This window comes from Chenopodium quinoa, unplaced genomic scaffold, assembly GCF_001683475.1.
Source record: "Chenopodium quinoa cultivar QQ74 unplaced genomic scaffold, ASM168347v1, whole genome shotgun sequence".
Taxonomy (NCBI): Eukaryota; Viridiplantae; Streptophyta; class Magnoliopsida; order Caryophyllales; family Amaranthaceae; genus Chenopodium; species Chenopodium quinoa.
The window spans coordinates 5,658,733-5,782,732 of NW_018744633.1; the positions used below are offsets into that span (position 1 = coordinate 5,658,733).

The 124,000-nt window shown below is 37.6% G+C and overlaps 10 protein-coding genes and 2 pseudogenes across 15 annotated transcripts; 3 read left to right on the forward strand and 9 right to left on the reverse strand.

Annotated features, from left to right (window-relative positions):
- Positions 1–3,876: 3,876 nt before the first annotated feature.
- LOC110701275 (probable LRR receptor-like serine/threonine-protein kinase At5g63710) lies at positions 3,877–12,901 on the reverse strand. Of its 2 annotated transcripts, none has more exons than XM_021878897.1 (11): positions 12,066–12,901; positions 11,399–11,527; positions 7,820–7,862; positions 7,662–7,733; positions 6,596–6,739; positions 6,445–6,510; positions 6,000–6,070; positions 5,768–5,911; positions 5,198–5,539; positions 4,707–5,101; positions 3,877–4,510 (listed from the first exon to the last, which is right to left on the reverse strand). In XM_021878897.1, the coding sequence occupies exons 1-11, from the start codon at positions 12,076–12,078 to the stop codon at positions 4,193–4,195; spliced, it is 1,737 nt and encodes a 578-aa protein (XP_021734589.1). In that variant the 5' UTR covers positions 12,079–12,901; the 3' UTR covers positions 3,877–4,192. The 2 variants fall into 2 exon arrangements, with proteins under 2 accessions (XP_021734589.1, XP_021734588.1); XM_021878896.1 differs by having other exon boundaries at positions 7,820–7,952.
- Positions 12,902–17,289: 4,388 nt separating this feature from the next.
- Positions 17,290–19,019, reverse strand: LOC110701464 (annotated as a pseudogene).
- Positions 19,020–20,257: 1,238 nt separating this feature from the next.
- On the reverse strand, positions 20,258–24,570 carry LOC110701518 (putative methyltransferase DDB_G0268948). Its single transcript, XM_021879156.1, has 2 exons — positions 23,461–24,570; positions 20,258–21,072 (listed from the first exon to the last, which is right to left on the reverse strand). The coding sequence occupies exons 1-2, from the start codon at positions 23,629–23,631 to the stop codon at positions 20,440–20,442; spliced, it is 804 nt and encodes a 267-aa protein (XP_021734848.1). The 5' UTR covers positions 23,632–24,570; the 3' UTR covers positions 20,258–20,439.
- A 1,249-nt stretch (positions 24,571–25,819) lies between these two features.
- On the reverse strand, positions 25,820–26,455 carry LOC110701465. The gene has a single exon (XM_021879116.1). The coding sequence runs from the start codon at positions 26,453–26,455 to the stop codon at positions 25,820–25,822; it is 636 nt and encodes a 211-aa protein (XP_021734808.1).
- Positions 26,456–27,167: 712 nt separating this feature from the next.
- On the reverse strand, positions 27,168–36,324 carry LOC110701276 (tRNA uridine 5-carboxymethylaminomethyl modification enzyme MnmG-like). 2 transcript variants are annotated; one of them, XM_021878898.1, is made up of 13 exons: positions 35,738–36,324; positions 34,632–34,762; positions 33,793–33,884; positions 33,236–33,349; positions 32,201–32,531; positions 31,831–32,010; positions 30,970–31,050; positions 30,529–30,747; positions 29,928–30,070; positions 29,651–29,817; positions 28,925–29,142; positions 28,699–28,791; positions 27,168–27,809 (listed from the first exon to the last, which is right to left on the reverse strand). In XM_021878898.1, exons 1-13 carry the CDS (start codon positions 35,934–35,936, stop codon positions 27,618–27,620), a joined length of 2,160 nt encoding a protein of 719 aa, XP_021734590.1. In that variant the 5' UTR covers positions 35,937–36,324; the 3' UTR covers positions 27,168–27,617. The 2 variants fall into 2 exon arrangements, with proteins under 2 accessions (XP_021734590.1, XP_021734591.1); XM_021878899.1 differs by having other exon boundaries at positions 34,632–34,759; positions 35,738–36,320.
- Positions 36,325–37,937: 1,613 nt separating this feature from the next.
- On the forward strand, positions 37,938–46,920 carry LOC110701278 (protein CHROMATIN REMODELING 24-like). The gene is made up of 23 exons (XM_021878900.1): positions 37,938–38,197; positions 38,294–38,374; positions 38,472–38,582; positions 38,745–39,670; positions 39,778–39,908; positions 40,034–40,088; positions 40,390–40,515; positions 41,057–41,164; positions 41,267–41,322; positions 41,397–41,487; positions 42,174–42,311; positions 42,403–42,480; positions 43,073–43,282; positions 43,365–43,436; positions 43,769–43,849; positions 43,943–44,061; positions 44,877–44,988; positions 45,081–45,149; positions 45,233–45,327; positions 45,427–45,555; positions 45,778–45,846; positions 45,960–46,092; positions 46,447–46,920. Exons 1-23 carry the CDS (start codon positions 38,101–38,103, stop codon positions 46,603–46,605), a joined length of 3,246 nt encoding a protein of 1,081 aa, XP_021734592.1. The 5' UTR covers positions 37,938–38,100; the 3' UTR covers positions 46,606–46,920.
- Positions 46,921–47,340: 420 nt separating this feature from the next.
- LOC110701279 (pentatricopeptide repeat-containing protein At2g13420, mitochondrial-like) lies at positions 47,341–51,064 on the forward strand. Its single transcript, XM_021878901.1, has 3 exons — positions 47,341–49,468; positions 49,962–50,117; positions 50,223–51,064. The coding sequence occupies exon 1, from the start codon at positions 47,877–47,879 to the stop codon at positions 49,446–49,448; it is 1,572 nt and encodes a 523-aa protein (XP_021734593.1). The 5' UTR covers positions 47,341–47,876; the 3' UTR covers positions 49,449–49,468; positions 49,962–50,117; positions 50,223–51,064.
- An 11,818-nt stretch (positions 51,065–62,882) lies between these two features.
- Positions 62,883–66,113, forward strand: LOC110701280 (annotated as a pseudogene).
- Positions 66,114–80,645: 14,532 nt separating this feature from the next.
- On the reverse strand, positions 80,646–81,304 carry LOC110701519. The gene has a single exon (XM_021879157.1). The coding sequence runs from the start codon at positions 81,129–81,131 to the stop codon at positions 80,865–80,867; it is 267 nt and encodes an 88-aa protein (XP_021734849.1). The 5' UTR covers positions 81,132–81,304; the 3' UTR covers positions 80,646–80,864.
- A 2,160-nt stretch (positions 81,305–83,464) lies between these two features.
- LOC110701283 lies at positions 83,465–85,676 on the reverse strand. Of its 3 annotated transcripts, none has more exons than XM_021878905.1 (2): positions 85,409–85,676; positions 83,465–84,485 (listed from the first exon to the last, which is right to left on the reverse strand). In XM_021878905.1, exon 2 carries the CDS (start codon positions 84,196–84,198, stop codon positions 83,830–83,832), a length of 369 nt encoding a protein of 122 aa, XP_021734597.1. In that variant the 5' UTR covers positions 84,199–84,485; positions 85,409–85,676; the 3' UTR covers positions 83,465–83,829. The 3 variants fall into 3 exon arrangements, with proteins under 3 accessions (XP_021734597.1, XP_021734598.1, XP_021734596.1); XM_021878906.1 differs by having other exon boundaries at positions 83,465–84,222; positions 85,409–85,675; XM_021878904.1 differs by having other exon boundaries at positions 83,465–84,210; positions 85,409–85,673.
- A 2,132-nt stretch (positions 85,677–87,808) lies between these two features.
- Positions 87,809–92,239, reverse strand: LOC110701281 (inactive protein kinase SELMODRAFT_444075-like). 2 transcript variants are annotated; one of them, XM_021878903.1, is made up of 10 exons: positions 91,610–92,239; positions 91,397–91,482; positions 90,640–90,859; positions 89,840–90,544; positions 89,503–89,751; positions 89,252–89,415; positions 89,039–89,118; positions 88,786–88,933; positions 88,543–88,692; positions 87,809–88,446 (listed from the first exon to the last, which is right to left on the reverse strand). In XM_021878903.1, exons 1-10 carry the CDS (start codon positions 91,833–91,835, stop codon positions 88,201–88,203), a joined length of 2,274 nt encoding a protein of 757 aa, XP_021734595.1. In that variant the 5' UTR covers positions 91,836–92,239; the 3' UTR covers positions 87,809–88,200. The 2 variants fall into 2 exon arrangements, with proteins under 2 accessions (XP_021734595.1, XP_021734594.1); XM_021878902.1 differs by having other exon boundaries at positions 90,637–90,859.
- Positions 92,240–114,950: 22,711 nt separating this feature from the next.
- On the reverse strand, positions 114,951–115,904 carry LOC110701521 (tropomyosin-like). The gene is made up of 2 exons (XM_021879158.1): positions 115,734–115,904; positions 114,951–115,654 (listed from the first exon to the last, which is right to left on the reverse strand). The coding sequence occupies exons 1-2, from the start codon at positions 115,821–115,823 to the stop codon at positions 114,956–114,958; spliced, it is 789 nt and encodes a 262-aa protein (XP_021734850.1). The 5' UTR covers positions 115,824–115,904; the 3' UTR covers positions 114,951–114,955.
- Between the last annotated feature and the right edge of the window lie 8,096 nt (positions 115,905–124,000).

Below are 124,000 nucleotides of genomic sequence, written 5' to 3' on the forward strand. Positions count from 1 at the left end.
GCGGAGCCTCCGACGCCCAAGTTAGTAGCAAAACAATGCATATTTTGAGAGGAGTTTAGGGGAGAGAGTGGAGGAGTATGGTCATCTTAAATGATAAGAGTGACCTCTTTACCTTTGGCCCCTTGAGGGGTATATATAGGAGTACATAGCGGGTGTTAATGAACCCTTAGAATTACATATGTGGGCCGTTAAAGGCCATATTGATGCATTTGACTTATTTGGGACTTTTTAAACTTTTTTATGCCCTTTGGGCTTATATGGGTAGAATTACCCAAGACTAAAATGGATATGACCATTTTAGTACCCCAAACAATTAGTATGTGTAGTCTCCATCCTAATTAAGGCTTAGAAAGCCACCCTTACTTATGTCTTATTGTCTTGTGTTAGTAACCTTTTCTCCTTTAAAAATATGCTGGCAAAAAAAAAAAAAAAAAAAAGTATTACTATAGCAATGGACAATATTCATGTATGAGTAATAATAACTTAATAGATATAAATCTCAACTTAAATATTATTTCTTCAGTCCCTATTTTTTTGCTTTTTTGAAGGAATCTTCGTCCCTATTTATCGTATTAATTTTGTGAATGCATATAATATTGACATTATTGAATTTATACTATACTTTATTTCATTATACTACAAATAAATTTCTCAAAAAATAATTATTGCTATGGATTTTTTTTTTTTTTTTTTACAAAGCGATGAAGAATATGGATGAGTTAAGAAAAAACTAATCCATATATGTGTTAATATACTAAAAATATATACTAGATTACTATTGATACCAACGATTTAAATTAGACTAAAATGATTGGAAATGAAGATTAATGAGAAATTATGAGCATAAATTATTAACATGGACAAAAATTATTAGAACTTGAACATATCCATATTAATTCCTTGACATGTCAATTTCTTTTCAATAGAAATTCAACGGTCTTCAGATTTTTGTCTGATTTGTTCATGAATCATGACCTTGGTTTAATTTTCTTGGAGATTTGGATGGGTGATTATTTTATTAATTTTTGTTTTTTTTTATGAGGACTTTTTTTTTTTAATTAATTGATGGATAAAGAATTCCAACTTTGAACGTTGAATATATACTGTTATTAGCACTAGTGGGTTATGCAACAAAATTAGTTTATTCAGTGGATATTTCTTATTTCTATATTCACATTGTAATTTTTGGAAAGATGGCTGCTTTATCAATGTGATGGAAAATTTGAATGCACTATGCATCATCCTTTCACAAAGTTGCAAACTTTATTCTTAATGAAGAAGGTTTGTTTGTGATTAATTATAACTAAAAATTTTACAGTAGTCGTTTGAAATATGACTATCATAATGTTTTAATAATTATATAGTTTATTATTGATATAATTTTTCCAAGTAATTAATTATATTATTTTATTAATTGTATTATTAACATTGTTTTTATTTATCAAGTTTTTAGTTTCATTTATGTAATTTTTATTCTTATTTTATAGTTTTTCAAAAAATATTTATTTTATTTTGGATTAAAATTTTAAAAATTTATGTTTACATTGTAGATATTATAAGACTAATTGTGGCTATTTTATAACGTGAAAAAATGAACCGGTCATATCATATATCATTAAATTAATTTTACCTTCTTTTCTCTATCAATTTTCGTACCTGAAGTTTTAATGGGTGGATAATTGCCAGCTCATCAACTACTCTTTTAATTGACAAATATTGTTTTCACTCACTTTAGTTATAAAATTACAAACAAGTTGTGGTTTCATTTGTTACACTTACACATGTTACACTATTAAAGAAATGTATATTTCTAAAAATTCTAATATAAATGTTTCTAGAAGCTGGCTATATAACTTAATATTGACTGGAATAAATGAATGATAGTGATAGTTGTCTACTTGTATCATCTTTTAATTTGTGAAATTTCTTTCTTTGGTTTATGTGAGCTTAAAATTATAGTGTACTTGACTCAAAACAACTTGTTCCATAGCTTAAGGGAGGTTAGGAAGCACAAATTTCACTCCATTGGACCATACAAGACATCCACAAGCTTGGTCACCAAATAGTCACAACATTGCATTATATTGAAGGTGTATTTTTAAGCTTAATAATACAAAGGGCACACTGTACCATAGATGTAAATAATATTGATGCAAACGAGATGTATCTTTATGTAATTTTAATCCTACATTATTGATTTCTCAATGTTAATCCTTTAAATCGGATTTAAAATCCACCTAGTTGGATTACAAATTATTTATAAGCTCTAGGTTCTTTGTTCTTATCCTCCACTATTTGCATATCTTTGAAGAATAAATCTCTTAAATATAACTTTACCCATAATAAATCTTTGAAGAATCTATTTAACTTTGGGCATGATTCTTTTATTATTAATGCCCAAACAATAAATTAACCAAAGAATCTACTCAAATTGCTAGTTGATTATTTATTTGCTCCCAACAAGTGTAGCTTTTCTTTCTCCAAAAAATAAAATAAAATAAAATAAAATAAAAAAAATGATAAACTTTTTTCCAACTCTCTCAAGTGGGCCAAGTGACACTCTGATTTTGCAAAATTAAGTGTAGTGTCCCTTTTTGTTGATTTTAGTTTTATGATTAAAATGATTAATCTAAGGTTTTTAGTTTAAAAATTAATTAAATTATATTTTTAAAATAATAAAATTAAAAAAAAAGCCCCCAACCACCCTCGACAACCCCAATCGGAACCCCCCACACACCGTGGTCGCCCACAAATCCTTTACTCGCGCCGGTCGACGACCCCGTCCCCCCTACCCGACCCACTAATCCACCACTTGAAATCCCTATATCCCTAACCCGAAACCCCCAAATCCCCAACCTTAAAACCATCCACCACCACTTTAAACCTCGAATTAGGCCCTCCCCTTACCTTGAAACTATGCCGCCCAGGACTTCAAGGGTAGGAGAGGGCCGAATTTGGGTTTAACGTGGTGGGGGAGGGTTTATTGAGGTTTTGAGTTGGTTATTTGGGGTTTTGGGTGGTGGGATTAGTGGGTAAGGGAGAGGGGGGACTGGTCGCCGGCGCGGGAAAAGGTCGTTTGGGCGCCGGCGGAGTTGGGGGCGGGCTGGGTTGTTGGAATGGTGAAGGCTTCCGCCTTCTAAGATGGTGGTTGAAAATTTTGTTTTTTTTAAAAAAAATTATTTTAAAATATAATTTAATTGATTTTTAAATTAAAAAATCTTAGGTTAACCATTTTAATTATAAAACTTAGCCATAAAACCAAAAAAAGGACACTATGCTTATTTTTGCAAAACCAGACTGCCACTTGTGAGAGTTGTACAAAAATTTGTCTTCCACGTAGAAAAATTAAAACTTGGAGACCACCATGTAGAATTTCCAAAAAAAAAAAAAAAAAAAAAAAAAAAAGGTGTAGCTTTCAATCTTTAGTGCACCTTTGTCTTCAATAATTTCATTACTCTTTCTCCTTCTTTTTCATTTTGCAGATGCATGCATGTAAACTGTTCTTTAAATTAACCAACAAAAGAGAGAATTTGACCTTTAAATATCTGGTGGAGACAGCACTAGCATAACTAAATATGTTGTCCATTAGTTAAGGTTTCAATTTCTTAGGAACTAAAGTAATATACTAAAGAATTTATATTAAATCCAAATGATCCGAAAATGTTGCCATATTTATTAAATATAATTATGGTTTTTGTTTATAAATTCTTAATTTGAAATTTTTTTGTAGGAGATTAACAATAACACCCTTTGACCCGCGGTGTGAAATTGTGTATAAAGTTTTATTTTAGTGTTTTTAAAAAGTCTTATTAAGTCGACTTTAATGGCTAACATGTATTTATTTGATCACAAAAGACATAATATTTGCACCAAAAGAGAGAAAAAAAACGGATGTGCATACATTCAAGAAAACTCTTTACAATATTAAGTAGATACATTGTTCATACAAACTTATAATAATACTGTACAAAATAAAATATAATTAGTTATCCTATAGTTGTGAAAGTTTCAGCAGATATAGTAGTATGGCACACTTGAAGTTTCTTTTCTATGCGCAAATTTCATACACTACACACTAAAGCATGGCTATGTACTATTGCCTAGTTAAGCATTTCTCAGAGGAGAAAAGATCAAGGAAAATACAGTTTGGAAAATAATTAATCATGCAACAGGAAATTTCAAGGGCTAATAATCATCTTGCTGCTGATAATTGCATGGCTTCCTGATCATCCATCGATTCATCCATCCAAGCAAGCCGATGCTTCATGAGAGTTAACTGCAACTCTTGATTTCTCGCTTCTTCAAGTGTCTCCCACTCGGCCCACCTCTCATTTAAGCCTACTCCTTGCAACATCTTCACCACTTCTGCCATCCTCGGACGATCCTCTGGTGCATTTTGAGTGCAGAGCAATGCTACCTTGACTATCCTTTCAACTTCATTAGGATCATAGGCTGTCAAGTTGCTGTCCACTATATCATGGAGCCTCTTTTCCCTTAATAACTTCTTGATCTAAAGGGCATTTGACCAAACCATTAACGACTTACAGACTGAACAATTATTGTTCAAGAAAAGAAATACAGCTTTGGAATTCAGACAAGGGCAAGAAAAAAAAAATTAACAGAAAGCTGTCAACCTGTCGTCTTTGGCAATGATCATACGTGGGATCAGAATGTTCCCTAAAAAGAAAACAAGGAAAAGAACTTACATGATCAACCAATATCACATCTTCTTCTTCTTCAAGGCGGGATAAGTCTATGGCACGCTGCCCTGTCATGAGTTCTAACAGGGTTATACCATATCCAAATACATCGGTCTTTTCTGAGGATTTCCCTGTGGATAAATATTCAGGAGCAATGTGACCCATAGTTCCTCGTACTTGAGTAGTAACATGAGTTAGTTTTGCATCCACTAATTTTGCAAGCCCAAAATCCCCAAGTACGGCTTCAAAATTATCATCTAAAAGAATATTTGCAGCCTTGAGGTCACGGTGTATGATCTTAGGATTGCAATGCTCGTGCAGATATTCCAGGCCATGAGCTGTCCCAAAAGCTATCTTTTTTCTCCTTGGCCAGTCTAAGCCTTCCTCGCCAGGCTTCAAGTCTACCAGGAAAAAAATATTTTCATTTTTGCTTTAAAGTAAAGCTGGAAATACTAAACACAGTAAAGAATATTGTACTTGCAGAAAAAGATAACCACCTCTCAATTGATAAGCAACACTGAGATTTTTCATGTATGGGTAAACAAGGATTCTCTCCGATGCTGTTGTACAAAATCCAATCAACCGCAAGAGATTTTTATGAACGGCAACACTTATTAACTGGACCTCCCTCAGAAATGCAGCCTCTCCACCTGGATTATGATAGTCTGTAAGGCGTTTCACAGCCACCTCAGTATTATCCATCAATTTGCCTTTGTAAACCTTCCCAAAGCCTCCTTGGCCAATGATGTTACTTTCATTAAAATTGTTGGATGCAATCTGAATCTCACGCCATGAAAACCTTTTCACTTGGCCAAAGGAGAATTTACCCTCATCTTCACCTAGGAGTTTAAGAAAGAGAGAATATCTTAATTTTAAATTCAAAAAGGCAGCCCTATAATGAACTGAAATTTATAGGCTGCTAAAGTCTATAATGAAAATTTTGCTCCCATGACATTAAGCCCATATAACTTAAATTCAGAAATTTGGATTCATAAATACAGCTAAGGATACATGGAAGAAATATCAGATTGATGTATGATAGCAGATAGTTAAGTAGAGTGATATACCTGCAACATCTACAAATACTTCATTTTTTATTTTTAGCAGTTGCTGTCGTCGATATGTGAAGGCTGCCCCCAATAACAAAAGGAAGAATGCACCACAGCTAGCAGCAATCATAACAAGTTCGACTTTTGATTTTCTGGTTACAACTAGAGATACATTGTAAGTTTTGTAACGTTAGATACATGCATAAATAAGCAACTATAAGGGAATGAATGCTTATTCACGAGATTATACCTTTTAGAGAAGAGCCTGAATCACAAGGTTTCCTAAATCTGGTACCACATTCAAGTTTTGTTCCTGTAAAACTGAATACATAGAATGAAAGTTAGTGACTTAGTGTAGACTGTAGAGCATGTAGCTCTGAGTAGCCCAAACCTAGAATAATAAAACCCATGCAACGTGCCTTAAAGCACAACAAATTCCTGAAAGAACTGGAGAAAGGAGAAACTTGAAAATAAGAGAATTTCCTCAGGCAGTGGCAGAAGTTAAAAATGGGAGCAATTAGCTGCCTACAGAATTCATACTCAATAGTTTCTTAGTGTCAAATTACTGAAAAGAACAACAAATTGAATAACCAAATGGATACTCATCTCTGTATGGCTATACAATCATGTAAAAAAGTTAAAACCTTACCCAAAAAAAAAAAAAAAAAAAGACCAAGTTTTATTTAAGTATTTACTTGAATGCTCGAGCTGAATAGAGTTGCAAAGGGATTGTGCCACTTAATTCATTTTCTGAAAGATCCCTGTATAGAGAAAGCCAACAGTGAGGAAGTTTGTCTTATAGGCTACAAGGAACAGTTATACTTTAACTAATGAGCCGGGGATTACAGATGCTTAAGATTGTTGAGCTGTGCCCAGCTACTTGGTATAGTACCAGAAAACCTATTGTGGGAGAGATCCAGAGTCTGCAAGTTCAGCAAGCTGCTCAAACAATCAGGTAGTTCACCTGACAAGCTATTATCCTGCAATTCCCTGTAGGGTCAAACGCTATAATATGAGACACAATGTCCAGCATACGTTCATGCAATCATGAACCACTGTATTGTCATTAAAACAGTTGGGAGAAAGCAGTCGACAGGATAATATAAAAGTGCTAGGACCAAACATAAACTACATCAAGGGAAAACAGAAAACAGAATCCATCATACAGCCAAGGCCCAGGAAGCAACACAGAACCTAGAAGTAAGTACATACAGCCAATCTGACATAGTCATTACAAGTTTTGGTAATGTCGGTCCTCAATCTCAACCTTCATAGTATATTAAAAATTTAATTCAAGAGTTGTCCAAAAAAAAAAAAAAAAATTCAAGATGAATCTTATCGTGGAAATGCTACTGTCTAGTACTCCCTCTGTTCCTTTTGTTCTTCACATTTAGATTCTTGACAATAATTCTAAGATAAGTCTTTTAAATTACTTTTGTTGGGTGTGGCCCAAAATTTTTTGGGGCTATTGTAAAGGTGGATTATTTGTGCGTATTCTAGGAGGTTATAGAAAACTCATGCAAGTTTAGTACTTATGCACTATCTAAACTTCTCTACCAACTTGTATCATGCAAGTTACTTAAAACACTCTAGAGAATTCTTGAAATTGAAAGTAAGTAGAAGATATGGTTTATGAAAATTCTAGAATATGATGGCTACAGGAATGATGAAGGGAGTTCTAGGATCATTCTTGAAATTGAAAAAATTGGTTCATGAAAATTCTAAAATATTATGGCTATAAGAATGATGAAGGGTGTTCTAGGATCTTCTAATAATTTCTTTCAACCTCCTTCCTCAACTATAAATATTGGTGTTAGTGGTAGAATTGATAAATTCGATCTATCATATAAATTGACAATTGTAGATTTGATATGGATATAAAAAAAATATAAAATAAACAAAATTTCCTTACAAGCTATCCAAGAACTTGAGTTTACATATATCAGGAGATAAAGTTCCAGTAAATCCATTTGAACTAAGGCTCCTGCATGAAAATAAGGCCAACATCTCATCATAAGTTTTGGTTCATATTACCATAAAGATTAAATTAAAGGTTACAAAAAAACTTACAAGAATGTGACATGTCCACTTAAACAAGTGACACGAGACCAGCCTGAACAAGGAGTTACATAAAAGTCATTCCAACCTGTAATCTTATGATTGGAATTATTCAAAATCTTCAACAGATCAATCAAAGCTTCACCTAAAAAATGGAAAAAACATTACTCAATAATCTTTAGAATTTGGAAATTTTTTAAATTACCACCCAAAAATATAACCATAATCTAACTAACCACCCAAAACTTTTTTTATTTTATAGATTAGCACCCAAATTGAAAATCCGGTGGAAATCTGTCATGTGGGCCCTGCAAAAGTTATTTTCCTCTTTTTTTTTTTTTCGACTTCATTCTCTTTCTCATTTAATTTTCTCAACCTACCCTATTCTTCATTCAATTTACTCCTTCAATTCTCTGCAAAATCCCCTTTTCTCCATAATTTTGAACACCTCATTAAATTAGAACCCTAATTTTCTAAGCTTAGTGCAATGACGTCAAAAGAGGTAAGCAATTATGTTCCAATCAACCCTAAAAGTGCCAACAATTTGTAACTATACAATTTCAGCAACGTTAATTCAAAATCAATCACAAACTTTAACGGAAACCCTAATTCAATACTACTAGACAACCTAATTACCTAAATAAATCAATTAATTCGTCTGCAGAACCCTAATTAATTAAGCCCAAAAAAAAAAAAATAAGCCCCAAATTCCCCTAATTAAAATGTCACAAGAACCCTAATTCCCCAATGAAAATGACACAAGAACCCTAATTTTTATTACCTGAAGCGAAATGAATTTTGTCGCTGTTAGCTGTTAGGGATGCGTTTGTTGTTACAAATGAGCTCCAATTTGTGGAAGATGGGATGGCTAATTGAGTTAGGGGAAATGATTTATAGGAAAAATCGGGCAGGGAAAACAATTAGAAGGCAAAAACTAGCCGTTTTTAGCCGTTGGCTGGGGCCCACATGACAGATTTCCACCGAATTTTCAATTTGGGTGGTAATCTGAGTATTTAATTAAATTAAGGGGTGGTAATTTAAAATAAAAAAATTTTGGGTGGTTAGTTAGAGAATTTTAATATCACTTTTATGATTAACCTTTGACCGAGTAACTCGAGTAACCCCTAACCGAGTGAACCCCTCAAGTAAACTTTAACCGAGTGAATCCATCAAGTAACCCCTATCTGAACCCCTCAAGTAACCCTTGATCGAGTCTCTCGAATAACTATGATTTAATAACTCCGATAACCACCGCCACACGGTATAGCAGATCACATAAAAAAAAAATTGTGATTTTTCTTATTTTTTACTAAAATAAATGAGATAGAAAAATTGAAAAAAAAATCCAAAACAAAACATTAAAATATCACAACAAATATACAAAAATGATATATATAAAAAATTATGCATTTAATTTGGATAAGTTAAGATCAATTTCTATTCTTAGCTATCTTATCTTTTATCTTTTATTTTGAATTCCGCATCCTTTTCGTTATCTATAATTTATCTAGCTGATTTTCGCTCCATCAGCTAGTTTTCATTGAACCATTCGAGATATCCTTCGGATTTTAATATCTTTTATTTTTTGTTTTTAACTGTTTTGCTTAAAAAAAAAGATTTTGTACATTTAATTTGTAATACTTGTGTATAGAAATTATAGGGTAAGTGTGTTTGGCTTTGAAGCACCCCCATTAAAAAAAAAACATTTTCATTCATTGCAAAGGTGTATGACTTTAGTTGTCGTTCCAAAATATTCTTAGCAATACAAAAGACATATTTGTATTAGTCAATTCCCTTTAGGCGTCGTTTGGTTCAAAAAATTGGTGGTATGGATTGGGTATCCCATATTCTTGCCAAACTTGTTTGGTGTGATTGGGAATGGATTTAGAATCTTAGGGCGTGATATTGGAATGAAATGGATTGAGAATCCATACCATGGTGGTATGGATTGGGAACCCCATACTTTGCCAAACTTGGTTGGTGTGATATTAGAATGGATTTAGAATCTTAGGGGTGGAGGTAGGTATGGGATTGTAAGGAGTTATACTGGAGTTAGATACCTAGTACTTCCTTCGTTTATTTTGGTTGCTACACTTTTATTTTCACGGTCTGCTATACAATTTTTTAAGAGGTGAGAACTACAGAGAAAAATAAGAGGGTAGGAGGTGATAGAGACAAAGAAATGTAAAAAATGAAAAGTGTTACAACTAATTAACAATTTTCAATATAAGAAAGTATAGCAACTAAAAAGAAATGGAGAAAGTATGAGAATCCGTAGCAAAATAATGTTCAACCAAACATTGGAAGGATTTTATTCCATTCCAAAAGCCCAACCAAACACTCCAAGTTCCTCACTAGTTTATGTGTTCAAAATATTAGAAAAAACATACTTATTAGATTATATGATTTGAGAGTTGTTTAGGGATTTGAGTGAACTCTTGTCATGGAGATTTTGTAAGGGTTTGATGAATACATGCAAGAATTTGAGTAACTTCCTATGTGTATGATAAGCTTCGCTAGCTGCCATTATAAGAGGGAATAGTTGGAAACATGAGTTGATATAGAAGCTCAATAAAGGATCCAGTTACTTGACTATGTTTTGATAACAATAGTGAAGGGAAGAGGAGGGTAAGGAAAAAGAGGGAAGGGAAAGAGGTGAGGGGAGGGAAAAAGTGACTTTCCATTTTCCTTCCATATTACTCCAATGTTTCGAGGGATTTGGTTTTGTTAAAAGAGGAAGGAAAACAGATCCTTCCCATCCCCTTATATATCCAAACAAAGGATGATGCATCCCTCCTTTTCTCTTCTTTTCTTTTTTTCCTCTAGTCTCGCTATCCAAGCACAGTGTTATAAATTTTAATAGAGTTGTTAGCCTAGTGAGTTTTGAAAATCAAAACCCCCTTAGGGGTTGAGGTCTTTCACCTCCTATATTAGATCTTGGAGGATTTTTGGTAATATCTCTCTTGCATCCATCATCTTTCTACTTGCTTTAAGTTTCTTATTGCTTAGTTTTTTGATCTAAATAACAACTTGATTATAGTAAAATTAGTTATTGACAATGAACAATATCCAAAGAATGTCTAAGCAGCATTCATAGAGAATGAATTCCTCCTATCTTTAAGCATATCTTTTCCATTTGGTGAGTAATAGGAAGACACATAACTAAATAAGCAATAACAATATACAAGAAAGTAGTGATCTGTATTGCCAACCTGTCAACCACTGAAATATAAAGGATCACTAAGCAGTCAAAATGGAATCTGTGAGATGCTTAACAAAAAAAGCTGGTTTGAGAAAAAGGATTTTAGCTAACTTTTTAAAGATGTATTACTGACTTAATGTTTCTAAAGTTCAGACAAACAAGGGGCATAGACTTAGTAAACAAGTGCATCCATCGTTGATGTGGGGAAACGATTAATACCAAAGATTATTATCAGTGATGATTGTCAAAATTTTCTGATCTTATGGAGCAATAAAATTGATAGCTCCAAATATCCTTTGAATGATTTAGTAAAGAAGCCAATAATACGACTATTCTAAATCCCCAAGTCACACATAGAATAGATACAAGGAAAAGTTGTCGACACATACCTTCAACATCAGGAGCTGAAGTTGGAGAACCATTTCTTAGCAGCAAGACGAAAAAGAAGCAGTTAAGTACAATCCTTGTCAAAATGTGCTTAGAAACATATATATTGAATCGACAACTCCCTCGTTTGTCTGAAAACAATCAAACAGAGTTTCTTCAGGTTCAGTAGGCCAGAGAGTACAAGGCGGAATCATTTGTACCACCAACAGAAGACTTAAACAGGCTATTATGCAGAGCTACACAATCAGTTGTAGAACAGGAACATACATAGATGAGATATATTAAAGTAAAAGAATGATGAGCAAATGTTAAGACTAAATTCTTGTCTGCTACTAGAATTGCAATTTAATAACAGTTTGATCAACATAAGGCAACTTGTCCAAAGTAGAAAGTGCATAAATATCTTATTCTAAATAAATCAATTCAGTTAAAGTTCAGGGGGACTACATAAAATACAACTGCTTAATGAATTGAAAGACAGACACTATAATAAACACACTGATATCTTCCCAGAACAAGCAGAACCCACAATTACAGTATGACTCAGAGGAGCAAGTACAGCAAAATCAGAAGAAACATATAGATTTGTTGGTATACAACGAGCTACAAAGGGCAGTGATGTAGACAAAACATATGATTATAACGTAATAGAAAAAAGGATTAACTTACTTGGTCCAGCCATGACTCTTGAAACCTCTCACCAAACAACAGAAGAAGAAATAGGCAACCATGATCAATAATAAGTGAATATGACTATATGAGAATGATGATGATGATGAAAAAATGATTATGGGATAGTGCAAGGGACCCACATATCATACCAAAATCAAAGTAAGAAATCTTTTATTTAAACAAAAGTTTGTATGAAAAAGATTAAATTAGGCAAGTGTTTGTGTTATGTACCAATCTAGGAGACTGTAAAGTCACCCTAATAAAGAGAGAGAAATCACAAAGGCATATGATATGGCAGCACTCACTCACTAGAAGACTAATTGGATTATTGGTGGCCAAGAATATGAATATGAAACCCACTCAAAAATGCTGTCTTTACTTTTAATTTATTTATTAGTACTAGTCTTATTCAATTCCTTAGCTAGTGCATTTTAATTGAGCTTCTTCTTTACACATCTTCTTTATTTCCCTCTATATAAAAGTTTTGCCTTTAAAAAGTTTTAGCACTGATGATTATGCTGTGATCACCACAAGAACATTCAAGCAAAAAACAAGCTTCGCCTTGATGATAACTTGATGTGATCATACGAGACACGAACAAAGTCTAAGATAATATCCGATACCGATCAATCTCATGAATATCACATATAAACAAAAACCAACAAACTCAAAACCACTATCTAATTCAGTTTTAAGTTTTATTGTTCATGTGTTTGAGATTGATTAATATCGAATATTAACGTAGACGTATTTCCCCATAATCATACATACTCCTTTACTAGATTTCCAGCGACACCATTAGTTAATTAAGCAAATATATGAAGATTCACTGAGGAATAAGATCAAACAGGTGGTGGGCATACCAAATCAACAGCCATTTTCTAGCTAAATTCCAAAACTGAATATCTGGGCATGCTTCAAACATCTCCAAGATTATAAAGATTAAACCTTTATTCTATACGGATTATTGGATTTATAACAATACAATCAAATCTTCAGATAAAATTAGTGCCAACTTAGCTGAGCTCCATTTTGGTGTCCGAACTTGGATGCAAATTGTGGGAGTCGAAGCAATTTGCACTGATTTTGTGGGTTTACACTGTAATCTGGAATTCTGGGTAATATATGTACGTATATCAGTATATATAATCACTTTGCAAATTTAAAAAATGGTTAGCGCTTTTGTGTGGGTTGACGAACAGGACGTCAGGACTATACATAACTTGCCAAACTTGGTCTTATTTTTATGGCAAAATAGCCAAAATTGTCACCTGTATGGTTGTACATAGTTACATAGGACGAGTAATAATTAAAGGCCTTGTATGGTTGCCTAAATAAAATAGAAAATACGGAGAATCATGACACTTTAACTTGTATAATTGTTTGGTTACTTTCTATGTCAATTAAAATTCATGAAAATTTCAACTACATATTGTCAAAATTCATGAAATAAAATCCATGAATTACAACTTCATAATTAAGGAAATAAAATCCCATAAATTACGGCTATGTCCCTCTATAGTAGATAGGTAAAATCATATGAATTAAAACCTCACTTGTCAACCAAACAAATTTATCATAATTAATTAATTAGCCGTCTTCAAAAAAAAATTTAATTAATTAGCCAATAAAAAAATCCAATACAAAAAGAATAAATTAGAATGTATATGCTACTCGTATTATCATAAAAACTAATCAGAATAATAAATTAGAATGTGTTTGTTATTATGGTAAAAAAAAAAAATACAATTTTTAGAGTTCAAATTTTCAACCAAACTGTTCAAAACGGGTTTAACCGGTTATTTCGGGTCGGATGGATTTGTGTCGGGTTGATTTCGGTTCGGATGAGTTCGATTCGATCAAGTTCGGTTTGATTAAGATAAGGTTGATCTGTCAAGTAAATATAGTAGTATAGTAGTATAAAAATTGGAATAAAAAAGTTGATGATTAATTGTGGTCGGGTAAAAATCAAATCGAGTTAAAATCGGGTCGGGTTGATATCAGTTCGGGTCAAAACAGATCGGATTAGATCAGTTATTTTTCGGGTCAATTTCGGATCGGGTTAAGCTCGGGTCGGATAAAATCGGTTCGATTAAAGTTCAGGTCGGGTCAAATCGGATTCGGGTTGTGTTCAGTTCGAATCAAATCGGTGTCGGATTAAGTTCAAATCGGGTCAAGTTCGGATTCGGGTCGAGCTCGGTTCGGTTATAGATCGGGTTTAGATCTTAATTTTCTCGGATCAAATTGGATCGGTTACAGTTTAAAACGGATAATATTTTTCGGGTCGGTTCGGTTTTGACACCTCTAATTTCAACTACTTATTGTCAAAATTCATGAAATCCCCATAAATTACGGATGTGTTTATCTATGATAAATAGGTAAAATCCCATGAATTAAAACCTCACTTCTCAACCAAACAAATTTATCATAATTTATTAATTAAAAGAATAAATTAGAATGTATATACTATTAATCTATTATACATAAAAACTAATCAAAATAATAAATTAGAATGTGTTATTATTATGGTAATAAATAAATAAATAAATAAATAAATAAATATATAAAATTAAAAAAAATACAATTTTTAGATTTCAAATTTTCAACTAAACTGTTCCTTGGTGGTGCTCATGCTAACCACTTTCTTGTGATAATTTGAATGTAGCACCCTATTAAAAGACGGGCTTGCAACCGGCCGATATTGAGGCAGTAACGTACCGGCTTTTTTAAACCGAACTCCACAAGCATTACACAATGTTCCTCGCCCCATAGGCCCTTCACGCCATTGTGGAGTTTTCGTAGCTTGACAATGAAAGCAACTTCGAGGTTGTTTGCTTAGGACTGATATTAATTCTAGTATAACTTCATCGAGCTTATTATAATAGGGAAGACCGCCCCATGAAGTTCTATTTTTGGGCCATCTTTTGAATCTAAAACCTTTACTTCTTGGTTTTCTAGGAAATTTTGATAAAAACAAAAGCTCAATCCTCTTCGTAGTTTTTTTCTTAATATAATTAGTTTCATCATTACTAAACCTATTGGATGACTTGGGCGATATGGAAAAGGATGGAGATGAGAATAAGAAATCGCTTTGCTCTTGTAAAGGGAAGGACAAAAACATGTTTTCGTCTTGAAAACTAGGCAGTGTTATCGATTTTTCGAGTTTAGTCGGGTTATATGTTGGTAAATCCCATAAACAATCGTTAGGGACGCATAATGGTTCGTCTAGAAAATTAGATTCGGACGAAGGTGAATAATTAGTTACTAATGATGTTTCTCCAAACCTTTCAAAATCCGAAAAATAGTAGTTTGCAGGGTCAAAACCATCATCTTGATAGAGTAGATCTTGTTTAGTAATAGCCATGCTAGCAAGAGAGTTATGACGTGTATGTATATTATGTACAACAATATGTTTTTCTTATGGTCAGAACACATATTTATAGAGGAAGAGAATAATCGGTAAATGTTTTTTTTTTTTTTTAATATAAGAGAATAAACATATTTATCCGTTGATATAAAGTTGGTTAATTAATTTAATCTAAGGATGGAATTATAGCACATTGTAAAATGAGTAAAATTATCCTTAAATACGGAAAATTCTATAAACTTGACAATTAAGCTACCTGTTGTAGTTGTAGTAATAACCCAATAAAAAACATAATAGACATGAAACATGACGCTAAAAAAACTATATCCAATAAAAAGATTTACATTGTGAGAATCAGGAATTCAGGATAATAATAATAATATTTGCTAAAAAACATCTTTACTTTTTATTTTAAACGTGTTTTTTTTTTATTCAATTATCTTTAAACGAAAACTTTCATAATTTTATTTATTTTATTTTTTTTGAACGGAAAAAACTTTCATTATTAGTTGGTCCTTAATACTTTACTCTAATACGAAGTATATTTTCTGTCTTTTACCTTTATTTTATTTTAGTTTATGATAAAATTAAAACAATATATGTTCTTATCAGAAAATAATATAATTGTACGAATAAATTTGCATGTTTAGCATGGCAATATAAACACTCTTAAAACAATCTTCTATCAATTTGTCTAGTGTCCTCATCTTCTAGAATAATCTTCTGTTAATTTGTAAAAATTTAGTTTTTATTTTATTATTAATGTATTTAATACTTTTTTGAAGACAAATGTATTTAATACTTATTTATCTAATTGTTTATTTTTCACCCATGTAGGTAGTAGGCTCAGGCATGAATCGGATCTAGTCAAGCCCATCACCAATGGATTCTCCTTCGGCCTTGGAACCGCGATCCAGGTGGAGCACAGTCCGCCAAAAGGCCCAAAATCGGCATAACTCATATTTACTTGTTTCCTACATGAGTCAAGACTAGGTCTAATTATTGTTATTCACAAAGTTTTATATGTGGCTGACCACACTGTTCGGCCAACCACAATTTATTATTATTTTTTTTAAAAAAATCTACCAATTCAACAGTCTTCTTACTGTAAATAATAATTGGCCAAACCAATTCAATGCTAGCTATTATTTTCGATGGGTTGGTTTGGAGTTTCAAAAACCTTCGACGACGACGAACACAAAGACGGCAACGAGCAGGTGGCGTGGGTGGTGGTGGTTCGTTTGTGGGTGGTGGTGGATTTTGGTGGTTTCATGAGTAGTGTTTTTAAGGCCAAAATCGGCCATAAAAACTCTAGATCTATAGTTTTCATGGTCGAATTTGGCCTTTTTAACCATATTTGAAGTGAAATTCGAAGTCTATTATTAATTTTAAAGGTATTTGTTCAATTTAATTTATTTATTTATTTATTTATTAACAATTTGGTTGTGGGTCCGGTTAGATCTATGTTTGTTTGTGGGTTCGACGCATGGTGGTGATGGCATGGCGTATTGGGGTGGAGCTAGTGGCGTTTTGGGGGTGGTGGTGGGTCAAGGGCTACTAGGTCGGGGGTTACTAGATGGGTAGGTCAAGGGTTAAGGGGTTACTAGATGGGTTACTTGAAGGGGTTACTTAAGTGAGGTTACTTGAAGGGGTTACTAGGGGCTACTTGGGAGATTATTTAAGTGGGGTTTACTTGAGGGGTTACTTGGGGGGCTACTTGGGAGATTATTTAAGTGATAGGATTACTTGGGGGGTTACTGGATGAGTTACTTGGTCGGTTAGGGGTTACTTGGAGTTACTAGGTTAGGGGTTACTTGGGGCTACTAGGTCTATTAGGGGTTATTTGGGGTTACTAGGTTAGGGGTTACTAGGTCAGTCAGGGGGTTACTGATATAGCACCTTACCACACCGTGCGGCCAGCCGCACCAGAAACGCGCTGTTTTTTATTTAGTTTCCTAGGTAGAATTGATGAAGTGCATGTTATTCAAGATATAAGAAAGTACAATAATGCTCGTAATACACTCTATGAAAGAACAAGCTTATTTTCTATTATACTAAAACACTATACGGACTATGTATTAGTGTTGTACCAGTTGTCAGTACAACGATTTCACCATAAGATTTACGGATAAGAAATTAGCCCGAAGTTTGCCAGCAATCATGAAAGCCTTGTAAACCACAGGTTTTACCAACTTGGACCCACCCCATGCAGTCATTTAGTCATTAACCACACTCTCATTCAACAAATCCACCCCTTTTTCTTTAGCCGTTGTAATAGCTGACCAAGACTTCAACATCCCCAAGAACCCCTCAAACGACATCGTTTTAGGTATGTCCAATTCCATTGGACGCCCCTCACTCCCTAGCCCAACATCTTCAAAGGGAAACGGCAGCGTTTTATACCCATCTAACACGTATTGAATCTTCGGGTCCCAATATGGTAGGGTCGTCTTATGAAATCGGTTCATAATTGGATCGAATGTGGGGCTCACTGCTACATCATTATAACACCAAACCGCGAATATTCCTCCAGGTTTTCTTAGTAACCGGTTCACTATAGAGTAAAAGTTAGGAAGATCGAACCAATGGACCGCTTGGGCTACAGTGATTAAATCGATTGAGCCTTCCGGTCCAATTAAGGAGATGAGGTCATTGTTACTTAAAGAGGTTGGTGTGTGGATGTACTTGACCCGAGGATGCTGGATGGCCCGGTTGATTTGGGGTTCACTTATGTCTGTTGCTATCACTTGATTGTAATATTCGGCAACCTTCACAAATGGTAAAAGGAGGTAATTAAAAAGCTTGTTCTTAATGAAGTTGAAATTGTCTAATTATACAAGCTGATAATCAAAAAAATTGAAACTATTAATGTTATTTAGATAAAATAGAAGGGTCTTAACAAGCCGAAATCTCTCACTGAATTGGGGGACAAGGTCACAAGGGTTACGAATTCCCACCCAAAGTGTCTCTAATAGAATTTGATCCCGCAAACCTCTCCAATTACAAACGGAGTACATCCGTTTTCATTTAATACTAACATCTACTAATTACACGAATATTAAGGAATTGGATTATAGGAAAGAACATGTAAATGAAATTGGACATACATTGTATAAATTTTTTTTTTAAAAAAAAAAAATAAAATAAAAAAAATATGCATTGAAGGTACTTGAGACTTGACAAATGACGATCAGCCAATGCCTCAATAAAGACGTGCCTAATTTTTCGGTATCATATCTTACTAATTTAATTCAACAACAATTTATAACAATCCTAGATCTAAACCATAAGAATCAAGAAAACGAATGTAATACGCAATAGATTAAAACCCGACTACATCATAACCCTATACGACTCATATCCCTTACAAATACGATCTAACACGAATTAGACAGACCCAACCATAGTAAAATACAAGTAAAAAAAATGTAACATAGAGAAAAAAGAAAGAGAAAGAGAGACATTACAGAGATAGCAGCTTGACCATTGCCAGTGCCAACATCCCAAGCCAAAGAATGGTGAGAAGTGCGATCAGCCAACAAAGAATACCATACCCTGCCATTTTTTTCTTTCTTTCCTTTTTTTTTTCAATTTTGTTTTCTTAAGGTTTATGCTGTTATATACAACTACTACAAGTACTTATATACGAAGTGGGACAATCGTTGACTTTATCAGCTAGAGTTGATCTCAACGGTGGAGATTTATCCACGTTACTTTATCTTTTATTTTATTTATGGCAACCGTTTTAATTATTTTGTTTATATTGGATAGAATTTATTATATTTTCCAAAATTACTAATTACGGAGTATGGATTTTTTATGTTTTTCGGACATGGAAGGGTAGAATACGATGTTAATAACATGACTACACAAGTACACGTCACGTCTATCAACCCTTTTAATTGTTGGCCTTATTTTTTTTTTTCTCTAGTTTAGAAAGTTTTAGTGTTTTACCATTATTTATATTTGTCCATAAATAAATGGAATTTGAGTATGAAATAGTATGGTTAGAAGGTTGTGGAAGAAATGTGTATGACATTAACAGTGAGATCATCAAGTGTTTTTACTTGTATTTATTTAATCTTTCCAACAAAGCGTTTGAAATGTGAGAAGGGAAGTTTTATCATAGGTGTGAGAAACTGAGAATGCATGTTTATGGGGTGTTTGGAAAAGTATAGTTGTAAAGATAGTTGTTAGCTATTAACTGTGAAGATAGATTAATTAGGTATAAGTGTACAGTAAAGTAGCGGTTAACTAGCTGTTATATATAAAAATCAATATTTTATTTTTAAAACTGTATACTACCTCCGTTATATATTATTTGCAACAATTTGACATAAAGTAGAGAGGAAAAATGTCTAATCGTTGCAAATAATATGTAACAGATGTAGTATTAAATTTTCAACAGCTACATCTAATTTCAAAAGATAATGTTTATAACTTTTCATAAAAACTAATCTCCACCACTAAAAGCTAATTTTGGTGTTTAGAGAGCCACAAGGGCGAGGGTAAGAATCGATCCCAAGAACACCTGGAATCGGGAAGGAAGCTCTAACCACTTGAGCTATCCCTCACTCTCGAATCACCATTAAAAGCTACTTTAACTACTAATTTTCTTTCTCAAAAAAAAAAAAAAAAAAAAAAAAAAAACAAAAAACAAAAAAAACTAAGAGCCTGTTTACATTTATTGAACTGAACTGATTGGAGCTGAACTGAACTGAACTGAGCTAAAATGAATATTTTATGAGAGAGAGAAATTAGGAGTTGAACTGAACTGAACTGATTGGAGCTGAACTGAATTGATTAGAGCTGAAGTGAACTGAACTGAAATTAAGTAAATTTAAACAGATCCTAATTTGCCAAACATTCACATTTTTTGTTAAGTGCAATAATGCTCGTAAAACACTCTAAAAGAACAAGCTTATTTTTTACAACACTAAAACATTATACGAACTCTGTATTAGTGTTGTAACAGTTTGTACCATAAGATTTACGGATTTGAAATTAACCCCGAACTTTGCCAGCAATCATAAAAACCTTACAAACCACAGGTTTAACCAGATGGGACCCACCCCATGCAGTCATTAAGTCATTAACAACACTCTCATTCAACAAATCCACCCCTTTTTCTTTAGCCGTTGTAACAGCTGACCAAGACTTCAACATCACCAAGTACCCCTCAAACGACATCATTTTAGGTATGTCCAATTCCATAGGACGCCCCTCACTCCCTAGCCCAACATCTTCAAAGGGAAACGGCAGCGTTTTATACCCATCTAACACGTATCGTAGCTTCGGGTCCCAATATGGTAGGGTTGTGTTATGAAACTCTTTCATAATCGGATCAAATGCGGGGCTCACTGTGACGTCCTTGTAACCCCAAACTGCGAATATTCCTCCACGTTTTTTTAGTAACCGGTCCACTATAGAGTAAAAGTTAGGAAGATCGAACCAATGGACCGCTTGGGCTACCGTGATTAAATCGACTGAGCCTTCCGGTCCAATTAAGGAGATGAGGTCATTGTTACTTAAAGAGGTTGGTGTGTGAATGTACTTGACCCGAGGATGATGGATGGCCCGATTGATTTGGGGTTCACTTATGTCTGTTGCTATCACTTGATTGTAATATTCGGCAACCTTCACAAATGGTAAAAAGTAAAGCTTAATTAAGTAACCTCACCTTAATTTCAGTTGTAAGGCCCTGTTCTCTTCACCTTAAAAAAATAAATAATTTCAGTTCAGTAAAAATAAGTTCAGTTCAGTAAAATTAATTTCATTTCAGTAAAAATAATTTCAGTTCAGTAAAATTCAGTTTTCTTAAAGAAGAATTATAATAGAAATTTAGTAAAAATAATTTAAGTTCAGTAAAAATAATTTCAATTCAGTAAAATTAAGTTCAGTTCAGTAAAAATAATTTCAGTTCAGCAAAACTAAGGTGAATCAAACAGGGCCTAATTGTCTAATTATACAAGCTAATTATTGAAAAATTTTAAACTATAAATGTTACTCCGTATTTTAGATAAAAAGAAATGGTTCTAATGAACTGAAACCTCTCACTGAATTGGGGGATAAGGTCACAAGGTAAGGGATTCTCACCCAAAGTCTAATAGAATTTGACCCCACAAAGCTCTCCAATTACAACCAGAGTACATTCGTTTTCGTCTAAACTTCACATCTACTTTTTTTTTTTTTTTTTTTTTTTTTGAATAGCTAAACTTAACATCTACTAATTACACAAATATTAAGGAAAATGATTATAAAGCAAAGAACATGTAAATGAAATTGGACGCACATTGTATTAAAATAAAAAATATTTATTAAGACATGCATTGAAGTTACTTGACTACTTGACAAATGACAATTAGCTAATGCCTCGCTAAAGACATGCATGCCTAATATTTGGGATTCTCGTCATCTTACCTTACTAATTTAATTTAAGAATAATTTATAACAATCCTAGATCTACTTATCTACACCATAAGAATCAAGGAAAATGAATGCAATACGCAACAGATTAAATCACGACTACACCATAACCGTTACAAGTAAAATTTAACACGAATTAGACAGACCCAACTATAGTAATATCATGTGGCCAGCCACAATTTTTATCTTTTATTATTTTTAAAATACCACAACTCTTCTCTCTCATTTTTTCTTAGCTTCTTCTCCAAGCCAAATCATACATCACCAACAACCATATCTCTACTCCACCCATTTTCTCTCTCCTCTTTTCTTAACTTCTTCTTTAAGCCAAACCACACATCACCAACAACCATATCTCTTCTCTACCCATTTTCTCTTTCCTCTTTGCCAAATTGCTATAATTAAAGCCCGAAATTGTAGAAATTGGGTGTCAAATTGTTGTGAAAATTTGTGATTAATTATCCTTAAGATCATGAACAACATTTGAAGTAGTGAAATCGATGAGTACCAATGAAATTTGAGCTCCTTTTCTTCGTAGAATCTCAAATCGAACATTCTACGTCAAAAATTGTAGGGTGTTACTAGTTTGCTCAGGGGTTACTTGTAGGGTGTTACTGGTTTGGTCAGGGATTACATGTAGGGTGTTATTGGTTTGGTCAGGGGTTACTTGTAGGGTGTTACTGGTTTTGGTCAGAGGTTACTTGTAGGGTGTTACTGGTTTTGGTCAGGGGTTAAGTTACTTGTAGGGTGTTACTGGTTTGGTCAGGGGTTACTTGTAGGGTGTTACTGATTTTGGTTAGGGGTTACTTGTAGGGTGTTACTGGTTTTGGTCAGGGGTTAGATTACTTGTAGGGTGTTACTGGTTTAGTCAGGGGTTACTTGTAGGGTGATATTGATTTTGGTCGGGGGTTACTTGTAGGGTGTTACTGGTTTTGGTCGGGGGTTACTTGTAGGGTGTTACTGGTTTTGGTCGGGGGTTACTTGTAGGGTGTTACTGGTTTGGTATGGGCCTACAAGCAACCCTTTTTTTTTTTTGAAACCAACCCTTGAATAAGTAATAAGTAACCATTGAATAAGTAATTCATACAAGTAACCTTTGAAGTAACTCATATAACTAACTCTTGAATAAGTAACTCATACAAGTAACCCTTGAATTAACCCATACAAGTAACCCCTAAAAAAAAAGTACCCTTGAAAAAAAAATATAAGTAACTCCTGAAAAAAAAAAATACAAGTAACCCTTGAATAACTAATCCATACAATTAACTCCTGAAAAAAAAAATACAAGTAACCCCTGAAAAAAAAAATACAAGTAACTTCTAAAAAAAAAATACAAGTAACACCTGAAAAAAAAAAATACAAGTAACCCCTGAAAAAAAAAAAATTACAAGTAACTCTTGAAAAAAAAAATACAAGTAACTCTGAAAAATACAAGTAATCCTGACAAAACCAGTAACCCCGTTATGCACGTGAATAATAACCCCGTTATGCGCGTGTCAGAATCCGTTATTATTACTGACTTGGCAGCAGGCCACACGGTGTGACCTGCTGCACCAAAAAAGTTCTGTAGTAATATACGTGTAAAAAAAAGAATGTAACATAGAGAAAGAGAGACATTATAGAGAAAGCAGCTTGACCATTGCCGGTACCAACATCCCAAGCCAAAGAATGGTGAGAAGTGCGATCAGCCAACAAAGAATACCATTCTTTTGGGTAATTTGGCCTTCCTTGTACATACAAATCTGCTTGCTTGTCAAATAACCCTGCCATTCCCTTTTTTCTACTGATTTTTGTTTTTTTTTAAGGTTTATGTTGTTTATACAACTAGTGAACTAGTACAAGAATTTATATACGAAGTGGGAATGCTTAAATCGTTGACTTTCTCAGCTAGAGTTGACGTCACTTTATCTTTTATTTTATTTATGGCAACCGTTCTATTTTTTTATTTTTTATTTTTGGAAAAAATTAATTATATTTTCTAAATTACTATGGATTTTTTTTTTTTTGGGACATGAAAGGATAGAATACAACTTGTTGAACTTTAGGTTCTGTTCTGATTTACTGAACTGAACTGATTGGAGTTGAATTGAATTGAACTGAACTGAATAGAGCTGAAATGAATTGATTTTTAGAGAAGGAAATTAGGAACTGAACTAATTGGGACATGAAATGATAGAATACGACTTGTTGAACTTTAGGGCCTGTTCTAATTTACTGAACTAAACTGAACTGAACTGAATATTTTATGAGAAAAGGAAATTAGGAACGAAACTGAATGAACTGAACTGAACAAGCTCTAAGCTGAATAGAACATGCTCTAAGTTGAAGAGAAAGACCCTTATTTTTTTTTCTGTTTGTCGATAAGTGGTAATTGAGTATGAAATTAAATAGTATGGTTAGGAGGTTGTGGAAGAAATGTGTATGACATTAACAATGAGATCATCAAGTGTTTTTATTTAATCTTTTCAAGTTTCAACACAGGGTTTGAAATGTGAGAATGAAATTTTTATTATAGGTGTGAGAAGGCATGTGTTTATAATTATTGTTTCTTTGAAGGTGAATTCTCATAATATGTGGTTCCTCAAAATAATATCTTGGAGAAACCTTGTTTTCTTTAAAATATCAATTTTAAAATATTTTCACAATAAGAAACAAATGTTAAAATATATACATTTGAAAACTGTACAAAAAGATATACTCCCTCCGTCCCTTATTGATAATCACTTATGGACATTTTTCACGGAAATTAATAAACATAAATAAAAGTAGTAAAAGTTCGTAAATTTACATTGAATATGCAAAAAAGTAGAGAGATAAAGTAATAAAAGTATGAGGAAAAACAAAATTTACATGAGAAAGTTAAATTTGTACAAATATTGTTGCAAATTGGAGAAAATTTTGGTAAAAAATTGATATTAATGATACTTGAAAAAAGCAAATGGAACTATCAAATTGGAACTAAAAATTAGCCATAAAAAACTATTAACAAGGGACGGAGAGAGTATAAGACAAACAAAAAGAATGGGATAAAGGTTAAAAAAAAACAAAACAACCAAAACAAATACTTCGTATGTTTTACTAAGGCAATAATACAATTAATACTTGTATAGTCGTTTTTTTTTTTTTTTTTTTTTTTATGAGCTACTGTGACATTGACATATTTTACCAAAATATAAAAATGTTTGAAATTGTGTCGGTTGTTTCACATTCTCATAAACCATGAACTTCAATATGATTGCAAGTAAAATCACACGCACTTGTGTTCGAACTTGGAAGACTGGCTAAATTTCTGGAATCTAGATTTGAGTTCAAAAATTATTTTCAATTTCATATCTCCTTTGATGATTTCCCTTTTAAAAAAATCACTCCATAACATCACTCCATATTTAAAATTGAGATTTCTAATTCGAAAAATCGCTCCTTTCTTTAGCCGTAAAACTAATATGAGGGCAACACAGAGTGCTAACGAGTCTAGAAAATTTACAGAAATTAACATGAACAAAATACCTAATGCAATAACAAAATACTCGTATATTACCCTAATCAAAATATAGAGTTCGTACTACCTTTCGGGTAGTCAAGTATATGAATCTCTCTTACGGAATACAAATCTACTGATACAAACAAGTAGATGGATGTGATTAGCCAAAGTGACTATCATCTTACAAATCTATATACAATGAAGTATAAATTTAATCTTGTATACAATGAAGTATGTTTTTTTTGTAAATTCTGAGTCAAAATTTTCCTTTCTTCCCACCCCTCAATTGTGCTAAATCCAATGCTCCTTTTTTGTAAAATTTGACAGCAAATTTTCCCTTCTTTGATTTGACTAGAAAATCTTGCCAACTCAGAAGATGTGAATCATGTGATTGTTGCATCTTCTTTCACAAAATGTAAGTGGATCTTTAACCAGATGATCAATAACATGAAATTATCGTTCTTTAAGCTTCCTAGATCAAGAAGCCATGTATAATTTCAGAGGTTTTTCGCTCTCATTGCTGTCCGTCAATGGAGAAGAAGAAGATGATGACAACGACGACAATGATTTAGGACTTTCCTGGATTTCAGGGACACCTCCATCATCCTCACCTAAAACTACTACCCCTCCAAAATGAACCCGTCTAGGACTTCCTGGCTGTACAACCACCCCAGATGCTCTGTTTACATTCTCGTTCCCACTCCCATTTTCTAAATCAACATTGCTACCATTTCCACCATCGACGACACCATTACTAATACTTGTACTAACAATTGGAATAGGACTAACACCATCCCCGTTACTATTCCTAGCAGACACACCAGAAGGAACAGCATCATCAGGGTGATCATCAGCACCAGAGGAACCAAAACAAGACATCCTAAACCCACAAGCACGAGAAACAATCCGATAAACCAATGTGAGGAACCAAAAGAACCAAGGGAAGCAAACTAGAGACCCGCCAATAACGGGGTACAAAGAAGTATCCAGGTATGCAGGCTGGATCATGTACAGCACCAAGAAGACTGCACCTGAGACTGTGAAGATCAAAAGAAGGGAAGAGATGACCCATATATAACAAATCCCGGCCTTCGAATCCTCTGATATTGCCATTGGAAGATTTCGAGGATTACGACAAGAAGAATCAGACTTTAGGACAGGGGGTGGAAAATAAAAGCTACATCTCTAGGTATTCCATGTCCCATCTGCTCAACAACAATGTCATTGTACAGAGTATGAAACAAAGGGAAAATGGGGAGGAAAGGGGGAGAAAGAGAAGGAAAAATGAATAATTTAATGGAATGGAGGTTGATGGGGGTACATGGCAACACGATATGGGCAGAAATTGGTGTGATCATTAAGAGATTAGCAAATCAATCCAACCAAAGCTTGTTGACTTATGCCTTGATTAAACATCAGTTTTTGAGTTTTTGCCAACTATTTTATTTGTCATCATGGGGTCATCACACAGCACAGCAGTTTCCAGTTTCCAATTTTTAAATTTTATTAATTGGATAATAACCACCAATTAGATAAGCTTCAATAAGCCCACTATCCTTACTAGGCCCAATCCACTATATTTCCAACATTAGAGGTGGAAATAAAGTCGTTTTTGGTCATATTCGTAAGAGGAAACTAATGGTTCGGGAGCAGGCCTATTTGGGCCGCGTCAAATTTATGTCTATTAAAAAAATAGATTATTGTGGGAAACAAATTAAATTTAGTTATCAAGGTATTAACCAAATTAAAATTAATAGGCGAGAAAAATATAAAAGCCTGAATTGTATCTGAAGTTTCAATAATGTACAAAGAGAAGCCTAAAATCAATTCAGAAGAACAAAATTGGATATTATCTGAATAAAGTTCCTATTTACAACTAAGTTGTCAAAGAGGAAAAAATTGCCGAAGTATCTGTATAAGCACTTCAGCTTCAAAGCAACATATAATATTACTATACTAGCATCAGTGTATCACAACTAAGTTGAATAACAAAATTGGCAATTGCAAAGCTAATTCAGGATTAGACAAAAAAGACACATCACCTTTTATATGCTTTAACTTTTCTTCTTACTTGCCGGTGTTGAATTTTCTCTGATCCGAGCCAGTTGCTTCAGAGAAATGAAGGTCCAAAGAGCTTCCATCATGGATTTCTAACCGTCCAAGAGACAAGAATTGGAGTAGTTTATCATACAACCCACCATGCTGAAGCACCGCGGCATAGGCTTATGCCCACATGATAACCAAGAGTTACATTTCCAACATATAGATTCACATACTAAGAGCTGATTGCCTCTACCACTGAAGATTCTTCCTTCTCAGGCTCAACTAAGACAGAAGACATCATCTGGCGCCTCCTCTGTTCCTGAACTTGCCTTCGGTTTGTTTCCAGAATGATCATCAGAGCAGTGATGTCAGCAGGGCTTACCCCACCAACTCTGCTTGCCTGGCCAATGGTCTGTGGCCTTACCTGCAAGGAGGAAAAAGAAAACTAACATTTCAGACACGTGGCTCAAATCTTGCTAAATATAAGGACTTACAATAACATTCTGCATGAAAAAGCAAGATGAGAAAACATGATGGTCACAAAAAACCCATTAACATGCCCTCCCTCTTTCAAAATTCCAAAATGTAGTATGCCACAAGGGGCATTCTACAACCTAAAAGTTACTGCAACATAGATTTAATATGTTCACCAAGCCAACCTGTTGTTCAATGAGTTCTAGTTACATCTCAAGTTAACATTCACTGGGATGGTAAGCGGCAACGACTTGATCTAATAAACTAAGCTATTTGGGTATCTAATAAAGCTTTCAAAGAACTCTAGTAGTCTTATCATTGGAAGCTAAAATTTATTAGAAAATAAACATTGATATACCTCAATAGAAATTACATTAGGGATCATATATCATATTTTTCTTTTTTTTTTTCTTTCTTATTATTGAGAAGTGAGGCCAAAACACAAATTGCAGACTGAGGAGAAACATCTACACATTTTTATTTTATTTTTTCCCTTTAGGGAATTGGGAGAGAGGGGATTGGGAGGGACAGAGGGTAATGATATGCAATTGATTCTTCAGGGTGAATAGTTTAATCACGTAACTGACAATATCAATGTTTAAACGATGCCACCCCATACTCTAATGCAAGCTACAAGGTCACTGATCAACACTACAGGAATGCAATGTTAAAAGAGATGGAATTTGCCAAGTTTTGTATCCATGAGATAAGCCTGGTACTAGTACACAAGAAAAGCATCTCCAGGGTTCAAAAAGCACAAAATTATCAAAGAGATGTTAAATAATACAAGAATTGACCCTGTCGGATGCTGCAGATTATACATATAAGAGAGTACATACCTTAGAGAGTTTCTCTCGTGCCTCCCAAGACAAAGTGGTCATTGAATAATAATCTAAATTGTCTGGAAGTGGTTTGTGTTGTTGATGAACCATCTACAAATACAGCAAAGATAAAATCAAGGATGACAATGGAAGGGATTTCATACTTGAGGACATGTGAGCCAGATAAAGCAGACAGGGTTATAAAGAGTTAAGACAAACATGCCAAGAGCACACAAGAATTCACCTGTTGCAGCTGCTGTTGCTGTCTGACAATGAATCCCTCATATTTAATATCAATTTCTACGCATTCTTTCTCCATTTTGGATAGGCATTGATTCCCAAACCCATGCTTATCCAGAACTCTATACTCTATATGTGGCTTTTTAAGAAGACTCTCCAAGGTTGATGAATCCTTCACCGGTTGATTAGATAAAAGGGTAACATCAGCAGCCAGATCACCGCCTACACACATAGAAAGTACCAGAAACTTAGAGATAACCAAGAAGGTGGAAACCTCACCCTCTCTATAAACCAAGTTAGCACCTTTTCTATATTAACTTTTCTTAATATTAAGAATGTCCACTTTTAAAATCAAAATAGAAATCAGCAAGACATAGTTACTCAAAAGAGTAGAACAAAGAAAAGTATTTATTTGAAACAAGAAAAAACAACCACTACTACAGAAAATGGGGACAAATCTACTGGTCAGTGTTGCATCGAAAAAATGGGAAGACACTCCAATTCAAAATGTGATCATCCATTTAACAAACTCCTATATATGCCTTTTTTCTCATAGCAAGTCGAACTGTTTAAAAGGTTCACAAGTCCTTTCAGAAACTGCAATGCAGCATGCCAAGAGAAGTATGTCTAAAAAAACTCTTGCCATTACTTTGAATACTTTGACCCACAACTTCCTGCCCTCAAGAAAAAAAAAAAAAAAAAAGAAAAAAAAGGACAGAAGAAAGCTTACCAGAAATCCTGACAGTTTTCAGCCGTTTTTTCTCCTCTGCAATTCGTGATTGCTTATCTTGGTATAGTTTCCAGCGTCTATCATCAATCAAACCAATTTCATAGCCCAGAGGTGTAAGACGGCTATCGGCATTATCAGATCGAAGAAGTAATCGGTGTTCTGAACGACTGAAAGAAGCATGGAAATTAAGAAATCAATTGAAGAAAAAAGGAAAATTTCCCATTTCTTTCCAAGGACTTCTAGAAACATTATGTATGAAAGTCTAAAATGCTAGTACCTTGTTAACACTCGATAAGGTTCTCGGAGATCTTTGGTGATTAAGTCATCAATTAAAGTGCCAATATAGCTGCTTTCTCTCTCAAGAACAATAAGGGATTTTCCATCAGCATGCCTTGCAGCATTAACTCCAGAAATGATGCCCTACAGAAAGGTAAACAACATACAGCTCAGTTTTAGGGAACTTGGATTTATCCTGATAGCCAGATTGGTGGCCCATGACGTGCAAGGGGTTAAATGTGAGTAATATTTCTTTTGAGTAATTATCATATATTATTATTTTTGCACATGCTAAATACTCCTTACGGAGTATTATCAAAGGATTCTCCCAGATACTTTTCAGTATACTTGTACCAGAAAATAACAATACCTATGTTCTATAAAATAAATCAGTAAGCTAGAAAACAGAAAGGTTTTTTTAGCTTCTTTGTCATCATGCTTTTTCCTGATACTACTTTTAAAGAAGTGTTTTGTGACTTTGTCTGACATGAGTAGGGAGTTACAATCCATTCCTATAGATATCATGTAGTCTTATACAAATATAACTCTTCTTTGATGTAATATAGAATGAGAGAAAAGATAAGGGCGTGGGGAAGTTAAACCTGTGCAGCAGCTTCCTCGTAGCCGGTTGTTCCGTTAATCTGACCAGAGAAGAAAAGACCTTGAATCTTTTTGGTCATCAGAGATCTAGAGCACTGGTGAGCAGGCAAATAATCATATTCCACAGCATAAGCTGGCCTCAGCATCGTACAGTTTTCAAGTCCAGGTAATGTTCGCAGCAATGGTAGCTGCAGCCTCTCAGGTAAACCAGTTGAGAATCCCTGCAAACAAATGTTAATTTGACGTTGTATTATCAATTCAGGGGAGAAGGTATGACGTTATTACCATTCAAAAGAATCGAAGGCTGATCAAAAACCTAATACGTTGTAGAAAATTAAGACAAAAGTAATTAGAGAACTTGCATTAAACTATTTTCTGACAGCAGAGGAACCAATCAACTAAGCAAGATAATGTTAAAATAATAAATACAGAACACAGAATACCTGTACATAAAGCTCAGGCACAGTTCGGCCCTCTGGTTCAAGAAAAATTTGATGTGACTCCTTGTCTTGAAACCTAACAATCTGAAGCACCAAAGAGTGATACAAGAAGATTTCTGAGAGAATGAATATAAGGTGAAATCTTTATAGAAACAGTACCCCCCCCCCCCTCCCCACAAAAAAAAAAAAAAAAAAAAAAAAAAAAGAAAAAAAAAAGACATAAACTACTTCCTTGCAGGATTAGACTGAGTTCATTGGCTTCATCCATGCACCAGTCTCCCCTCCATAAACAGAAGAATAGCACAAGACACTGGATTTATGGCTTTATGCGGAGTAGACACTACAAACATCCTACTATACAGTAAATCAAAGATAATGGAGTACCAGAGCAAGCCATTTCATTGGTGGTTCTTGTGAGTTGTGAGATCCCTCTGACTAACGTATTTCTTGTTAAGATATCTCTAGACAACACATAAGTAATAACAACTTTTGCTAAAAAGAAAAAAAATACATACTTTGCCTAGAATGACCTTGAATGTCTTTTTAGGGCTCAACTATAGCATTAGCATGCTACCAAAGCCACTATCTCAATTCTAGCATTCTCAGCAAATCTCACTACATCAGTTAGAATCTTACTGACACTTAAATTACCTAAAACTTTGTGAAATTAAAAAGTTTCAATTCACATAAAAAGAAAGAAAATAAAGGTGAAGATCTATACATTAATGATTAGGGATTAAGAGATTAAACCTATTGACTAACTTCCATTTCTGAAAATTGTGCTTGCTTGATAACTTTTTCCTTCAGAGGGGTAAAATAATAAGAGTGCAGTGGTGCATGAAAATGTTAGGTTGTAAAATTTACCTTATCCTCAATAGAAGGGCAATATCTAGGCCCTTTAGCATCAACCCACCCACCATATGTTGGAGTTTCATGCAAGTTTTCCTTGATCAGCGTGTGTGTACTTTTTGTTGTACGTGTCAGATAACAGCACATCTGTTCCCTTTCAATATGAAGCTCAGGGTCAAAGGTGAACCAGCCGACCTGCTCAATCACCATTACAAAATCAGTACAATTACTTCCTGTGCCAATTGTAACAATAGAAGTAGACTTTACCAAGATTTGCATATACATGATGCCATACAAATCAGAGCCAAAAAATAAAAAAGTTGATCAATATTTCCATCCAAAAACTTCAACAGTTAAACGTACACATAAGATTTAATGACAGAACCTCTTCATCTCCGTGTTGGGGTTCCAATTTGGAAAAGTCTACAGTACGAGTGTCTACACGTGCAGGAGTCCCTGTTTTCAACCTATCAGTTTCAAATCCAAGATGTTGAAGATTTTCAGTGAGTCCAACAGAGGCTGACTCGCCAGCTCTTCCTGCATCCATGGAGGTTCTTCCAACCCATATTTTGCCACTCATGAATGTCCCAGTAGTAAGAACAACAGAAGGTGCATAAAAATTCATTCCAAAGAAAGTCCGGACTCCTTCAACATTATCATTCTTCCCAACAATGATTTCTGTCACCATAGCCTCTCTAATCGAGAGATTGTCAGTACTGCAAAAGTAAAATGATTAGTTGATAACAGGAATTGTCATAAGGAACCATACAACTAAATTGAACATCAACATAGGAAAAAAAATTCATGTGATATTTACATGTTCTCCATAAACTACGCACGTATCTTCCAATGTTCTACTAGATACCAATTAGAAAGCATTATTCTCTCCATGTCTTTTTACTTCCTAAATATTTCTTAAATGATTGTCTAAAATTACTTGCTACATACCCATTTTTGGCAAGCTTTTTTAATCTACATTATATCTAAAGTTAGGACCCACGCAAATTCACCCTTTATTCTCTCAAAGTTTTCACTTCCTAAAAACTCTGCCGACAGCAAAGGTAACAAGTAAAATGAGACAGGGGTAGTATTTTCTATCTACTTTTCAAAATTTATTCAATATTGATGCACGCTTGATAAGTTGGCCGGAACAACAAATTATTCTAGCAAAAGCCTTGGGGAGGGATAAAACAATTATGTAAGCTGCATCTTCTGCCAGAAGCCAGACTTCTATAAATCAAAGTGACAACATCCCAACTGAGGAATGACGGTTGAATTAAATTATAAACAAACCACAATGATAAGTTAATACAGAGTACGAGTTTTTAAAAAAGGCAATACATAGTCCTCAGTTGTCACAATTCATCATATTCCGACAAATTAAAAAGTCCTTTAGAATAGGTTAGTGGCAGTAGCATACTTTTCAACAACATTCCTCATCTCCATAGCATATTCCCTCTTATCAGTTTGTGCACGCAGTGCTCGAACTGCTGGGCCTCTGGATGTGTTAAGCACACGTTTTTGCAGATAGCACCTAAAATTTGAACCAAAAAAAAAAAGGAAAGAAAGAAGATAGGCATCAAACTCTTTGTAAAGCAAAAGCCATAAATCTTCATCAACGATAATGGTACAGATAGATAACTCATATAAACAATTTCCTACAAAATTCAAAACTTCAGAAGCACAGATGTAGCACAGAAATTCAGAAACAACATATGCCTCAAAAAAATATAATGAGATAGCACAACAGGCTCCCCCAAAATCAAGCTGTCACCGTATGATTACAATAAATTCTTTCTAATATGAAAACATTATATGATTTCAAATAGGCTGGAATTGGCAAGAAAAGCAGTCATGGACATAGTAAACAGTTTTTCATCACATCATCAGCTTTTCGTCTTTAATCAAATAGCAAACAGTGTGTGGTGTCTCCCTTTCTCAGACCCCCATTAAATTCCTATTCAAAACAAATATTACCTATCAGCAATCTTTCCTATCTCACCACCAAGGGCATCCACTTCATGTACAAGTTGTGATTTTGCAGGCCCACCAACTGCCGGATTGCATGGCTGCATGCAAATTCTTGGTTAGCTTTACTGCTGACCAAATAAGATAAAGTATAGTGAACAGAGAGTGGAAAACAAAACACTGAAGCAGCAATCTCAGCCTTCTCAATAGTCACTAGTTTAAGAAATGGGAGCCAATGAAAGGTTATACAAAGTCAAGATCAACACCAGTCTGAAGAAAAAAGACTGAAATATCTTTAAGACACTAATTTAAATACACATAGTCATAGCAATTTGGCATACTGATCTCCATTATCAATGTGTTTCCCCCTGACTATATGAGAATAAATTTTCAACATACAAATGCACTGGGAAGAATATGACAAGAGATGTACTACGTCTTTGAATAGCATTTACACCTAAAATCATTCTTAAATCCATTTCGCATCAAGATGTTCAATTAAGTACAGTTACTGCTTTCCTTTTTCACGATTAGGTTGCTTATGAGCATGCAATGCAAGAGGGGTGCAAGAGTAATGGATATACAATCATTTTCCAAAAAAAATGGAGAATATCATGTTTCAATTTCAATGCTACAATGGAATAAAGTCGTGTACCTTCAACATCTAGCTACTTCCAATATCCAAATATGGAATCCTGGAAAACTAAGACAAAGACTAGTTGATGGAAAATGGACTAAACAGGCAAACAAATTGAAAATCTACTTTCTTTATAACTACTTATTCTTCATGGAGAGGTTGAGTACACCAAGAAGTAAGAGATATATCCTATGTGTGTCAGAAGATTTACCTGCCATGCAATTCTGTCAATGTTTAGCGTGAGAAGTAGAGTCTTTGCCCCTACTCGAGCAGAGGCAAGAGCAGCTTCACATCCAGCATGTCCACCTCCAACCACAATGACATCGTATGTTTCATGGGCTGCTTCACAGGAACACCCAAGTCAAGGAATCAGGATTAATATAAAAAAAGATAACAAACCAGTACTCAATCAATGTACTCCCAATTAGGCAGTCATAATGGGATTATTTTTAGACAGTCAAGTCAAGCTGGAAAAATATGTTATTTTTATGTCATAATACGATGAAAGTCTCCTAACATAAGAATGTATGAGATCTAATCCCCTAATAAGAGCAATTATACCACAGCTACAAGTAGGATAATCAAATTAGCTAACTATGATAAAGTGCTTGCCCAGTTAGGTCACTTCTTATTTTTATCGACCAATCAGAACCTGATTTTAAAAGCAAATGTAACTCATCAATATTGATCAAATTATCCAATGAGCACACAAAAGAAATTAAAATTTGGTGCAAAATCGGAATTCCTGCGATGTACTCATCAATATTGGCAATAACATTGGACAGGCACGGTATATTCTGATCTTGGTTGTAATAATTATGCAGAATGCAACCAGGGGTGTGCCATTTTACACACAAAGAAATCACAATACGAGCCGCCAACTAAGTTCCTAAACACTTACTTATATTCACTTCCAAGTCATGAAAGTTCCATTGAACTCCCAACATGAAATCTAAGTCCAAAACACCAGTTGCATAGTCCAGATTTCCAAAAAGATCCAATAATAATGACCAAATTTCAGCTTAAGTTCATACATAAATTCTAAACCATTTTGCCATTAATCCTGCATAAACTCAAAACAATTCGTAAAAATGCCCAAATCAAACAACAAAGTACATAATTCAAAAACCCAGAAAAATCCCAGATGTGTGAGGCCAGAATTGTTAGTCAAAATACAATCTTTCGATAGCTACTCAACAACCCCAACATGAACACCAACTGTTCGCTAAAATGCCGCTATGAAAACCCAAACAAAAATGAAGAAAATTGAACATTTTGGTATCAGGGGAACGAAGGAGAGAGAAATTAACAACTCACCGACATAACTAGACGCTGAAACAGTGAATTTCCTGGTGGAATTGAAGGATAAAGGGGGACAATAGCGGAGTGACTTGGAGCGAAAAGAGGGATGGCGAGGTTTGAAGAGTGAAGAAGACAGAAACGAAGTGGGTATGGAAGATACAGCAGGAAAATGGCGCGTAATCCGAGTGAATTGAATAAAAGTAGTTGCCGCCATTAGAGAGTGATGAAGCTTTTTCTGGTTCTATAGAGCTTCCATGGTTCAAGTCATAGAAAAGATAAGCCTGTGATAAACAATTAGGAGACTCGTTTTTCTTTTTAGAAGGAGATTGACTTTTTTGAGAAATGGAAGGAGATTGACTTTCAAATTGAGGTAATTTGTGTATTGATTTCACATTTTTTTCACAAATGGTTTTTTTTTTTTTTTTTTGACATCAATATGTAAAATTAAAATTATGTGATTCAACTTTCAAGTTGTTGTGTGGATTTTGCAAAGATAATTCTATAGCAAATAATATTTGGCTTATTGGTATAAGCAATTTGGAGATAGAGATTATCTTACCCTTCTACTAATTACCAAGAAGTCTTGCTCCTTAACCCAAACTGAGTAGATATGTTAGAGATTTTTGTCAAATAGGCGTGTTATCCTTACCTACTAAAAAAGGTACCAATTTTGCAAACTACGAAGTACTCGTATGATTTTATGTATCAAAATTTATTAAAATACACAGTTGCTAAATACAACCCCTATTTACTCTAACACACCCTCTTAAAAAACCAAATATGCCCCTCCTTCCTTATTCTTTCCTTGATATTCTCCTATTGTGCTTCAACGAGTTTTTATGTTTCTAAAAAATTTTCAACTTGTCTACCAACTACAAAATTAGTGTACTAATCATCATGATTATAAGATCACAAACCAAAAACAACATTATACGACAAGACCAACATGAGAAATTCGTGGATAATTTATATATCTGATTTATGAAACTATAATGAAACATATTCCCTTTTGCACATTAATTTGATAGAGTGTTGTCTATACAAAAATTGGCTATAGGCTTATGACTTACTCATGCATATGTTTTGTGCATCTCTTATGTTATAGAGTATCACTAGTGTTTATAAGTAATGTGAACTAAATTGATGTGTTGTGTAACACTGCATAGGCCTTTGAAAATATGTTTCCACTACTAAACATCATAGTTAAAAACTCACAATTTTGCTTGAGTTATGTATCTTTGAAATCTAATTTGTTTTTAAACATTTTTCATGTCTGATAGAATTTCTACATATAACTTATGTATCTTATATGTAAGCATGAATTTGTATTTTAATGGCATTGTGGTAAATAAGTGCCTTGATTTCCAAGCAAGTAGAATAAAAATAAAAAATTCTCTTCACTTTTAGGACATTAGATGTTTATTCATGCCATTTGCTAGTGAATTTGAATACGTTTGCCCGAAGATCATTCCACAAAGAAGAATAAGAAGAACATAAGAGAAATAGAAAGAGAAGTATCGAATTAAATATATCTTTTTCATGTATATTTTAGGGTAATAAAGTATTATCAATTACATAACGACAATATCAAACCCCAAATTTTCTTTGACTGCTTAAGTAGTTTGATCATAAAGCTTAAGAAAACTTCAATTGTAGAAGATTGCAATTATTGGTGGTTTTGCTATCAAATTCAAAGAAACCCCTAAGAGAAAATATTAAAATCAATGGAATGATTTACCCTAATATGATAGGTGTTTGTCGTAGAGATTGGAGGAAGATAAATCTTCAGAATACTTTAACAACAAAGAGAGATCAAGCAACAACATCAAAATGGGAGGGTTGCGTCATTTTATATGATCCTACATTCAAATAGACACCGAGGGATATATATGTAAATGACCACCAATATATTGCCTACTCTATGGAGTAACATCGGAAATTGATTTTGGCACACCCTTAATTGATTTTGACACACCCTTATATGAAAAAAGCATAGAAAATTGTGCTCTCACATAGAGGTGTGCCAGAATCAATTTTGGTATGCCAAAATCATTTCCCAATAACATCATTCGAGAGAAAAAGGTATAAATGTAAATGTTGTACAACTTCCTTTCCCAATTCTTGAACATTATTATACGTAGTATTATTATGGGATGAAGGGAGTAGTTTGTAGTCGGTACTTGTCCGTGTCCAAGTATGCCATATTCCTCCCATAAACATTTCCATCCCCAAAACGAAGCCCAAACGACCTTCCAATTTCCAAGCTTCCAACATAATCCATCCAATTTAGCCAATACTAAAATCAAATTCAAACTTCATTTCATTCAAAGCGGGAAAACAACAGACCAAGAGCAACAGAAGAGAGAGAAACTACAACAATGGAGGAAACCACAACATCAACCAAGAAGAAACCACTCAGTCTCAACCAACGTTACTCTCACATCCTCTCTGCTTCTCACTCCAAACCTCCTCATCGTACTCTCCTTTTCTCTCTCTTCAATCTAACCCTAATTTCTGCAATTTTGTTGATCAATTTTTCATAATTTGAAGCTCCATTTTTTGGTGTTACAGGTGAAGGAAATCAGTCCAAGTTGAAGGAATTCGTAGAAGATGTTCCTCATTTCTCAATCGCCGATTCTGATTCTTCTCCTGGTTTGTTCTTCTCAACATTTTGCCCTATTTTGTAAAATTTTAATTTTTTGGTGTGGGTTTATGTTTGGGTGATTATTGAAGGGTTAATTAATTGCAGATGATATCGAGTTTTCGAAAGCGAATCGGGGTTCTGCGGTTCATGATGATGATTTAACTGATGATAGTATCACGCATGTTTCTGGGTTTAATGATGTTGTGTCTCTTACTGGTATAATTCTCTTCCTTTTTCCTGAATTTTACAAAACATTGAATTGAATTTATTTATATTAGTATGTGTTAGGTCAAGTTTAGTTTTGTTTAAAATAGCTGAAGTATTAGGTCAATTTATTTGGGGTGGTTTGGGTTGATCAATTTGGGGCTGAATTAACAGAAAAATCGAAGCCGGAGAAGGTGAAAATTCAAGGAAGGAGACGTCTTTGCAAAGTAGCGTGCAAAGATAATGATGATAATAACCAACAACAGGTTAAGGAAGATGATCTCAATTTATTTGATATTTCTGATTATAGCTCAGCGCCACCGGTGAAGGATGTGGGTTGTGGGGGGAATGAGATTAGGGATATACTGAATGATTTGAATTCGAGGATGGAGTTTTTGTCGATTGAGAAGAAGCCAAACCCTAGGCCGGTTGATCTAAAAGCTGTTCCTTTGGTGGATGTTTCGCTGCATGAAGAGAAAGTTAAGGGTGTGGGTCAAAATGATGAATTGGCAGACTCTGAATTTGGTAGTGTTGATTCGTCGTTTGCTAGTGTTTCTGAGTTGTCAAGCTCTTCATCGGGTGTGAAGGGTGGGGTTGATGACAAGGAAGTTGATAGTAGGGTGTTGAGTGAATCTGATGGGGACAATTTTGTTGAGGAAGCTAAACCAAACAAGGATGATTTTAAAGGGAAATCCAGGAATGTGAGCACAACAGTCAAGGAAGAGCCTGTTGTCACTCACAGGAGTTCAGCTTATGCTCTGAAAGATGAAAGTGATGATGACGAGGATGATTGTGTAGAGGTGGGAGGTAACAATTGGACTAGAAGAGAAAAGCAGCATGATGTTTTAATAGATGAGGAGTATAGCAATTCAAGTGTTGTTGAGGTTTTAGAGGGTGCTAAAGATGCTAAAGAGGTTAATTCAGTGGATGAATATGCAATTACTCTTACTGGCCCAAGATCAACTTACAAGCTACCTCCTAAAATTGGCAAAATGCTTTATCCTCATCAACGTGATGGACTGAAGTGGCTTTGGTCTCTTCACTGTCAAGGGAAAGGTGGGATTTTGGGAGATGACATGGGCTTAGGGAAAACAATGCAGGTAACATATTGTTTATGTTATTTTTTTGGAGTAGCTACTTTTTTGTATCGTCTGTATTTGGTTATTGTTAACAGCTTTTTTTTTTTTCCCTTTCTATTGCCTTTCAGATTTCTGGTTTTTTGGCCGGTTTGTTTAACTCACGTTTGATAAAGAGGGTAATGATTGTGGCTCCAAAGACACTTCTCCCTCACTGGATCAAAGAACTCTCTGCTGTGGGTCTTTCACAGAAGATAAAAGAGTGAGCTTACTTGACCATGTTAAACGGGAATGTTTGGGGTCTAGGAAGGGATTTTTTTTTTTTTTATTTTTTTTTTTTTTCCAACCACGTGTTTGTTTGACTTTCTAAATTTTGCTCCTATGCAGATATTTTGGAACGTGTCCTAAGCTACGACAGTATGAGCTCCAATATGTGCTTCAGGTTTGGCTTTGACTTGTCAAATTTACATGACATAGAAAGGGAATTTGTGTTCAGATCCTTTAGCTGGGTTTTACTGGTTTTGTTTTTGCACACACAATATCTTATATATGAAAGTGAATTTTTTATCCTGCAATTTGGTTATTAAATCATGGAATCAATATGACAGTAAGTTAGAAAAATCTAGATGACTTGATTTTCTTATTGTCACTTAGACATCTATATATGTAATATATCACTGGCATTAGTTTTGTCTTGTTTATCTTCTTGACTTTTATGAATAATTCTTTGTTTGCTTTGCCAGGACAAGGGTATTCTATTAACAACCTATGACATTGTAAGGTTTAATGCAAAACAATTATGTGGAAATGACTTTTATGATGATGACGGTGATGATATCCCTCTCTGGGATTACATGATACTTGACGAGGTAAGTGACAATTAGGCAGATCTATTGTTACACGTCATATGTTTGATTGTCTAGAAGCTTACTTCTTTTCACTTCCCCCCCCCCCCCCTTGTATCTTCTATCTCTCGTTTTCTTTCTGTCTACATTGTATAAATTAGTTTTGGATATGCTCACGTTTCTGATTTTTCCAACAAACTATCTTCATCTATTACCTAAAAAAAAGTAAATTTAATACTCCGTACTGTTTTATTTTTATATTCTTTTCCTTTTCTATTTATTTTTTTAATGGTCATAGAAGGTTACCATTTAACAAACAACAACTTTCATCTTTACTAATTGACTGCACTTGGGTTAGTTGCAAGCTGTTTTCATTATATTCTGCATCTTGGTGTCCTCCTGTCAATATATGGAGGTTATACATGCTGCAAGAAGCATTTTTCCTGTCAATATATGGAGGATATACATGCTGCAGGAAAATCTCCTTTGATTCTCTTTTTCTTACTTAAATCCATTTGTGTAAATCTTGACCCTTTTATATTTTTGTCTTTATAAATTTATTTAGGGTCATCTTATAAAGAATCCAAGTACACAAAGAGCCAAAAGTTTGCTTGGAATACCATGTGCCCATCGCATTATCATTAGTGGGACACCAATTCAAAACAACCTAAAGGTATTATCAATACAATCTCGTAGTTTTGATATGTTGAGGCATGTACAAGAAGTATCTATGTGATTTTATCATGATCCTTTTTGCTTCCTTTGATTGAAATAGGAGTTATGGGCACTCTTCAACTTTTGCTGCCCTGATTTGCTGGGGGACAAGAAAGAGTAAGTCTTTCCCGATCATGTAGCATCTGAAGGAGGATTATTTCTTATTGATTAGTTTGAGATTTGGTGTATAGGTTCAGGGAAAGATATGAGCATCCAATTCTTCGTGGAAATGACAAAAAAGCCTCTGAAAGGGATAGGCGTGTTGGTTCAATGGTAGCAAAGGTAGTGGTGTTTCAGCATGTTTCTATGCTTTACTATGCTTAATGTAGATTTGTTAAATTATTGTTGATGTCTTGATGATGATTTTACTACTTTGGGGGTTATGAAGCAGGCATTTGAATCCCATTGGGCATTTCTAATTTCTATATCTCTACTGTATTAAAAACTTTGTATTCCATTTGGGATGCTTCTTCCTTGGCAGGGTAATTGGGGTGGGTTTTAATGTACACATTTTTACTAGGCAACTGATTCTTATTCTGATACACATTGTCTGCCTAGAACAAAATTAATGATAAGTTCAGACAGTTTATGAGCCATTTTAAATAAAATATTGCTTAAGTCTAAAATAAGTGAATCTTTGCCTCTTTGGCTTCATATGGAAATAGATGTAATGATAATTCAATCTTTCAATGATATAAGTGTTTTTGTGGATATTCTTTGATAAATGTCTTTGGTTTTGAAAAGAAAATTAATCTTGGAAGCAATTATAATTCTTTGTTTTTCTTCATCTTTTATAAGTGATTTTTTTGATGAATGTAAGTTTAATATGTCTGTTAGTTTTGTACCAACTTATATTGCTAAGAAAAAAGTGAGAATGTTGACAAGATGGTGTATATTACAAGCGAAGTAACAGGAACGCATACAGTTAGATAACTTCAAATTAACTGGATTTGATTCTGTGCTTGCAGGAGCTAAGGGAACGGATACAGCCTTATTTTCTTAGACGTATGAAAAGCGAAGTGTTTTGTGAAGATGACACTTCAGATAATGCTAAGTTGTCCAAGAAAAATGAAATTATAGTGTGGTTGCGGTTGACTAGCTGCCAGGTGTAGTTTTTGAAGAGGCACATTCTCATTGGTTCTTATTTGAACTGTTACAGTGTCTAATAGTTTCTTTCTTGTCCCATATTTTGTGCAGCGTCAACTCTATGAGGCCTTTTTGAAGAGTGAGATTGTCCTTTCAGCTTTCGATGGATCTCCTCTGGCAGCAATCACGGTATTGTATCTTGTTATTGTCCTTTAACTTGGTTTTTCTTCGCATCCTTCATGCTTTGCATCGGCATTGAAGGTTTACCACTGATGATTTTTGTGAACTGTGAATTGTGATCTGTGTGTGTATATATATATGTTGTTAATAGTAGTAGTAGTAGTATAACATAAATACCCTTTCTAGTGTAATAAAATTTGAGTTTATTACTCTTAACATATGCAACGATCCAAGCTGCAGTGCCACATGGCATAATCACACATGAGAGTAGGCGCAAAGGGAACCGTTAGAGGCTGTGTTAGTGAAGCAGTAAATTTAGAAGAATGAGACAAAATATAGCAGGGGGTTTGTTAGGATATATTGTTCACTTTTTGTTGTTTATGATGTTTTTATAAAAAGGGGAAGAAGGGCTGTGCTTGTAAGAAAGTTCATCTCTTTATTAATGAAAAAGCCTCCTTATTTCCCTCAATCAGTCTGTTGTTTAAGTTCTGTGCTTGGTGGTAGCATTTCGTTACAACATATCTGTTGCTTGATACTTAATGGTGGCTTGGTTGCCACTATAATTTCGTGATTGTTTCGTTATTTGGGATATTGAGCACAGATCTTGAAGAAGATATGTGATCACCCTTATCTTTTGACAAAGAGAGCGGCTGAAGATGTGTTGGAGGGCATGGATTCAATGCTTAATCCGGAAGACTGTGGTCTAGCAGAGAAATTGGCCATGCATGCAGCAAATTTGACAGGGGAAGATGATCTTCAGGAGAAGCATGACAATCTCTCATGCAAGATATCATTTATACTATCTTTGTTGGTTTGTGGACCTACTATCCAAAGCCTTATTAATATTAATAATTATTTTTTCTTATGTCTAATATAAATTGTAATTCTTGTAGGAAAAATTAATTCCCGAGGGGCATAATGTTCTTATATTTTCTCAGACACGGAAAATGCTTAATATCATTCAGGTTAGTTTCGGTAATTCTCATCTTCCTGTACTCTGCCTTTAGTACTTAGGTTCATGAGGAATTGAGTGACTCTGCACATGATAGATTCTCTCAATACAGAAGAGGTCAGCCTTGTTGGGGAAGGGTTTTGTATGTAATTTGTGAGTCACGCTTCTTGACAAGGGCTAGTAGAGTGGTAGCATCCTTATGCAGTAGCTCGATTTTTACATGTGTAAAGTAGTGAGCCACAGTCATTCTTCGTGCATTTCAAGTTTATTGTCTTTGGTGTGATTTCCTGTTGTTTTTGTTTGGCCTTCATAAGCGGGTTCACACTTCTCTTATGATATTATCAGGAAGCTTTGGTGACTAATGGTTTTGAGTTCCTACGCATTGATGGCACAACCAAAGCTTGTGACAGGCTGAAGATTGTAAATGTCAGGGCTTAATCCTTTTTTTCCTTAATAGTTGAAATACATTTTGGAGATAATTCTGAATTTTATCTCTCTTCATTCCTGTATGATTATTAGGAATTTCAAGAAGGTCGTGGAGCTCCTATTTTTCTATTAACCTCTCAAGTTGGTGGTCTTGGCTTGACCCTCACGAATGCTGATCGTGTCATTGTTGTTGATCCAGCATGGAATCCCAGGTATGTACTTTTTGTATGCTATTTCATGGATATGAAAAATGCTTAGAAATTTATGGTTTTGTATCCTTGCAAATGCAAAATATGGAAATGGAAGGAAAAGTGAGGATATCTGGTCATTGTCTAATCTGACAGGACTCACAGGAAAGGATAACTGTTTTCTTCCTATATTTTTTCTGACAGTAGAAAAGTTTAATGTGCTCTGAATCTTCTGAATTTTGAATTTCCTTTGGCGTTTTATTTTCGAATAGAGGCAGCATATTGAACCAAACATCTTTATGTATGCTCATAAATAGGTGTCTTGTTTTGAGCAGGTTTCTGTTTTTAACCCCCAAATGTCACCATCAGCTTCTTTGAATTTTTTGAACATCCATATCTATATACTTTCAGCCATAGCTTGTCTTTGAATTCCTTATCATCCATAATTGAATATTCTCCCACCATTACCTATTTAAATGCCATAAATGCACCTCTGCCAATAGTAGAATCAGTACTTTTACTTATGGTTATCTGTCTTGCTGAATTAGAACCTAATTATTGTTTGTCTCTTGACATAGGGATACATGCTCTCATTAGTTTGTGTGTCAATGGAAGGGTTTTATCATCATAAATTTACTTTGATATGCAAACTGTGAAGGATCATGATATATTTGGTTAAGGGTAATAAGGGTATTAGTAAATGGTCAATTGTGTATCTTGAAGTTGGATTCTCCAGAGCAACACTATCACTCTTTGTATTATTTGTTTATATACAACCTCCAAGTCTCATGCAAACATTGGAAACAAGTAAAAAAAAATCTTCTATTTGATCTTTACAGTATGGATAACCAAAGTGTAGATCGTGCTTATCGGATTGGCCAGAAGAAAGATGTTCTAGTTTACAGACTGATGACATGTGCTACAATTGAAGAAAAAATATATAGGATGCAGGTTAGTTTTAATTTTTCTTTCTTGTTTTTGCCATTTATGTTTAAAGTGAATACCTTGTTTATTTTGGGTTAACATCTCGAACTGTGCTTTAGATATACAAGGGTGGCTTGTTTAAAACTGCTACAGAGCACAAAGAGCAAACACGTTACTTCAGTCAGCAGGTTTGTCTTCTAATTACTATGTGTTGCTCTTGAGCTAATAATTACAGTCATGATGTTTTATCCTTGCTAATTACCCTTTTCAGGATCTTAAAGAGCTTTTCAGCCTTCCCAAAGATGGGTTTGATGTTTCTCCCACTCAGTTGCAGTTGGTTGCTGAACATGGTGACCAGATCTCATTGTAATTTTCTTGTAATCTTATTCAGTGGGCTTTTCTGATTTATGATTTGTTTGCTTTCGTTTTATGTTGTCCTAATGTTTGTCTTATATCTGTCAATAGGAGTGACTTTTTGAAAGCCCACATCAAATTCCTGGAATCTTTAGGCATTGGAGGTGTCAGTCACCACAGTTTGCTTTATTCCAAAACAGAACCTACACCAGCTGCACAGGTAGAAGAAGATGAGCCAAGGTGAATGACTACACTGTCTGTCGAGACAATACTTACTGTAATATTAGCCATATCGGATTACACAGCTATGATTGGAGTACAAAGGAGGCTGTTTTTTTTTTTATATATATTTTTTTATTTCTGCATTTGTACAAGTCTTCTCTTATGTAGGATCCTAGAAAACCATGAATTCTGTTATCTGTAATGAGATAGTAACATTTTCACATTTTTTTTTATTCTCAGGAGAACAGGAAATAAAATATATAGGAAATATGGTTCTTCGTCAACTTCAACTGAGCATTACGTTGCTGGGTATGGTCTCAAATATTATGAACTGGAATATGGTTTTTTTTTTTTAAATTTTTCTTGGCTCTCTTGATATGATGCAGTAATGATTTCATTCTTTATTTAATTTACCCTTCTAGGTCTGAATATGCATTTAATCCAAAGGATGTAAACCTCCACAAGAACAATGCTTCCCCACAACGTGCTACTAAGCTTACCGAATCAGATATCAAGGAGAGGATCAATAGGCTTTCTCAACTTTTATCAAATAAGGTTAGCATCATTATTACATCACATACATAAAATTTGACATTTTCTTTTGTCCTGTGCTTTAGCTTGCTTTGTTTGTCAAATCAATTTAAGGAGCAGATAAGGAATGTACCTAATGTTTCCAACAACCTGTTTTTGCTGATATGCAAACCAAATATTGGCTGGTAGTTGACACACTAATTAATTTGTATAGATTTTCTTAAAGAGCTTTTAAGAGGCTATACAACTGTTGAACATCCTATAAAAAAGTATACTAATGGTTTATAAATCATGTTTTGTCAGCTTTAAGCCTTGACTTTTGATTCCCTAATGACTTGTTGATGATTCTTGCCATTTACATTCTTTCAACTGCTTCAGGCTACTATTTCGCGATTACCTGACAGAGGGGAAAAACTTCGAAGTCAAATCACAGAGCTGACTTTGGAGCTTGAAAATTTAACACCACCTGAAAGGACCAATCAGGTCATTGACTTGGATGACATTACTGACTCATTTCAGAGATCGTTACATGTATAGAAGCTTGATGCAGGACACTCTGTCCTCGTACTGTGGATTGAAATGTAATTAATGAAAGGGGTACATAAGTGGAGCTGATCAGATGATTTTTTATTTTTTTTTCCCTATTTTGGGGATATAATCTTTGGCTTAAGCATGGGGCACTGGCTTGATGCTCTTTGCTGGGAATGGTGTTGAAAGAATGTATTTATTTGCTCGGAAAGAACCTTGCAGATTGTGTTTCTATTTTAAACTGTATGAGGCATAATTTTGTTGTATATGCTCTCAGAATTGAACATTGAATTGCTTTTAATATCATTGACTCTCCATTTCCTATATTCAGTTATCCTACTTTTAAAATTAAAATTATTTTAATGAAGAGTGGAATGTTTTGTTGCTTAGCTTTGGCTTATAGAGTTATAGACCATCACAAGATTATGTTCCCTACCTTGTGGTTGGTTGAATGAACGAAGCGACACTTTGTAGGAACTTGTTATCTGTGTAAACAATTCCTATTAGGACATGTTTGGGTTGATGAAATATGGGGGGAAAAAGATAATGGAGTAAGTAACAATTCTGGTCACTTCCACTAGTTTGGATTTTGAGTAATCAAATATAGGGATTAATTTTTTTCCCGAAAAATAAGGGGTAATAGTTAATCACCCCTCTCCTTGGATAAAATATATCCCATGAATTATTGAATTAGTTTATAGAACTTGATAAATCATTGCAAGGTTAATCAATGAAGATAGCGTGCAAGACTTTGTTGTGTATTCGTTGAGTGTTTTTATTTTTAAAAGTTAGTTAAGTCTTATGGATTCAACTTAGTTGAGGCTAACAAATCCTAAATTTTTTTCCCCAATATGATTTTTCTGACGGATTGCTCAATGCTAGTGAAAATTAAGGGATGAAAAGGATGGTGCTTAATGACAATAGGTACCTCTCTCTTTTTACGAGTATTGTTTTCAAAAGTTAGTTGAGTCTTTGTGAAATCAACTTAGTTGAGATTGAGAAATCCTCATCATGGACATATTGAATTCTTTGTATACATCACTCAATAACGTTTTTTTTTTTTTGAAAGAAATCAGGTTAATAATATGAGTATCTAAATAAGCATACTCCATTGTTGAATGTGTAGAATGTTTTTGTAAAAGTTTGGAATGCAATTAGTCTTATCATCTCGTTGACTTTCTTGCTTACTATACACTATACAGTGACGAACTAAAGACTGAAAACCTGAAGGCTGTATTACTGAAGAGCAACAACTTCAAGCATTCCTCAGAAACTCATCAATGGCGGCAAAACTCACTTCCAGACTACTCCTTCAATCTCACCACCATCTTCATCTTCATCTTCCCGCCATTTCTCGCTCTCTCTGCTCAATCTCTTCTTCATCTTCAACAGCAAAACCATCAATTCCATCTCTTCAACCATCTCACGACGCAGATTTAATCTCCAACATTCTAATCGAACATCACAACCCTTTTCATGCCATGGAATCCTCCCTTCAACTCTACGGTATTTCTCTCTCCTCTTTTCTTCTTCACCAAACCCTAATTCGTCTTTCCCACCTCTCAAAAATTGCCCTTTCTTTCTTCTCCTATTCTCTCTCCTCTCACCCTTCTGCCATTGATGTCACCTCCTTCAATCTAATCGTCGATATCCTCGGAAAAGTTCGTCAATTCGACGTTGTTTGGCAGTTGATTCTTCAAATGCAAACCCTAAACCTAAAACCCCAGAATTCCACTTTTTTGATCTTTATTCGTCGTTTGATTGCTGCTAATTTTACCCGGCAAGCGATTCGGGCGTTTGATGATATGCCCTGTTTTACTGAAACAGAGGTTTGTAAAGATGATTTTGTGTATGTGATTGATACATTGTGTAAATATGGTTATGTTAGGGTTGCAATGGAGCTTTTTAATAAAAGGAAATTCGGGTTCGAGGTTTGTGTTAAAGTTTATGCTGTTTTGATTGATGGGTGGTGTAAGGTGAAGAGGGTTGATATAGGAGAAAGATTGTTGAGAGAGATGATTGATAAAGGGATTGAACTGAATGTAGTTTGTTACAATATATTGCTTAATGGGATTTGTCGAAAATCGAGTTTGCACCCGGATGATCGCTTTGAGAGGACGATTCGTGCTGCAGATAAGGTGTTTGATGAAATGCGTGAGAGAGGGATTGAGCCTGATGTTACTAGCTACTCTATTGTGCTTCATGTGTGTAGCCGTGCTCATAAGCCTGACTTGACTTTAGATAGGTTGGAGGGGATGAAGGCAAAGGGGATTTGCCCGAGTGTGGCTACTTATACGTCGGTTGTTAAGTGTCTTAGTTCGTGTGGGAGGGTTGATGATGCTGAGAGGTTGCTTAATGAGATGATTGAGAGTGGTGTTACACCGAGTGCTGTAACGTATAATTGTTTCTTTAAGGAGTTGAGAGGAAGAAAGGATGCCGAAAAGGCTTTGGAGTTGTATAGGAGGATGAAGAAAGAAGGTGTGTGTGTTGCGAGCTTGCATACGTATAATATCCTTGTGCAAATGTTTGTGAAGTTGAATAACATGGAGGTCGTTGAAGAGATATGGAATGATATGAAAGAAGCCGGGGCTGGACCTGATTTAGACTCGTATACCGTATTAATTCATGGTTTGGTTGAGAAAGAGAAATGGAGGGAAGCATGTGAATATTTCGTGCAGATGATTGAGAAAGGATTTCTTCCTCAGAAGATCACCTTTGAGATGCTTTATCGCGGGTTGATACAAGCTGATAAGTTGAGAACTTGGAAGAGGCTGAAGAAGAAACTTGATGAAGAGTCCATATCGTTTGGGTCCGAGTTTGATGATTATCACCTTCAACCCTACAAGAGATGAGATTTAGAGATGATTTTGAGGTGAGTGATTTATGCACTTCAAGCTAGATAAAGTCTCTATTTAAGGTTATCAAAATGTGGTATAATGAGTGTTGACTTGTTGTGTAACCATTTGGAATTAGAGGTGTCAATTCGGATAACCTATTTAGATACTGCAAATGCATCACCTCTGCCAATTGTAGGATCAGTACTTTTATTCATGGTTATCTGTTTTGCTGAATTAGCACTTAGTTATTGTTTGTCTCTAGACATAGGGATACATGTTCTCATTATTTTGTGTGTTAAGGAAGGAGGTTATCATCATAAGCTTACTCTGATATGCAAACTTTGAAGTATCAATGATATATTGGGCAAAGGTTAAAAAGGGTATTAGTAAATGGCCAATTGTGTATCTTGAAGTTGGATTATCCTTAGCAACACCATCACTCTTTGTATATCTGTTTATTTACAACCTCCAAATCTCATGCAAACATTGGAAACAAGAAATTTGATTTCTTCTATTTGTTCTTTACAGTATGGATAACCACATTGTCAATCGTGCTTATCGGATTGGCCAGAAGATACATGTTCTAGTTTAGAGACTGATGACATGTGGTGCTACAATTGAAGAAAAAATACACAGGATGCAGGTTTTTTTTTTTTTTTTTTTTTGAAGGCATATAGGATGCAGGTTAGTTATAGTTTTTCTTTTTGGTTTTTGCCATTTATGTTTTCAAGTGAATACCTTGTCTGATTTTGGTTAGTTATAATTTTTCTTTCTTGTTACCATCTTCAGCGATGTGTATATGACAGTCACGAACCAATTCAATGCTACAGAGTGAAGTATACTAAAAAGTGGCGCTCCATGATCACTGGTCAGAACGTGAACTTGAGGTTATTTTAAGGGAGCTGAGGATGGAACTTGGTTTCTGGGCAAAGATCAAGACAAGAAACCCAGCTGAAGCGAAGCTGAAGTAATGGCTATTAGAGGTGGAGTGGTGTTAGCTTCTTGACTCGGGGTTGTAGAACATCATTAGTAGTTTACTCTGTACAAGCTCTGGAGGACGTGTGGAAACAAGGAACAATGAACTAGCTGCTATACTTGCTGATATAGGGGAATTCCTCCAGAGATTGCAACTTTAGGTTCAGCTATGTGCCTCGAGAAGCAAATTTCTTGGCTCATTACCTTGTGAATTATGCTGTAAGCATGGAGGAGGAAGTGAAGATACATACAGGTGAAGATAATTACCATATGTCCATAATTTACAGTAGAGGGCTATTTAAATGTCTTGTGCATTTTCTAATAGAATACATTGTACTACTCCGTTCTTAAATTTTTGCCCTATTCTAATATTTGGGTTAAACTTTTAAAACTTTGATCAATAATTATCCTTGATCTATATAAGTAATAATATAATGTTGAATTCGTCTCATTGTATTTGTATAGTTTATGAATATCAAGTTTTTATAATTGGTATGCATATAGAAATAGAGATATTTTCTTCTTTTTTTTTTTGGGAATATGTAGTTTCTTTCACTAAACATTGAGTAAGATTTTTTCCCTTCTTTCAAAAAAAAATCCCTCCCCCTCAAAATAAAAAGGATATTGTTGACGAATGTCCCGGGGCGTTGAATAAGCTAATTAAAATAGAAAAATTAAATTAAAATTAATATTAATTACACCGATCGACGCGTAATTTTGTCATGTTTTTCCAAATTTGGCAAATAAAAAACGTCAACAGCAGGGTTCAAACGTGACATATTGACATTGATGTAATAGTAGCGTATTTTTAATATCTAAATAATTATATAGTAATAAACAAAAACCAAAATTCATGATTTATTTCATACTCTAACAGCTGATCAGCAGTTATCAGTGACACAGAGAGAGAAAGAGGAGATTTGCGAAATAACTCAACTATGGCGCATCGCCTCACTGGTAATTTTCTTCATCTTCCTCATTTCATTCTTTCTTTTCGATTTCATCCTCGATATTTCTCTTATTTAGATGATCGTCATATATATATAAACTGATTATACTTTCATAAATAAATTTTATTAATGAGATCAAAATTATATCAATAATGAATTGAATCCTAAACTTACTGCTAATTTAATATCCCTATAGAGAACTACCATTACGTACATATTTAAAATACGGATTTTTCACCAAATACCCCTGAGTTATTTTTTTATTCATCATACCATGAAAATCATCATATGCTCAAATGACTAACGGATGTCAACTCCGTTAGTCATTAAGGCTAATTATGTCACGTGACATATTTTAATTGGTTCATTTTATTATTATTTTATTAAACAATAAGATTGAAAAAATAAAATTGAAAAAAACCCTAAACCCTCGGCCACTCTCCCCATCGCACCACCAGCCCCACGCTAGCAACTCAGTCCTCTTCGACATCGGCGGCCACCCTCCCTCCTCTTATCCCATGTCGCTGTTGCTAGTGCTGTCAATTCGGGTAAACGGGTCGGCTTTGGGTCGGGTAAGAGTGGGTCGGGTCAACTCATGTCAGGTCGGGTCAATTCAGATTAATTCCATGACCTATGCGGGTCGGGTTTGGTTTGGGTCATGCTTGATTCGGGTCACGTCGGGTCATACTTCTTATCGGGTTTGGGTCGGGGTTAAGGTCGGGTTACATTCGGGTCGGGTGAACAATAGGTCGGGTTTAATTCGGATTTTCACGGGTTAAAACGGGTTAAGGTATTTCTCGGGTTCGAGTCGGGTTTGGTTCAAGTCAATAATTTGCGGATTATAATAAGGTCGGGTCATTCTCGGGTTTAAATCTGGTTCGGTTCAAGTCAAAAATTTGCTGGTTATAATCAAGTTGGGTCATTTCCAAGTCGGGTTAAACTCGGGTTTTGACAGGTTAAAACGGGTTAGGGTCAATTTCGTTTCAAGTCGGGTTCGGTGCAAATTAATTAAATTGGCCGTTGTAAATTGGTAAATCGGTGCAAGTTGTAAACCAGTAAATTGTCGTTTAACAGCAAATTGGATGGTTCCACACACCAATTGGATTCCCGTAGTGTATTAAGGACCATGGTAAACATTTCGCTACTTATTTTTATTTAAGGGCAAAAAAAAAGTCAAAAGATTCCAAAATTGATGGCTAATATCCACGTTTTTTTTTTGAAAATTTTTTGAGGTTTTGGGGCTAGTGTAGAAACGTCTTGATACTTTAGAGGATACATCTCGGGCTCATATAATACAGTTTAGAACCATATATGATCATTATATGTTGTTATAATTGTTCGTAGTATGCTTGAGTTAATGAAATCCATGCAAGTGATAAACCGGTAAATTGGTCGTTTAAAGGCAAATTGGATGGTACCACCTACCCAATTACACTCCCAGAGGGTATTAGGAACCATGGTAAAAATTTCGACAATTTTTATTTCCAGGAGAAAAAGGTCAAAAAAATTCCAAAATTGAAGACTAATATTCACGCTTTTTGAGAAATTTTGGAGGTTTCGGGGCTCGGTGTCGAAAAGTATTGAAATTGTAGGAGATACATATCGGGGTCATATAATGCTGTTTGGAACCATCTATGATCATTATTTGTTGTCATAATGTTCGTGGTAGGCTTGAGTTAATGAAATCGATGCAAGTTATAAACCGGTAAAGTGGTCGTTAAAAGACAAATTGGAAGGTTCCACCCATCTAATGGGACTCCCGGACGGTATTAGGGATATGGGGAACATTTCGAAAATTTTTATATGTAACACCCTAGAAATTCCTTTCTTTTAAAATACATGTTTTGCCCTGTTTAAAAATTTAAATAGGAATATCTAAGATATTACCGCCATCGTGAAAACGGCTAAGTCAACCATCAAAGACACACAGCGGAAGACTAATTTCAAAACCATTCAAAACAAGTCAACCAATGAAAGTAAAGTCAAAACCAAAGTCAAACGAAGTAAAATAAAACCATCCTACAACTTGGAACCATTGTAGGCCCTTATTAAAACCAAACCAACTTTAAAACTTTTGCGTTAGTCATGCACGATAATAATATCATAAATAATTAAAGCATTAAACACATCATATACTTATAGAAACAAGCATGATTCGCTCTTATCCCATGCCCATTCATGAATATGCTTCAACACCTGAAAAGTTTATCTCTACTTGTTTCCACTATTCTCCATTAGAAATGGGTCATCATAGAGCCAAGGTAAAGACATGGCCAAATACACAAACACACACAATCAGCAAAGCTGAGTACATAAGCGTAAATTAACCACACCAACATGCTTTCACCTATCAACACACACTTACCTCATTGCACCTGTTCACAAGCACACACACCAATCAACAAGATACAATGACTAGACACTAATTAATTCATTTAGCGTTGATTACGCATCGAACGGGTTTCCTCCTCCTAACCTCCCCCAAATAAATTGAGGTTAACTGACACGGGAGCTACCCGTGCCAGCGACAAAACCACTCAAAGGTGGCGGAATTCCTGCGCATAATAATAAATAAAAAGCAATATACAGCGTCCTGTACTCCATTAGAAGTTATAGTTAAATATAAAACCCTATAACTCCCCCCATTGTTCATACTCAAGGTATATACGTTCCAAGAGTTTTGGTGCGTAATCTCTTTCACTTTACGTTATTTACCTTTTATTGGACTTGGTGATGACTCTCAAAGCATCGTAAAACAATCAACAATAATTATTCAATTAACCAAACATGCCAAATTAATTTTTGAATAACTAGTGACCACATATTATTTAATATTGAACCCTTTTTAATTCTATCTCAGTGTCAAAGACACCTTAAACGCATAATGCCCAAAAATCCTATCCCTCAGTGTTAAAAACACCTTAAATGCATAAAGGCACCAACATACAATTTATTCCTTGTGTACATAGACACTTATATAGCTCCTTCCTCATGCTTAAAGCGTCAATAAAAATTATTTGAACCATAATAAAATTCCTTTTCAATATTCCAAACATAATTAAACATATAGTTTAATTAATCATGCCTTCTAACATGTCATAAATAAAAATGTGGTTCAAACACAACATGCCCAAAATATAATTTTCCAATCCATAACCATCACAAATAATTTATGCTTCACAATTCAATCACTAACACCATTAATTCACAATTCCATACATAAACCTTAGCATGATACTACTTGTAATTGATTGAAATCAAGCCTAGCATGATTCTACATCATCAAAATATGCTAAGTACGCGTACGTACCTTAATTAAACCCTTAAAGTGGCCAAATACACTACAACACCTCTCGAACCAAGTCTCCTACATAAAGGGACAATAAACCTATATTAATTACCTTAGTATACACAAATTTCCAGCAACTTTTAAACATTTTAAAACCTCACTAACAAGCTGAAATTTTGGTTTAAAACCTTTAAAACTCTCTCTTTAAGTGGGTAATTAAAACCACAAAGTGAAAACTCAATTATAGTGTTCATATAAAAATTCCAGCATACTTTTTTAAGCTTTATTACCACTTACAATCAATGGGTATATAAAACCCCCAAATCAATTGTAAGTTAGAACCCTAAAAATCAACACTTTACTAATTTCAAAACCCTAACTTTAATACCTTATAAAATCATAATCTAAAACAATACAAAATCTGAAATTTATACTCTTTAATCATCAAAAACACAATTTTAAAACATACTAATCATAATTTAACCATCAAGAATTAATACCCAAAAATATATATAATACATAAATTAAATTACAACAAGGAGGAGAGTGTGAAGCTCACGGCCAAGGTGTGTGTGTGGGTGGTCGTCGGACCTGCAAGGGTGGCCGGAGGCTGGGGTCGGTGCCGGCAAGGTGACATGGCAAGGGGGTGGAAGTAAGTGATGATGGCCATGCATGTTCATACCAATGTATGAACCCAAGGAGCAACAAAGAAGGGAAAATAATAAGGAAAAGGACAAAAAGAAAAGAAAAAGAAAGAAAAGAAAAAAAAGAAATAAGGGAGAAAATAATTATCTTGACCAATTGACTTTTTGTGTGGGAAATTTTGGGGATTCATGGGGTATTTATAGAGTAGAAAGTGTAGGGTTAAATTTGGGCTTATAAAATGTGGGCTTGAGTTATGGGATAGGGCTTAAGTTATGGGTTTTGGAATGGGTTATTAAAATAAGAGTATGTAGGAATAATTTACATTACCCAATAATTAATAAACGTTTGGCCCAAAACATATTTTACTTTTATAAAACTTTAAATTTAAAATACTTTAACCCTTTAAAATATTTAATTAAAATACTTGAGCCCTTGACAATACATTTTATTAATACTTAAATACTTTATAAAAATACATAAAAATACGGGGTATTACATTATATCCGAGCGAAAAAAGTCAAAAATTTCAAAATTGAAGGCTAATAATATCCACGCTTTTTAAGAAATTTTGGAAAATTTGAGGCCTAGTGTCGAAAAGTCCTGAAATTTTAGGGGATATATCTCAGGGTCGTATAATGCCGTTTGGAACCATTTATGATCATTATATGTTGTCATAAATGTTCGTAGTATGCTTGAGTTAATGAAATTCGTGCTAGTTGTAAACCGGTAAATTGGTCGTTTAAATGCAAATTGGATGGTTCCACCAACCTATTGGACTCCCGGAGGATATTAGGGACAATGGTAAATATTTCGACAATTTTTATATTCGGAAGAAAAAAGTCAAAAAATTCCAAAATTGAAGACTAATATCCACGCTTTTTGATAAATTTTGGAGGTTTCGGGCCCGGTGTCGAAAAGTCTTGAAATTCCAGGGGATACATCTCAGGGTCATATAATGTAGTTTGGAACCATATATGATTAATTATTAGTTGTCATAAATGTTCGTGGTAGACTTGAGTTAATGAAATTGGTGCAATATGTAAATCGTTAAATTGGTCGTTTAAAGGCAAATTGGATGGCCCCACGCACCCAATTAGACTTCCAGAGGGTATTAAGGAGCATGGTAAACATTTCGGCAATTTTAATTTTCGGGCGAAAAAAAGTCAAAATTTTCCAAAATTGAAGGCTAATTGTCAACGCTTTTTGAGAAATTTTGGAGGTTTTGGGCCCGGTGTCGCAAAGTCCTGAGATTTTAGGGAATATATTTGGGGGTCATATAATGCCGTTTGGAACCATATATAATCATTATATGTTGTCATAGATGTTCGTGGTAGGTAGGCTTGAGTTAATAAAATCCGTGCAAGTTGTAAACCGGTAAATTGGTCGTTTAAAGGCAAATTGAATTGTTCCACCCACCTAATTGGACTCCTAGAGGGTATTAGGGAACATGGTAAACATTTGTGCAATTTTTGTTTTTGAACAAAAAAAAAAGTCAAAAAATTCAAAAACTGAAAGTTATATCCATGATTTTTGAGAAATTTCGAAATTTTTGGGACCTGGTGTAGAAAAGTCTTGATATTTTAGGGGATACATCTCGGGGTCATATAATGTCGTTTGGAGCCATATATGATCATTATAGGTTGTCGTAAATGTTTGTAGTAGGCTTGAGTTAATGAAATCTATATATGCAAGGTTTCAACCGATAAATTGGCCGTTTAAAGGCCAATTGGATGGTTCCACCAACCGAATTGGGCTCCCGGAGGGTATTAGTGATATTGGTAAACATTTCGATAATTTTTACTTCCGGAAGACAAACAGTCAAAAAATTCCAAAATTAAAGGCTAATATCCACGCTTTTTGAGAAATTTTGGAGGATTTGGGGCCCGATTTCGAAAAGTCTTAAAATTCTAGAGGATACATTTCGGGATCCATATAGGAAAATCGTTTGGAACCATTTATGATCATTATTTTTTGTCATAAATGTTCTTGATAGGTTTGAGTTAATGAAATTAGTGCAAGTTGTAAACCGGTAAATTGGTCGTTTAATGGAAAATTGGATGGTTCCAACCATTAATGGGACTCCCAGACGGTATTAAATATCATGGGAAACATTTTTGCAATTTTTATTTTCGGGCGGAAAAAAGTAAAAAATTTCAAAATTTAAGGCTAATATTCACTTTTTGAAATTTTGGAGGATTCGGAGCCCGGTGTCTAAAATTCTTGAAATTTTAGAAGATATACCTCGGGGTCATATAATATCGTTTGGAACCATTTATGATTATTATTTGTTGTCATAAATGTTCATAGTATGTTTGAATTAATGAAATCCGTGCAAGTTGTAAACCGGTAAATTGGTTGTTAAAGGCAAATTGGATAGTTACACTCACCCTTTTGAACGCCCGGAGGGTATTAGGGACCATGGTAAACATTTTGGAAATTTTTATTTCCGGGCGAAAATAAGTCAAAAAATTCCAAAATTGAAGTCTAATTAATATCCACGCGTTTTGAGAAATTTTAAAGGTTTTAGGGCCAAGTGTTGAAAAGCCTTATGATTTTAGGGAATACATCTCGGGGTCATATAATGTTGTTTGGAACCATATATATATTATCATTATTTGTTGTCATAAATGTTCGTGGTTGGCTTGAGTTAATGAAATCGGTGCAAGTTGTAAAATGTTAAATTGACCTTTTGATGACAAGTTGGATGGTTCCACCCACCCAATCGGAATCCTGGAGGTTTTTAAGGGTCATGGTAAACATTTAGCCAATTTTTATTTACGGGCGAAAAAAAGTCAAAAAATTCCAAAATTTAAGTCTAATATCCACATTTTTTGAGATATTATGAAGGTTTCAGGGCCTGATGACGAAAAGCCTTGATATTTTAGGGGATACATATCGGGATATATAATGCCGTTTGGAACCATATATGATCATTATATGTTGTCATAAATATTCGTAGTAGGCTTGAGTTAATAAAATCGATGAAGTTGTAAACCGGTACATTGTCCGTTTAAAGGCAAATTGGATATTTCCACCCACCCAATTGGACTCCTGGAGGGTATTAGAGACCATGTTAAATATTTTGGCAATTTTTATTTCCAAGTGAAAAAAGTAAAAAATACCAGAATTGAAGGCCAATATCCATGCATGTTTTTTGTGAAAATTTGGATGTTTCGGGTAGAGCTGTCAATTCGGGTAAACGAGTCGGGTTAAGGTTGGTAAGAGTAGGTCGGGTCAACTCGGGTTGGGTCAATAAGATTAATTTCATTACTTATGCGGGTCGGGTTTAGGTTGGGTCATGCTTGAGTTGGGTCACGTCGGGTTTGGGTCGAGTTTAGGTCTCGTTAATAATAGGTGGAGTTACATTCGGGTCGGGTGAACAATAGGTCGGGTTTAATTCGGGTTTTCACGGGTTAAAACGAGTTAGGGTAATTCTCGGGTTCGAGTTGGGTTCAGTTGAAGTCAATAATTTGCGGGTTATAATCAGGTCATGTCATTCTCGGGTTTGAGTTGTATTTGGTTCAAGTCAATAATTTGCGGATCAGGTCGGGTCATTTTCAAGTCGGTCATTCTCGGGTTTTAGTCGGGTTCGTTTCAAGTCAATAATTTGCGGGTTATAATCCGGTTGGGTAATTTCCAAGTCGGGTCATTCTCGGATTCAAGTCGGGTTATGTTTAAGTCAATAATTTGCAGGTTACAATCAGGTCCGGTTATTTCCAAGTCAGGTCATATTCGGGTTCAACTAACTATAAATAGATAATTATCATTTTTATCAATCTAATTATTTCCTTTTACTATAATATATATGACAATATACTAGGGAACTATAGTTTGTAATTTAGGAAGATATATAATTACCTCCTTTGACCATACAACAAATATATACTATATTTAACTCTTAAATTTGAGGATGATGCTCCTTTCTTTTGCTGGCCTAGATTGACTTGGTTTCCTTAGACAAAATATGCTTTGATCAACAATAATAAGGTGGTCTAAATTGCATTTAAGGTGATTTGAAATTGGGTCAGGAACGTAACAATCGGGTTGATTCAATAACAAGTCGTGTTGATTTCAAGATCGGGATGAATTTTTGCGTCGGGTTAGTAATAGGTTTGGTAAAATTCGGGTCGGGTCAATAACAAGTGGGGTTGAATTAGTGTCAGGTCAATAACAAGTCGGGTTGATTTCGGGTCGGGTTTGTAACAGGTTGGGTCAAATTCGGGTGGGTTAGGAACGGGTTGGGTTGAATTCAGGTCAGGCTAATTAGCAGTAAGTTGGGTTAAATTCGGGTTTTGACGGGTTAAAACGGGTTTGGGTCAATTTCGGTTCAACCGTTGCCGCCCCTCTCCTTTCCAAAACCACATTCCCCCCCGTCCTAAAACTTCTCTTTCCACTCGAAAAACACTTATCTTCCCTCTCGCCAGCGTCCAAACCCCATCCCTTGTATCAGCGAAGCTAATTCGCCCTCCCCTTACCATCTCCACCCACTTCCCCCCTTGATCAAACCACCATCCCAAAACCCTAAAACCCGAAAATTGAATATTTGAAACCCTAGAATTTTCGATTATGGGATTTTAGGGTTTCAGGATAGTGGTTTAAGGGGAAGGGGGGAGGGCATTAGTTCGGGGGATGCATGCAATGCCAACCGTGGGGGGGGGGGGGCGGGTGGGGGGGAGCAACTAGGGTCAGTGCCCGGTGTTGGCGCCAAAGGATTGAGAAAAACTGATGCGGGCGACGGGAAGGCGCTCGTCAGTTGTCGACGAGGGGCTTGCCGCAGGTGGCTATAAAAAAGGGGAGACAGAGTGGTGGTTATTTTCAAAAAAAAATTAGAGTTTGTTTTTAAAATAATTAACTCACTAATTTAATAAACAACCCATCATATGTCGCCATGTGGCACAATTAGCCTAAATGACCTACAAGTTAATTCATAAAGTAAAGTGTGGAGATGACAATGTTAAGTGGGATGACAACTTTGTTGCGTATCATTTAGCAAAGCTAATTTCTTTTGGAGTAGAATAAGTGTAAGAAAACTTTTGTCCACAACATATTGCTCTGTATGTATGTATTGATGGACAACATTTTTTTCTAATTAATGCTAGGTTGTTTTGCCTAAAAAAAAAGTTAGTGTGGAGATCAAGACCTTCCTATACTCCCTTTGTGTTTTTTATTTGCATCACTCGGTGATGCGCGATAGTGCGGAGTTTTATGAGAGTAATATAATATTGTGAGTGAGTGAATAATTTATTATAATAAAAGTAAGAAGGGGCCATGAAAGAGAAAGAATGTGAAAGGGAGTTAGATATTTTTATTATATAAGTGGGGACCTTGGAGGAAAGAAAAATAGTAAAATAATTTAAGTAGGGTTTAAAGTAAGAGAGAGAAATGATAAAATATAGTATAAAGTTATCAATAAGGAAGTGATGCATTTAAAATTAAAAAAAAAACAATCATAAAAGAATAGTGATGCATTAAAAAAAACGAAGGGAGTGCTATTTACTTACTATTTTTTTAAATTTAATTTAATTTAATGTTTAATTTATCGATGAATGTAATAAAATCTTAACAAAAAAACTTCAAAATGATGTAGTTTACTAGTTGGTTGGTGTGGCTCAGTGGTTCTAATGCTCTACCACGGTTTGTTCCCCCTACTTTGCTTTTGTTTTATTTTTGCACCAAAAAAAAGAGTGTTTTAGCTTAATTTTAGTCTTAGGGGTTGTAGGGAATAATTCAAACCTTTAATCCCACTAGCTTGAACCCCACTGTGATCATACACTAAAATACGGTGGCGTCCAAAAGGGAAGAAGATAGAGCAAAAGAGTCGCCAACAAGTTTTTAAGGAACTTGTAAACCGTTCACGAGGTGAAGGTTACACCCCTTAACGATCCAAGAGATCGTCAACTCCATAAGGTCATGAACCAAATAAGGGTTCGGGGATGATGGTACAAATCCAACCTAAAAGAGATTGAACCTGCCCTAATAATAGGCCTCTACTTTATTCTGCTCGTATTCATGTGCGCTTTTTGACTAACATACAATCATTAGGATTAACCCTAAACCTGTTTAATCTATGTTGGTTGAATTTAATGCACAAACAAATTATTATTGGCGATCACTTGAATTATAATCACATTAACCCTAAACAAGATTATTAATTATCTTATTAAGCGTGCTCACAAGTACAAATTCCCTTTAACAGGCAATAAAGGCGTGATCAAGCAATAAATAATAAGCATCAAGCAACATAATAATAAATATCATGAATAAACATGAATTATAATAATTATAATAATAATATTCATAATCATCATAAATTATGATCATAATCAAAATCATGCTCATATTAATATTAAAGCACAATGAACATAGCAAGATCCTAGGCATGATACTAACAAGGTTAATAACAAACCCTAGCATGTCACTAAGCAATAAAAATCAAATCTTTAACCCTAACATGATACTAACATGAATAAACATTAGGAAGAACATAAAAGGCATCATAACAATCATATTTAATATTAAAAATACCCTAGACATGATACTAGGAATATCATAATAACAATACAAACATGATTTCTACATCATAATATCAATAAATCAATTAAATCACTTACTTTGATGCCTCGTACCTCTTTCTAATAACAAAATACACACGTTGGTAACTTCAAGGAAAATAATAACCAAACAATTAAATTAAATAATTGAAAGAGAGATTTGGGACCAAACCCTCAGAAATTAAACCTTTCACGTCTAGGGAGAAGGCAACTTCGAATATGTTAGGTGTTTCTAGATCTTGTGAATACGGAATTTTGTATGAAAACAAGTAAGAACGAATTGAATGAATTAAAGAATGCTAAAGAATTAATGATTGTTGATGAAAGCTTGCGAATGAATAGAATTGGTGAAAATTGGTCCATCAAAACGGAGTTTTTGATACGATATTTATAGAGAAAATCAGCCAAAAAAGATAATTTAACAAAACAGAGTCTGACGCTCAGGAAACAAGGTTGGCGCCAACCCTGGCTAGCGCCAGGCGCCAATGGCTAGCGCCTGGCGCCAAGCCTGGTTCCAGGCGCCAAGGCCTGGGTTGGACGCCAGTCTTGATTCTAACGCGTTTTCGAGAATCCGATAAGTTTGCCGTACTAGAAGATAAAATAATATAATTTCTTCGAAAATGTTATTTGATTTTGATTAAAACTCTGAAAAGTCAACAAAGTCAACTTATCAATGCTAATTGAATTAGGAATGAAAAGAACCTTCTAGAAAATTCTAGAAGACCAAAACCATTCCTAATTGCATTAGGAATGATAAATCATATTAGGCCCTCCCCTAGATCATTGGGCCGTACATAAAGCTCAAACCGGGCCCAGTTTAGTAAATTGGCCATAACTTGCTCGATATTCATCGGAATTGGGCTTATAATATATCGTTGGAAAGGTCTTTGCAAGCTCCATCCAACTACACTACTATTGGACCCATATCATGGACCAACCAAACTGAATTGGCTGTTTTCTTAAAATAAAGTTTTCATTCGATTATGATTCGACGTGAAAGTTACTCATCACTGGGTTTTGTTTTGGGGAGACACAAATGGGTGTCTACAGGGGTTAACATTGAGAGCATGTGTACAATAAGTCACACGTTCAAACCATCCCCTTGAGTAATTTGCATTGCCGTTACGATTTATTTGGTCCCAACAAAAATTTAGATTACGTTTAGTGCAATTTATTTTCATTGATATAAACTTACTCATTTAATGAATAATACTCGTTCATGTCTCTTTTTGGCCTCATTTGACTTTTCACGAACTTCAAAACACGTCTTCAAATATTCTTGTATATAACTCCATTTTTATACCCATAAAAAAATTATAAAACCTTGATATTAATAAAATATAACAAGAAAATTCAACCGGAGATCAAATAAGTATATCTAGATTAATAAGAAAATTAAGAATTAATGATGAAAGTTTTTAAAATTTGACTCATTTATTGAGTACTCCACTGGTCCACTACTCCATACGGAGTATGATTTTGTGTTTTGGGCAAATTAAAAACAATGGCATGTTAAAAAAAAAAAAATGTTACTAAGTTGGATTGGCAACTTAGTTGGATAACTTTACTGTTCACCGGAAATTTTCATAAACAAAGAAAGTAATTTCCGGCGAGCGTGTAACCAACTTTTTCAGAAGATGAAGATGAAGATGAAGATTCAAGCTCTGTATTTTAATGGTGGTACTCTTCTCTTTCCTCCTTTTCCCCTAATTTCTTCCCCCTTTCCTTTTCATTTTCGACATTTTTCTAGTAAAACAAATGTTGCTATTGATGATCGTCATTTATTTATCGATTCAATTAAAGAACATTGCAAATTAGGGTTTTCTGATCTTAAATATCCCCTTTTCCTCTTCGATCAGTTGATTTGTTTGCGTCCTCTTCCTTCTATTATCGTTTTCAGTCAGCTATTCACTGCCATTTCCAAATTGAAACGCCTTCAACCTCACTCCACCATTATTTCTCTTTCCAAGCAGCTTCAATTATTGGGTATTCGACCTGATAGGCATTTGTTGGGCATTCTTTCCAATTGTTACTGTCATTTAGGCCGCGTTGATTTCGGTTTTTCTATCATGGCTAAATCCCTTAAAATTGGGTATCCCCCAGATAATTATACCTTTAACACCTTAATTAATGGTTATATCCTTAATGATAACCTCCCTCAAGCTGCTAAATTGTTGGATAAGATTGTCAACTTTGGTTTCCGACCCGATATTGTTACATGTGGTTCTATGGTTAAAGGTCTTTGTAGAATCGGCGACAATGCCAGTGCTCTCAATTTGCTTACCAAAATGCAATCTCAAGGTTATTGTAAGCCTGGTCTTGTCATATACAACACTATCATTGATAGTCTTTGTAAGGACAAGTTACAACAAGCTATGAACTTGTTCTCCGATATGAAAACCGATGGCATTCAACCCGATGTTGTCACCTATACTTCCCTGATTCGAGGCCTCTACAATTCTGGATGCAGAGAAGAGGCTAAGGGTGTGTTGATTGAGATGTTAAAGAGCAACATAGCACCAAATATTGCGACCTACAGCATGCTGGTTGACATGTTTTGTAAAGATGGTAACGTTGAAGAAGCACAAGCCACACTGCAGCTCATGACTAACAAAGGTGTAGCTCCAGATATCATTACTTACAGTGCTTTACTTGATGGTTATTGTTTGCGTGGTCAGATGAGAGATGCAGAAAAGCTACTTGATATCATGGCCCAAAGTGGTTGTGAGCCTAATCTAGTAAGCTTTAGTACTACGATCAATGGATATTTCAAACTCAAAGACATTGACAAGGCTCTTACTATATTACAAAATATGTTTCAGAAAGGGATAGCACCGAATGTTGTAATCTATAACACTCTTATTGATGGCTTTTGTAAAGCCAATAGACTTACACCTGCACGCCAGTTGTTCAATGATATGCAAGCTCATGGAGTTACTCCTGATGTTGTCACATATAGTTCATTGCTTGATGGCCTGTGCAAAAGTGAACGGCTTGATGAGGCAGTGGCATTACTTGAAGATATGGAGGATAAAGGTATCAAGCCTACTACTGTCACTTATAGTATCCTAATGGATAGCTTGTGTGAGGCTGGGCAACTTGACGATGCAGTGAAATTCTTCTCTGATCTTGTGTCCAAAGGTCTGCAGCCTGATTGTAAAACATACACTATATTAGTTAAAGGCTTTTGCAAGAAGGGGTTAATGGATGAAGCTACTCGATTATTGAGTAAAATGGAGGAAGATGGCTGTTTCCCCAATGATGTGACCTATAATACAATTATCAGAGGATATATTCTCAATAACGACTTCACAAAAGCATTATACTATCGTGATCTTATGGTAAGTAAGGGGTTTGAAGGTGATGCAGACACTTTTCGCATCATTTGTTGACCTCTTGTCTTCTGATTACAGAAGTGACTCATCCAAGGGCCTGCTTCAGAAGTTTATCAATTGAATTGTAGTGCAAGCATGCTAAGATTGGATTTTTTTTTTTTTTTTTTTTTTTTTTTTACAGTGGATATCAATCAATTTTTTTTTTCTTGTGGTATCTTCTATTACAGTATATAAACTGCTGATGCTAGGGTCTCTTATCTTTGACATTACTTTCCATTTGTAATGCGTCAAGAAGTGTAATTTTGTTGTGTTGTGTGCTGTAGTAATGTTCATTGCTCTGTTTTCTATCCCCTCTTATTCTGCCATTCATACAGAACATAATGTAGGTTTCTAATTGAATGGTTTGTTTTTTGAAATGCTTGTGATGTGTGATTCCTGGTTGGTTACATTACCTTAAGTGGTTTCTCTGTTGCCTGAGGTTGGAGTTCCCAGTTCAACAAGATGCATCTACAAATTCGAAGGGCAGGCCATGCCTATTACTTAACTGAGCATGCTTGATGCATCCAAGAGAAATATAAAAAATTGAGGGATGTAGAAACTAAAGACCAATCTGCAATTGTGTACTGAGTACTGAATGTCGTATCATGCTGAAACTAGATTAACCTCTGCCTGCATCATATCACATCGCAGGCTCGCAGCAACGGCTATTCTGCAGTATAGCTATTTTCAGCATAGTATGGAGTTTGTACAATTATTAATCGGGAAGTTAAGATCAGTTAGATGAACCACTGCCTGTATCAAATTGCAGTGCAGCATCATCTATTCTGCTTGGTAGCTATTTTCATCATAGTAAGGAGTTTGTTTGAATAATAATCAGGAAGTTCTACAGTTAGCTGAGATCAGTGAGCCTTTCTTATGCATTCTGTTTAATGAAAGTGTACGAGAGGAGCACTAGCTGACTAGCAGTCCTACAGTTATGCAAAACCTGAGAAAGAAAGAGTATTACGTAGTAAAATTTATATTTACTGTAAATTGTTAAAGCAAAGAAAGAATTCTCAGCTAATTATATGTTTTTGTAATCACTTGCATTTTTAAGAGCAAGAAGAAAATTTGTTTTCTAAAAGCTAAAACTTACCACATTTAGTTTAAACACTACATTCTTTATACTACGTACAAACAAATCATCCAATTAAGGAAATGTTGCAAAACCACCTTTTTTTTTAAAATAAAAAAATATTGTAAAAGACCACCAATTTTAAAGATTTTGTTGCAACTTACCACCAATTCAATAGAGAACGGTACTGTTAATTAACCTGTAAAATGAGTCGGTTATACCGATTAACGGTTACAATTTTTTTGCACACCCCTAGCTACTTAAAAACAACCCATGTTAATCAACATGTTATCAATTGAAAACATCTCAAACCTTGCTACCACAATATTTTGCCTAAGAAATTGATTGATAGCGGAGAAATTATTTACTTGTGAAAATGCAATAAAAAAAAAATATATAATGGGTGGTTTACTGGTTTATAATTAAAGGTTATTGATGTTTTGTTATTAGAAAATGAAATATCCATGTTTATATAGGAGGGGACAAGTGAGTGAGAAATATTCACATATAGAGCCGCCCATTTGACTTAATCAAGGCATCTATAATACAAGTGCACGTGTTTTTTTTTTTTTTTATTTAATTATAAAAATAATATAAATTATCATGCTTCTTATCCATTTATTGCATGTGTTTCGGGTGAAAACAATGGGACCTTGTCGAAGGTCCGATGAAGTGGAGAAGACTAGATTCGATCCAAGTAATGTTGGGCCGAAGGTTTCCTGCACAGTAAACACACGTAAACTAGCCTCGGGGGTGTTGCCGAGGAAGGCCCCTCCGATGCTAAAGTCAGTACAGTGCGTAAAGAGAGAACACTATGCAAGAGAATTAATTGCTTGAGGCTTTGCTTGAATGAATGTACAAATGTAATATTGATGGCTTTTATACCTCTGCATACATGGAGAAGTTGGGCCTTAGCCCCATTGGCTTGCCTTGAGGACTGATCTTTGACTTTAGCACAATTGGAGAGATGAACCTTGACCTTGGGCTTTTAATTGGATCATTTAATGCCTAAGCCCAATTGGACTAAATTGGACCCAAACAACTTGCCCCCCAGACCCGACTTGGAAGGATGACGGGTCGGGTTTGATTTAATCAGAAAAGGAAGGAAGTGAATGATTTAATTAATCCAAAAATTTGAATTTAAACCGTAATTAAACCGTAATTAATGAGATAACAACAGTTAAGGCGGATAATTGTGGAAGTTGGACGGATAATGGGCAGTTTAATCGCAAGGTCGTGTGTTTAACGGTTACTTAGTGGGGTATTTAAGAGAAATTGAAACGCGGACTCCCCGTATTCCCATTTCTGGAGATATAATCAGAGGCGCGTCATCTCTCCTCACTTATTCACCAACACAAACCCAGAATTCTCGAGAGAACCCAAGAACCCGCATCAAAACTTCGCAAATTCCCCGAGCATTAAGCTTAGAAACTGAGACTTGCCACTACCAACTCGTAAATCGGCAACTTTCGCTTCAGATTAAGGTAAATTCCTTTGATTTTAGTTTATTTTTCTTCGAATTTGAACTCCTTCCCTTTTTTTTCGACTTTTTTCTTCGAAATTATCAATGGCGAGAGGAGTTAGGGGTAGAGCCCGTGCTCCAAGAAGAGCAAGGCCAATTCCCGATCCCAGGAACAGGATTGGGACCTGGAATGGACGAAGAGCAGAGTCTGACCCTGCTGAAGGGATCAGGGCGACTCCAGTTTCCTCGGCTCCTCCTCAGAGAACGGAGAGGCCGAGCGCTTCTGGGCGGGACGATGAAGTTCCCGCTGTCCTTTGGGATATCCTTCCCGGGTTTTCAGAGTGGGAGGATGCCGAAGTAGCTTCGGCCATGATAAAGAACCGCCCCTACTCATGGTGGGTGGAGATTGCCGAACAGTATCGGTTTGCCGAACAAATTGAGTTGCATTACGGCATCCTTGAAGCTGATGGGTATTGGTGCCGAATGCCCGTGGCATCCGATAGAATCCATCGTCCACCCCCGGGGTATGTGGGGGTGTACACAAGACAACTTCAGTATGGGCTGAGGTTCCCTTTGGACGTATTCGTCCGAGACTTGCTGATCCATTACAATATTTCCCTATGTCAGCTAACTCCTACTAGCATCCGAAGGGTGATGACATACTTATGGGTCTGCAAGTTCTTCAGGTATGTGCCGAACCTGCATTGCTTCAAAAAGCTTCATCGGCTAGTGCCAAATATTCAAAGTGGGCACGGAAGTCATGGTTCTGGGTGGTACCGGATTGAGTCTCGGCCCCAGTACCTAACCATGTGGCCGAACGACTCTTCAGACAAGGACTGGAGAGGTCAATGGATTTGGGTTAGGGCACCCACGAACCCGGGCCACCCTTGCGTCTTCAGCGCTCCCCGGTACCTTGCTGAGCCTGATCCCGACATGGGAAGTTTAGGTCCCCCCGCAGATAACGGCCCAGATCCAAACCTTAATCAACAGAATATCTTCGGCAAGCTGCCGAACCGGGGGGGCAGCGGCCGAATGCAGCATATCCCGGAGACTTGGCTCCCCGATACGCATTATGTTTTCCAAGAGAACATGCTAGCAGCTGTCGACCTCAGCCGAAAGTTTAAGGATGGTAAGCTTCTTCGGCTGGGGCCGAGGCTTTTTAATTATCTCTTTTTCTCCTCTTACTTCGCTTTTTTATGCTGTGCCAACCTAACTGAACTGACCTTTCCCCTTTTCTTTTTCAGAGCGGGACGAGACCAACGTCGGCATTAACTACGCTCGTCTTGGCGTCAACCGAGAACGAGTTGTAACTGATCGGGCCCCCTCTATCACTGAACCGCGGCATAGAGAGGTTCATCTAGACTCTTCCCACTTCCAAATTGAGGTTGTTGCTCTGTATTAAAGGCAGAAGCCTTGGTGGAAGAAGAGAGATCCCTGGTTTCAGCTGCTGGACGAAGAAGCTGAAGCTGCCCGTACGGCCGAAGAGGTTGCACGGGTTATTGAAGCTTGTGAAGGAGGAGAAGGGTCCTCCAGGGCTGCTGAAGAAGAAGCTGCAGCTAGGGCAGCTGAAGAAGACGAGGCTTTGCTGAAGACCTCGGTGAGCTTTCAGACTTAATTTTGTCTGTTTCTGTTTGTTGTTTTGTTTTTACTCACATTCTTCCTCCTCCCCTGTCTTTTACAGTCTGAAGAGAGTAATAGACACAGAGAAGGGAAAGCCCCTATTCGTCCCGAAGACCAGATACAAGAAGAGTCCTCAGACTCAGACATGGACGAGCAGCCGCTTCAGAAAAGGCGCCGAAGAATGGCCATCATCGGCCCCCATGACTTTCAGCAGAGGCCGATGACCATCGGCGTCGAAATAAGGGAACCCGAGGAAGGCAATGGATCGCCGAGGGTTCCCCGGCCACCACCTCAATCACCTCCAAAGACCCCTCTGCCACCTCCCGAGATGGAGGTGGATCAGAAAACTCCCGAACCTAAGGGAGGGGTCCAAGAAGAAGTTCAAGAGAGTGCTGCTGAGCACAAGAATGAGGATGCCGTGATGCCCAGTGCTGAGGATTTCACGGCAGACATTGCAAGAGAGGTTGAGGCTTTCGTCCTCACCCCTAAAGAAGAAGAGGTCATAATAATTGACTCTTCTGAGAAGGAGGATGCTGAGCCATCCAAAGTTAAAGAAGCTCCGTCGTCATCCTTTCCTTCCTTCCAGACTCTGCAATCTGGAGAAATGGGTTTCTCGGCCCCCCGAATTCCAATCCCAGATCACATCTGGGACCTCATATGGGGTCAGAACCGAGAAGGTGCTGCAGCCTACTTCGGCGATTTTGCTGGCACGTCCGAAGTAGATAGGGCAAGAATCTGGTCGTTGAAGGCCACTGCTGGGATGGGCGAATCCAGCTGATCAGTTCCTGACCCAGCCAGGTCTAACCAACTGCTGATGATGCAGGTGATTTTCCTTGCCTTTATCTCCTCTAAAATTCAGCTCTATTTTTTATTTTAACTTGTGCTCCTGTTTTCAGTTCGTGCACAATCAGACTCTCACTGTAGAGCTGATAGATACCCTACAAGATAGGGTAGACGCTGCCGAGCACGACAAAAAGGTAGCCGAAGAGGAGTTAAAGCTTGCTAAGCTGAAGCAAGCAGCAGCAGAAGGGTGAAGAATACGAGAAAAAAGCTGCTGAAGCCTTCAAAACCTTCTGTGATGCTATGGAGAAGGAAGTTTTTCCCCCACTGATGGAAGGGGAAAAATTCCTCCAAGAGCACATGGGAGTGGACATCTCCAAATTCAAGGCTACCATTGAGAGCCGAATCCAGGAAGGAGCTGTTGCACAAGCTGAAGTGCAGCAACGGCTAGAAGCTCTTGAAGCCAGCAGAATGGCTGCTGAAGAGATGCTCCAAGCCAGGGATGTCCAACTCTCAGAGGCTGCTGCTGCCGCTGAAGCTCAGAGAGCTAAGCTCCAAGAAGCTGAGGATCAGCTGATGTCCAAAAAGGAAGAAGTGGCCCAGGCCCAGACAGAGGCTTTCCAAGTTCAGCAGCAGCTGAATGAGCTAAAAGGTTCCTCCTTCAAGCTCGCCAATGAGCTGAAGAAATCCAAGGAAGACTTGGAGGAGACCCAGAAGAAGTTGTATGATGCTGAGGCTCTACTCAAAGTCCGTGTCTATACCCAGGAAGAATATGAAATGGGTTTCAGAAACGGGTTCAGAGTGTGTTGAAGAGTCTGCCTTCATGCTGAGCCGAAGTTGGACTGGTCCAAATGTGCTGAATGGGTCCAGAATCCCGAAGACCCTCATATGAAGTATGCAACTCCAGTCGAAGCTGAAATCCTTAAGGCTGAGGAAGCCGAAGAAGAAGCTGAGAGAATGGAGTTGGAGGCTGAACAGAGGGAAAGGGAGGCTCGGCAGAGTGCAAAGCCTGCTTCTTCTGCTGCTGGGGCTGAGACCACCATGAGGCCCAACAATGCTGACCAGTCTGATCCTCGGGCTGAAGCATAGGAACTCGGGCAGTCGTCTTCAGAATCTTGCGGTTCATCATGCGCTCAACTTTAGACTTGCCGCTTTCTGAATTTTTTGCCTTGTTTATTTTTTGCTTCAGCTTGCCTTGTCGTACAAAACAGTTTAATTTTTTGCTTCTGTACGTATTTCGGCAGCTGTTATTTTCCGCTTGTGGGCGGCTGCCGATATAGTTTCTTAACTTATTTGAACTTGTAGCTCAATTTCTGAGCATAAATTATTAATTTGATGTTCTTTTCTTCAGCTGCTTTTTTTTTTGAGTGCTTTACTGTTTCTTCAATTCTGCTGAACATAAACTTGCACTGGTAGTGCTTCTTGCCCCCCCCCCCAGAAATTGAAGTATGGCTTCAGCTGAATAAACAATTTCTTTATTTCTTAAAAATGGGTATTCGAAACACAGGGCCAACTGAAGGCAATGCTTCGGATAATGGCTTTCTGGGATAGGCAATATCCCAGAATTGTCCATGGACTCACGCCTTTGGAGAACAAATCTTACTGAAGCTTGACTTCAGCTGAAAGACTAGAGTTCTTTAAAAAGACGAGTTTGCCAGCAATCAGAAACCCAGTTACCCGAAGGCGAAGGTTTCAGACGAGGCTGAATAAACAATTTCCAACAGTTGCTGTTATCCTTGATTTTCTGTCTATCATTGAAAAATGGATATCCGAAACACAGGGCCAACTGAAGGCAATGTTTCGGATAATGGCTTTCTGGGATACAAGGCTCAGTTAAGGCAATATCCCAGAATTGTCCATGGACTCATGTCTTTGGAGAACAAGTCTTACTAAAGTTTGACTTCAGCTGAAAGACCAGTGTTCTTTAAAAAGACGAGTTTTGTCAGCAATCTGAAACCCAGTTACCCGAAGGCGAAGGTTTCAGACGAGGCTGAATAAAAAAACCCTTAAAGAGTAGATAGAACCGAGAAAACTTTGAAAGGATAAAAAGTTGCAAACATTTATATAAATGGTGGTTCCAAGGCCTTTCATTAGTCCAAAATGTACTTACAAAGATTGTCCTGCCCCGAAGGGTTTACACATGATATTTTTTCAGTACATCAGCGTTCCAGTGATTTTTCAACTCAGCTCCATCCAACTGCCGAAGTCGGTATGTCCTTGGCTGAAGCTCATCACAGATTTCATAAGGCCCTTCCCATGCAGCTGAGAGTTTCCCATGGATTCGGCCTTTCTGAACTGCAGCAGCATTCCGAAGGACAAGGTCTCCACTTTTAAGAGGCCTTGCATGGACCCTTCGGTTATAAAATTTGCTGATTCTCTGCTTATAAGCAGCCATCCTGTCTCGGGCTGAGTCTCTTACTTCGTAGAGGAAATCGAGAGATTCCCTCATCAGTCGCTCATTCTCAGCCGAGAAGTGGTGCACTCGTAGGCTCTCAGAGCCAATTTCCACTGGAAGAACGGCTTTGGCACCATACACCAATTCAAAAGGTGAATAGCTCGTTGCCTCTTTTTCAGTTGTCCGAAGGGACCAAAGGGTTCCAGGGAGCTCCTCCAGCCACTTGGACTTTTGATCTTCCACCCTCTTCTTGAGGGCATTTAGGATCTGTTTATTTGCAGCTTCGGCTTGTCCGTTACTTTGCGGGTGGCATACCGCTGAATATGCCAGTTTGATGCCGAACTGATCTGTATACCGCTTCAATGGTAAGTTATCAAATTTCCTCCCATGATCGAAGACAAATACTCTCGGGATGCCAAAACGAGTAATGATATTCTGCCAGATAAATTTTCTGACAGTTTGCTCTGTAATGTTCGAAGCTGCTTCGGCCTCGATCCATTTACTGAAGTAGTCAACACCAAGTATCAGCCATTTTTTCTGGTACACAGCCTCTGGAAATGGTCCTAGTATATCCAGTCCCCATTGGGCAAACGGGAGTGGATTAAGGATCGGCTGAAGATCCCTTGCTGGCTGGTGGATAACTGGAGCGTATTTTTGACATTTTTCGCATTTCCGGACCAGCTCCTTAGCATCTGCGATCATGGTGGGCCAGTAATATCCAGCCCTCAATGCCTTGTGGGCTAAGGTCCTTCCCCCAATGTGGTTCCCACAGATGCCGAGGTGAATCTCCCGTAGGATATAATCTGCATCTGTTAGTCCCACGCATTTCAGCAATGGGGCTGAGAAGGACTTTTTCAGAAGTTCCCCCCTGAAGACAATGAACCTTGAGCTGGTTCTCTTCATCTTGGAGGCCAAAGCTTTATCTTCGGGAGTTTCTCCCCGAAGCTTGAAAGCTAGGATGGGGTCCATCCAACTAGGCTCTGGGTCAGCGCAGCACACTTCAGGTGCTTCGTCGACACTTCTCTCTCGACGCACTTCTACATATACAGATCTGTTTAGCTCGGTAAGAGATGAACTGGCAAGTTTGGAGAGTGCATCGGCTTGAGTATTCTGACCCCTTGGGATCAGCTGAACCTCAAAAGTTTTCAGCTCTGCAATGACTGACTTGGTCTTGGCAAGATAAGCTATCATGGAGGGCTCTTTGGCCTCGTAGCTGCCGCTAATCTGATATGCAACTAGCTGAGAGTCTGTTTTCAGGCAGACATGTTCGGCTTCCAGGGAGATGCACAATTCTAGGCCGGCGATTTCTGCCTCATATTCGGCTTCGTTGTTCGAGGCCTTAAAAGAAAATTTTAGTGCATACTCAAAGGATTTGCCTTCGGGAGAAGTTATCACTACTCCTGCCCCCGAACCGTTTTCGGTGGAAGATCCATCCGTAAACACGGTCCAGACTTTCTTTTCATTGTCTAGCGCTTCTTGGTATGAGCATTCGGCCAAGAAATCCGCTAGAGCTTGAGCCTTAATGGCAGCCCTCGGACGGTAGCTGATGCTGAATTCGGTGAGCTCAAAAGCCCACTTGGCTAGCCTACCAGATTTTTCAACCTTGCCGAGAACTTTTTCCAACGGCTGATCAGTTAAGACCACTATCTGATGGCAATCAAAATAGGGCCTCAGCTTCCGAGCAGCTACTACTACCGCGAAAGCGACTTTCTCGAGTAGAGGGTAGCGAGTCTCGGCATCCGTCAGTGTATGACTGACAAAGTAGATCGGTTGCTGACTTTTACTTTGTTCCTTCAGCAGTACTGCACTGATGGTGGCTGGGCTAACGGCCACATACAGGTACAAAGTTTCTCCTTCTGCTGGGCTAGCCAGCGTTGGGAGTTGAGCCAGATGCTCCCGAAGCTGTTTAAAGGCGTCTTTTTGCTCTTCCTCCCAAACGAGTTCTTTTGTTTTCGGGAGTTTCAGGGCTTTGAAGAAAGGTAACCCCTTATCCGAAGCTCTGGAAATGAACCTCGAGAGGGCTGCCATTCTTCCGGTGAGCCGCTGAACATCCCGCTTTGTTTTCGGCTCAGGTAGGTCGAGCGCTGCTTTGACTTTGGAGGGATTGGCATCAATCCCCCTTTTGCTGACTATGAACCCAAGGAATTTCCCTGACTTCACGCCGAAGACACACTTCTTCGGATTCAGCTTCATTTGATGCTTTCTTAAGGTGGCGAGGGTTTCAGCCAGGTCTTTAACATGGTCCTCAGGTTTTTTGCCTTTGACGATCGAATCGTCGACATACACTTCCATGTTTCGGCCCTTTTGATCGGCAAAAACTTGATCCACCAGCCTTTGATAGGTTGCCCCCGCATTTTTCAATCCGAAGGGCATCATTTTGTAATTGTACACCCCAGCGTTCGTGACGAATGCTGTCTTTGCTCGATCGTCGGGGTGCATGAAGATCTGATGATACCCCGAGAATGCGTCCATGAAACTAAGCAAGGCATGGCCACTTGTCGAATCGACTAGCTGATCGATCCTCGGCAAGGGATAGAAATCCTTCGGACAAGCCTTATTTAGGTCCGTGAAGTCAACGCACATCCTCCAGGTACCATTGGCCTTCTGAACCATCACCACATTTGCCAGCCATTCTGGATATTGGCAAGGTTCGATGAAGCCTGCCTCCAGCAATTTTTTGACCTCGGTTGCGATGTCTCGGTTCTTATTAGTGGAGTAATTCCGCTTCTTTTGCTTAATTGGTCGACACGTTGGGTCAACATTAAGCTTATGGGAGATGAGGTCTGGACTTATCCCGGGCATATCAGCTGCCAAGAAAGCAAACACATCTATGTTGTCCCGAAGGAGCTGAATAAGTTCACAACGGGTGTTCGGATCAAGGTCCATCCCGATTGTTACACATTTCTCAACGTCTCCTTCGGCCAACTCAACTGTTTCAGTCTGTTGGTCCATGTCCATTGCTGATGGACTGAACTCTTCATAATCCGGCCTGCTGCCTATGTCAGCAGGTGTCCCAATCTTTTTGTTCTTCGGCTGGCTCTCTGAGTCTTGCTGTTCAGCTGAAGAGCTAGCCTTTTCCCTTTCGGGCCCTTTACCTCTGGGTACAGATCCTTGGGCTGAAGCACTTAGGCCTTTCGGCTTTTTTGTGCTTGGCTCTCTTTCTTTTTCTTTCTCCTCCTCATCTTTGTCGTCATCTGGGCGACTACTGGATGGCTTGAGGTAGTTGCACCTTCGGGCGTCCCTTTGGTTGCCCTGTATCCTTTCGGGGAAGCCGGCGTCTGAGACGTAAATCATCAGCTGATGATAAGTTGAGACGACCCTTGGATCTCATGAATAATGGGTCTCCCCAAAATCACGTTGTACACTGAAGGAGCGTCAATGACCAAAAATTCAATCATGACGTTCCTGGCTGCCTCATCGCAGCCGATGGTGATAGGAAGTGTCACCTTCCCATCTGGATAAGTTGAAGCCCCGTTGAACCCGGATACCGGGTAGGGTACCGGCGTAAGGTGCTTGGGCTTCAACTTGATTTGATTGTAGGCCTTTCGGAACAGAATGTTTGCTCCGCTGCCACCGTCAACAAGGACCTTACTGACGTCGTGGTTGGCCACCGTGGCGATGATCACCAACGGATCCTCGTGAGGGAACGTTATCCCCCGGCAGTCGGCGGCTGTGAACGTCATGTTCGGCACCGGCGATTGGGGAGACTGAATGTCAGCGTTGTTCACCTGGTGAGTCAAAGCCCAAAGGTGTCGCTTGTGCTCCCTCCGAGAGCATATTCCTCCTGAGATAACATTGATCGGAGAGAATTTCCCCTCCGGCTTTTTACTGTTCTTCCGGGGGAAGTCGAGGTTTTGCCGAGAGTCCTTTGCTGACTTCTCGGACTCTTTTTTCCCGCGGTGATCCGCGATGTATTTTTTCAAGTATCCCTTCCGGACCATGTCCTCTATCTGGTCCTTCAGTTGGATACACTCCTCAGTGTTGTGTCCCGGAGACTCGTGGAACTCGCACCACTGATTTTTATTTTTTCGCTGATACCACTCTGGGAGTGGTCTCGGCTTTCGGTAACACTGCTCCTCCTTCGTCACGCTGTAAATTTTGGCGCGTGGAAGAGAGAGCGGAGTGTAGGACTCGTATCTGCCTGTGTATGAGGCAGATTTTTCCTTCTTTGGGTCGCTGGCCGAATATTGCTCCGAGGCCTTTGACTTTCCCTTTGCCTTATGGCCTTGGCCTTCAGACAAGGGTATTTGTCTTTGTTTCCCTCCCCCGAATTGAGGTTGGGTTTTCGCTTTGTTCCATTCTTCGGCTCGGATGAACTTATCCGAGGCATTCAGAGCTTCCTCCAAGGTCTGCGGGGTATGCATGACCATGAAGTCTAGGAACTTCCCGGGCTGAAGGCCATTCTGCATTGCAAAAACGGCTAGCCCCTGGTCCAGCTGAGAGACGCTAGATGACTCTTTACTGAAACGGGTCAGATAGTCTCGGAGGCTTTCGGTTTCCCCCTGTTGTAGACTCATGAGTTCTGCAGTAGTCTTCTCTCGGCGGTTTGCCGTGGAAAACTTGCTCCTAAATTTGGAGGACAGATCATCCCACCCTGTTATAGAGCCTTGCTTTACTCCCTTGGAGATCCACGCTTGCGCGACCCCCTTGAGAGTGGTTGGGAAATATTTGCACCAAGTCGCTTCGGATCTGGGGCAAAGATGCATATGAGTCTCATACGAGGCCACGTGGTCCTTCGGATCCGAGGTCCCGTCATATGTGATGTGCGACGGTATTTTAACCATGGGCACGTGCTCTTCCAGTATCCATTGCTCGAATGGCGAACTGGCGGGTAGCATAACGGCCTTGCCCTTGTTCCTGGCCGAAGGGACCGCGCTCCGCCCTCTTAGAGAGGTAAGAGTGGTTTTCGTCCCTGGCTGGGAAGTCTGGGCCTCGGCCGCAGGGAACGAGAGGCGACTGTGCACGCTCGGTTCCTTGCTGCCGAGTCGGTCGAGGACGCTTCGGCGAACAGTCTCAGGTTCTCGGTGAGTAGATTCTGGCCGAGAAGCTGAGCTGCTGCTCTTATGCGTTTCTGGTCGGGAGGATGAGGGTCCTTTATAAAATTGAGGGTTCTTTTTCCTCTCTTTTTCATTTTTCCAGGTATCCTCTTCCCACTCTTCCAGTTCCCGGAAGGAAGGAAGCTTCCCACCATCATGGTCTAGCTTCCTCCGTTGATGCCGGGTATGCGGAGGAGTTCGATCACGAGGTGGTGGCATATTTTGTGCCCTCATCGCCTCCATGAGCACCGCCAGCGCTCTTGCCACCTCCTCCGAGCTGGGCCCCGTCAAAGGGGTCCTCGGCCGAGTATGGGAATGAGGGCGCACAGTCGATGGTTGGCTTTGGGGCACTGAATGTGTCCTATGATCGGACTCACCCCTGCTAGACCGAGAGTGACTCGGCCTATGATGAGAGTTATGAATTACGGGAGAAAGGGAATCCTCCCTGTATGATCCTCCCCCCGAGCTGGCACCCTTGGGAGAGTTCCGGTCCGGCGAGGGTGATGGTGTAGGGGTTTTAGGCTTTTCGCCCGCTCCTTGACGGAGGCCTTTGCTCTTGCGGTTCTTAGCCATTGCTACTAAGATAATTGCAAGATGATCTTGGTTAGAAATTTGGCTTAAAGATTTTTGAAAGTCTTCCCCACAGACGGCGCCAAATTGTTTCGGGTGAAAACAATGGGACCTCGTCGAAGGTCCGATGAAGTGGAGAAGACTAGATTCGATCCAAGTAATGTTGGGCCGAAGGTTTCCTGCACAGTAAACACACGTAAACTAGCCTCGGGGGTGTTGCCGAGGAAGGCCCCTCCGATGCTAAAGTCAGTACAGTGCGTAAAGAGAGAACACTATGCAAGAGAATTAATTGCTTGAGGCTTTGCTTGCATGAATGTACAAATGTAATATTGATGGCTTTTATACCTCTGCATACATGGAGAAGTTGGGCCTTAGCCCCATTGGCTTGCCTTGAGGACTGATCTTTGACTTTAGCACAATTGGAGAGATGAACCTTGACCTTGGGCTTTTAATTGGATCATTTAATGCCTAAGCCCATTTGGACTAAATTGGACCCAAACAGCATGTATGATGTATCATGGACATTATTGAAGTCAACCTAGCTAGAAATGGTCAACTTATATACAGAAATGGTCAACACCAGGTAATTAATTAAGTGTGAGAACGGATCTATTGTATTGTACGAGTACTTTATATTTGTATGTACTACGTAATCTTCATGTACGATTATTTATGAGTACGTCTCAAAGTAATCGACTATATCTAATCTTTTATGTTAAAATATTTAGAACTTTATCCAATGAAAACAAAGAATTTACAATCTTTAAAAGATTTCTTTCTTAGATCAAGTGATCAAAATTAAAAAGGAACTGTAATTGTTCAAATATGAGAGCTTGGAATTTTGATTTTTTTTTTTTTTTTTACTGCTCGCCGGTTTCTATTTCAATGCCTAGCTTATTTGTTTTATGCACATCTTAAAGTTGAACCATCTAAAAATAACATGTTGTGAAACTGAATTTTGATTAACAAGATTTGAATTTTATACATAATTAAATTTTGATATTGTATATATTTATCAAAAAAATTATTAAATTTTATACGCAAAGAAATCTCCAAGGATTTAAGATAGGACTATCATCAATTAGGAACAATGGGATTAATTTCTTGAATATGCCATCACTTGTTTAAAAAATTGTAAAAAAATAAAATAAAATAAAAATAAAAATAAAAATAAAAAAATAATAAAAAATAAAAACAGCATATAAAAATAATAATTATATGAACTAATAAAACTTTCATAAATAAACTTTATTAATGAGAACAAAAATCATAAAAACAATGAATTGAATCCTATACGTACTGCTAATATCCCTACAGAGAACTACCAGTACATATTATCTAAAATATGTGATTACCACATTTATTTTATTCTAAAAAGTTCCTAATGACTATTATTGCATTATATAAGATAATAATAAAACTATTGTAACGCTAATCACGTACTACTAATAAAGTTTCTTAAGCACTAGGAGGAGATGCAGCACCACCGGAGCATGCTTGGTTGTAGATGTTCTTGACTAAGGGACTCGGGCTGTTTTCGAGTAACGAACAACATTCATCACTCAAGGAACCTTGTTTGTGATTGATAAGATAATTTCCGACTTCATTCTTGCAACCAATGCCAGCAGGCAATGGTGGCAATGGTGGGAATATTGGTGGTAAATCAGCCAATGGTGGCAATGAACTCTTCCATCCCGGGATCAAGGGGCGGTTAAGGTGAGGGTGCGGGTGCGGGTGAGGGTGTGGGTGTGGGTGTGGGTGTGGGTGTGGAAGAGGGTGTAGGTGCGGGTGTAGGAATGCCTCCGGTTGCACTTCTTGGTCAAAGGTTCCTCCAATGGTTGCATTAGGAGTGGGTGCGGCACCACCGGAACATGCTTGGTTGTAGACCCAACATTCTAGTGTACCATACGAATGTGATTATATCATACGAAATGTGATTATATTATTACAAAAGTGATTATGTCATCTTGAAACTATTATGTAAATGTATCACTCAAAAAGTGAATTTATCATTATAAAAAGTATCAAATAGTAAATTACATCATTCAAAAGATGATTTTTAAATTTTATCATCCTAAAGATAATTATATAATTTCATTAAATGGTTTAATATGAGATCAAAATATGACTCACAAAAAGATAATTATATCATCTAAAAAAGTGATTATATCATCCACAATGTGATTATATTATTTGAAAGTGTCAAATTTTGGGTCTACAATAATTTATTGTAGACCGGGTCCATACAAGACCAATTGGTAATATTTAATATTTAATTTGGTGTAACACATTCAGAATTTCGGATATACCCAAATTTAGCAAACATGACAAAGACAAAGTTTATCTTAACTCAGGGTAGCAAAGTCATCTTTTAATTACGGTAGTTTTAATTTGGACCTTGTCACTTTCTACTATGAGAAGATAATCAAATATTGCAAAAATCACTAATAAACACATACAAAGTAGTTAAGTTTTTATTTAAAAAAAAAAATAGTAAAAGTATCCATATATTATAAGAATTTTCACAATTTATATACTGAATATGTACCCATACATCATAATTAATACAAAATGACAAAGAAAGGGCTAGGCCCCATCCCAACCTAATTTTCTAGATTACCCAAAATAAAAACAAGCAAATGAATAAATAAATAAATCAATTTTAAACAACAACAAATCATCAATATTTCATCTTCTTTAATCTAGCCTCTAATTATTGAAAGCCTCAAGTTGATCTTCAACCCTTGGAGTGATGGGCGATCGTAGTCCTTGGTCTCTTGGTGTAGACACAGAAGGCATATCCGAAATAAGCGAAAGAAGATTACGAACACTGCTAGATCGAGTTCTCTTGAAGCTAAACGACCTCAAATTCTTGTTCTTAGAAAAAACATTTGATGAATTTGTAAGAATCAAATATACTAAAGCTTGAACCGCCAAAAACAAGCCCAAATTGATCAACATGTCAATAGGAGACATCTCAAATATTGTTGCCTTAACTTCAAAAAATTAAACTTATGAATATTAGAATATAGATAGAAATGAAATTTGTGGTTTTATAAAATATAGTTTGAAAATTTGTTCTACAAAAAAAAAGGTAAGATTTTCATGTATATATAGGAAAGGGCCAAAGGGGTGAAGATGAAAACTAAGATAATAAGATAGCCGCCAATTTGACTCGTACAAGGCACCTACAAATTACGTGCATGTGTTGATAAAATAACCATAATTTTTAACAACACATCAGCTTTATATTAGTATTACTCAACTGCCCCCCAAAATATATGTACTTTATTATATTACTTGTATATTTTATCTTATAATTATAGATCATAACATGTGCAAATGTGTGACTAGTTCAACGTCCACGTATTTGGTGATTGGTATTATTGGTCTAGTCAATGGTCATATTAGGAACAAGGAAGGATCAAGGAAGAAGAACTTTTTTTTTAGTTTGAGAAGAAGGATAAAGAACTTTTAATTACAAGCTAAGTTTACAATCCAACTAGATTTCCTAAATGTTTAACTACTCCATCCTTTTTCAAATTAGGTGCTACTCGGTACTATATTTGATTGGCATCATGGCATGTGTCACATGTGTGCTTGTTGTACATGAAAGACATTGAAAATATTACGTATATCAAATAAATAGTATGAAGGTCAAGTCACTTTAAAATTTTTAAGCGAGCATGCAACTATAAAATCATCAACGATTTATTATAAATTTGCTTTGATACAATTTCACATTTTATAGGTTCATAACATTTTTGGTTAGTACTACATCCAACTATCCAAGCAATCCAAGCCCCTTACTTTCCTATCATTACCTAATTTTTGTATAATGAACGAGTATAAAAAGAAAATGTTGACTAAAAATAAGATATGTTTTGCTTGATAAACATACCAAGACAACTTTTGGATTTTTGTGGGCAATTTGGCTTTCTCGGAACTAGCTGAGGTTCAGGCAAGCTGTTTGGTCGCCTGGCACAATTGAGAGTCTAGCCAAGGATTGGTATTATCGGTGTGTTCAGGCTCAGGAGCTGAAGAACTCTTCGGTTTGTTCTCATTCGGCAGCTGGTTTGGGTTTGTCGGTTGTCTCGTGGTTTTGCTTGCAGGGGTTACCTAATATTTTCCCAACAACTTGTTTGATTGTGGATGGGGCTTGGGATAGTTCTACTAATAGAGCAGGGGCAGGCTGGGTTATTCGTGACCTTTGCTCTTCGGAGGTCTTGAGTGGTGGAAGTCAGGTTTTTATGGCGAGTTCTGCTTTACATTCTGAGTTACAAGCCTGTTTATGAGGGGTTCAGTCTGCAGTGCGCAAGGGTTTTTTGAAGATCCGGATTCATACGGATTGTGCTGCTGTCCTTTCATTTCTCTCATCTCAAGAATCGTTAGACATTTCGGTTTGGTGGCTCATTCAAGATTTGCGAGATGTTGTTCGTTCCCTTTTAGTGTGTCAGATTCGGAAAGTTCCTCGGGATTGGGTTTCACCAGCTCACTGGTTGGCTGGGTGTGCTCGTCGTAGGCAGTTGTTATATTTTCAGTTTTAGTTTTCTTTTCTAGCTCTTTTGTCAAAAAATATAAACTTTTGGATTTTTTTTTTTAAAAGACGAAATCTCACATGAAAATAGTGTGACTTAATGACTTGTGTGAAAAGGAAGGTGAAATTAAATTGTTTTATCGTTTGAAATTGTCCCTCAACATTGAACACTCATATTTTGGATAATTATAAACATTCTTTTTAAGAAGTTTCAATAATTTGCTAACTTCTTTACATGTGATGGATTGCAATCAATAAAGTTGGGTTGACATATGGCACACTCCAAACCCACTCCAACCATCTTCAAGTGTGGGACTCGAGAGAAGTTATAGTTAGGGAAAGTTGGCAACACTTTGCTTGCAAATTTGTGTTACTATCCATTTGTTTGATTTGCTTTGCTATGCAACAATTTCGTTCCATTCTATCTGGTTGTAAGAGATGCTTCAGAATTCGGAGTCCTCAACAATAATTATAAGCTCCTACCCTCGGACACCGGCTGCAAATTGCTACCACAGACCAATAAACACTAGCTGCACGTTGCTACCGCAGGCCAAAAAACACTTGCTGCACGTTGCTACCACAGGCCGACAATATCAGGATACCAAAATGTGTCAAGGCTCTGTCTCAGACACTGGCTGTAATCGATCAGAGTGCAGTCAGTAGATTGAGCATCCCCCAGAGAACACACGAGACAGATGCCCTATCACATTAACTTATCCTCTGCATTCATATTACTCGGCTGACAAATTTTAATCATTGCCAAACTAAAAGCTCATGGGCGACCAAAAAGCCAACTATCAACCTTGCAAAATACATTATAAATTCATTACTCTTGTCAAGGCACCAATGCCAAAATCAATCCAATCATTCGTGTTAACTACTAGCAAAACTGGCAGTCACCGAGCAAATTATTGGTGAGCTTTACAGCCATTCAACATTCCAAATGATCAGCAAAAAATGTCATATAAGTGAGATTTGGACCTGTGTTTACATACTATCTTTAAGTTAAATAAATAAATCTAATACTCATCCAAAAAAAATTGTCTTCTTTACCTCCTAATTCAGCCAAGGCATAGCTATCAAGATAGATTCAAGCCCCAAAACTACTCTGCTAGCAGATTATAAGCAACCCAACGCTTATTGGGGTGGTTTATCCACTTGAGTGGATGCACTAGAACTGGTACCAACAGACTCCTTGACTGATTTATCCACTTTAGTGGATGCAGAAGAACTGGTACTACCAGACTCCTCGGCTTGAGCAAGTTGACGCAAACGCTCTTGAAGAACTCGGACTCTATCCTCAGTCTTCCGGAGCCTCCTCCATCTGTATGCAAACCAAAGCCCAAATCCACCATAGACAACTGCATATGATCCCCACACATAAGGGTAAGTTTCTGCATGCTTCTTTAGCTCATGATACTTTGCTTCAACTTTTCTCACAATGCCAACTGCTGGATTACCACCATCGGTTTGTTCAGTGCCTTCTGCCTTTTGTTCTGTACCCATTTTCAGTCAAAGCTGAAACAACAACTAATGATATTTGATTCAAAAATAGCACACTCCAAAGACCATGATTTCGAGTTCAAAAAATAGCGAACTGAAATAAATAATCACAATCATGAAAAACCAGATCAACTACAACATAAAGAAAGTATGCAACAGGTATCCTACAAACCACAATCTATGCTACTCGGACTTAGCAAGAAGTGCCCGATACAAGAAAGTGCCCAAGTGTCGCTGAGCCAGGGCAAGAGGGGCGGCCAGTGTAAAGAGGTCCAATTCATAGTTCCATCCTACAATTAAGGGTTATACATTACAGCCTGCAACGCAATAGCAACCAAATTTGACTCAATTATCAAATTAGGCTCCAAATATTTACAACCCTTCAAGCCGACTCTACTCGTAATCAGGTCCGAGCTCAGTTCCGCTTGTAAAGTCCATTAATGCAACACATTAGCAAGTAATTTGACTCATTTATCATCAAATCAAGCTCGAAAAATCACCTAAAATTCTTCTAGCTTAAGCATATCAATGTAGGATGACTTTTTAATCTCAACCATCCATTTTCAATTTTAAATCCTATTCCTGTATTAGTTTGACAGCCAAGTTTATTCTTACGAAAAAAGCAGTTTGCATTCCCAGCAAATCAAAACCCCAGAAATTTACTCGAATGATCTAATACCAATGTATCCATTCCCAAAAAAAAAAAAAAAAAAAAAAAAAAAAAAAAAAAAAAAAAAAAAAAAAAATCCTGTAAGCATTGTTATTAAAAACAGCAATAAAAGTATCTTTATAATTATTGTATTCACTAATTTGATATTAAAACTATCAATACGAAGGTATGAAAATTATTATTCGAAAATTGAAAGAAAATCTATGCTAATGTTTATAAGTTTATTATAGATTGCAGTGCATCAAATTGAAGAAAAATTAGAAGTTTTTGTGAAGAGTAATGATTTAATTAAGATAAATTTTTACAAGTATCAAAATGTCCAAGAAGAAGATGAAGTGAAGGCTGAATTTTTTCTTCAATTAGCAAATTCTAGCAATAAAATCGGTCGATATAATTATACAAAACTTCATTTATAAACAAAAGTTCAATGATCAACTTTAGAACCCTAAATTGACTATTAAAAATGGAATGAACGATAAACCCTAGATTATGAAATTGACTGATTCGATAGTTTGAAAATGAATTAACAAAAGAAAATTGTACCTTAGAAGCTGCTTCAATGGAGGAGAAAAAGCTCAGAAGCTGCTTCAATGGAGAATTTAGAGTTCGCGCATCAATGGAAATGGAGGTAGGAGTGATTGAGTGAAGCATAAAAGCGAAAAGCTTCAAAGGTGAACAAAAAATGAAAACGTTGAAAATTCAAGATTAATTGCACGCATATACGGAATTTTGTTAACCGTCGGATCTAATTAATATCAACGAACGCCATTCAATTAACTACCTCCAACGTTTTTTTCAAGAGGAACATCCGTAGTTAAAAAAAGAGTTTGTCCCAATTTATATCCTTGATAAAGATGAGAGGGAGAATGAAAGACGTTGAAGTGGTTAGAATTACTATTTCGATTTTATATGATCCTGAGATCGATTCTCATAAATTAGCTTGATAAACTTAGCTTAAGTGACATACATATCAACCACAACATAATTAATGGAGTATCATGCGTATTAATCGATCACATAAAGGTTGGTTTTTAGCCGATGAAAGGATCACATAAAGGCTAGCAACCTGAGGTGTCGTGAGGCCCATGAAAAAAAAAAATGACCACTTATCTTTAATATAGGGGTTCAAAATAATTTTAATTTGTCCACCAAAAGGTTAATGCACAAAATCAAACCAATTTCTAGGTTTTGCAACCAGATGTCGAAAAATCTCATAAAGATGCATTCCAATGTCTTGTACTACCGCCGGTCCAAATACTCGCAACTTTAGAATATTTTATATCTCACAAATAATACCCCAAAGTTGCAAGTAATTTGGACCGGATGTAGTAATGTTTTGGAACCATATATGACCACTAGTCGATCATATAAAGACATGCAGTGGTCTTGCGTTATTTATGTAGTAAATGGGTAAATTAACGATATAAAAGCAAAGTAGATGGTTTTAACCATCCAAATAGCCTCTCGGGGTGTTGTGGGGTCCATGGAAACAGTCTCGACCTCATTTTTTAGTGAGTCTAGAAAAGTTCAAACTTACCTAGGCTATAATCCACCTTTGTGGAAAGAGTCTTGACCTTATTTCTTTTTTAGTTCGGAGGAGTCTCGATCTCAAGATTATAGGGGATGCATCTCGGATCATATAATACTGTGTGGAACCACATATGACCATTATTTGGACCAAGCCAGTTTAACTCTTTGAATATTGTGGTTCAAGATTCGGACAAATGTCCAAAATTCTCCAAAACTAAATATACACGAAATTGGACTAATTTAGGAGGTCATGGGACCCAATGTCGAAAATTTCAGGATTATCTTATGTAAGAGATGTATCCCGATGTCATATATTTTTGTTTAGAACCACACATGACCATAAGTCGAACATATAAAGGCCCATATCACTCTTCGATTGATCAACTAAAGGCACAGGTTATAAATGGGTAGAATACCGGCAAAGTGGATAATTCAATCATCCAAATGGCCTCTGGAAGTGTCTTGGGGACTTTTCATTTTGAATCCAATAAAGTTTGTGATTGTACATCACCAAAAGCTAAAATATGAAATCTGACAAAGTTTAAAGGTTTATGAACCTGGTGTCGAAAAATCTCATCGATATAGTGCATGCATCTTAGGAAATGCAATATAAGTATATACTCCTTATGGACTCATGTCCCCTAATAATTGACACACGTTGGATTTTTCACAATTTATATGTTAACTTTAACTATAGCTTTTTAGTAACAAATTAAAAGCAAATGTCATATTAATACAAAGTTTCATTATATATTTTATATATATATTTTTTAACAATACACACTTTGTATGAAGTTTTAAATTATTTCTACTTAAGGTCAAACTAGCATATGAACAAATATGTCTAATTTAACCGAGTTAATTATATTGGAACGAAGGGGTAGTCGTAGACTCGTAGATTAGTGTTGAATCTGATGATAGACAAAATCCGTGCAATAAACAGAATCATTTTATTGACGAGGTTCAGACGTGAGAGAGACTTATGGAGTTAAGGTGACCCAAAACTTAAGACACCCAATAATTGAACACAAACGACATTTCTTGCATAGCTGTGCATTATACCTTGCCCGATTCCAGATTCCAGGTAAATGGCAAGCCATGTGACTCCTACAGTTAGTTTAACAATCCAAACATGAAAAACACCCTTTCTAAAGAAAAACTGTCGATTGTCAAATATTGTCACTCAGAATTTGACACTTTACTAAATTATATTGTTTTTCTTTACAAACACATCCAATATAATGGATCTTGTCCAATAATCATTCATAAGATTGTTTTGGTAATATCGGCAATATCGGATATGGGTGAATAATTTCTCGTGTATTACATAAAACAATAGTTATGGTAACTAATACGAGTAACGAAACACACACACAAAAGGCACCATTTTCAGCCAGTAGAGATTGGAGGATATAGAGAAGAAATCATGCAGTCATCTATTTAATGTCACAATTATAATTACCACAGATAATTTGGTGGAGCATGCAATTAGATACAAAGATTTATGCAGCTCCTATACAAGCATGCACACAAATGCACCTTGTATTGAGTTATTCTTTTTCATTTTTTTTTTCAGGGGGGTTAACTTCGATGCTTTAATTAACATTCAAATGTGAACTTGGGATGAGAACTAGACCAGGAGGAGGGCAAAATCACTTGCGCACACATCCTCTCGTCCAAAGCCTAGCACATCACAAAGGGAATAAAAAGAAGATAGCTATACAGAGAGAGAATTAACACTGAACAGACACAGAAAATTTGTTCCTCCTGCCCTGTCAAGATCGACATTCTAAGATAAATTAAAGTTAATCAAAACTTGAAGTGCGGCTCCATCTCCCTTTCAGGTAATCCTCCAGGGAAATGTTTGGCTCAGTACTACTAACAGAGGCAGCATCATCTTCGATTATATCAAGTAAAGCCACATTCAGATGGGATTGAATATCAGAGCGCGGTGTCTCACCATCCAAAACCTCAAATTCTTCAGGGTAGTTACTCACTTGTTGCTTTGCCCAGTTTATTACTTCAATGTCACCTTGGAGCAACTTCAAAACCTGAAAATAATGCACAAGTTAGTTGAATTTTACAAGCATAAATAGGGCAACATTAGTAGAGCTTCTAGGCCTTCTACTACAGGAGAGATGACTTACATTGCCTATACGGGGTCGTGTTTGAGGTTCACGTCTTATGCAAAGGGTAGCAGTCAAGACCATTCTTTCAATCTGCTCATGGTCATAATCGCTGCCTAATCTAGTATCTAGCAACTGAGACATCTTCTCATCTTTTAATTTTGAGTTTGCCTGCACATATTGTAGATTGGCATTCACATAATGAGGAGCGCTCATGAATAAAGCTTCAAAGAGACAATCTAGTGTAATTGATAAGAGACATACCCAAATGACGAGGCTCTCCTTGCCCTTTGGATTGCTGCTATCTATTGGCTTTCTTCCTGAAAGAAGCTCAAGAAGTACAACACCAAATGAATAAACGTCCATCTTATCAGTCACCTTGCCATGCATGAAATATTCTGGGGCCAGGTACCTGCCACAGGAGAAATTGCAAGGAGCATTGCTCAGTTTAGATGTTTAGAAATTTCAGGCGAGGAATTTGGGGAGAAGGAAGACTAGAAATTATGAAGTTACCCACCCAAAGGTTCCTGCAACATCTGAGGAAGTCAAGTACGAAGATGCACGTGAAGCCCACGTAGCAAGTCCAAAATCTGCAAGCTGAAATACCAAATCAAAACAAGTGTTAGTAACCATACCAGAGATATGTAAGATACAGAACAGATACCACTTATTAAATTGATATAAACAACTTCAAAGTGCATTCAAAACTAAATCTTGATTTGTAGCACACCTGGGGCTCAAATTCATCAGAAAGGAGAATATTTGAAGATTTAACATCCCGGTGAATCACAGTTTGCGAATCTCTGTTGTGTATGTAGTCCAATGCCTCTGCCACCCCTACTGCAACCTTGTATCTCTCTTCCCAGCCAAATGCTCCAGCTTTAGTCTCATTACCTATTATACAATATAACGTCTCAGTTAGGCAACAAAAGTCAGCCCATTCAACATTCAAATAAAAGGAAACCGAATGCTCCAGCATACCATGAAGATTCTCTTCTAAGCTTCCTCTTGACAAGAAATCATAGACCAGGATTAAATTCACTTCGTCGAAGCAGAATCCAACCAGGGTTATGATGTTCTTGTAATTGATCGTTGTAATGATCTCGATTTCAGCAATGAACTCCTGCAACGCATCCTCTGATGGCTTCAATATTTTTACAGCAAGCTCCTTCCCATCAGAAAGACACCCTCGGTAAACCTGGCTACTACCACCTTTTCCAACCATGTTCTCTGCAAAATGAGCAGCAGAATTATAAGAAAAGCAACATCCAACTACCAAAAGGCCACAAAATTAAAGAAACAGGAGGAAAGAACATACCAGGTGCAAAATTTGATGTGGCTGACACAAGTTCTTGGTATGCAAACAATCTACAAGTGGATGAGTATTTCTCAAGAACTCCTTCCAGTTCCTTGACCAGATACTTAAATCCGTTAATAGGGGAGGAAGGAACAGAGGCTACAGCATCACCAACTGGAACAATTGCACCACTTTCAGCACTCAAATCAGATGAATGATCATCCATTTGAGCAAACTCACGTCTCTTTCTATCAGGGTGAACCGCCATTGAAGAATGTTTCCCGGGAATTCTCAAAACTCGGCGCACAAGGGATGTTTTCCGGCTTGGAACCTTTTCTGTCTCATGATGCCTGGGTAAAAACACCCGTCGAACCAACTGCCAACCAGGTTTTAACTCATTTAATTCTTGATTAACAACATACTTTGGATCAGAAGAGGCATTGGCTGCTTGATATGGCACCAAAGCCATTGATTTATCCTCTCTATCGACTGTACACGACTCCTGCAGCATTTCATCACAGGCATAATCTGCCCAAGCAGAGATGGGTCCACAGCCAAAATACCTCTTTATCAAGGTACTTCTTCTAGCCCCGGAGCTAATCTTTTCGAAACCATCACAATTCTCCAGACCAGAATCCATGCTTTTAATGGAAGAACTACCATCATCATCTACTTCTACATTGTCAACTTTTGATCCCAAAACCAAACGAGACATCTTACAATTTCCTGCATAATCACAAGCAAAAGTAACTAAACTTATTAGCCACTGAACATCCTTGCAACAACATAGCTAAATCAATCACATACAAATAACTTACCACCTTCTCTACGATAAACAATCTTCCCGTTATCTACAGCAAAAACCGAGAAATTATTCGACAATTTCCTCGCACAATACTTAGCCACTGATGTCGGGGATCGAATCATGTGTTGGGCTTTACAAGTTCCTAAAATTAATGTAGCACTTTCAAATCCTTTCGATTCTCGAACTAAAATCTTCCGCAAAGATGATCCTCTACACACCTTTAGCTTCAAATCAACCTGACCAATTCATTTCATTTCAATCAAATACACATAAATTAAGCATTTTCAATTAAATAAAATACTTTTAACAAAAAATCTCAAGCATAATCAAAATCCAAAACCCCTTGACCCCAAATCAAACCTTACCTACCAAACTATCATAACCCAAGAAGCCTAACTTCACCAACCAAAATCTTCACATTAATTACAAAATGCAAGTACAATTACACAGCATGTGTAGTTACAATTCAGTCATTCATCATTAACCTTTAATTTTGGGTAAATTTTAAAATTTTCCCAATAATTTAGCATTAAAGCTCAAAAAAAAAAAAAAAAAAAAAAAAATCAACACAATAATTATTACTGTACACATTAAGCATTGTAATTAAAAATAAAATTAAATGAGCAAATGAAAAAATAAACAGCAAAATCCACAGTAAACTACACGAGCCATTTCAATTTCAACAAAATTCAACGGAATAATTAACCTCAAATTCAACAATAATGCACTAAAAATTCCCCACAAAAAAATTAAATAAAAACAAAAAATTAAACCTGTTTTAAATTGCAGAAGCCTTCGTACACAGCAAGCGTCGAATCAAAAGTCTTCACCAATGACAAAAGCGTCGATTGTTCAACTTCTGCTACCACCCACAAAAAAAATCAACAAAAAAAATTAATAAAAATCACAAAAATGCACTTAAAATAAACAACAGGAAATAATTCGACAAACCCAGAAATTAAAACTTCACAAAAATGAAGACAAACCAGTAGAAGAGTGAAGAACATGAAGCGCAACAACAAGATCTCCAGGTTGAGCAACCTTCATTAGAGCCCACGTAAGAAGTTCTTTACTCTGTTGGTCTAATCTGACACCAACTAACACCGTTCTTCCGCCGTGAATCTCGCCGGAGGAAAATTCTCCGGCGACGGGAACCACCCCATTGTTACCGTTATTCTCATTTTTCTGGGTTTTCTTCACTAATAACTTCATCTGGGTAAACAATCAAAATTGTTGTACCCAGATCTTAAAGGGAAAAAATTATCAAAATCGATGAAATTTATCCTTACTTGGTTTTAGGGAAGAAGAACTCATAAATACATACACACACTTTTTGTGGGAGTTTTATAAATTTTTTGTAAGAAATCAGATGGAATTTTTTTATTTAATTTTTTTTTATGTAGTAGTTGATAATTTTAAGGGAATCTCCCTGAAAAATGCAAGAGTGTGGTTTTACTGTTTCATGGCTTTAAAGGGTAGGAGTATAAATTTTTGGATTTTGGCCTTTTATTGATTTTCTTTCTTTTCTTACTTTCTCTCTCGCGGTTCAATGCTTGCTTTCGTGGTTTCAGGATAGTGGGTTTTTTTGTTTTTGTAACTCCCCAAGTTTTTTTTATTAAATAAAATTATTTTAGTTTATTTAAGATTGAGAATTGAAGATTGGAAGGTAAGATTTTAACTTAGCATGATGACATCACTCAAGGTTTTTTTTTTTTTTTTTTGGCTTGGTAAGGCGAAGGATTTTAGTGGGCTTAAACATTTTACAGAATGATCCGAATTAACGAGTAAAGGAATTTCATCCCAAAGTGTCGCCGGTAGGATTTGTTCTCACGACCTCTTATTTAGCTTTGAAACTAGACAAAGTTCAGCTTGATATCTATGTACGTGTATATATACTACATATTTATATATTAAAAATCGCTAATTATACTAAGTATTTACCAAAATGGCTAATTATTCAATCTCTTTCGATAGAGAATACCTTTATAATACAAGCAACTTAAAATTAGTTTTAATATAATATGTTCGGGTAAGATAAGTTAAGATGAATAAAACACTCAATTCAAATCAGAAAAGAAAAAAAATTATGATCATATTTATCATTTTTGTTCGATTATTTATCGCTAGATATTGTTCGATTATTTATCGCTAGATAGGTTTATCTTGTAATTAAAAAAAAATACATATTATTTTTTAAAAAAAACACACACACACACTATGACAATTTAAAATAAGACCTCACTTGAGAATTTTTTTTCCTAACATATTAGTGTACCCGTATGGTCAAACTTTAATTAAATCAGGCTATCATATCGGATCTTAAAAGCATCAACATTGGTAGGAAAATATGCTCCCCATTGACAAAAAATGGAAATGAGAACCTTCCTGCCAATGTAGCTGCATTCCCATTTTACTAATTTTTGTTGGGGACGTTACTAAGGGCTTGTACTGATTGACTAAAGTGAGCTGAACTAAATCGAGCTGAACTGAACCGAGCTGAACTAAACTGAAATGAAATGAAATGAACTTATTAAAACTAAATAGAACTGAACTTATAGAGCTAAATAGAACTGAACTGAACTTATTAGAGCTGAACTGAACTGAACTGAATATTTTATAAGAGAAGGAAATTAGAAGTTGAACTGAACTGAACTTGTTAGAGCTTAATTGAACTGAACTTATTAGAACTGAACTGAACTGATAATAATCGTATCAAAACAGGCCATAATTACTATATTTACTAATTTCCACTAGATAAATATCTCACATGGGCAATAGTTTAAAATCTCCATATTATGAATACTTCATATATACTAAAACTGTATGTTTCTTATTTATGTCATAAGATAGATAAACGAACACTACAAGAAAACAAGCAAATAGCGACGCCGGTTGCAACGGACACTTTAATCCGTCGAAAAAGTCAAAATTTCCAACGAATTTTTATTTCGTTGGAAATTTCCGACAAACTCAATAATTTCATCGGAAATTCGTCTAATATTTGTACTTTCCAACGGATTTTTCCGTCGGAATTTACCTTTTCTGAGGGATAATTATTCTGTCGGAATAGTGTTTCCAACGGAAATTCCATCGAAAAAGGCCCTTTTCTGGCATAAGGTTTTGTGACAACCAGTTTCGACGGAAAACAAAGTGTTTTCGACCGAATTTTTCCGTCGGTATTTACCTGTTTTCTAGTAGTGAAAGCAGGAGTAAGCGATAATATATGACATTGCTATGTCTTCTACATGTAACAAACTAAATTACAACGTCAATTCTAATTCTTAAATAATGATTGATTGTATAAATTTTGCAATTCTTGCTTGATTCGTAAGGTAGACTTATTATGTCCATAAAATTATACCTTATTGAGCTATTTATATAATTGTGCGTACTCCGTACAATAAATATAACTAATATTATCTTTAACAACTACGATCCGATCCATATGTAAATAATACTCGGTAGTAAGTACTTTTTTAATTTTGAGACACCAAATAAAATTGATAATGATTATATTGATGCAACTAGCTAGGGCTTGAAAGTGAAACTTTAACTGTTTTTTATGTAGTAAAAAATTGTGATTAATCTCCTGACCTTCAACTAAAATTTAGTGCAGAATATTACTCTCAATTTTTATAAAATATTTTCTTTTAAAATAACAAAATTAACGAGGACAATGAATTGTGGAAGAGGCCTACTATATTTTACCAAAAGAAATCCAATAAATCTTCCAAAAATTTAATAAAAATTATTGATTTGTCAACATTATACCACGTAGCATCCACATAAATAGTAGCATGGGCTCCATATTCTTGTCCCATAGTTTGAAGAGCTTTGAATATTTATAAAATGCTCCTTTTGTCAGATTATGTGATCTTCTTTTTTCATCTTTTTTAGAGCTTGAGCACTTCAATAATAAATGTAATGTTTCTCAATTCTCATTTTATTCTTTGAAGCATGTTTTTGTGTTCATGTGTTAACCCTACTCTTAATTATTACCCCACTTTGGTTTTTTGATCTTTTATATTGCTCAATGGGAATCTTTTTGAGCCTAAATTTATCGAATTTAATTTAAACAATTAATATAAATTCAATCAAATATATATTAAGAGTATCTTATATGGAGATTTATTTTATTATTGGGAGTGTAATTTACTTTTCTTTATAATTTCAATTATCACAATAATAAAATCTATGTATATCATGTTATTAATTATGAAAAATAAATAGTGACAACATGCACAATCTTATTGAATATTTATCAAGGTCATAATCTATTATTCAAATAATAAATGTAGGATTTTTTTAAAAAATTAATGGTATATATCTCTACTACTCTCTATAACTAGCTGAATAATAATTTCAATTCAGTTCCCCATCCAATTTCATTCTCTCATAAAGAATTTAGTTCAGCTCGGCTTAATTCAGTTCAACTCCAATCAGTTTAATTCAGCTCAGTAAATCAGAACTTGCCCTAATAATATTCATCAACCTTCCACATAAAAATTTATACTTTTATAGGTAACTATTAACCTAGATAAGGAATAAGAGTTATAAACTCTATAAATAGGTATTTTACTAATAATTTAAGTTATCGCGTCACATGTAATAATTTTATAAAAATATACAGTGTAAGCTCACTCATTGGATCAAGCTATGGCACACGAGTATACTTTAATTCATGGTGCAAGTTGCACGTTATGTTATTGCCCTAGCGTTGATGTCAAGCATATGATTAGTATATTTGCTAATGATTCGACCACTTAATACTTTTTAAGTGCCACTAACCATTAATCAGAAAAGCATATGGCGGTAAAATTCACATAATCACAGCTAATCATCATCAATGTTACAGCTAATTATTACAGGTTATCTCTTTGGCATTTTTCCATTTGTTCATTAACAAAAAAGTTAAAAGCTTTAGGTAATTATAAAGGTTGTTTAGTATCAACATGGGATTCCAACTTTGTTCAATTCTCTCTATAAGTTGGTAGAAAAGTAATTACTTAGTACTTTCATTATAAAAGTTACAAAGTATATTCTTTTTCTAAGTGTGTGATTAACAAATCGATCTATTCTAATTACTACAAAGTACTCGATATTGAATAGTATCTCTGTCCATTTCATATTATTATTTGCGATATTAAACTATTTTATACTCGCATTTTACAAATAATACCTCAAAATTCTAAATTGTTAGCGAGGTGGTAAAAATTTTAAAGAACCAACATGGGATTCCAACTTTTGTAGCGACCACTATCAAATAAGGGTAAAGAATGTGGGGGTACCCTATAAAATAAGGGCAGTAAAAGTCGCTTTCTTGTGGTCAAAGTGATTCTATAATTTGGACCCTAGCTTTTTTGATTAAGTATAAATAATTAACAACTTTGCCCCCATATGCCTTAATTAAATAAATAATGGAGGAGCAAAAAGATCATTTTCATCAATGACAGAATATTTAGCAAGTAGCAACCTTTTTTTTTTTGTATTAAACTATGGTTTAAATCATCATGACTATGACAATATAATTATATACAAATCTAATTCATCGCTGTCAATCGCAATAAGAGAGATTTATTCCAGAAGAAAAAGAAGTTGCTACAAAGTGGACATCATCTGCCTTTTTATAATACCTACTACTTTGTACTAATTATTAGTAACTTATTTTCATAAACTACTTTTGGGATGGTTTAATTTATAATCTAATTTGGAGTACAATTATTAACATTAACTTTCAGCAAGAGTTCATTTTTACTATTTAAGGTAGGTCATATACGACCTGAAGTATAGAGCGAGGTGTGATTCATATCATAATCTAATTCAACTTTAGCTTGTCCAACAAAAATTCATGAGTTAAGATTTGAACATTAATCTTAGCTTGCTCAGAGAATTCTATAATTATTTTTATATATTAGTTGCTAAGCCTTTATCGTCAACTCGAATTAAGGAAATTAGGCCTCTTGGTAGTGTTAGCTAGTTTAATTAGTCCACGATACATAAAATAAATAAATAAACGATATATGATGAAAAGAAGTGTTGAGCCCAGGAACAACCCTTATGTGAGCATTCTCTTGTCCCACACTAAGGGCATGTTCACATTTACTAAACTGAACTGAACTGAATTGATTAGAGCTAAACTGAACTGAATTGTACTGAACTAATTAGAGCTGAACTGTACTGAATTGAACTGATTGGAGCTGAACTGAACTGATTGAAGTTGAACTGAACTGAACTGAACTGAACTAAAACTGAATTGAGCTGAAATGAATATTTTATGAGAGAAATTAGAGAGGAAAATTAGGAGCTGAACTGATTGGAGCTAAACTGAACTGAACTGAAATCAAGTAAATGTGAACAGACCCTAAAAAGACTAAGGGCATGTTCTCTTACGTTGAAATTCAGTTCAGTTCAGTTTAGTAGAGCTCAGTTCAGTTCAGTTCAGTTCAGCTCCTAATTTTCTTCTCTTATAAAATATTCATTTCAGTTTAGTTCAGCTCAATTCAGTTCAGTTCAGTTCAGTTAAGCTAATTAAGTTCAGTCAATGATGAGAACAGACCCTAAAGTGAGAGTGTAGTGGTAATGGAATCCCACATTAAAATAATTCAAGAGTTTTCACCACTATATAAGGCTAAGGGGTTACTCCCCTCATTGGCATATGGTTTGAGGTGAAACCTCATTGGTCTTGTAAAGTGGTGGACTTACACTCTCCCGTGACAGGTGCGACCCAAACCCGTTTTATCAGGAAGGGAGTAGCATAATAATACTCCGTCCATGCATGAACCTAGTTAACCATAAATACGAATCATTACGTTGTACATATTTAGTTGTTTGACAAATGTCATTTTTATTGATTAGCAATTAATAAAATAATTATAAGCTAATTAATTTTAATTTGCTTAGTCATATACGTAATAACGTAGATCGAATTATATCTGTATGGGATGATATATGAAAAGGGTCGACATCTTCATAAATACAGATATGAATTCAACGTAACCGATAAATACGCTGATATGTTCCATAAAGCGGACATAACGGCTTGTCGGTACTCGGCACGTGGCAACAATAGCTTGATACTTGGCAAGAAAAGCTTTGCATGCTTTGTAGCCACCTGTCATGAGATTTATTATAAATAGTAGGTTAAATTTCATTAATGGTAAGCATTTATTACTCTCTCTCTCTAATTTCTCTCTCTTACTTATCTTCTCTTTCTTAAACACATTCTAACTTTATCATCGGAGTGGTTATCCCCGCACCACCCCGGGGTTAACTAACTTCTGCTCATTGTATAGGTTCTCAGCTTGTCGATAGGAGTATTAGGATCTCGAGTTTGGACTCTCGGGTAATCGGATCCAGACATAAACAATATCTTCACAACTCACTTACTCACAAGTCGTAATATCATTGTGAGTTATGCAAGTGCATGAATTTATGTACGAATTGATAAAGAATTATGAAAGTGGAAAGTATCATAGAAGATCAGATAAAATATAGAAGTAATAATTATTAAGGATTTAAGGTGAATACAAAAACTTAGCAGATATATTAATTTAATATTTGTCATTATAATCCACCAACCATGGGATATTGGGATGTATAAAATTTCATCTTAATACTATCATAAAAATACCAAAAGTTCATTTAGCATAAGTGCATAACCTATTAGTCATTTAGGGCCCGTTCTCATACATTTATTTTCAGTTCAGTTTAGTTTAGTTTAGACTAGTTCAGCTCAGTTCAGTTCAGCTCTTAATTTCCTTCTCTTATAAAATATTTAGTTCAGTTTAGTTCATTTCAGCTGAGTTCAGTCTATAAAAACAGACCCTTAATCTATATATTACTCGAACTTGGTAGACATCTACATCTGCCATCGCAAGTGTTTAAAATATAATATACGTAGTATAAAGAATAAAAAGGAATAAAGAATAAAAAGGAACAAAGAGAGTAAACAAAAAAGCTTACTAACTACGAAAGCAATGTGGAAACGGAAACGCAAATAAAAGACATAGTGCGTGCTTAGAATAGCAATATGCATGCAAATTACCATTTGTCGGTGGTGTGCTGCCGCCTACGTATGACTTTCATTCTTTCTCCATCCATATTATTTTGCCTTTTAATTTTAACAAGTTAAGAATATAACTACACCTTTATTGTTGTATAAATGTATAATTGTTGTATATAAATAACATCAATGAAGATCATGGAGTGGAGGACGGTTAGTCCCTTCATCTTCGGAGTGACCTGAGTTTGATCCTCACCCCACCTCTCCTGTGATAGGAGGGACACCCCTTCCCCTCCGGGTATCTTATATTATAAAAATATATATATAATATATATAATGGAGTACTATTTTTTTTGGGGTTGACAAATTAACTTATAATTTCAGTCATACCTTAGCTTATTTGAATATTTGATAAGTAATTTATTTTTCTTATTATTTTTTTTATTAAGGTTTAAGGTGAGCAACGGAATGCGATATGACCTACAAAATGTGTACTCAAAATCACCATGATTCTACTCAACCGTACCAAAATTAAAGATGATGAAATATAGAATAACTTTTAACTTCGTTCGAATATATTATATCTCTTCATTAATCATGCATGTTTCACTAAAATAGTGGAGACCCATTTTAGATGTTATCACAAAATAGGGCACAGTTGTGTTATATTTAGGAATATATGATTCTGTTTGTAAAAATGCACATGGGAATGAATAATTATTTGAAAAATATTAACTGATTTTAAGGGGAATAGAATTTGATTCAATGGATCAAAATGAAGCTTCAAAAAGGGAAACCAATGAGCAATGTGATAACCTCCTCTTGGCCGTATAATGTTGGGATGTTGACATGAGCACTAATATATATTTAGGGGACCAAAAAGTATGAGAAATTATGGTTTCAATTACTTGACTTGTCAATTTTCTTACAAAAAATCTGAACATTTGTATAATCATGGGCCAGACAAGTATATGTACGTATTGTTAATCACTTTAACATAATCCAATAAAAAATTAGTATCGGTTAAATCGGATTAATAATTAATTTTTTCCTTGTTTTAATTCTTACTTAGGTCGTCAAAAAGCCAAATAAAATTTAATGTATATGTTTATATTATCGTGTGTACATATGTACGTTATTTATTTGATCAAAATATAAGTTAACTACCTTAATTTTGTAGACATGTTGCACAAACATTGCACACAAATGCCGCATCTATCTGAACATAAGTAAATGCTTGGCCATTTGTACCGAGTATATAAACCCATACTCCGCGGTATTAGAATAGAGAGGATGTAAGCACATATGATTATATAAATTATATTCATTCAATTTAATTGGCGCATATTATACCACCATAACTACACTACAAATGTGGGGGTATTAGAGTGCATAAAACAACCATAAATCAAGGAAGGCATACGTACAAAAACAATGGTACGAAAGCATAAGCACAATGAATTGAACATTTTGTCAAAAAAAATAAAAAAATGAATTGAACAAGGAACAATGAAACAGAAAATTGAATAGTTACTAGAGCCCAACAAGACAACAACTCAACAAGGGAACACAAGCAAGCACATGCATGCGTACATTGCGTAGTATGCAAAATTATACAACCTGCTTTTCTCAATTCAAAAACAATTTTAAATTAATTAAAAGATTTTAAAAATAATGTACAACTATACTAAGCCGACCACATTAAATACTTCTAAACCTACATGAGAGGGGAGAGAAGAACGAATAAGTTTCATTTTGCAATAATGTTTTTCTAGAAATATGGTCTTTTTTATTAGGCAAAAGTTAATGAGCGCCCCCGGGGCGTTAGATAAGAGAATTAAAAGTGGGAATATTAGAGTAAAATTAACATTAATTACACCGAATGACGCGTGATTTTGTCATGCATTCCTAACTTAATATCATTTCAACCAATATAATTATTCCTTATCTAACGCCCCAGGGCACTCGTTAGCAAGATCGTTTTTATTAAGCTGCGCTGTACATTATAATTAATCTTTTGTGTTTATATATATAGCCCTAAGGGCCTGTTCTCATTGACTGAATTGAACTGAATTGAAATGAATATTTTATAAGAGAATTGAAGGAAATTAGGAGTTGAACTGAACTGATGAAAATAAACGTATGAGAAGAGGCCCTAAGATATATATATATATATATATATATATATATATATATATATATATATATATATATATATAGTTATAAACAATTATGAGCTTGTTATATCTGTATCATACGTTATGTTATTTGTTTTTACTTAAATTTCTTAGAATTAGGGTAACCTTGGAATGAAACTAACAATAATTGATTGTATTGTCTGGTCTCTATGATAATGTTATAGGTTAAAAATTAGTAATAACTGAACTATCTCTGTGTACTCAGTAGTCATTAAGATGATTATTGTCGAGGTTTTTGATTACTATATTTAAAATCTAAATTGTTATGTCAATGCGATAATTATTAGAATATATATGTACGTATTTATACCATATATTACACTTTAGATTGTAGCCATTTAAATCACAGTTAGATTTATTTTGACTTTTTTGAGTAATGGTTAATCCTTCTTTCGTTGTATTATAATTGCCTCATATATACTGAATGTTTAATTTTATTGTCTATTGAGTTGGATCATTCCTTTCAACCCAATCCTTCATTTTTAGCACTTGTATAAATTTCTTCCTTTAACATTAATCTATACACAAAAAGACAATTAACATGAAATAATTCCACATGCTTACAAGTAAACCGTCAATTTTTTTTAAAAGCATGTCAAATAAAGTAGGCAAAAGGAAAGTAATAGAATGACGGTAAGAATTTACTTCATATACTCCGTATTAAGAATACAAGTGTAATTAACTGGACCAAATGAATACTTCGTATTGGACGTGCTTTACTCTTATAACTCCGAGCCGTACTAAAATTAAAAGGCACAACACATTTAATTTAGTGACAACTTTAATTTGACAAGTACCCAAAATTAAAAAATAAATAAATAAATAAATAAAAATATAAGTACAAAAAACCTCATATCAAAGGAAGAATAACTAATGAAGAGCTAGAAAAAACTCAATAAAAGAAGAAAAACAATCTAGACAGCTTTTCACATTAGGAAGAGATCAAGACCAACTAATTAGCCTATTAATTTAATTCACACTAAAACTACTAAAGTATTTTACTTATTAATTGAAGTTACCCCTTGCCAGCTTACTATTTGACCGTTACGGATCGGAGTATAGTGTATGCTTCCGTTATGGTCTTCATTCTATCCTTACTCCTTATTTTAATCATTTATGTCATATTTGCATTATTAGATACAAATATATACAATTAATTTAAGAATAGTGATATACGAACTATAATAAAAGACAAGAGTTAATAACAACCAATGCGTTGGATAAGATAGCTAAAAGTAGATTAATTACACCGGTCGACTAACATGTAGTTTTAACATGAAAAAAAAATTAATACTTCGTACTATTTAAGAAATTATTTTAACCCTACATACAAATATTTGGTTGTTAATTAATTTAAGAGCGCATGATCAAAAACTTATACATGGATGCAATGTAAATACACGTGAAATAATGCTTGGTCATGACTATTTCAACTATTTCCCGATTATGATAAATAAAAATTAAAAAAAAATGCCTACATTATCCACTCATAAATTGTGCTAGTAAAGAGCAGAAGATAAGCCACTAATATGGCGTAGTGTAGCATAATTTAATGTCCTTTTTAACTTTTTTTTTAGTCAAACAATTTCATAGATATGTACGTATGATATATCGCAAAGTTGATTTTTTTTTTTTTATTTTGTCAAAAATATAATGTTATACGTAAAAACATAATTATGTTGTATGTTAATGGCTTAATTAAGGTTATAATACGATATAAATGAAGTAAGAGCTTATTGCATTTTGTTTTTAGGCGGCATTGAATCATATATAAGGATATAATTTAATCATAGAACATGAGTTGACATGCATCACGGGCTACTTGCTATCTTAAATTCATTGGAAAAACATAAATGATCCATATACTAAGAGTACAAAAACTTCCCATCATACAAGTGATAAAAAGGCTTTAATACGTAGTATACCATAACTCCATGCCATGAAAACGAATAAGGAGATAAATATTTACAAATATTTCAGCTAATTCGAGTAACTTATCCTCTTTTTTTTTTTCATGTATGTATATATAATAATAAGAATATTAATTAATGATGAAGAAGGTCTGTGCTATATTACTATGGTAGCTTGTTGTGTATCATGAAATTTGGCAAGTTGATAGCACTTTATTTTAATTAAAAGTAGTGGTTCAACCAATGTTAAATTCGAGACAATATGAAATAAGGCTGGACAATCCGAACAAGGAGGAGGAGAATTTGTCCACAAACAAGGCTGGGAAGTTTCCATACTAAAACCAATTGGCTATAATAGGGGTAACTCCTATATCTTATAAGTGAAATTATCTCTCATCTTTTTTCAATGTGGGACACTCATAAGTGGGGTACAAGTACAATAGGTTTCAACAACCAATGCAAAGCATATAGTATTGATATAAAGGGTGTAATATATTATTATTGTATTCGCTTTTTGACCTAATTCCTTCGATTTGTCCATATTATTTCACTCTCAATGTGTCCATGCAATTCCATGTCTTTATTTATTTTTATTTTTATTTTTCGTTTTCTTATTAATTTGATCCATTTTGACTTTTACATTACACAAAATACGTAGGTAGCATTATTCACATAATATGTTGTCATTTTTTTTAAGAACTAATATTATAATAAGAATAAAAATTATCAAGTGAGAAACTAACAATAGAGTTTATACATTTAATAAACAAAAAGTCAATACATTACAATTTAAATTGTAATAGCTACTTGTTAATTGCTATTATTCGTTCCACTAGGTCAATTTGTCACCTTGTAGCGTGTATATATATACTCGTATATGTTTGGCAAAATCAGTCACTTGTTCTTGTCTCTTTCATTAAAGAAGTATTGTCCTATTGACATGGTCGGTAATAAGCAAATAATTGAACATATGAAAAAGACCATGTTTACAGCATGATTTAACAGGCAAACATTTTGCAAAACATGTTTTTACGTGATTTTCATGGCCATGTCACATCACATAACCCAATCACCAATTACCTTTATTTTCTTTTTCTTTTTGATGACATAAACGTTACCAGTTACCACTACTAAATAAAGGTCCTTTTTAATTATACAAGTATAATATTCCATATTTATTGTCGATTCATGAACTGAAATTTTTTCCATGGAGGCGGATGCACATTGTTCTATGCATCTGTTTTTTTTTTAAAGCAAAATGAACATTTAATTGTTCAGTAAAGAACATACATTTATTTTATATAGAACATCTACCTATTTTATAAAGAATATCACACATAGGGCCTGTTCCGATTGACTGAACTCAGCTGAACTGAACTGAACTGAACTGAACTGAACTGAGCTGAACTGAACTTATTAATTAGTGATTTTTAACTACGGATTAGTGATCTTTGATTATTTATTGATTATTTATTACTATACATATGTGTATATACAAATGTACATATTAATAATAATAATAATAATATTATTATTATTATTAATTATTGATTATTATTATTATTATTTATTGATTATTATTATTATTATTATTATTATTGTTATTATTATTATTATTATTTATTGATGATTATTATTATTATTTATTGATTATTATTATTGTTGTTGTTGTTGTTGTTGTTGTTGTTGTTGTTGTTGTTGTTGTTGTTGTTGTTGTTGTTGTTGTTGTTGTTGTTGTTGTTGTTGTTGTTGTTGTTGTTGTTGTTGTTGTTGTTGTTGTCGTCGTTGTAATAAGAGCTTAAAATAATGAAATTTGGCTTTATATCATTAGCAATATCATTAGACGTAAATTAAGAGCTGAACTGAACTGAACTGAATTTCAACGGAAGAGAACATGCCCATACTTGTATTTAAATGAACATATAGTTGTTTTGTAATGAACATATAGTTATATTGTAAAAAAAAAAAAACAAACTTTACGTTATATATATATATATATATATATATATATATATATATATATATATATATATATATATATATATATATATATATATATATAAATAACATCCATAATATTAATAAAGAACATGATGATTGGAAGTGGTCAACTTCAGTTCGGCCTGATCCGACTCGAAAATAAGGCGAGTTTGGGCAAGCTTAAAAATGCATTTTTAGTTAAAAATCCAAACCCGAACCGAAAAAATCCCGAAAAGCCCGCTATATTTTATGGGTTTGGCACGAGATATTATGTTAAGACCCGGACCGTCCGAACTTTTGATCACCTTTATTGATAATCTAATGTAATGAACATTATTTTTAATCAACCACCATAATCTAAAGACAAAATTCAAAGAACATTTCAAAATAAACAATTAACATTATGCCACAAATAAAAGTACATTATACTGACAATCAAAGGACATGAAGATAAAGAACATTATTTAACATTCTATAACATGTTCTTTTCACTTTAATTGAATGTTCTTTACATTTCTATACAATGTTCTTTACAATTCTATAACATGTTCTTTTCCCTTTAACTAAATATTCTTTACATTTTTATACAATGTTCTTTCCGTTTTTTTTTGGGAAGAGATGCACCATTAGAGTTGTTAAAAGTTGACCCGACCCGAAATACCAACTCAAACCCGATTATAAACCGACCCATCTAAACCCGAAAAAATGGTGACCCAAACCCGACCTGATCCGCCCTGAAACTAACCCTAGACCCGAGTTGACCCGAGTATGCGAGACCTGAATCCGAACATGAACTGACCTGGAGATGATCCGACCCGAATGTAACCTGTGAATTATTGATCTGAACTAAAACCGACTTGAACCGAAATTGACCCGAACCCATCAAAACCCGAATTTAACTGAACTTGTTACTAACCTGACCTGAATTCAACCCGACCCGTTCCTAACCCACCCGAATTTAACCTAACCTGTTACAAACCCGACCCGAAATCAACCCGACTTGTTATTGACCTAACCCATATTATTGTTATTGACCCGACCCGAATTTTACCAGACCTATTACTAACCCGACCAAAAAAATTCAACCCGATCTGTTACTAACCCGACTCGAAATCAACACGACTTGTTATTAACTCAACCCGATTGTTCCCGACCCGATTTCAAATAACCTTAAATGCAATTTAGACCACCTTATTATTGTTGATCAAAGCATTTTGTCTAGGGAGACCAAGTTGGTCTAGGCCAGCAAAAGAAAGGAGCATCATCCTAAAATTTAAGAGTTAAATATAGTAAATATGTATTGTATGGTCAAAGGAGATAATTATCTTCCTAAATTATAGACTATAGTCCCTAGTATATTGTCATATATATTATAGTCAAAGGAAATAATTAGCTTGATAAAAATGATAATTATCTATTTATAGTTAGTTGAACCCGAATAAGACTTGACATGGAAATAACTCGACCTGATTGTAACCTGTAAGTTATTGACTTGAACATAACCCGACTTGAATCCGAGAATGACCCGACTTGGAAATGACCTTACCTGATTATAACCCGCAAATTATTGACTTGAACCGAACCCGACTAAAACCCGAGAATGACTAGACTTGAAAATGATCCGACCTGATCTGCAAATTATTGACTTGAACCAAACCTAACTCAAACCCGAGAATGACTTGATTATAACCCGCAAATTATTGACTTGAACCGAACCCGACTCGAACCCAAGAATTACCCTAACCCGTTTTAACCCGTGAAAACCTGAATTAAACCCCGACCTATTGTTCACTCGACCCGAATGTAACCCCACCTATTATTAACCCGACCTAAACCCAACCCAAAACCAATAAGAAGTATGACCCGAATCAAGCATGACCCAACCCAAACCCGACCCGCATTCTAATGAAATTAATCCGAATTGACCCGACCCCCGAACCACTCTTACCAACCCAAACTGTTTACCCGAATTGACAGCTCTACCCGAAACCTCCAAAATTTCTCAAAAAGCGTGGGTATTAGCCTTCAATTTTGGAATTTTTGACTGTTTTTCACCCAGAAATAAAAATTGCCGAAATGTTTACTCTGACCCCTAATACCCTCCGGGAGTCCAATTGGCTAGGTGGAACCTATCTATTTGCCTTTAAACGACCAATTTATCGGTTTACAAATTGCACCAATTTCATTAATTCAAGCCTACCACGAAGATTTATGACAACAAATAATGATCATATATGGTTCTAAACGACATTTTATGACCCCGAGATGTATTCCCTAGAATTTCAAGACTTTTCAACACCTGGTCTCGAAAACTCCAAAAATTCACAAAGTGTGATAAAACCTTTAATTTATGAATTTTTTTTTAACTTTTTTTCCCCCGAAAATAAAATTTTCGAAATGTTTACCATGGTTTCTGATACCCTCCAGGAGTCTAATTGGGTGGGTGGTGTTTGGGGTAAAAATACCCTAAACACGTGGCCTAATGGCCTAGTGACACGTGGCATCCAACCGTTGGTCAGCAGGGCTCCAATCCTCTGCTGACACGTGTCCTCTAAACCCTAAAAGGGAAACCATCCCTTCCCCACTATAAATAGTGGAAGGACCCTCATTAATGGGAGGCTGGAACATTTGTTGTTCACATTGAATACTCCTCAAAAAGAAAAACACTTACCCCGAGCAATATTAATTGCAGAATTCTCCCATTACGCGAGAAGTAACTTCTACATTACGTGCATTCTACCTCCCGTATCTTTACTAACTTGATCGTCGGAGGCGGAGCTCCTACCCCCAGGAGTCTTCGTGATTTTGCAGGCACAGGCGTCGAAGGGCATACTTGGAATTGTAACTCTCCCGCAGGACACATCAAAAAACCCCGAAACATTTGGCGCCGTCTGTGGGGAGAGTGCTTCTAAGATGACTTCTGATACTGTGTCACCGAATCAGGGCAAACGGCCTGTGGTCGAGCCTGAGGTCCAGACGGACCATGAAAGTGGAGACGAAATTGAAACATATGTGGCCCCGGATGGGTCTTTCAGAACGAAGCACCCTCGTGCTAAAGATAGAAGAGAACGGGAAATCAGCCAAGCTGCTCCCAGCAACCCAGCCGGGCAACCGGCTGGAATTGCCCAAACGGTGGAGGGCTCAGCCCCCGTTACAAGAAACGAACTCATGTCTTTCATGAATAGTTTCAAGGGTGAGATCAAGAGCCTTATCCGGCCAGCTACTCCAAAGAAGGGTCAGCCGGCCAAGAAGCCTTCTGGAAAGAAGGCGGTCAAAGAACGAGTTCCTACCCCTCATCCCAAGCCAAAGGAGGGGGAGGGCTTAAGGTTTGATCCAAGCAGACTCCGTTTTCCTCAAGGGGAGCTGCGAAAGGCCATCCGGCACGTACAGCCGGATGGCTCCAAGAAAACATTCTCAGACGCCCGCACATTTCTCCAAGAGAAGCGAGGTCAGGCGTCTGCGTCGGCCTCAACGTCGACCTTCCCGGACAGTTTCCATGACGTCTCACACAGGCGTACGGGAACGAACCTTGGGAGCCAGACGGGCGAAGCTTCTGCCCGGTCTGGACCCAAAGTGATCCAGCCTGGCCTATTCGGCACACCGAATGGGTTGGGTGGATCCCCTTTTATGTCACCGGGTCTTTTCGGTGGGCAAGCGCAGCAGCCGTTCCAACCCACGGACTGGCAGCTGCGCCTGCTAAATTTGGGGGAACAGCCAACGGCGTTCTCACCAGAGATAACCCAGGCGGCACAGCCGCCTAAGATCAAGAATGTTTTGGTGGGGGCCTATGACGGCACCACCAACCCAGAAGACCATCTAATGGCCTACTCTAACCTCATGTACCTCCAGGGGTTAGATGATGCCGTCTGGTGTCGATGCTTCCCGGCTACCCTCAAGGGCATAGCCCAGCGGTGGTTTGGTAACCTACCAGCCGGTTGCATCAACAGCTTTCGAACTTTGGCGTACTTGTTTACGTCAAATTTCACAATGAATATTCCTGCCAAAAAGACTAGCCTCGACCTAGGGGCAATACAGCAGGGCGACCGGGAGGGCCTCCGGTCATACGTCAGACGGTTCAATCTGATGAGAATTCAGATTCCAGGACTATCAGACGAAGTGGCCTATACAGACTTCTTTCGAGGTCTGAAGGATGGGTCGACCTTTAAGTTTGACCTCGTCCGGAAGAGGGTTGCTACCCTCCAAGAGGCGTTAATTGAAGCTGAAGCCTATATACAGGCGACGGAGCTTTGTGCTGTCAAGCAGCCGTCAGATTATAAAAAGTCTGACAAAAAAGAGAGCCGGCAACAGCATCAGCCGGCAAGAAAGGAAGAAAAGAGAAAAGGGGTCTGGGCAGCTGACTGATCAGGACAGCCGGCCTAGAAGATCAGGCGGAAGTCAGAATCGTATGCTCCCAAATACGAGTTCGCAAAAGATTGCTCCACCATCCTCCTGGAAATCAAAGACCGGATGTCTCTCGACAAACCGGCTGAAATGAAAAGCCCCGTGAATAAACGGAACAAGAGCAAGTATTGCCAATACCACGAGGATGTCGGCCACGACACCGATGGCTGCTATAGCCTCAGGCGGCTATTGGACCGTCTGGCAGATGAGGGGGCCCTAAAATCCTACCTACCCAAGGCTAAGGGTAATACCCAGGCCAAGAAAGGGCAGGCGGCAAAAACCGGCCCAGCAAACTCCGAGACGGATGAAGAGACCATCTTCACAATAGCAGGCGGTTTTGCCGGAGGGGGTCCTACCATCCGGGGCACCAAAGACAACATCAGGAAGCTGGTCAACTCAGTGGATGAGGGCCAGGCGTCGAAAGACATCTTTCCTGAGGTCCTTATTTCTGAAAAGGACCGGGGCAAGGTCAGGCGACCTCATGATGACCCCATCGTCATCGAATGCAAGGTTGCCAACCAGAAGGTTGGCCGAATCCTAATAGACACCAGGAGCTCGTCTGACCTAATCAGTTATCAGTGCTTGACCAAGCTCAAGTACACATCCGTTAACATGCACCAGGCTCCTCACCCACTAGTCGGTTTTGGAGGTGGAGTAGTGCATCCGGTCGGAAGCATAGATCTTCCGATCCGGCTGGGTGAAAAGGGGCAAGGACGCCACATGATAGTCAAGTTTTTAGTTGTGGAGGAGTTGTCCGCCTACAACATGATATTTGGCCGTCCTACCCTCAACGCATCTAAGGCTGTCATCATCCCGTCCCTCATGTTGGTCAAATTTCAAAAGGATGATGGTACAGTCGGTGCCCTAAGCGGGGACCAGAAGACGGCAAGAGAGTGCTATCTCTCTGACGTCAAGACAACTATGGGTGCAGCCGACCAGGGCGAGCCCATAGATATTGATAACTGCGACCCAGCAGTCCCGGCTCCAAGGGCAGCCGGTATGAAAAGAAAGGCGGACCAACTGGCACCCGTCAAAAAGGAGAAATAGCAATCACTAGCCGGGGAAAGGTCAGATGACCAACGACCTCAGCCGGCTGGTGACTGCCTTGATGTCATCCTAGATGACAGTCGTCCTGAAAGAACAGTCAAGGTCGGGACGGTAGCCTTCGAACGGTTGGGAGAAGGCTTGCTCCAGCTGCTGAAGGAATTCAAAGACATCTTTGCCTTTGAAGTGGAAGAGATGCCAGGCGTCAGCCCGGATCTTGCTGTCCACAAGCTAGCCGTAGATCCAAAAAAGCAGCCGGTTAGGCAGAAAAAGAGGGATCATGGTGGAGAAAGATCTCAAGCGGCAGCGGCTGAGGTCAAAAAGCTGTTGGATGCTGGGTTCATTAGGCAATGCTACTACCCGGATTGGGTGGCAAATGTCGTTCTAGTAAAGAAGTCGAACGGTACTTGGCGGATGTGTGTAGATTACACAGATCTGAACAAAGCATGCCCAAAAGATAGCTACCCGCTTCCAAAGATTGACAGCCTAGTCGACTCAACAGCCGGCCATGCGTTAATGAGCTTTATGGATGCTTATTCCGGCTTCCATCAAATACCTCTCTGGAAGAAAGATCAGGAGAAGACGGCTTTTGTCACTGATCAGGGGTTATTCTGCTATACGGTGATGCCGTTTGGGTTGAAGAATGCACCGGCTACATTCCAGCGCATGATAAACACCGTTTTTATCAACCAGATTGGCAGGAATGTAGAGGCGTATATCGATGACATGATAGTCAAATCCAAGCTACAGACGGATCACCTAGCAGACCTGCGAGAAACCTTCACCACACTCAGGCGGCACCGGGTCATGCTTAACCCAAAGAAATGCGTATTTGGTGTTGAGTCTGGGAAGTTTCTCGGATTCTTGATTGACCAAAGAGGCATCGAAGCTAATCCGGAAAAAATACAGGCGGTAATTGACATGAAGTCTCCCCGCACTGTAAAAGAGGTCCAGAAGTTGACCGGTTGTCTGGCGGCATTGGGGAGGTTCCTCAGCCGGTCAGGTGACAAGTGCCTCTATTTCTTCCAGGCAATCAGGAAGAGGTCAAGGTTTGAATGGGGTGAAGAAGCAGAGGCGGCATTCCAGAGGCTTAAGCAGCACTTGCATTCTTTGCCAAGGCTAGTGAGCCCCCTACCCCGGGAGGTTCTGTACATGTACCTAGCCGTCTCTGATCACGCCCTTAGTGCCATTCTCCTCGCTGAGAGAGACGGCATTCAGCTGCCGGTGTACTTCATCAGCCATGTCTTTAAAAATGCTGAGCTCCGGTACCCCATGATCGAAAAATTTGGGTTGGCCTTATTCGTAGCAGTCAAGCGGTTGAAGCCTTATTTTTTGGCACATCCGGTTGTGGTATACATAGATCAGCCGCTCAAGCGTACGATGACTGCTATAGAGTCATCCGGTAGAATGATCAAGTGGGCTGTTGAAATACAAGGCCTTGAGATAACTTTTTGAACCCAGGCGGGCAGTGAAAGGTCAGGCGTTTGCCGACTTTATTGTCGAGATGACTAGGCCGGTGCACCCGGAAAACCTTGATCAGGTCTGGAAGTTATTTGTAGACGGCAGCTCTACGGTGAACGGCTGTGGTGCAGGTGTTATCTGTCATTCCCCGGAAGGGGATAAGTTTGAATATGCACTACGGTTTAAGTTCCAAGCCTCCAACAATGAGGCAGAGTATGAAGCCCTGCTAGCCGGATTGCGCATGTGTAAGGCAGCCGGTGCAAGAAAGGTCGACGCCTGCTCAGATTCACAGCTGATCGTTAGCCAATACCTTGGTGACTACGAAGCCACCCATCCGGCTATGATCAAATATTTGCAGGCGGTCAAAGAGGAGGCTGGGTCCTTCGATGAATTTCATCTGCGACAGGTGCCCCGGTCTGAAAACAATCAGGCGGATGCCCTCTCAAAGTTGGCATCATCAGCCTCCGGTGATGCTCCTAGGACGGTCTTTTGGGAAGTCATTGAAAAACGAAGTATTCAGAATGATCCCATTGGAGTCTTGGACAGAACTGCTACCTGGATGGATCCCATCCGGTCCTTTTTGACGGATGGTACCTTGCCGGATGACCCTTCAGAAGCATCAGCGCTCAAGAAGCGTGCTTCAAGTTTTGTTATGCATCAAGGGGAACTCCTCCGGAAGGGATACCTGCAGCCGTTTTTGAAATGTGTAACCCCAGATAGGGGGAGAGAAGTTTTGGAAGATCTGCACGCGGGGTTTTGTGCCTCGCATATTGGCGGCAGGTCCCTGGCCAGAAGAACCAGACGGCAAGGGTACTTCTGGCCCACTCTTGAAGCGGATGCCATGGATCTAGTAAAGAGATGCGACAAGCGCCAAAAATTCGCTAAGTTGATACATTAACCGGCAACAGAACTCACGGCAATCCATAGTCCGGTTCCGTTTGCTAAATGGGGCATGGACATTTTGGGACCTTATACGCCTGCATCAGGCGGCCGCCGCTACATTCTTGTAGCAGTAGACTACTTCACCAAATGGGTTGAGGCAGAGGCGGTAAAAGGGATTAAAACGAAAGACGTGATTTCTTTCATCTGGAGAAACGTCATCACCCGGTTCGGGGTTCCAATGTCCATGGTTTTCGACAACGGACCGCAGTTCGAAACGCCTGTCCTGAAGACCTGGTTGGGAGACCAAGGAATTTCCCATTGTTTTGCATCCGTTGGCCGTCCTTAGGCAAACGGTCAAGTTGAGGCTTTTAACAAGTTGATCTCAGACGGGATAAAGAAGAAAGTAGAAAGAGCCGGTGGACTATGGGCAGAGGAATTACCTCATATCCTTTGGGCTATCCGGACAACCGAAAAGGGGGCAACCGGTGAGACCCCATTTCTCATGACATACGGCACTGAAGCAGTTCTTCCCATTGAACATTATGAGCCTACTCTACGCATTATGTTATATGATGAGGAGGCTAACTGGGAAGCCATGCGGTTAGCATTAGACGCTCTTCCAGAGCGAAGGGGGAATGCTGCCTTGCGTCATGAGATCTACCGTCTGCGTATGACTAGAGCCTACAACAAGCGGGTTCGTAAAAGACCTTTGAAAGAAGGAGATTTTGTGCTTCGCAAAATGGAGGCAACCGGTAGGGCCAATGAACAAGGCAAATTAACCCCAAATTGGGAGGGACCCTACCGGATCTTTGAAGAAGTACGAGACGGCACTTACCGCCTGGAAACTCCAGACGGAAGAAAGTTGCCTAGAACTTGGAATGTAGATAACCTCAAAAAATACTACTTCTAAGTATTGTACATCTTTTGAAAATTTTCAAATGATTAATGAGAATTACATTCAATTTTGTATACAGCCGCCATGTCTTGTGCCTACCACAAGCGGCACCAGTAACTAATTTTTTCATCCGGTGACACCCATACGGGTGAATTCATCGAAGAGAACATCTCCCATTTGGGTGGTAAATTGTTCTAAGCGATCACACAGGCGGAAAAATCCGCCTGACGATCCTTCGCACCAAAAAAGGGCAGGCTAGCAACCCCAAACTTGCAGCCGGCTCACTTTTTGGAAGGACAGCCGGTACCAATACCGCCGCCTGACTCTCTAAGAGCAGGCCTAAACATTTGGTCTAGGCCATAATTCATTCAGGGGTATGCTTGCAAAAGCCCAACCGGTGAATGGACATCCTAATCTGGCGTGATTCTTTTGCGAAGTCCCGACCGGTAATTCAGTATAAACCGACTGGCTCCCGAATCTAATGTTGGCACTTAGTGTATATTCGAGCTATATCATATGGATAGTCGCCTGGCTTGCAAAGACCCAGACCGCTATCCAGGGGCAATTACCCAGACGCCATCCGGTTTGGTTTTGGGTCGAAATTTCTTCGCCTAGTTTGCGAAGACCCAGACGGCAGTGTTACCGGTGGGGTCTTCTTGGCAACCCTAGTAAATTTCTTCGCCTAGTTTGCGAAGACCCATACGGCAGTGTTACCGGTGGGGTCTTCTTGGCAACCCTAGTAAATTTCTTCGCCTAGTCTGCGAAGACCCAGACGGCAGTGTTCCCGGTGGGGTCTTCTTGGCAACCCTAGTAAATTTCTTCGCCTAGTTTGCAAAGACCCAGACGACAGTGTTACCGGTGGGGTCTTCTTGGCAACCCTAGTAAATTTCTTCGCCTAGTTTGCGAAGACCCAGACGGCAGTGTTCCCGGTGGGGTCTTCTTGGCAACCCTAGTAAATTTCTTCGCCTAGTTTGCGAAGACCCAGACGGCAGTGTTACCGGTGGGGTCTTCTTGGCAACCCTTGCAAATTTCTTTGCCTAGTTTGCGAAGACCCAGACGGCAGTGTTACCGGTGGGGTCTTCTTGGCAACCCTAGTAAATTTCTTTGCCTAGTTTGCGAAGACACAGACGGCAGTGTTCCCGGTGGGGTCTTCTTGGCAACCCTAGTAAATTTCTTCGCCTAGTTTGCGAAGACCCAGACGGAAGTGTTACCGGTGGGGTCTTCTTGGAAACCCTTGCAAATTTCTTCGCCTAGTTTGCGAAGACCCAGACGACAGTGTTACCGGTGGGGTCCTCTTGGCAACCTTTGCAAATTTCTTTGCTGTTTGCGAAGACCTAAGCGATAGTGTTACCGGCGGGGTTCTTTTGGTTATCCTCGCAGAAATATGTATAAAAAATAACAAGAATTCTAGTATTGAAGTGCAGAAACATAAAAAGCATTCAAAAGCCGGCTCAGCCGGTGAAAATGTTAATATTCAAAATAAAAATTATTACAGCTTAGCCCATCTCATCCGGTGCTATTACAAGATAATTCAAGGCGCGCAGGCCGGGAAGTAGTTGCTACTCCAGGCGAACAGGGAACCGGTCCTCTTCCGGTTGGTTCTGGGTTGGATCAGGGTGAGCGGCTGCGTCGGCTTCAGGAACAACTTCTTCCTCTTCAGCAGCCTCCGCCTGCCGTCGCGCAATCTCCTCCCTAACCCAAGCGTCATAGGGTCCGGGCCCCGGCTCATTCGCCTCCTCGGCCAGAATGGCAAGATCAGAATATTTGAAGGCGAGTTCCCAGACGGTGAAGTCCGCCTCCGGGTGGATGAGGGAAAACGCCCGTTGCATCCGGTTTGCACAGTCATGCTCATTATCTTCAATGAGCCTCTCCTGCTCCGACTCCAAGGTGGCCTTGAAGTTCTCATTGGCAGCAGCCGCCTCTTTGCGCAGGCGCTCATTCTCTTTGGCAAGGCGGCCATTTTCAGTCTCCGCCTTGCTCAGCCGTTGGAGGGGCTCTTTCTGTTCCTCCAACTTTTTATTGGCATCATCCAGGGACGCCTGCAGTTGGTCAACTTGGTTTTTCAGCTGATCAATCTGCTGTTGGAGGGCCTTGGTCTTCTCCGCCTGTTCCATGCGTATAGATTTAGATTCTAAGCCATGCATGTACAAAGAGTAGTCAGCAACATTATGGGCGTCATCAACAGCCCGTTTGCTTCTCCTTACCTCTTCAGACTTGCGGGTACAAGCTCGTTTGAGCCCCTCTACGCGCAGCATAGCCTGCAAAAATACAGCCGGTTAATACTGCATATTTAAAAATGCACGTCAAGAAAATTACCGCATGGTTGTTGGAGTATACGTCGGCCAGGTCGACCAGCACCCGGTCGGCATTAAAGGAGTTGATCCCAGGGATCGCCTCCTTCTCGTCCCTGGGGACGGCTTTCAGCATGGCCCGGGCATATTGTGCCCCGTCCGGCCAGCGGGGAGAATTATCTGCACCAGAAACAGACGGTGAGAAACTCGCATATGCTCTGCCTATAGATTGCCGGCTGATTGGAGAATCCCCCGGCTGCGATCGAGACTGTGAATAAGACTTGACCCGCATGGGCAGGTCAAGCAGTGTAAGGTCGAAGTTACCTTGGCGGCCCGAACGGCCTTCAGAGGGACCGGTTGCGGTCCTCAATGGGATGGCAGAAAGCACATCCGCAGATCCAGGGCCGCCTGGGACCTTTATTGATTTGCCGCCGGTAGTTTGCCGGTCGGCTGTCTTCTGCACCTTGGATGCAGACTCTTGTTGGGTCGGCGGAGGCCTGACCTGTTTTTGAAGGGACCGGGGCATCTGCTTCCCGTCCTATAAACGAGAAAAATATAAGTTATGGGATAAAAGGATTGAAATAAACGAGAAGGATCAGACGGTTATACCTTCCTCGCCGCCTGGGCAGCAAGTTTTTTCTCGAGATTGGCTTTCCGGATGTCGGCAGCCGACCTAGCCGGTGTCTTCTCGGTGGGCAGCATTTTCTTGGCTTCTTCTGCAGAGGAAGGCACACGGTTAGAATAATAAATAAGCAAGGAAATAAAAGCATCCGGTTCGAAAGAAACCGGCTGAGTTCCGAATACATACGTTTTTTAAACATGTTGCTTAGACCACAAGCGGACAAGAAGCATTCGTCCCTAAAAAATTCATGTTTGGGCACCCAGTTTCTAGGTACCCTTACTATCTCTCCGGATGAGAGGGTGTCAGGAATTAACTCAAAAAACCCGGAGTCAAGGATGGTCTCTCTATCATCCTCCGGGACAGGGGGCAGGTAGCACTTGGTCCCCAAGAGTTCTGGTTTCCGGTTGTAGATCCAGAATTCTCTGTTCTCTGCCGTAGTTGGGGCCTTAACCAAGTAGAACCGGTGCTTCCAGTCCGACCATTTGGATGGCTTGTCCAAGGTCATAAGGTATTTGGGCTGGGTGGTCAAGGTATACCAGGCTCTCCAGCCGCCTGGGCTCCTACTCAAGTAATTCATGTGGGCAAACGCCTCCCAGCCAGGGTTGAGGCCCTGCATCTCGCAGGCGGCGATATACCCTAAAATATTTACCCATGAGTTGGGGGTTAATTGCCAGAGACCTAGGCCATACCCCCTAAGTATGGCTTTTATTGTGTCGTGGAGAGGGAAGCGGACTCCGGCCACGAAGGCCGCCTCGTAGCACCCGAACCAAGCGTTCGCGTTCGGTTGTCCATCCTCCCACCATATTGTTCCCAGAGCAGCCGGGATTTTTATTGTATAGTCACCCCCCAGCGGCCGCCGTTTGATAAAATCTAGCAGCGCAGCCCGCATGAGCTCGCGGTCCTTAGAGGAGACGGCGATCATGAGAGGATCGTTCCTATTATCCCAAGAAGGCCTCTCCGCCTCCTCGCTATCCTCAGATTCGGTTAAGTAGCTGCTACTGCTACTTTGAACGTGACCGGCATCAGAGCCGGCTGGGGAGTTGGAGACCTCCTTATCAGAGCCTACCTGCTCTCTGGTCTCCTGGAGGGGAGCAGTCTCTTCGTTTAAAATGCTATCACCCGGGGTGCTAGGAGCGCCCCCGGGTGAGCCTCTCTGCTCTACCTCTCCTTGCTCTACTTCACCGCCTGAAGCTGGGACCTCAGGCGGCTGCTCATCTGAGCTCCCACTTCTGTAGTTGGGATCTCTGGCAGTAGACCAGATTCTGGCCATTGTGTCCTGCACAGACACAGAGTCGGTCGATATGGGTGTTGAAAAAGGGTTGTCCCAAAGAACAGAGGCGGCAGACCCAGTTCTAGACTCAGCCGTACTAATAAACCGGCTGAGTTCACAGCTAGGTTCCGGGTATGGGTATAAGGGGTCCATCTACTTATGGGACCAATGAACAAAAATGCGAGTAAAAGACTCAAACGGAAATACATGAAAAAGCTAGAAAGAATAGAGACGGTACCTAGAAGAAAATCTGGAAATTCTTTGGGATGCTTGCGAAGACGCAGGCGGTTCAAAATCCGGCTGGGTTTCTCTGATTACCCTCTCGAAAACCTTTGGCTAGCTTGCAACGACCCAGACGGTCTGTAGACCGGTTGCTCTCAACGAATCTCAACTCCGAATGCTCTCAACTCTCAAATTGCCGGCTGCTCTCAAATTTTCAGAAATTTGGCAAAGTTTGTAAATGAGAGCTCGGGGGACATCTTCTCCTATTTATAGAATTTGTCCCAGAAGGTGAAAAGTCGTGACTCTTCGCCTTCTGCTTTTCCATCCTTCAAAAAGAATCTAAAAAAAACCTTTCACCGGCGCCACGTGGCACCCTACCATGTCAGCACCAGTGAGGGGCAAATGTTTGGGGTAAAAATACCCTAAACACGTGGCCCAATGGCCTAGTGACACGTGGCATCCAGCCGTTGGTCAGCAGGGCTCCAATCCTCTGCTGACACGTGTCCTCTAAACCCTAAAAGGGAAACCATCCCTTCCCCACTATAAATAGTGGAAGGACCCTCATTAATGGGAGGCTGGAACATTTGTTGTTCACATTGAATACTCCTCAAAAAGAAAAACACTTACCCCGAGCAATATTAATTGCAGAATTCTCCCATTACACGAGAAGTAACTTCTACATTACGTGCATTCTACCTCCCGTATCTTTACTAACTTGATCGTCGGAGGCGGAGCTCCTACCCCCAGGAGTCTTCGTGATTTTGCAGGCACAGGCGTCGAAGGGCATTCTTGGAATTGTAACTCTCCCGCAGGACACATCAAAAAACCCCGAAACAGGTGGAACCATCCAATTTGCCTTTAAACGGCCAATTTTCCGGTTTACATATTGCACCGATTTCTTTAACTCAAGCCTACCACGAACATTTATGACATCAAATAATAATATATGGTTCCAAACGACATTATATGACCCCAAGATGTATTCCTTATAATCTCAAGGCTTTTCGATACCGGGTCCCGAAACCTCCAAATAATTTGAAAAAGCGTGGATCTTTGCCTTTATTTTTGGAATTTTTAGACTTTTTTCGCCAGGAAAAAATAATTTCCGAAATTTTTACCATGATCCCTAATACCTTTCGGAAGTCCAATTGGGTGGGTGAAACCATTTAATTTGCCTTCAAACGACCTATTTACTAGTTTATAACTTGCACCGCTTTCATTAAGATCAAGCCTACCACGAACATTTATGACAACATATAATGATCATATATGGTTCCAAACGTCATTATATGACCCCGAGATGTATTCAATAAAATCTCAAGGTTTTTCGACACCATCCCCCGACACCTCCAAAATATCTCAAAAAGCCTGGATATAAGCATTTAATTTTGGAATTTTTAGGCTATTTTTTACCCGGATATAAAAATTGCCGAAATTTTTGGGATTTGTTAAACATCGCCCACAAATTACTACATAAAGCCCACAAAATTCACTTGGTTTGACAATAATGCCCTTGACCTAAAAAAAAAACACTCACACTCTCATCGCTCATCTTCTTTCAACCTCTCTAAAAAAAAAATTTCAAACAACGGCAATGTCGAGGTGGCAAGGCAAGGAATTGGCGGCGGCGGCGGAGGGAAGGAGGTCCCAAGGAGGCAAGGTACAATTTGTAAAAAAAAAAAAAAAAAAAAAAAGGAAAACCCGCCGTGACGGAGGTGGGGCGCCCTGGCTGGACGCCCAGCAAGCGGTGGTGGCGCCAGCTGCAGACGCCGCCACCAGTAGGCTGGCGCCTGGGCTGGACGCCATAGCCACGGTTGTAGCGTTTATTCAAGGCGCTGCAGCCGTGGCTGTGGCGTCCAGCCCAGGCGCCAGCCCACTGGTGGCGGCGTCTGCAGCTAGCGCCACCACCGCTGGCTGGGCGTCCAGCCAAGGCGCCCCCCACCTTTTTTTTTATATTTATTTTAAAATATTGTTTTTTTTTTTTTTTTGTGTAATATATTTTTGAATTGTTTTTATATTTTGTTGTTTATTTTTATAAATTTTTTCAATTTTGTTGTATTTTTTCTATGTTTATATTTTGTTTACAATTATTTGTATGTTTTTAGTTTATTTAATTTGGGTAGTGGTAGCTATTTTTTGTATAAATTTTTGTATGTTTATATATTTTAAAATTTTGTGTAGAATTCACTGGGTCGTCATGGTGCGGGGAAGAATGTAGAGCTTCTTAGTAGAAGCTATTCAGTGGAGAGGTCGGGGCATAGACATGTCAGATCCCGTGGTATTTCGGCCTCAGCTCGTAGAGAACGGATCCACCGTCGGGATGAGGATGACGATGACGATGATGATGCTGAGGAGGGTGACCAGGAGGAGGAGCAGGAGGAGGGCGCAGATGAGGATGAGGATGTGGACGATGGCAGTGGACCGTATGATGATTACGGTCCATTCAGTCAGAGGGTTGATGACATGTACGAGACACATATGGTGGAGGTGCGTAAGGGTAGGGGTGGTAGGTTTGTTAGTAGATCTGGCACATCATCTGCGTCCACTGTATCTGGGGCAAGCAGGAAACGGTCGAGGGCCGGTAATGATTCTTGGGTTGTTAGGAGTGAGGTGCCCGGTGGGCCTGTTGACGGGAGTGTGATTCCTAGCTTTCTTGGACACATAGTTGCCCGTATTTGGGAGGACCAGGAGAGGCCTTCAGTTACGGGGTTGTTGAAATGTCATACCCGGGAAAAGACTTGTAGCTTTTTGCGTACATGGGCTGAGACTTGGCCGGCGGAGAGCGAGATGTTCGAGCGACTGGAGGGCACTGGGGTGAATCACGTTCCTGCCACCATGCACGATAAGATTGACAGTACGCTGATCACGGCTTTCATTGAGCGATGGCAGCCGGATACAAACTCTTTCCACCTTCCGTTCGGTGAGATGACGATCATGTTACATGACGTCGAGGCCATTCTGGGGATTCGTGTTTAGGGTAAACGACTTTGTGTTGTGGCTGATGCGGATCAGGCAGATTTGCTGGCGGAGTTGTTGGCGGTGGACAGGGCTGCACTGTACACCGAGGCGCTAGGTGTTTGGGAACACGGAGGTGTGAAGATCGCATCCGTGTTGCAGCGGTGTTTGTACCCCAGTGCACGTAGGACGCACGACGCACAGCTGAGTGCTTATGTTTTTCTACTCCTCGGATGTACCTTGTTTCCGGATAAGAGCGGCGGAAACAAGCTCAGGCCACGCGACATAGTGGAGGCGTGTGACCCCGACAGTGTAGGCCAGTTTTCCTGGGGATCGGCTACGTTGGCGTATTTGTATCGCCAACTAGGATTTGCGAGTCGGGCTGACGCGGCAGGTATCACTGGGTGTCTGACTCTATTGCAGACCTGGATATACGAGTACTTTCCTGCATTGCGACCACATCGTGACCCAGTTACTATTGATGAGGGGATGCCGCGTGCTTGTGCGTGGAGTCCGCGCTCGGAGAAGAAGTCCGTTGACCGCCTCCGATCGATACGGTTATTGCTGGACAGGCTGTCCCCCTTAGAGGTAACGTTTATAAATTGTTTCTACATTTTATTATTTGCACATATTATATTCATGTTATTAAATTTTAAAACTACGTGCAGGTGAACTGGATGCCTTTCGGCCCGAACCCTAGTGTTAGGGTACCCAGGACCCTGTACACGGGACTCATTCAGTATCGTGAGATCGTCGAGGCGTACATGCCCCAGTGTTGTCTTCTCCAGCTTGGATTTGTCCAAGTTGTCCCTCCTCCCCCGGCATGCCCGATGAAGGCGGTCCGACCTGCATCGTCGAGGGACTACGTCGTGCAATGGCCGGATATCATGACCGGGACGTGGGACCAGTTTCCGATGGTGGCCCGCTTATTAAATTGGACATTATGTTGTAAGTTTGTAACATTTTAGATTGTTCTTTTAGCTTCCAACTTAAACATATTATCATTGCTGTTTTTAAATTTTGATATAACCGTTCGTGGATCCGCGCAACTTACCCATGCAACATATAGAATGCAGTAAGCAATACAATATAAAAGATTAATGTTCTCATTAAAAGAGCAACGTACAAATAAGATTACAAATAAAGAATGTAAACATGAAAAACTAAAATGCAGCTAGGGTGTTCCATTCGTGGATCCGGTCATGATATAGCGCATCCCAACCCTCTACGCTCGCTGTGCGAATGTTGTACCACCGAGGTATAATCGGTGGAACTGGAAAATCGGATGACATGTCTAGTCGGATGAAATGTCTGTATGACGACCCAAGAAACGCAATAGCTAGCTCTCTGACCGGTGTGGTGACATTCTCACGCGACCGCCAAGGGAGAACCGTGGTACAAGGATAATAAGCTTGACTATGCACTCCCAGGCCGAAATGCATGACTGCGCATTTGTAAATGTTTGCAACGACAAACAGATCTAGGGGCGCGTCAAAATAATGAGTTTGGCCGCAAGGTCCACCTCCCCACCGGATACGCCGCAGAGCGCCATCCAAGTCATCCTAGTACACATGACGATAAACATTTCGGTTAGAGGCAATTTCGATGTACATCAACTGACGCACCAAACCGTAGTTGTCTTCGCCCATTTGAAAAACATTAGCCACGACCCGGAATCCGCAGTTACCATCTCCGACTACATCATTCCACCCTTCCAAGTACGACATGATGATTGCAGGTATCCTTTCCTTGTACGGAAACTGATCAACATCGTTTCTTCCTATTCACCAATAATTATAGACAGTTAAGAAGGCAGGAGTAACACTTTAAAACTATGTGCAATAAAAACAACCAAAACGTACCAGATCTCAGGGGCATATTCACAGACGATGAAGATTGACTACGACTAGATGACGATGTCCGACCACGACCAAGACCACGGATATACTCAAACGCACTCCTGTTCCGCCGTTGTCGACCTCGAGGACGGTCAACTCCTTCGGGTTCCTCATAATCTAAGGTAGACGTGTGGAACATGTCATGAAGTACATGAGTAGCGTCACAAATAATAGAAGGATGGCTGGAGGACACTCGGTCGTACATCGAACGAAACTGCTCCAACTCCTCCTGTTCACGGTCGGCCGTTTGAGTGTCTGCATGCTCACCAATAACAAGCGTCCTCCAGAATGAATGGACCTGATCAACATGTAACGACGCCCTTTCTTCTGTAATAACGCGGTGAATGGTGCATGCGCAAGGTAATCCATGAGTTACTGAAATACCACACCCACACCGAGCATACACTTCGTCAGCTAAGTCCCTCATCCTGTTCAGCTCAGTGAGAATCAACCCCAAGCAGTAGTGCGACACACGACCATGGAGAATCTTAAATATAAAATGACTATACATCGTACCATGTCGTCGTCTGGAGTCCTCTAGAGAGTTCCTGATGTCGTTCTTCTGAGTTTTAATTGACTTGTTAAGTCTATCGAACAGTGTATCCAAAGCAGCGGTCGATGAATCAATCCAGTCCTTGGTAGCTCTATGAGCGCTCTCAACTCTACATGTTGTAGTGTTCCCAAAATGAAGTACCTGGTTTGTCCAATATTTGACAAACTTTTCCCTGTGAGGGACCCATTGCTGCATCACATAGTCCACCAGTGTCGGACACCACTGGTACGAATCCATGAAGTTAGCCAATGCTCGCTCATACGCTTCCTCTGTGGTAGCCTGTAGGATCTTCCGCCACTTACCATTCACCAATCTCTCTGCCATTTCCAAATTCTTCTTGAAAAGGTTGTAGGCTTTCACTTTAACGCAGTTGTTGATGTGCCATGTGCACAATAAGTGGTTCGATTCGGGAAACAGCTCTGCTATGGGGGCAAAGAGACCTCCCTCACAGTCGCTGACGATGGCTGCTGGATGAACATTAGGCCCGATGTAGTTTCTCAGCTTTTCCAACACCCAATAATAACTTGGAGCCGTCTCATCCTTGATGATTGCATGACCAATCAGAAAGTTCTGGTTCGTTGGAGTCATCCCCATGATCTCAACTAGTGGGAACTTGTACTTGTTTGTCTTGTACGTTGAGTCGATCAAAATCACAAATGGCCAAGACTTGATCATATCAGCACAATCAGGATGCACAAGGAAAAGATGAGTCACCTCCGCTGTATCTTCATCAGAATCAAACCAGAACAGGTAACCACGTGATTGTGCCTGGTGTAGCAGCTGTTGTATACGG

Bases quoted from the DNA above. Each gene is read 5' to 3' on its own strand.
- LOC110701518 (XM_021879156.1), bottom strand. From the start codon at position 23,631: ATGGCAGGGTTATTTGACAAGCAAGCAGATTTGTATGTACAAGGAAGG. The intron at 21,073-23,460 runs GTTACATTCTTT...CCATTTGTGAAG, and splicing joins TAATGTCTCTCTTTCTCTAT to GTTGCCGAATATTACAATCA.
- LOC110701281 (XM_021878902.1), bottom strand. From the start codon at position 91,835: ATGAAGTTATTAGTGAAGAAAACCCAGAAAAATGAGAATAACGGTAAC. The intron at 91,483-91,609 runs GTTTGTCTTCAT...GGGTGGTAGCAG, and splicing joins TGTTCTTCACTCTTCTACTG to AAGTTGAACAATCGACGCTT. The intron at 89,752-89,839 runs GTATGTTCTTTC...CTCATTTTGCAG, and splicing joins CACATCAAATTTTGCACCTG to AGAACATGGTTGGAAAAGGT.
- LOC110701275 (XM_021878896.1), bottom strand. The intron at 6,740-7,661 runs GTAAGGAAATTT...TTGACCCTACAG, and splicing joins CTCAAGTTCTTGGATAGCTT to GGAATTGCAGGATAATAGCT. The intron at 4,511-4,706 runs GTAAGTTCTTTT...AATGCCCTTTAG, and splicing joins ATGTGATATTGGTTGATCAT to ATCAAGAAGTTATTAAGGGA.
- LOC110701276 (XM_021878898.1), bottom strand. From the start codon at position 35,936: ATGGCGGCAACTACTTTTATTCAATTCACTCGGATTACGCGCCATTTT. The intron at 34,763-35,737 runs GTGAGTTGTTAA...GTTCCTGTGAAG, and splicing joins TTCAGCGTCTAGTTATGTCG to CAGCCCATGAAACATACGAT. The intron at 33,350-33,792 runs GTAATATTTGTT...TTCAAATTTTAG, and splicing joins ATAGGAAAGATTGCTGATAG to GTGCTATCTGCAAAAACGTG.
- LOC110701465 (XM_021879116.1), bottom strand. From the start codon at position 26,455: ATGGCAATATCAGAGGATTCGAAGGCCGGGATTTGTTATATATGGGTC.
- LOC110701519 (XM_021879157.1), bottom strand. From the start codon at position 81,131: ATGTCTCCTATTGACATGTTGATCAATTTGGGCTTGTTTTTGGCGGTT.
- LOC110701521 (XM_021879158.1), bottom strand. From the start codon at position 115,823: ATGCTGAAAGCCGTCCCCAGGGACGAGAAGGAGGCGATCCCTGGGATC. The intron at 115,655-115,733 runs GTATACTCCAAC...GTATTTTTGCAG, and splicing joins TGCTGGTCGACCTGGCCGAC to GCTATGCTGCGCGTAGAGGG.
- LOC110701278 (XM_021878900.1), top strand. From the start codon at position 38,101: ATGGAGGAAACCACAACATCAACCAAGAAGAAACCACTCAGTCTCAAC. The intron at 39,909-40,033 runs GTGAGCTTACTT...GCTCCTATGCAG, and splicing joins CTTTCACAGAAGATAAAAGA to ATATTTTGGAACGTGTCCTA. The intron at 43,283-43,364 runs GTTTGTGGACCT...TAATTCTTGTAG, and splicing joins CATTTATACTATCTTTGTTG to GAAAAATTAATTCCCGAGGG.
- LOC110701279 (XM_021878901.1), top strand. From the start codon at position 47,877: ATGGCGGCAAAACTCACTTCCAGACTACTCCTTCAATCTCACCACCAT.
- LOC110701283 (XM_021878905.1), bottom strand. From the start codon at position 84,198: ATGGGTACAGAACAAAAGGCAGAAGGCACTGAACAAACCGATGGTGGT.